At 38.3% G+C, this 144,179-nt stretch overlaps 2 protein-coding genes and 10 non-coding genes across 12 annotated transcripts in view; 11 read left to right on the forward strand and 1 right to left on the reverse strand.

The window, feature by feature from the left end:
- The window catches only part of sparcl1 (SPARC-like 1), a 9,447-nt gene extending 2,423 nt beyond the window's left edge, over positions 1-7,024 (forward strand). Inside the window, exons 3-11 of the mRNA XM_060873158.1 lie at positions 195-260; positions 359-1,213; positions 1,691-1,814; positions 2,994-3,115; positions 3,705-3,825; positions 4,047-4,168; positions 4,770-4,918; positions 5,678-5,826; positions 6,792-7,024. Coding sequence (XP_060729141.1) covers positions 195-260; positions 359-1,213; positions 1,691-1,814; positions 2,994-3,115; positions 3,705-3,825; positions 4,047-4,168; positions 4,770-4,918; positions 5,678-5,826; positions 6,792-6,820 — 1,737 coding nt within the window. The 3' untranslated portion in view covers positions 6,821-7,024. The remainder of the gene's footprint in view (positions 1-194; positions 261-358; positions 1,214-1,690; positions 1,815-2,993; positions 3,116-3,704; positions 3,826-4,046; positions 4,169-4,769; positions 4,919-5,677; positions 5,827-6,791) is intronic.
- A 24,247-nt stretch (positions 7,025-31,271) lies between these two features.
- On the reverse strand, positions 31,272-38,327 carry LOC132847670 (zinc finger protein 239-like). Its single transcript, XM_060873171.1, has 3 exons — positions 38,245-38,327; positions 37,455-37,528; positions 31,272-34,878 (listed from the first exon to the last, which is right to left on the reverse strand). Exon 3 carries the CDS (start codon positions 34,807-34,809, stop codon positions 33,751-33,753), a length of 1,059 nt encoding a protein of 352 aa, XP_060729154.1. The 5' UTR covers positions 34,810-34,878; positions 37,455-37,528; positions 38,245-38,327; the 3' UTR covers positions 31,272-33,750.
- A 17,383-nt stretch (positions 38,328-55,710) lies between these two features.
- Positions 55,711-55,781, forward strand: trnag-gcc (transfer RNA glycine (anticodon GCC)). The gene has a single exon. It is a non-coding gene; the product is annotated as a tRNA-Gly (tRNA).
- A 2,718-nt stretch (positions 55,782-58,499) lies between these two features.
- On the forward strand, positions 58,500-58,570 carry trnag-gcc (transfer RNA glycine (anticodon GCC)). Its single transcript has one exon. It is a non-coding gene; the product is annotated as a tRNA-Gly (tRNA).
- A 1,149-nt stretch (positions 58,571-59,719) lies between these two features.
- Positions 59,720-59,790, forward strand: trnag-gcc (transfer RNA glycine (anticodon GCC)). Its single transcript has one exon. It is a non-coding gene; the product is annotated as a tRNA-Gly (tRNA).
- Positions 59,791-65,502: 5,712 nt separating this feature from the next.
- On the forward strand, positions 65,503-65,573 carry trnag-gcc (transfer RNA glycine (anticodon GCC)). The gene has a single exon. It is a non-coding gene; the product is annotated as a tRNA-Gly (tRNA).
- Positions 65,574-66,723: 1,150 nt separating this feature from the next.
- On the forward strand, positions 66,724-66,794 carry trnag-gcc (transfer RNA glycine (anticodon GCC)). The gene has a single exon. It is a non-coding gene; the product is annotated as a tRNA-Gly (tRNA).
- Positions 66,795-67,940: 1,146 nt separating this feature from the next.
- Positions 67,941-68,011, forward strand: trnag-gcc (transfer RNA glycine (anticodon GCC)). Its single transcript has one exon. It is a non-coding gene; the product is annotated as a tRNA-Gly (tRNA).
- Positions 68,012-69,161: 1,150 nt separating this feature from the next.
- Positions 69,162-69,232, forward strand: trnag-gcc (transfer RNA glycine (anticodon GCC)). Its single transcript has one exon. It is a non-coding gene; the product is annotated as a tRNA-Gly (tRNA).
- Positions 69,233-70,394: 1,162 nt separating this feature from the next.
- Positions 70,395-70,465, forward strand: trnag-gcc (transfer RNA glycine (anticodon GCC)). Its single transcript has one exon. It is a non-coding gene; the product is annotated as a tRNA-Gly (tRNA).
- A 1,150-nt stretch (positions 70,466-71,615) lies between these two features.
- Positions 71,616-71,686, forward strand: trnag-gcc (transfer RNA glycine (anticodon GCC)). Its single transcript has one exon. It is a non-coding gene; the product is annotated as a tRNA-Gly (tRNA).
- A 1,150-nt stretch (positions 71,687-72,836) lies between these two features.
- On the forward strand, positions 72,837-72,907 carry trnag-gcc (transfer RNA glycine (anticodon GCC)). The gene has a single exon. It is a non-coding gene; the product is annotated as a tRNA-Gly (tRNA).
- The last annotated feature ends 71,272 nt before the right edge of the window (positions 72,908-144,179 follow it).

Below are 144,179 nucleotides of genomic sequence, written 5' to 3' on the forward strand. Positions count from 1 at the left end.
GTATGTGTGGGGCGGAGCTATCAAAACAGGGGTGGGACTCATTTGGGTTAGGGGCGTGTTTGTTTTGGTGATTTCAAATGTCAACATTGGCTTTGACCCCACCTTTAAGTTACACAATTAACAATATAACAATTCATTAAGCATGGTCTCGCTTCATGGCTTATTTTGTTGCTATTTGTGGATTAAAATTTAAGGTGCAAAGTGCTCCTTATGAGAAGCAGAAGTCTCTCTACAGATGGGCACAAAATTCAGAGGAGAAGGTAATTTTCCCATAATACAATTTGGGATCACATGATACTTTCTATTATATCTGAGGAATATATGTTTGTATATGTTTTTTTTCTTTTTCTTCCCCCAGCATGATGAGTTCCCAAATATTGATGATTCCATTTTGCCAACATTCTTCCCTTTCGAGGCCAGTAGTCCAGAACCGGCAAATGACGATGTGAGAAAGGAGATGTCAAATGGTGGTGATAAAACATCTGAAGTATATTCACTAGACTTGGAGTTGTCTGATGGGACAGGCATTCCAGTGCTGCTGAGTGAAGAGATGCTCGCTCAAATTATAAAGGCTTCTGAAGAAGAACATCAAGATGTGGAGAAAGATGAGGAAGATAGTGACGAAGATGACATCGAAAAAGTAGCAGATACAAATGTTAGGAATGTGGAAATATCATCAAAGCCTATAAACGATGGAGAGGAACAGCAATGGCAGCAAAAAGAGAAAGATATTGTAGAGGGGGAGGTGGGAAGTAGCCCAGACTCAGAGATACCAGTAGATTTAGACTATGCTGACGACAGCATATCTACACAAACACAAAATTCCAAGCTGAAGGAAATGGAAGACTATGATACACAGCCTAATCAAGATTATGAAAATCTTAAAGATGGACAGGAAGCAAAACTTGACCAAGCTATGCTTTCTGAAAATCTCCAAGATAAGCAGATCCTACCAAATCCTGAGACTGAAACAAGCAGTATGGATGAAGTCAAGGAGAGTAGAGACCTTGAAGAAAAGACACCCTTTGATGAAAAAAAGGGTGAGAATGACACAAATGTAAGTGTCAGCCATGTTAAAGAAAAACCCAAAGTACAGATGGAGAGGAAGAGTCTGGGAAAAAGGCAGAGCGACCAGGCTTTGAGTGCTGAGGTGTCCTCAGAGCACTCTCCAGACCAACAGGCTAAGAAAGAGACAGAGATCACACTCAACACGGTACAAAAGACATGGGGGAATTGGGTAAATCTGAAGATCATCAGACATCTTGTTAAAAGTATCTTTTTTTTAGATTTTAACTAAGCAGTTGAGGGTTAAGGGCCCAACAGTGGCAGCTTGGCAGTTGAACTTAAAATGGCATGCAGGGTGGCTCCTGCTGTGTGTTAGACAGCACTAACAAAGGTCACTGACAAGACTCTTTAAATAGGAGGAAGGATACAAGTAGGTAATGTTTGCAGAAAGTTTAATAAGTTTTTGACAGAAGATGTAGCTTTATAGATCCATGAAACAAATACATAAGTTTTGGAATTTCTGTAGAGCTTTATACTCAGCAATGTACATATCTCATCCTTTTTATAGTGGCTGGCTTTGAAGAGTATAGCTATATAATATATATTTTTTTCAGGTTTAATGTTTGTATTTGCAACTTGACTTGTCAGTAATGTTCTCAGTGCAAAGCCATCCTCATCTCCCCAGGCCTCCTTTTTGGGAATGAACCCTGTGCAGATCAGGGCTGCAATGGATCTTTTCCCCAGAGACAGACCGACAGCTCAACCCAAATCCAGAACTGGAGCTGATCCAGGGCAGGAAGCTTCAGTTGGTGGGTGTTGTAGACTCTTGTCTCAACAATACATACAGTAGTGCCAGATTCTGATCAAGAATGCGCTGAGCTTGGATTTCTTTAATACACACTGTCACCACACAGATAATGGCTACCTAAACAAATTGTACTCCATCTCAGCCAGTAGGCTTAAGAAATCAATGAGGGAGCTGGTTGGGTTTGTGCTCTGACCAAAGTGCCAGAACAAAAAGAATGTAGGCTCTGAAAGGCACCCCATAAAAATATCAATTATTGGAGATGGCATGAGCATGTTTCATAAAAATAAATAAATAAAAATACATTTTTGGGGTGGATCACTTTGTTTACGATCTCTGAAAAAGTACAAATGCCATTTTTATCACCACTATGATTTTAAAGTAAATGGCTGGGTCTGTGTTTGTTTTTTTAATAATATTTTGGTTCCAGTAGGCAGGAAAGAATTAGCGCTGGTTAAATGGGTCAAATGTAGATGACCTTCTTTTTATCTCAGATTAGAACTAAGTGCAGTACTAAACTAATTAATTAATGAATTAACTAATATTTTAATTCATAGGCTTCAAAGGACAAAAATTTTTTTTACCATATACAGTATGGACATATTTCAGAGCCTAAAATCAATCAACAATAATTCATATTCATTCACTGCTTTATCCTAGACAGAATTCTGGTGAATCTGGAGCCTATCCAGGGAACAGTGTGGACACTGCATTTTGGGAATTCACTCTATATACACAAACATTAGCTATGACAGCAGAACTATAAACGAGAGAAAGATGCTGACACAGAGAACAATTTCACACAGAGCAGACTGTACTGAGCAATGCAATACCTGAGATCAATCTCTTACTGTAAATCAAACAGGAACAAGTACTTGAGAGTGAATTTCACAAAGGGTGCATGTGAAAGTCTGGGTTATTTCAGGGAATTTGTAAATGAAAGCAGGTGATTGTGATCAGTATTAAGGGGACTGCAAATGGAGATCGTGTGACTAGTCAGGTGATATGGCTTGTGGCATATGGGTTAACTGAGAACTCTTGGATATGGAATTTGTGGTTGATTGCTTTGCTGTCTGTGATGTGGTTTACTCATGGATATTCAGAATGTTATAGTTTGAGATGCGAACTGAAAATGAACAGTGTCTGCTTCATTTAAAGTATCTATTAATCATGCCACATCCAGACTCGTGTGAGAACTTCCACTGTAAGCGAGGGAAGACATGCAAGCTGAACAATATGAAGAAGCCCAACTGTGTGTGTCAAGAACCTGCAGACTGTCCACCAAGTCTTAGTGAGTTTGACCATGTAAGTACTGCAGTGTACTGCATTTTAGACTAATATTGTTAACCCTTGTTTTACCAGTAAAATGGCATCCAATTCCACCAGCAGAATGGAAATCAATTTATGGGACATTTTTGATCAGTATAAACAAATTATTTATTTTATAGGTGCAAGTCTGATATGAAATGAGTCAGGACTCATTGCTGGCTTTTTTAGTGGTTGAAGAAAACTATTTAAAATTTTAGCTGCTTTTGAACAAGAACTGATATTGATATCTCCATTTTATTTGATGACAGGAACATTTGTATAAAAAACCTTTCTATGAAAAAACTGTTCTATAAATATTTCGCCCCAGTAGGCTAGATAAAAACAAAAATACTCATGATAAACTACAAAACTACCCCGAGTGTCTACTTTATATGAGCCATTAACCACTGTGGAGTGTGACATGACAAAGACATTCAATGTGCAACTTCAATCTGCAAACCCAGAGCTGTTGTTTATTAACCAAAATCTCACCTTGGGTAGTTACAGAATGTAAAGGGTCCTTTTAAAAGTCATGTCTAGCCTCATATGAAATGACATTTAGTCCAAAATGGTTCTTTCTTGGTAGGTGTGTGGAACAGATAACCAGACCTATGAATCATCCTGCCAGTTATTTGCCATCAAGTGCAGCCTTGAGGGCAGCAAGAAAGGTCACAGACTACATCTGGACTACACCGGCTCCTGCAAATGTAGGTCATGTCTCTTTCTGCTGTGAACCGGTGGAAGCCTTGGAAGCCAGTGATGTAAAATCCAAAGAATTAGCCTAATGCTCAAACAAACATTACTAAAAGTGTGAATCATTTAAAAAATAGCCGTTGAGATGATTCATATTAAAGTCTACATAGTATTTTTTTTATAGTTTTTTGTGTGTGTGTGTGTGTTTGTGTGTGTGTGTGTGTGTGTGTATCAGTTATTCCACCATGTCTGAAGACAGAACTGATATATTTTCCACTACGCATGAGAGACTGGATGAAAAATGTGCTGCTGCAGCTCTACAAACAAGACTTCCTTACAGCCAAGCAGCGATCCATTGTGAGTATACATATAAAAAAATCGCTTTAAGCCATTAACTGTATCAGGTCTGACCTTTTGTAAAATTTTGAATAGTTCTTCCAGCGCAAGAAAACAATAATCATAATACTATATTAAAATTTATTTTAAGTTTTTTTCCTATAGGGTGTGTTACTATAAATTGTACCTCAACACAACGATTCTCTTTTGGTAACTAAGACTAACAATTGACAGATTTTAAAAAAATGTGTTGTTAATAAAGTACAAAAAGAAAAATGAGTCTGGAATCAGGAATGAGTCTCCGGGCTTAGTGCTTTGTAACACTGTGCTTGGTATCTAAAAGGTATCTAATTTCAGTGTGTGGAAATGACAATTTATAGCTGCTAGAATGCAATTGTAGAACTGACTTGTTTCATGGAAGCTCTGTATAACTATAGAGTTTTGTATAAACTCTAACGCATTGTAATCATTGGCAGGTTGCTGTGGTATGAGAAGAATAAAACATTTCTCGTATGTTTTTATGGGAAAAAAATCTAATTGAATGGATGATTTATACTTCTTTGTATGTTCCACCCTGTTTTATTTGTTTACTTCTCTGCAATCTGTGCTCTGGTCTGTTTAGGTTCAGAAGATGTACGAGGATGAGAGGCGTCTCCATGAAGGCGATCACCCTGCCGCACTCCTGGCTCGGGACTTTGAGAAGAATTACAGCATGTACATATATCCAGTGCATTGGCAGTTTGCACAATTGGACCAACATCCATCAGACCAGTGTGTATTTTTTTTTAGAGCCATTTCATTTTTTTTTATGCCCATGAGGCATTTTTATCTCAGTCACATTAAGATTAAAGACTATGTCTTACTAGTATGAAATACAGTATCTCACAGAAGTGAGTACACTCCTCACATTTTTGTAAATATTTTATTACATCTTTTCATGTGACAACACTGAAGAAATAACACTGTGCTACAATGTAAAGTAGTGAGTGTACAGCTTGTATAACAGAGTAACTTTGCTGTCCCCTCAAAATAACTCAACACACAGGCATTAATGATTAAACCGCTGGCCACAAAAGTGAGTACACCCCTAAGTGAAAATGTCCAAATTGGGCCCAATTACCATTTTCTGGCCCCGGTGTCATTTGACTTGTTAGTGTTACATGGTCTCATGTGTGAATGGGAAGCAGGTGTATAGTTTTCACTCTCTCGTACTGGTCACTGGAAGTTCAACATGGCACCTTATGGCAAAGAACTCTCTGAGGAACTGAAAAAAAGAATTGTTGCTCTACAAATTTACACTGTTATACAAGCTGTACACTCACTACTTTACATTGTAGCACAGTGTCATTTCTTCATTGTTGTCACATGAAAAGACATAAAATATTTCTAAAAATGTAAGGGTGTACTCACTTCTGGGAGATATTGTACATGTTCTGGAATGTTTCCTGGTTGAGACTTCCTTGAGATACTTTAGAATTGCTGTTATACTAGACTTCTGTCCAATGCTTTACCTGTCCACTACCTGTCCAGGTTCCTGTCTCACTCAGAGCTTGCTCCTCTGCGTGCTCCTTTGGTTCCTATGGAGCACTGCACTTCAGTGTTTTTCCATGAGTGTGATGCAGACAAGGACAAGCAGATCTCTTTCAGAGAGTGGTGCCAGTGTTTTGCGATTAAGGATGGTAAGATACACAAAAGATTGAAGCTTTTCTTGACAGCTGATTTTTTTTTTTAGGAATTACGATATTACACTATACACTGGTGTTTAATTGTAACAATTAATTGTTTTCAATCAGAAGGATTTCCTGGCTGTGAGTCTGATATAAAATGACTCAGGACTCAGAGACCTGTGTTTTTCCCTCTGTTGGATAACTTTACACAGAACTTTAGTGGTTGTATATAATGCCTTCAAATTTTAGATTATTATGAACAAGAACTTGGGGCATCTCAAAGAACAGAATCGGTTTTGATATGAATATTTACTTTAAAGATTTTTAGGATATATTTGTAGGAGGAAAAAAACTGTTTTGGGAAGTTTTTTTTAAGGGTGGCGTGGGGGGTTTCGGCCAATTTGTTGCCTCTAGTAAGTTGGTAAAAACAGAAACATTTACAAAACACTACAAATTTTTTAAAGCCTTGAGTATTTACTTACAACAAAAATTCAATGCTAAACATGGCCACCACAAAACAAGTAGAAATTCCATTTTTTGTTCTTTTTTTTTTGATACCCTAGGGAATAGTTTTGGTCGACTGACTAAAAGGAAACCAGAGAATCCAGAGGAACCCACATAGATATGGAAAAAAACATGCCACATACTGTAGACAGTAACTTGACCTCAAGTTCAAATCAAGGATAAATTAACATCAGCTATGTCTGAAATCTAACACAAATAATTTAAATCATAATGATAATTAGAATGTTATGAAGCAGTGAATGAACAGTTAAGAATATCAACCATGTGGAACAACCGTACAGTTTTTATTGCAAATAGATTATTCAAGAGATTTATAAAAGTGCTATATATCAAAATTGTACTCTACCTCCCACCCCCCCTGTAAATGACAGCTATTCTACTAACAAAACATGTAGCACAATTGCTAAATCCTGTGTTAATATCTTTCCTTCATGTCTTTTGTCCATGAACAGAGGACATGGACTCCAAGCTGCTGTTCTGAATGAAGGAAGTTTCTTGCCATCTGCGTGTTCCAGCTAGCAGAGCTCCTTTAAAGGAAAGAAAGAAGAACTCTTTTGATAGCAAACAAAGGAGTTAAAAAGTGACTTGTTACAGTATGTCTCTAGTGGAAGGACAAGAATGTTTTGTTTCTTACTATGTGATTTTGTTTTTCAAATTGAGAAGCAATAGCTGCTCTTAAACTGAATGTAGATGTAAAGCAGTTTGTATTAGCATAGTGTTTTTTTTTTTCTATTTTAATATTGATATAGATGAAATTGTGTATTTTATATCAATTAAAGCAAGGGAAAGGTTTCCAACTCAACAGAGTGTAGTAAATAGGTGTGGTTTTGAATTGATATGGTTTTAAACATTTAATTTGAAAGGTTTTTGAATGGAAACAACCTTTGGCACATGAAAAAAATGATACACAATATTGCATAAATTAGCACACAATTTGCATACAATGTTATATAAGTAGCATAAAATGAACACATTGTCCATACAGTTTTGAGATGATTCCATAAATAACATGAGCTTTTATGAGCTTTTAGCATCAGATTTTAAGCAGCACTGTGTTTATTAACACAGGGCTCTCAAGTATCAGGCATTGAGTGTGACAGTCCCTCATTTGTGTCTTTTGTCACGCTCTCCCACCACACATCGTATTTAGTATGCCGCAGTGCCCAAAATGTATCTGTCCGCACTGCTGTCTCTATGGAACCGGGCCGGAATCAAGCGCGTCTCCCCTGGAGTTCTTAGTCGTGCCTGACACTTATCAGCCAATCAAAAAAGAGGCTAGACAATAGCCAATCAGAAAACAGCACTATTGTATCTGGGTAAGATTTAACACAACAACCAATGAAAAAAAAGCTTATCCTGGAATTGTTCAGCATCATCCTCGTTCACCCACAGAGAAAACCACTGGAGCTGCGAGCATCACTTTGAGCACAGAGTAAGTCATGATCTCCTGTTTTAATGTTACAACAAATTCACAACTTGTTTGACACAAACAATGACATTGTGACTGCTGTTAGAGACGTTTCCCAGATAATCAGCATCAGTTTTTCAGTGAGTGTCTGTAACTTAGCCAACAGTTTTACAGTCTGTTTACTGACAACATCTGCTCAGAACAAGTAGTCTAGGCCAGTGTCTCTCAAACTGAGGACCCTGAGATAGTGCCGGGGGCCCCGGTTCACTGACAACACCTGCTCAGAACAAGCAGCCTTGGTTTTAGTGCTTCCACATTCTAATGCTGATGCCCAGAGGGTATTTGTGTTCAGTGATCCTTACCAAACACAACACCCCCATTGTTGTGTTTTTTGTGGTTTTATTTGTTTGGGGGTTTAGGGTGGGGTGGGTGGGGATGTGAGGGGTTGGGTTCGGAGATATCACTCTTGCCTTTCTTCAAAAGATTTTAAATATTTAATTAGTTGTCACATTCTGCATTGATTCACCTCAAATTTGCCAAGGATTTTGTTTGCCAGTCTCTTTCTTTTGTTCCGCTTTCTATGTCAGTTATATAAAATAGAGGCATAACAGAGTGAAATTTTACCCTTCTCCTGCAGGGATACACTTTTGATTCATAAAGGATATGAAGTCTCAGTCCATTACACCAAATTTTCCATCTTCAAAAAGCAGCTTTACAGAGATCCAAATGTAGGGGTGACAATGGCAAGACGGAAAAGAAACCTCCCTGAAATGGATCTAAATGTTTACAGGATATTCAGCATGAGCAGCCTATCTAAAGAAAACAAAACATTCTGTCTCATTTTATGATGCTTTCTTCAAATTTCATTAGTTGATAGATGTATATGTCACAAACTATAAGGAGAGACAAAATCACACACTGAGGGTTAAACCTCCTCAAATATATCAAGAATACCCATCAAAGTCAAAAATGGTACTATATCTCTCTAATATCAGACATTCAAAGCACATAAGAAAGTAGGGCTCTTTTAGATGAATCTCTGACACTAGAGATGATTAGAAGGCTGTGTCTGAGACTGTGTATTTTGACAGTACGTATTGCATTCCGTTCAGTACCTCACTCACTCACTCTCTCATTTATCTTTACTACCTCGAGTCACGGGGAGCCTGTGCCTATCTCAGGCGTCATCGGGCATCAAGGCAGGATACAACCTGAATGGAGTGCCAACCCATCGCAGGGCACACACACACTCTCATTGTCTCACTCACACAATCGCACACTACAGACAATTTTTCCAGAGATGCCAATCAACCTACCATGCATGTCTTTGGACCGGGGGAGGAAACCAGAGTACCCGGAGGAAACCCCCAAGGCACGGGGAGAACATGCAAACTCCACGCACACAAGGCGGAGGCGGAAATCGAACCCCCAACCCTGGAGGTGTGAGGCGAACGTGCTAACCACTAAGCCACCGTGCCCCCCTCACGTTCAGTACCTACTTAATTCTATTCAATGTCAACTACAGTCAATTGCGTACCTTCTGCAGTCAATTAGGTGCCTAAAGCATTCCAATCAGTACCTACTGCACTGGATTCACTACCTACTGGATTCGATTCAGTTCTTACTGCATTTGTTTCAGTGCCTACTGCATTCAATCCAGTAACTACTGCATTCAATTCAGTAATTACTACATTTGATTCAGTGCACACTGCTCAGCCATTTATATGGTAGGTGCTAATTATTATTTGTGTATTTATATGTTTTTTTGCTCAAATCAGACCTGTCTATCTTGATACTTTATATCTGTCTTCACTCTGAAAGCAACTGCTCTCAAATATGTTCTGTGTTCACACAGTGATCTCTTGGTCAACTGTCTCCTGTAGGTTCCTCACAGTTTTGTTCAAATAGATTTTTTCAGTTTTCCACTAAATATAGTTACTGCTTTTACTGCACTTTATTGTTGCTTTATCACATATTCCACAGTGGATGATGATGATGATGATGATGATGATGATGATGACAGTAGTCGGATGTAAATTAATGTCAAATGATTAATTGGATGTCATCTGTATCTCATCAGATATAAAGTATATTTAATTTAGGACTATATATATCAAAGTAACTCTGGGCATATCCATGCAAATTCATGCACTCAACTAATCTCCTAATCACATAGCGGACTCAAGAGCTTCAGGTAATGTTCACATCAAGCATCAGAATGAAGAAAACTATGACAAATAATGACTCTAATCTTGGAATGGATGTTAATATCATATGGGCTGCTTTGAGTATTTTAGAAACTGCTGATTTCCTGGAAATTTCAGGATGGTGCAAAAAATAAACCCAACAAGCAAGCAAACAAGCAAACAAACAAAAACACCCCGAGTGAGTAACCATTTGGTAGGTCAAAACACTTTGCTGTTAAGAAAGACTCAGAAGTGGTTAGACGGTGTAGTTCAAGATGCCAGGAATGATATAGTAACTCCAGTAATCACTCTTTACAACTTTAGTGAGCGGAAAAGCATCTCACCATGCACAAAACATTGAGGTGGATGAGCTACAACAGCAGGAAGCTACACTGGGTTCCATTTCTCTCATCCAAGCAAAGGATCTGAGGTTATCATCAGAAAAATTATTACCTAGTCCACTTTGGGCGACTCTCAAAAGTGCTAGAAGAAAGAGGAGTTAATGAATAAATGGGTTAACAAGCACAATAAACAATGGCTATATAACGGGAATGGAATGGAAACAAATATTGTAGAGCAAATGAAAAGGCATGAGGTACAGAAGAAGGTTGGATGTGATATTACCTTTAAACTCAATTTGCCCAATTATCTTACACATATGATTATTATATGTATGATGTTTTATCCAAAAAATTGTCTTCTCAGTTTTCTAGGGCAGGAATCACTGTGTTGATATTTCTTTCTTTCTACATTTACCAGACACCAACATTTATCTCATTTATAGAGCTGAGCAATTGAGGGTTAATGGCCTTGCACAGGGGCCTGGGAGTGGCAACTTGGTGGCCTGGGGACTCAAACTCACAACCTTCCAGTCAGTAGTCTAACACCTTAACTACTGAGCTATCACTTCTTTACAGACACTGTCTTTCAACATTCTGCATTTTTACACCTTTGGCATGTGTCGTAAAGGTTTATCATCATTATTTTTAATTTAACTAAGATTCCTCAACACATATATGTCTTGTATGGAATATAATTTCTACCTCGATTAGAGTTTCTGTATATGGATTCTTGAGCGTCAGTAGATTATTTTGTTATGGACAGCAGATGGCAGTATTGCTCTACAGATCCTTGATCTTTCTTTCTTTCGGACAATAGATGGCAATGTTGTTCTTCAGAGCGCAAGAAACGCTATTTTTCGGTCTAATGTATGGATGTGTAGCTTATTTATACTTATATCTTTCTACCCATCCCGAGGCATCCAAAAATTGTACCAGCTCCGATTGTCTTCCATGGGATGAAGATTTTGGACCCCTACTGAGATGAGGCCGACTCTAAAAAACCTGAGGCATCTAGAGATCTACCAGCTCCAGTTGGACTCTGCGAGACTCCATGTGACCTTTTGCATCAATACAACATTTGTCAGACTGTATATTCATAATCACACCATCCAGTGTCACCCATATGAGGATGGGTTCACCTTTGAGTCTGGTTCCTGTCAAGGTTTCTTCCTTTACCATCGAAGGGAGTTTTTCCTCACCACTGCTGCCTAAGTAACCTCAGACTTGCTCATTGGGGATAAATACATACACATTGTGAACTAAATATATCTAATATTAATCTTGAATTTTGTATTCTATTAATCTTTATATTATTCTTTATATTAACCTTTTGCTTTGAGACAATGTCAATTGTAAAAAGTGCTATACAAAAAAACCTGAAATGAACTGAATTGAATTCTTTCCCAGGCAGTTACATGCATTGAGTGTTTTGTCGGCTTTTCATGGTTTTTTTTTTTTTGTCTCATGTCTCATGCTATATTTTTATGCCACTTGTTTTTGTCGTAGGCTTTATACAAGTGCCACAAATTCATGAGCACAACATTATTAAATGGTGTGTATTATTGGTCTCATAAACAAGGCTTCTGTTTAATATGTGCTCTCTCTCTCTCTCTCTCTCTCTCTCTCTCTCTCTCTCTCTCTCTCTCTCTCTCTCTCTCTCTGTGTGTGTGTGTGTATGTGTGTGTATCTGTTCTTAAGACCTCTTATGTGCATGTGAGCAGATATGCAGATAAATACCCATTTAACAGTATGTATAAATATACATAACTGATTTAGGCCAATCTGCATATGCAGTTTATTAAACTGTATATGTACATAAATGTATATGTACATAAACGATGTCCTGTGCAAAGTAAAAGAATGAGACAAATTGGATGTAGTGTTTTTTCTGAAGATGTCCCCGAAGATTAATCATAAATTTGTTATATGTGAACCTATATGTATGTATAATACCATGCAAATTAAATATATAAGGTATAAATGTCTATTAAAGCACAACTTCACGTTTTATTGGTCATACTGTGATGATGTATTACTTTACTGACTATTGTTTTGAAGAACTGAAATATAATTTTATATCTTTTTTGCTTTAATAATATTTTATTTATTTAATAAATCCTGGAGGAACATTGTTTCATTCCACTGTGTTCTGCACCAGTGCTATAGGCTTGAAATGACAATAAAATATTCTTGACTGGAATTTGAATAACGTTTGACACTACGCACTTACACTGTGTATGAATGTTAGAATGGAAGTAGCATCTCAACTTGAGCACTGATGGTTTGTTATTAACTGGAAGATAGATAGATAGATAGATAGATAGATAGATAGATAGATAGATAGATAGATAGATAGACAGACAGACAGATAGATAGATAGACAGACTTACATTTATCTGATTGTTAAGGGCTCAATACTGGCAGCAAGGTGGTCCTGGGATTTAAACACACAGCCTTCCAACTTGTAGTCCAATATTAGTAGTCCACTCTAGTGATGTAGGCAATCCTGAAAACGCTATTTCTTCCCGAATCAGTGCCTGGAAGTCCGACCCCTCTTTCACTATGTGTGTGAAGTGTCCAACTTGTGTGCATGAAGTGTCCAACTTCCCTACTTAATTTTTCCAGATAATTGAGTGCTTATCTTGTCTTCCTGTTGGAATTTTCAGTGTGAACAGGCTACTCACACTATGTATTCTACATAATGGCCTAGAACAGTGCAAATGTATGTGATTCATGCACAGCTATAGAAAAACAAATCAAGGACAAACAGAGAACAGGTGAACAGGATCAGGTAACAAACATTTGTGTGGTCAGGACACAAGCACACAGTGAAGCGGGAATTATGTTAATGCGTTACTAAATTTTACTCCAGAATGCGATTAATTTGACATATCACTGAGACCAGCTCGGATAATGTTTGGTTCTAATTTTACATAAAAAGACTTCGTTTAAGATAAACAAGTGATTTAGCATGAGAAGGAGATCAATATAGATGCTAACTCATTATCCTCGTCCTCATAGACTTCACCAAGTCTCTGTGGCATAAACAGTCCAATTAACACTAATTGGGTTAAAGTATAGCAGTAGATTCAGCCTTGTAAACAGAAGTTAATTGAACATCGCTTAGCAGAGCATAATTTATGCATTGTTAGTGAATATAAATGAATTTTGTGGAGCTCAGGCTGCTCATTATTCTATAGAGACCGTTTATATGAATTCAATTATTCGTCTGGCGACTGGATGCAGAATGTTTTCGGTTTTCCGGAGTCACAACATTTCACTTCCTGTTAGAAAATTCATGTCCTGTTGTTCTGCTGTTGTTTTCTACTCGGGATGTCGTTTATCAAAGAAATGAGCTCTGAGGTCTGTTACAGGGGCTCTGGTCTCCTTATATAACCTGCTGTTCAGTGTGCCATTCACTGGGTTGGTATTAATAAATATACTCGTATGTGAGAGAACATGTTTATAAGGTGCAAACTAATTATCTGTATTCCAGCTAAAGTTAACGCTGATGCAAATTCCCTTCATACCCATTGCAACTAATTATAATGGACTCTGTGTGTGTGTGTTCTTTTTCACAGCTCTGATTGGATACAATCAGTTTTCTGCCTTTTTCACACATCCTTGCTACAGTGAAGTCAAAAAGAATTTTTTTTGTATTTCTCACCAATGAACTGAGATGAATGTGGTGAGGAAAAACTCCCTTAGATGGAAGAGGAAGAAACCTTAAAAGGAACCAGACTCAAAAGTGAACATCCTCATTTGGGTGACACTGGAGGGTGTGATTATAAACTGTTATAAACACCAGAGAGTGTTGTAAATTATGCATAGTCATATACAGCCTGACATACAGTGTACACTGGCACATAATGTACAAACATAAGGGCTTTAATGAATAGTGCAGAAAATCATAGATCAAACTGAGATTATTGGAAATATAGCAAATTTAAATGTTAGTGTTATGTTTGCATCCGCTTTGTTATATTGAATTTTAATTAAATCATTTCGGGTCCATTTGTAACTTGTGATGATTTCTTAACAAACTCTTACATTCTGTAGTCAGCCACTTCCTGCTTCTGAAACTTCAAGGTGTGTGTGTAGATATGTCCTCTTCATAAAACCTCTCCGGAATCATTAGCTGCTCCTGACGTAGATAATTTGATCATTACTGTGTCAGACTGACAGTTCATATTTGCAGCGATATGGGTCAATAAGCAATTAGCAAATGAGTTTGATTGTGTTTAATCTAGCATGCTGAACCGTGTCTCCCCCTGAACAAGCCTTAAAATTGATCTTCCACTTGCGTGCCAGTAAATGAAAATAAGATGTTGTGCAAGCGTATCTTTCTGGATCATTTATAATTCAATATAAATCGACTTTTTCAGAGAATTTCTTTAGATGAGGAATGAACACGGGCTGCTACTTAATCTGTAATCTGCAGCACCATTCAGTTTAGAACCACTGTGTCTGTGTGTGTGTGTGTGTGTGTGTGTGTGTGTGTGTCAGGGTAATGTAATGCCATCTATTTAAAATGCTTAAAAAATACCTAAACATTCATCATTCATCTACCTGATGAAGAATTGTAGGATTTAAAATCGCACCGCTGAATTCTTGAATCTGATTGGTCAGAAGGTGTTGATTAATTTTCTATACTCTATTCCCAGCTATCTGACAAATCACAGGGTTATATCAATTACATGCAGCAGGACGAGACCTAAAACCCGGAAACAAGCATTTTTTTGCACTTCAGCTTCCATTGTCCCAAAGTCAATGGATTTTTGGTTAAACATCTGAAATAAGGTCTGTGGTAAACACAAGCTCAAGATACGTTCACGCTTTATTGTGTAACATAAAATCCATCAGTGATTTCCCACTCTTTATGCTTTTGTGTCTTGAAGAAGGTGGTTACTATTAAGTAACTAAACAAGACTACAGATGTTAATTGATTGGGGAAGTTAATTGTCATCAAACAGAACAGAAAAACTAATTTACTACAAGCATGTTGTGTTTTTACTAATAACACACTCTTAGAAACTTAGATTGTTTAGTTTGTATAGTTCACATGCTGACGGCACATAAGAGACACAAATAAGTAAACTCTTAAGACACCCGGTGTGAATCGTCACTGCCAGTCTAACATATCAGCATCAGGTAAAATGTACACTAAATCATTCTAATCTAGATCTAATCTAAATTGTAATCTGTCACAGATGAGTCTGAAAATCATTGAGCATATCAGTCTAGAAACTTTTAGTCAGTGTTGTACACACGGCTTCTCATTTTAAATGTAAAATATAACTAATGTTCTAATAATCCAGTTTAGATTTTATTAGAATTATAGACCTCATAATAATCTTGTTCAGAATTGCTAGCATATGCATTAGACTCCATCCCCAATGAGCAAGACTATGGTGACCGAAGAAACTGTGGCAAGGAAAAACTCCCTTAGATGGAAGAGGAAGAAACCTTGAGAGGAACCAGACTCAAAAGTGAACCTCATCTTCATTTGGGTGACACTGGAGAGTGTGATTATAAATATACAGTTTGTCAATTGTGTCCTGATAAGAAGGTTTCTGTGTGGTTTCTGAATTTCATTTAGTAGTCAAAATATTGGATTTAATTTATTTTTGTCAACACATCATTATCATCATCATCATCATCATCATCAAATGTCAAAAAGAGAAAAGTTATAATAACATAATCCTAAGGTAGTACCCCTGACTAATGTTGTCTCAAATCACATGCTAATGTACTGTTACAGAGTTTTATACAAATTATTATGACTAACCTTTTTACCTGTCACAATTTCGAGGATATGAATTTTAAAACCTTTGATGTCTGTAAATCTACTGAAAAGATTTTTTTTAATAACAGGCTTCTAGAGTTTCAAGATTAGTAAATACTTTAAAAAAAAAAAGTGTACAACATTTTCAATGTGAGACGTAGACCATGATAATAATTATGACAGAGAAGGGTCAGAAGAAAATTTCTAGAGTTCATAAATTTAATTTTATACCTTTTTTTAGATATTTTTTCTGTTTATATTCTTCTGTGAAGCTGCTTAGAAATTATTTAAATTGTTAAAAGCGCAATACAAATAAATTGAATTGAATAACGCCTATTTGGGGTCGTTTGCATGTCTGCAGTTTGTATTGATAGCTTTGTCCCTTTGACTCAGACACACACGCTCACACTCTCAATCACACACACACACACACACACACACACACACACACACAGTAGTAGCAGGTGCAGTACCATGATTGCCGGCTGTTACACACCACACATGGAAAGCTGCAGGAATTCCCACAGGCTGAAAATAAACAGCACGCAGCAGGCACTAAAACCTCAATCCTAGAACAATATGTAATGTTTTTCATCCCACTGTTTTCACATTAACTCCACAGCTGCATCATTTTCTGCTTTCACCTGCTTCAGAAATGCAGACCCGCTGCATTACAGAGTACGATTTGGGCCAAAATATTATATTACAATTTTTTTTTATGTAAACTATGTGTAATATTTGCACGTGTAAGCGGCATAAAAGCAGCAGACTCAATTATTTCTCACCTTTATACTGTAAATACTACAGGACTTAATCTAAATTTTAGATTCATTCGTTTCTAAACATGCAGCTAATGTGAATGATACCATGAAGATGGCTTTGGACTGCAGTCGATACAAACGGCTTTGCACGCAAGTCTCCAGCGGTGAACTGTTCATAACTTCAGCATTTACTATTAATGTTAAAATTAGAAAGAACCTCTAGAAGTGCACATGTTTGTCTATATAGCAAAGATATAGAAGTAAAAACAATTTATAATCACAGTCTCCGGTGTTTGCTCAGATGAACATAGCTTCCCTATAATCGTCTCTTCTTGCATGCTCATTAGGGATAAATCGATTGATATATTTATGAATGCAAAGCTATGAAGCTGCTTTGTGGCAATTCCTATGGTTAAAAGTGTTATACAAAAAAAAACTAAATTGAATTGAATGTGGTATAATGGTATAATGTTACCCTGTACAAATATACACATAGAGTTCATCCTACAATATCTCTAATCTCAGTGGAGTGTTTCTTCTGCTTTTAGAGGAATAAATATAATGTGTACAGCTGCTGTGTTTGTTCACGGTCCCTGTAATGTAGCCATTATTATAATAACTGATAAAAAGAGCAGAGTCTGTGTTTATTCATACTGTATATGTGAGGGAAGAATTAAACTGTGTGTGTGTATCTCTGTGTGTGCGTGTACAGGTTGAGAGAACACCCTGTGCTGAGGAGTTACATTTTTCCATTAACTTGGAGTCATGTACAAGGTGAAGAGCTCAATCGCTAGTAATGTTCAGCATCAGTAGAATTCTCCTCTGCAGAGAAATTAAAGGTTTGATCAAATTACAAGGAACACGAGACCACACAGAGACCACAAACACACACACACACACACACACACACACACACACACACACACACACACACACACACACACACACACACACACACATCATTCCATCCATCATTATACCCGTATCTTGCTGGTCACGGAGCATCTGTAACTTGGTTCATGTAAATATTCAATATCCTCCTGTGACTGCGTTCCTTTGATCAGCTCTCATTAACTAAAAAAAATCATTCACAGAAAATTAGAAACCCAGAAGACAGCAGACGGTATTTTAATTGGACAAAATACCCATCCTATCATATCCTTTGTAAAATCGGCTAGTCCTGGTTGATGGTTGAGAAGTGCCTCCACATTCTGTCTGTTATCATTCATATTATAAGTCATGCAGAATGATCTGAGCAAGTCAATATTTCCTTTGTAAACTGTGTGTGCCTGAATGTTGATTTATTCTTCAAACACAAGTCTAAATTATATAAATATATATACTTACAATTGATATATGAGCTACATGTTTAAAGATGAGGAGCCAGTGAAAGGCATTTATTTTCATTACTTCACTGAGATGTGTACGGGAACATCTGCATTGCTAGCTGTGGTCATTATTCATGGAGTGTTCAGATCATCAGCCCTGTGTCTGTTTAAGTATTCCTCTTTTCAGTCAAACTCGCTGCTTCAACTTTTTTTGGCTTCAAGCTGAAGAGCATCTGGGATCTGGACGAACTAGAATGCAGGTTGCTAATCATTACGATGTACTTTATTGCTTTGTGCTCTCCGGTCCTTGCTTCTAAGAGCCATTTGAGCACAAAGACAGCTGCTCTATGAAACCCTCAAGGCCACAAAAGTGCAATCTCGGATAATTACACGGCATGATATGAAGTGAAGTCATCGGAAATTTTCTGGCACGTGTATAAATAATTCCTTGACTTGCTAAGTAACTCAGATGTCTAGCATGTTTCCTTTATATGAAGTTAAAAGCTGAATGTAAAGGACATGTCAATGTGTCGTTATATCAGACTTTGAAAAAGTTGTAATAATAAATTAATAATCCAATAAACAAACAAACATTTCTTTCACATTATTTATTTATTTATTTATTTATTTGATAATTATAAAAAATAGTTACAATACTTTCTAATATTTCTATAGAGTTTGTGCTAACAAACAAACAAACAAACAAACAAACAAATAGCATTTTCTTTCATATTTATTTATTTGTTTGGTTGTTTATTTGTTGAACAAACACCATAGATTTGATTACAAATATTTTAACTAGTTTTCACTGAAATGGTTAAACTAATGTTTATTCTAGATGTTCAGATGTATTGCAATCTAAAGACAATAATTTGTTCTTGTTTTGTTTAATCAGATAACAAAGTGAAAATCATTTTGAAGAGCCAGATGCTCAAACGTGAACACAAGGCTTGTTACCTCAGGAGAAAAATCTACAGTTCGCAATACATCACAACTAAGGGGTTGTGAGATTAAAACCGATTAAGATTGTATCATAATATTCATTCATTCATTCATCTTCTACCGCTTATCCGAACTACCTTGGGTCACGGGGAGCCTGTGCCTATCTCAGGCGTCATCGGGCATCAAGGCTGTATCATAATATTTAAAAATATAAAACATAAGTTGATTTCTAATGTTTTGCTCAGGACAAAAACATTAATTTCCTCTAATTGTTTGAGTAGAACATTTCTCATTATTGTGTGTTAATGTTTGTTTTATGGATGTTGGCATGATAATTGGACAGCACTGTACTTAAAACTCTCAGCTTAACATTATCTTATATATTTGTGTATTTACTATAGCTATTCACTTTTGTATATTGGTCCTGATCGTAGAAGAACACGTAGAAGTTGTTTATGTATTTTTTGTTTATTAATATTTCAATATATTATTGAATGTATATTTCAGTGTTTGACATTTCTGTTTCTCAAAAAAAAAAACCTATCTACATCTGACTATAAAAATGTCAAATTCTTTCAAATTCAAGATTTTATCCTATGAACTTCTTCAAAGTTCTAGAACAGATATGAATAAAGGTACATCAGCTGAAAGATTTCCAAAAAGTATGAGTCAGTATGTATCAGTTATATCAAAAATATATCAGTAACTGAAGATGCTTCCCGGGTTTAACCAACGTGATCTTGGTTGAATGAGATGGAGTGATTAATCATAACAGCAAGCAGGTTATTAAGTATCCTTCACTCTGCTCTATCCCCCAGAGAATGTGGTTTGACTCCGGTGTTGATGTAATGACGTGTCAAAACCTGGTGTTGATGACAATAATCTTAAAGCACAGATGAAATCACAGACACACAGAACAGTGAGAATGCAAAACGACATCCAACAGCAGACAACCAAGTACAAAACTCAGGAAAAAATGATATATGAAAATAAAACCCATTTAACGAGAACATTAATAATAATAGAGATTTGAATTCAGATACTACTACAAATGTCAATACACACATTTATTTACAATTTTTTAAAAAGATTATCAAGCATCGCGTCAATTCTGGCAGGCCACGTCGTCAAGCGTGCATCAGCTGTTCATCAGCCGTCCGTGACACGCACCAATCCGGTTACAACATCCATATTACCCGACCATTTAAATTCCCATTCATTGAGCCACTTTTTAGTGCGTCGCTGCTGCTGTGACTTAAACTCCCTCCTCCAACCCCAACTCCTCCATGCCGGAACCTGTGTTTGTCTTACCAGTTTACGTCTAAATCTCCACATATTTTTCTCTCTCTCTCTCTCTCTCTCTCTCTCTCTCTCTCTCTCTCTCTCTCTCTAATCATTTAATTATTTATTTTTTCCATTTATGCATTTTTTTGCATGAATTTTTTATTCATTCATTTTCAAAAAAAAAAAAAAAAAAAAAAAAAAAAAAAACCCTCTATGCCTGATTAATGGTTCTGTTATAGGGGGGTCTATTCTATTTTCTAGTTGCTGCTCTCCCCGCTCGGCCCGTGGGGCGCATGGATTCCTGCCCAGAACAGAACCATACCGCCAACTCTAACTATATGCTATCATCTAATAAATTCTCATTTGAAAAAGTGGTCCTGACAGAAATATGGATTATGTGGAGCAACTTTCACACAAGGCCACTGTGTATGTGATGCTTCTATAGAAACAATAACATATTACACCAAACCGTGCTGTTGTGCAATCAGATTTTGAGAACTCAACAGCACTGTAGTATAATCATAAGTGTTAATGAGTCCCAACCCTCACACTTTGTCATCTGCCCTTGTTAAACTCACTGCTTAATTTTACTGTGGTAATGTTTCATTTCTGACAAGCATCAGCTTGTGCTGTGGATTTTAATGTACTGACTGGAGATGGACCATAAAATCAAAACAAATAAAAGATGTCCTGTTCCCCTTGAATAAAAATTAGCCATAGGAGATTAGAGAAGTTCAAATCCAAGCTGCATTGTCCTGCCTGTAGATAAATAGTCTGTATCTCATTATTACAATGTAAACTTTTTGCTGTGTCATAATTTTCCTAAAACTAGCGAGCATCCTCAACAGGTGGTTCCATCCCTGAGGTGCGACATATTTGGTCTGGTGTATGTATGGTGTGTTTTAGTTGCTGCAACTTAATCAGTTTTCAAACAAGCACACCATCTGTTCAAAACAGAGCTCATCTGTGCTCGCATTACTGTTTATCTTATTAGGCGCCCCTGCTTCTAAAAATACCTGGCTAAATGATTTAGCTCTTCCTCCCCACCTGGCATGAGCTCCTCCTCATCCCAAGTTAAACCCACGCATCCCATCAAAATCTAAAAGCAATTAAACTAAGAGGAGAAGAAAGGTTGAAAATAATTTAGGAGGTGGGGTTTAGGGTGATGGTGATTTATTATCTGTCCAAGGTGAAACGTCTATAATATCTGCTTGGCTGCACTATGGATTTACTCCGACGGCAGGACAAAAAAGCAATTACTGCTTCATTTGATGATGAATTAAGCACAATGAGAAGAGTTTGTTCTGTTTTTTGAGTTATGAGAACAGTATGCACCATCAAGTTGCTTCACTAAACGCATTGATTCGGTTTGTACGTCAAGCCATGATTGCTTTTGATTGGTCCTGTTATAGAGTTCTTAAACACTGCTTTATTTTTCATCTATATATATTGAAATTAAAGCTAATGCATGATGCAAACCCCTGTCTCCTAATCACATGACCTGAAGCAAACATGTCACACAGAGCATGTGTGTGTTAAAAAAATATGCAGAAATAACAACTGAATATTTTGTTCGTAATGACGTTTTTAGGTGTTGAAATTCTCGCTCATTTTCTCACAGCTGTTTTTGTCCATTTGCTATATCTGAAGGTCTTCATTCAGTATTCCACAGAGGGGGTCTCGCCGTAGGTGTTGTTTATTTGGTATGGTCGAAGTAATGGAGTCTCTGAATCAAAAAATTGCTTTAATTATGTCCCACAGCATACGTACACACACAAATGGAATATTAATATTGGATCATTTTTACAGGGTTTCTCTCTTTCACCTACATCTCTAGCTAAAAAAAGCTTATTAAATGCAAATTTAAATGCTATATAACAAGTATAAAAGGAATCTTTTATTTTTTGAGAACAGGAAAGTCTAGGCATCCAATCCATGCATTTACATTTATGGAATTTGGCAGACGTCCTTATCCAAAGTATAATACTGGTTCACTTGGACACAGACTAGGGAATCCATCGATCAAAAATTCTGTTAGGAGGAAATGTTGAGACCTAGGTGATTCTGAAGACTTCTGATTATAATCTTGTCTCTGAGGTAAAATTCTCAGTAGAGATACTCCTATCTCAGCAAAAACTCGGACCTTTATCCGTTCTTGGATCCTCACATCTTCTTTTTCTTGTCATCTGCCCCCAGTGTGTGTTTACGTTCAATCAGTCTGTTTCCATACCATCACACACACAGACAGACACACACACACACACACACACACTCAAACATGTCATAACTAACTTATGTCATACTGTCATATTTTCACCAGCATGATGTATCACCCTGCCAGTTAAACACACATAACCCTGTCATCCTCAAAACGGCAGAGCTCGACAAATCAAACAGAAATGTCGGAAATGTCTCTCAGACTGAGAGAAAAAACCTGCTGTGCCTATCTTAACATCAAACCATCTGAGACGACGGTAGCCAACCCACAAATTATGTATCTGTTTTTTTTAGTATCTTCTGACCACAATTTGCATTACATTACTTTGAATTATAAATTTTATCTCCTTTTATGACAAAATCCTTTTTTTGACACATTATCACTTATTTATATTCTCATCTCACATCACTGAAGCATCATTGATTAACACTTCAGTGCCTCATGGGACAGTTTTTCCCCTAAATCCATTTCAGTGTTGTGTTAAAGAGCTTCATCTCCTTCTGAGATGTTGTGCTTGATTTATTAGAGCAGGTCACTGAGATCCTCACAGAGGAGTAATAAATAAATGTTTTTCCTCCATTCCACTCTCTCTCTGGAAACTTAAACACGACTGCAAACTGTTTTTTTTTGTCCCCGTATTTATTATTTTTCCAATAAGCCATAAAAGAGAAATGCTTTAGGAAAGTAAAGCTGTTGTAGTTCTGGTGCTGGATCGTTCATTTCTGGGCACATTCAGACAAGAATCAATAGATATGAATGTTGGCGTTTCTATAGTAACGGATTATTGATTATAAGAATACATTATTTTCAATTTATTTTTAGGAGTCTGCAGTGTCAGGTCTGTGTAACAGAAAAACGATGGGCATAGAAGCCTTTATTATCGCCACATGTACATGCACAGTGGAATTCTTTTCTTCACATACCCCAACTTGGGGTCAGAGTGCAGGGGCAGCTATGATATAGCCCCCCTGGAGCAGGAAGGGTTGAGGGCCTTGCTCAATGGCCCAGCAGTGGCAGCTTGGCTGTGCCGGGCCTTGAACCCCGATCCTCGGATCAACAACCCAGAGCCTTAAAATTGTAGTCTTAAAGTTTAACAATAATGTCTTTAGGTGAGTTTAGATGAGTTTCTGAGTAATTAGCAACATAAATACTGTTTTTTCTTATTTCAGAAGGGAAGAAAAAGGGCTGGTGACAGAACAAATGTTTATAGAAACCAAATTGATTTTAAGATGTTACACATTGAATGTAACTGTAAACAGATTTAATGAACAGATCTTTAAAAAAAAACCCTGAAAGATTGGTGCCAAATTGCATTATCCTTGTCATAAATTATCATATTTATTTAAAATTTGTATATGTTAATGCAAAGCTAGTTGCATCAATGTCCATTATGCAAATAACTTTAACTGAACTAAATGAATTTTCAGAACATGCTGTTTTTTTTTTATTTTTATTTTAAATAATCAATTTCAGCCTGATTTGTTTTGCACGAGGCCAAACCACAGCACCATGTCATTGATTATATTTCCTGTATTGCAATACGATACAGACATGTAAAAACTAAAACACTGTGTAGTGGCAAAGCAGTCAGAGTGCCCATGTTGATTATATTTTACTACCAAAGCACCTACATTGGACACTGAGCATCAGAACTGGACCATGGGGGAGTGGAAAAAGGTGGCCTGGTGTGATGAATCACTTTTTTTTATTTACATGTAGATGGTTAAATAAACAGGTAAAATTAAACAAATTAGGTGGAATCTGGTGAGAGTCCTGCTTGATTGGGATGAACTCACTGAAATAAGGGTGTAGATACACACCTAGTGGTAAGGAAGGGAGTACAGCAGAGAACCTAGAGAAAATGGATTTAAGGCTCTGGGTTAGAGATTAGAAAGTCAGGATTCAGGCCCCATCACCAACAAGCTTCCACTGTTGCATGCTTCACATGCTGTATCATAGCTGACCCTGCACTCTGACCCCAACTTCATAACAAGCTGGAATATGCAAAGAAAATGTAGTTTTTTCACCCCAAGCTCAGGACAGAACCAGGGATTCTTAACCTTTGCAGATATGATCGGACAACCCTGCAGTTTAGACACTGATGATTCTTTGTTTTCCTTTAATAACTTGTTTGTAATAAAAGGTTTTTGCACTCCATCATGTAACCACTATACATTACACTAATTTGTGATATTCGCATATTAATGTAAAGATCATATCCAAGATCGATGTTTTAACAAAACACAGAAGCTGCATTTTCTTGTAACTTTTTTCAATCTTATTACTGAAACAGGAAAAATACTCCAGTAAGTCCTGTTTTCTTCTGTGTAAAGGGTGTATTTGGTTGAGATTAATGCTGCACTAAGAGCACCAGTGTCCTCTGGGACTTTATTAAGTCTGTGTGTGAGATAAGTCTCTCTCTCTCTCTCTCTCTCTCTCTCTCTCTCTCTCTCTCTCTCTCTCTCTCTCTCCTTCCTGTAGAGCTGCAAATCCATTTTCTTTCCATTTATTTACTCTTGTATGAAATCCAGGGTGTTCAGGGACCTCTGCTGAATCCTCACAGCTCATTTACACTGTATATAGTCCACTATATGTGTATTGTATTTTTAACCAATTAACCTTATCTACACAGTAAATCTTGGATAATGAGTTGGTCTTGAATAGAGTGTCTAGTTGCCTCAGCTAAGCTTTTTTTTGACAGCAAATTAGAACTGGTGTTTTCTGTTGTCCATGTAGTTAAATGAAGACTCAAGAGAGCAATTTGTAAAAAAGTTTCCCATTATAATGTTATGTTATGATAATACTTATAAAAAAATACTTATAATAAACAGAATCACAAGTAAATCTAAACACTATTGAATTTTAGAGAAATTAGCCACAATAATAGTATTCAATTTGATTAGACTATTGAACATTTTTATTATTTAACTTGATTGTTTGCTTGGTGCTTTTTAAGGACTTTTTTTCTCTTAAACCCAAGGCATCCAGAGACTGTACCAGCTCAATTTGGATTCTGATTTCGGGTAGCTCAATTTGGATTAGGATTTCGGGTAGTCAAAGAGGAGACTACATGTGGTCTTTGAGGACAAACTCCTAAGAAATACACAATTGTCAGACTGTATATTTATAATCACACCCTCCAGTGTCACCCAAATGAGGATGAGGTTCCCTTTTAAGTCTGGTTCCTCTCAAGGTTTCTTCCTCTTCCATCTAAGGGAGTTTTCCTTGTCACAGCTGCCTCAGTCACCTCTGGCTTGATCATTTGGTATAAACACATCCAATATGTCTAATATTCATTCTGACCTTTTGTATTATGTTAATCTTTGTATACTACAAAACCTTTTGTATAACATTTCTTATGTTCTGCAGCATCTTGACTGCAACATCTTGTCACTATGGTAATTACCATGCTTATCATAATTGCCTTTGCTATGTAAACAATACATTGCAGTGCAGTGCAGTAATGTTCACCAAGGGGCCTAATGACTGTGTTTACAATCTTTGCTCTAATAGGGACTGATCTGTCCTTTTTGGCTTTCCTTTTTTCTGCTCCACGATGACAGCCATAGCCAAATGCTGATCAGATGCTAAATGGTGTTGTGTTTACATGGTAGACTTAATCACACCCATGAATTGACTCAGCAGTAACTGTTCTTCATGCAATTACCATTACAGTAATTACCTAAAGTATCGATCTGATCTATCCATCCATCCATCCATCCATCCATCCATCCATCCATCCATCTAATTTATTTTTATTGTGTAGTATCTCTGCTCTAGTTCTATGACCTATGGCCCAAACACTTTCCAGTGGTTTTGTTGTTTTTCATTGCAAAACAAAGCCATTTTATCTTATTGAGAGTTAATTAACTGTCTAAATTAAGAAATATAACAATAATAATGTAATAAAATAAGAATGTTGTCTCAAATACAGGAAATGTCTAAGCAACTACACTTCTACCTCCTGATTTTAACTGTTTTCCAGAGAATTAAAAAAATAAAGAATTGCACCTGCTTTGTTGTATCCATATTGATTACTAATGTCTTTGTCATGTCTCACTCCACAGTGGTTAATATGAAGCTCATGTGAAAATAGACACTTAGGACTTTAAGAATTTGCAGTTGTTTATAGTTATTTCTGTTTTATCTAGCCTACTAGGGGTCGGCTCTCTGACATGCCCCAAGTGCTTGTTTATAAGCATCTAAAATTTGAAGAATGTTATCCCCTACCAATAAAATTCAGTGTAAGGTTATCAACAGAGAGAAAAACACACGTCTCACACTGAAAGACAACAGATTGCTGACTCATTTTAGATCAGACTCACAGCTAGAAAATCATTCGTTTGTTTATACTGATTGAAAGTGTCCCATAAGTTGATTTCTATTCTACCAGCAGAATGCAGCACCAGTATACTGAGAAAATGGTTAATAACCAGTGGTGAGGATTAACAGGTTAATTTAAGAATACCTGCTTGATCTGTTAGTGCATAAGAACCAAAGAGAACCTTTCAGATGACTCAGCATCTCCTCCATAATTACTGAGAACACTGACAACACACACACTCCTTTCAAACACAATCATTACAATCCCGATGTTTACACTGTGCAGTAATAGAGTTTTCAGTCTGGAATTCATGAAAAAATAATAAGAAACAAAGGAACTGCAAAGCCACTGAAAATAGTCTCAGGAATGGAACAATCTCTTACAAACAAGAAACATTGAAGTGTGCTTTAATTTTCATTTTAATTTGAATTCAACTACAAAAAGAGACCAAACAATCACAGGCAAAGTCGCCATGTGCTCATATTTCTGCTCTTATATTAGGTGTTTTAACTAATAGCTGTTGATTAACTAATATTGCTTAATCATTGTGCTGCCTTTGGTAGCAGCAGCCGGTTGTGTTCAGGTGAAATGCGTGGAAATGAATGCATTCTGAGGCAAATAGAAAAATCAATAAAACCCTGCCCTTGAGCTTTGATGTTATGGAGCGAAGCCGCAAGCTCGGCCAGCGTCCTACGATTCATCAGGTAGCTGATGACTCTCTAAGTCATTCTAATTTTTACACGAAACCAGAAGGAAGTCCAAAGGTTTCTCGTCTTCAGCAGAATAAGACAAAAAAAAGACAATATAGACTTTTATTATAATATTTTCATTGTCCTTCTGTTATGAAGTTTCCAAATGGTGTAAATAAGGATTTATGCTATGAAATGTAAAATGTATTTTATTATTAATGGCAATGCATGATCCGGTAACATTTTCTGCACATTTCCTGCACAAGGCCCATTTTGTATTGGCAACATTCCTGGAATTTCTCTTGTTATTTTCCTTCCTTCCTTCTATCCTTCCATCCATCCTTCCATCTTTTCTACCTTTTATCCTACTCAGGGTTACATGAAGCTTGGAGACTATCCCAGGTGACTTGGGCACGAGGTAGGGACATGGTGCCAGGACGGAGAATCGTTCCATCTCAGGGCACAATCACAAACACAACTGTTCTCACACCCATTTGCACACTACAGACAATTTAGAGATGCTAATCAGCCTATAACGCAAGTCTCTGTACTAAGGGAAGAAACTAGAGAACCCAGAGGAAACTCCCGAAGCACAGGGAATACATGCAAACTACACACACAGGCCAGATGCAGAAATCGAACCCCCAGTCCTTCAGCTGTGTAGCAGTTTCCTATTCCATGTGTAGTTTTGCTTTTATAATACAAATACTATTATCTTTCATCTCTGCATAATTAAAAACGTCATTATAAATATGATATATGATGTCTAATGAGTCTGTTTCTGTTTCTTTACTTTAGCTATTCTTTACAACACAATAAACACATGGATTTATTTGTGGTGCTGTTTTTAAATAAATGACCACTTTTATGTGTTGGTGAAGGCAGGTACTACATTTTTAATGAGGTGAGATTGTGTTTGGATTGCTGAACAGATACTGGGATTAAAAAAAGGAGCAGGTATCCTTGAGAATATCGGCAGGTTTGCCTCCTGCAAGTGAAAAATAACATTGATTTATGACACAAGAGGCCTTCATCTTTCAACCTGTTCAGCCTGTTACCTAATGACCCTTTTCAAAATGTTATTTCCTTTCAGCTTTGGAAATTATGTTCTGTTTTTCTCTCACCTCTGCTTTTGAGAAATCTGTTTTTGTAGTTAGAATGTTTGCAATGCTAGATCTTTTCACTTTTTGGACAATACATGCCAAATAGATGGACTGACTGACTGACTGAGTGACTAACTAACTAACTAGCTAATTATCTAACTAATTAACTAAAATATGAAGTCCTTATATTTATCATCTGAAATGCTTTCCTTTGTGCCACAGTATTATATTTTCTGTCATTATGACAATTAGCTAATATCCAAAGCATGTGTGATTATGACTTATAGGACATTTAAAGTATAAACAAATGAATGATTTTCTGGCCGTGAGTCTGATAAATCGAGTCAGGACTTTCAATGTGAAACGTGTGTTTTTTTCTCTGTAGATAACCTTACACAGAATTTTATTAGTTGAAGATAACACCTTCAAATTAGAGATGGTTATGAACAAGCATCACAAAGAGCAGAAAAATGTCATACTTCTTAAAGCCTGTCTACTTTCATAGGAGCTTTATATTAACCACCACTGTGGAATAAGGCATGACAAAGACATTCAATGCTGAACATGGACACAACAAAACAATTCCTTTTTTAGCCTCTGTGAGAAAGAGTTAAGTCAAATAATATGTGAAAATAAGTTGAAACATTTGAGGATTACATTACTCAGGATATACATTTATTTCCAGATATACAACATTTTCAAAAATACCAAATCTATTCTAAGATCATACAAATGATTTACAAATAAACAGCATATCCAGCTTGATAAACGAGGCATCTTTTTAGCGACCTTTCCTCAACATAATTATTAATGCAGCTAATTACTTCTATTACTAAACTTTAGGTCCGTATTTATTGCTTGTTATAAGCCGAAGAGACAATTATGTTTTTTGTTCAAATATTTTGTCTATAATTTGTATCTTCTTTTTTTTCATATTTGCATTTTTTCTTTAAATGTATGTTTTTATGTTGTTTCAATGCAACATGTTTTCATTTTACTCATTTATTGTCTTTTTTCTTAATCTCAAATGTCAGTACTCAAAGGTTCATCTGACAGTTTTCCCTTTTTTCCAGCTGTATTTTTGCTGCTGTGAACTGTACACATTTATTCAACTTATTATGTTACACAAATAAAGTGATTCAGGGTTAAAGTACTGCTTCTTTATTTATTATGCATGTGATATGTTATCACTGTATAAGTTTTTCATTGTAACTTTGAAGCGAACCAGCATTAATGTATCCAATGATAGAGATTTAAGCACTTACTGTATGTACGTCTCTCTGGATAAGGGTGTCTGCCAAATGCTGTAAATGTAAATGTGATATTCAATATATGGATAAGGATGTTAATGCAGGATATGCAGTTCACATTTAGTTAACATGAATTTTGTTATGAAATGATCAATTATTCAATCAATCAATGGTTGAACGTATGGCTGGATTATAGAAATTATTTTCCATACTATTTTGAAAATACAGAAATATTTCATTGCATGAAATAGAGCTGGAAGCACTTTCTCTGCTAGAACTGGTTGAACTGGAACAGGGTTTTTTGGGTCCCAGCAGCTTCTAGTCATTTCCTACTACACTAATCAGACAATCCAAACGAAATCTGCTGTGAAATGTATCACGGCCATCTACAGAGGATCACAGTGCCTTGTTTTTTTATTTTATATTTATAACTTATATTTATTATTTTCTAATCTTATAGATAAAAACTGAACATTCTGTATTTAAGACACAGGATATAAAATTAATTTCAAAGCAGCTACAAATCAATACAATTCAATGTGATAAACTTAATTAGGGTTTGTTTAAATTTACTTTTAAACTTTATGTTGCTTGAGTTCCTGAGAATTGATGTTTTTCAATGTTTTTTTCCCCCCTAGGTTAGATATTAGACACTATGTTAGAGGTTTACACATACCGTACTTCACAGATTCACCTGTTCTTATGGTTATTGATAGTGTACCTGTTAAAAATTCTGCTTGTCTTGGAAAAAACAAATATTTCTTCAGTAGAAAAGGATCAGATTATAAACAATTTGGGAAATGTTAATATCGACCATTTTAACACCTTTTACCAAAGTCAGATTTTCCTTATGTGCGATCGCTTGATATTCAGAATCCAAAATTTGTGGAGCCCACAAAACATCATAAAAGTACAAAAAGGGAACAAACCGAATACTAAGAAACTCGAAATTCAGATCAAGATACTATTTTCAATCAAGTTGCTGTCAAAACCATTTTAAATGATAATTCTCATATTCAATTAATTAATGTTACTTTATTACAAATGCTGACTATTACAAGTTACAAATTACAAGTCAGATACTGAAGACTGTAGCAATTCCATTATTCACTCACTATATTCAGATGAATAAAAATGTAAGTCATCAGCATTGCTTCTCCCATTTGATTAAGAGGGGAACAACCCAAACTTTTACTCAATGGTAGGAAGGCTAAACAAACAGTATACAAGAGCAATTACCTTGTGTACAAAACTTTATTATAAAGTGAAATTAAGGACCAAAAAGATTTGAATGATCTTTTTTTTAGATAAAATAAAATCAAGGATATTCAGCAATTAAGGCTAATGGTAAAACAATAAAAGGGTACAGAAATTGGTTTCAGCTAATGGTATGCGCAAAAGTGCAAGAAATTTAATTCAAGTTATAAATTAAACTTGTTCAGAACTCATAGTTTTAAGAGATTTCAATCAACTATACATTTTTCTATAATCTGCTTAAACAAAAGAGAACCAACAGAAAGAAACCACATACACAAATGTGGAAAGAGGGGGAACACAAGCAAACAAACATTTTACTGTTTGTGTAGTAGGAGCAAATAGGTATATATCAGAACTGCTTCCTAACTAGAACTCGTGTATAATAACTACTGCTTAATTACTGGTGACGTCTACATCAATTCCCAGTAATTAACACTATCTGTATGACATTTCCCGTTTACATTTATGGCATTTGGCAGACGCCCTTATCCAAAGCAATATACATTTATCTTATTTTATACAGCTTGAGCAATTGATGTTTGAGGGACTTTGGTCAGAGGCCCAGTGATGGTAGCTTGGTGGACCTGGGGCTCAATCTAACAACCTTCTGAGCTGTAGTCCTTAAACGCCTTAACCCCTAAGCTACCACATCCCCAGTATGAGATATTATAGTGTCAGTGTGGTGTTTTATTTAGCCAGTTATGTCTAAAGAAAGAAACTGACAACAAAAATCTATAAAAGTGTAAGATTGTACCATAGGAATGAGTAACAAATGTTTCTCATTAACATTCTTGCAAAAGTGTATAAATAATTTGCTATTAAACAAAAAGAAGCATGGCAGCATTAGTAATGCATTATTATGTTAAATACTATTACATTATCATTATTAAGTACTGTAGAACACCACATTAAGTAATACTTCATTAGACCAAACGTCATGATGGAATTTACATACATTTCAGTCTTTGTTCATTGATTTGCTCCTTCACATCAAAATCTCAGAGGCGGCGTTGTTTCATTTTGCCATTTAAAAGCATGCAGTGACGGTGAAGTGACATTTTCTTTGTTCCCTCTTTTGAAAATAGAATCGGGAATGTGAATATAGTGGAGTGTAAATATGAAGCACCTTTGCTGTATTTTCACCTGAACCTGTTTTTATACACACCCGTTATTCTAGTCAACAAAGTGGAAGGTTGGGTTTCTGTATCTGAGCTCACGCTGAAGTGCAAAATATAATTAGCTGCAACTTCTGGATGTGAGCTAGGCATTTAACTCGAACGTTACTCAACGGATTGTAAACCTAAATAAATTGGTAAAATAAAACGGAAAATCGTTCCATCAAATATATTGCACACACCGACTACAGAACTGTGAACATGACTGCTTAATTCTCCATACTATTAATATAAATCTTTTAACCTGGATACATTTACAGTACAAGTAAAACCTTAATTTCAACCAAGTTGGTCAAAGTCATAAGACAACTTACATTTTTCTCTCATTTTTATACAAATGAACAAAGGGGCCCAGCAGAGGCAGATGGATGGACTTGGGGTTCAAACCTGCAAGCTTCCAATTGGTAGTCCAAGATCTTACCCGCTAGGCTACCACATCCTCAACTAGGCAGCCACATCCCACATCTGACATAGACAGGATTGTTATAAAGTAGTGCAATAATTAATTCCTTTTCGTATATGACCATATGTATGTGGACACCTGATTATTGAACATCCCATTCTGAAAACACTGGCATTAATGATACAACAGTCTATACCCTTCTGGGTGTAGATGTTGGAATTTAGTTTTGTAGGGATTTATGTTCGTTTAGGGATTTATGTTCGTTCGTGAGATCAGACACTAATGTCGGGTGAGGACACACCAGTTCCAATTCATCCCAAAGGTTTTCAGTGGGTTTTAATCAGGGCTCTAGTCAGAGGACACTCAAGTTCTTCCAGTCTAACCTTAACCTTTACACCATGTCTTCATGGAGCTCAGGGGCTTGGTGCACAGCAGCATTGTCAAGCTGGAACAATGTTTGGGTCTCTTAGTTCCAGTGAAGTTGAATTGTAATGCTGTTGCATCCCAAATCACATACTTGTGCAGGTAGACGCTGGGCGAGAAAATAAAAATAAATAAATAAATAAATAAATAAATAATCAAGACAGCGGTCAACACGCTTATGGACAGTGCATCTTACAGACTGTCTTGTAATTTAGCCCATGTGTGTTGTGCCAAAGTAAGCAGTGCTGCGTTATGTGTGTTTGATTTGTGTCATTTGACAATCAACACAACAGCTTTTACTCCCATTTACTTCAATTTAAGTAAATGCTACCCTTCGAACAATCATACACTAGATGGGAGAGTACATAATGTAGGTGCGTATTGTGTAGTACATCATTTAGGACAATGCAGGAGACATTCTATACAATAGTACGGCAAACATTTGGAGAAGAACCATACGTAGGCATCAGGTGTCAGTAAACTTTTGACTGTAAACCATCATACGCTTGTCTTTTTTTAACATATCTGATTAAGTTAAGCATTTCCAAGACTGTCAGCAGTAAAAGTCTTATTGTCTGTCTGAACGCATGAATGACTTTTAACATGTCGTTTGTCACTAAAACTCTTCCCGCACTGCATGCAGGAATACGGCTTCTCTCCTGTGTGGAGGTTCTGGTGGCGCTGGAGATCAATCTGCTGCGTAAACCCCTTCCCGCACAGTTCACAGTAATATGGCCTCTCTCCTGTGTGCACAAGCTGATGCCTTCTGAGGTTGTGTCTGCTGATGAAACCTTTTCCACACTGTGAGCACCGGTGCGGCTTCACTCCCGTGTGAATGTGATTGTGTTGCTGGAGAGAACTCTGGCACGTAAAAGTCTTTCCGCACTGTGAGCAGCGGTACAGCTTCTCACCGGTATGGATGCGCTCATGCTGGCGGAGGTGACTGTGCCGGAAGAAGTTCTTCCCGCACTGCGAGCAGTAATATGGTTTTTCTCCGGTGTGAACGCGCTGATGGCGCTGGAGGTCGTTCTGCTGAGTAAAACTCTTCCCGCACTGCAAGCAGTAAAATGGTTTCTCTCCGGTGTGAATAAGATGATGCCTCCTGAGGTTGTGTCCGCTCATAAAGCCCTTTCCGCACTGCGAGCATTTGTACGGCATCTCTCCGGTATGAACAAGTTGATGGTGCTGGAGACGGCTATGTCGAGTGAACCCCTTGCCACACAGCGAGCAGTGATGTGGCTTCTCTCCTGTGTGAATCAGCTGGTGCTCTTTGAGACTGCTTTGTTTACGGAAACTCTTTCCACACTGCAAGCAGTAAAATGGTTTCTCTCCAGTGTGAATGAGCTGGTGCCGCTGCAGATCACAGCGTTGAGTAAAACTCTTTCCACAGTACGAACAGCGAAACGGCTTCTCTCCGGTGTGAATACGCCGGTGGGTTTTCAGATTGATTTGTTGACTGAAATCTTTTCCGCACTGTAAGCACCGGTAGGGTCTCTCTCCGGTGTGAACGCGCTGATGCTGCTGGAGATGACTCTTTTTAGTAAAATTCTTTCCGCAGTGCACGCAGCAGTGACTTACCCTCTCCTTGCCCATTTCTTCATGAATCTGTCTATGATGATGAGAGAGAACCGGTCAATGACATTCCTCTCTGGGGGTGAACAGCTAGGGAAAAATGTTAGAAGACAGCATTAATACAACGTATTACTCATTAAAAAATAACCAAATCAGATTTGAAGTGAATAGAAATATTGTAGAACATAAAATTATTTCTAGGTAGATCGATCTAAAATAATTGTTACTGAAGAAAACAAACCGGAAATTGAAATTTAAGTCCAACCTGAAGTGTTTTAGTCCTCTTCTACCACAGCAATTAGCCAAGGACAACACCTTTTCATTTACTAATTAATGGCATTGTGTGTGTATGTTTTTTTTTTTTTTTATTTATTCACAGTTAATCAACAAGCTAAGCCATGTAATAACTTATGTCACAGGTTCACAAGCCTGGTCCTGAAGTATGTAGTCCCGCATAATTTCACTACGTGTTAACTTTGCTCTAAATGACACTTCATAGCCAATTAATTGTATTAGATGTGGTGAGAGAGATGAACAAGGGAGGAAAAAAACAGCAAATAGACAACAAAAGGTTCTGGAGACTTTCACCCTTCAACTTACAGCTCTACCCCTTATTACAACAACAAATATGCTTTTATAAAATGTTAAATTATGACCTAAAAGAAAGCTTCAGCATACTAACGGGCAGATATTTTTCTCTATTAAGTAAAAAATAGAAAAGAATCTGTTACTGTCAATAGATTACTGTGTAGTATCTACTGTGAAGGAGTTTTCATGTGGTGAATCCAAGTGTAACCCCTGCAGCGATGGTCTGGCTTCAGACTCACTTGATTCTATTGAACCCTGGGGCTATTTGCATTTACCTTATAAACGACCTGACTGACTAACCATATTTTCTGTTTTTTTTATTTTTTATTTTGGTGCTATTATACATAGTAAGGTATCTCACCTCTTCTGTGTCTCACAATGTTCTCCTTTCACTCATTCTACACATGTACACTAAAAATTGTCAACTAAAACATAAGCACAGGTTTCTTAACTTCCTAAAATAGTGAGGACGCGAGTACGAGTTGCGTTCACATTGAAGTTCAGATTGAAGTGAGTTCCAGAGCCGAGGTGCGGAGTAACTGAAAGCTCTATTCCCCATAGTTACAAGACGGACAGAGGGAACAATGAAATGAGTGGAAGAAGAAGATCTAAGAGTACGAGTTGGTTTTGGAGTATGAAGAAGATCAAGAAGATATGAAGGTGCAAGATTGTGGATAGCTTTAAATGTTAGAAGAAGAATTTTATACTTAATACGAAAAATAATGGGAAGCCAGTGAAGCTGTTCCAGAACAGGTATAATATGATGGATAGAGGAAGTACGAGTAATAATACGGGCAGAAGAATTTTGAACAAGTTGCAGCTTATGAAGGGTTTTGTGAGGAAGCCCAATAAGCCGGGAGGTTACTAGACTGTGAACAAGAGTGGCGTTTGATTGGGTCGTGAGAAAGGAGCGAAGCCTATTGATATTTCGAAGGTGAAAGTATACAGCCCGAGTAACATTATTTACATGAGAGGTGAAAGAAAAGGTACTATCAAAGATGACACCAAGACTCTTAACCTGAGATAAGGGAGCTATGAGAGATTCATCAATGGAAATAAGAAAATTTGAAAATTTGTTAAGCACAGATTTTGTGCCTATAATGAGAAATTCTGTTTTATTACTATTTAGTTTAAGAAAATGAGTAATTCCCACCCCTCGGTCTGCCCTATCATACAACAGGTAACAACCCCAGGAGGGCAGATGATATAAAGTGCTTACTCAGAGACATGTGAAGCCAGCCAGCTGTATCTTTCCGCACTGCTGCTCATTGATATTATTTAGGAACGTTCTATTCACGCTGTCCTCCTGCATGAGCTCAGACAACCCATGACTGCCTAGCGTGACTGTGATTGATAGCATGCCCAGTTTCTGCACTCTCAAGCCTCCTGGCTACAGGTATATGAGTAAATGCTTTTAAATGGTCAAATGCTAGATTTTTACATTATTTATTAAAGACACCAAGTTCCCAAAGACACCCTTTTCTTAAGTTTGGTCATTTTAGACAGCTATGCTAACAGAGACAGTCCTTAAAACTAAAATAAGACTGGAGAGCGAAAGACAAATGAATAGGAGGGAACTAAAAGTAAAGAGATTTACTTTGAACATGAAAATGACTCATGAGTATGGAAAATCAGTCAAGAAATCAGGACAAGAGACAAATACTGAACCTATATCAGTGAAATAAAGTTTTAACTTAAATAACAGAAGCACATGTCACCTATTTCTCTATTCGCTATAAAAGAATAAATAAAATACTTTAAATAAAATACAACTTATTATAAAAGAATAAATACAAATGACTGAACATCTAATTCCAGATTTCATCTACTTTTTTGTTGTAATAACCTCCACTCTTAAAGGAAGACTTTCCAGTAGATTTTTCATTTATGGTGTTTGACAGATGCTTGAACCAGAGACTTTGTACAAGTACTTCTCTATTAAAAAATAAATCCGAATAACGTTTCAGTGGGTCAATGACCTAGAAAACCAGCAGTCATTAAAATTTTTGGGGGAAATAATATAGTAAGAAAAGCACAAACAGACAATCACAAGGCAACACAAGTGCTAATTTAAGTACCTCAGGAAGAAGTAGGTGTGTAAACATCATTTGAAGACTTCAGGTGACTGTGGAATGATCGCCTGTGGAAATATCTGAAATATGCACACAAAAAAACATTTTGCCTTTACATTATGTACAGATAAATAAAATCTAAAATCGGGCTTCTGACTACAACTCCATTAACATATATGGTTAATGATAGATTTTGACCGGGAAATAATTTCAAAAAGAAGAAATAAATCTATAAATAAACAGAAAGTATGACAACATTCCTAAATAGTTAAAACACTCAACCTGCTGTGCAGTAATGAGGAATAAAGCAGTACTTAACCATATCAAACTGGGCCACATGTATTCACTCTGTTGTTGATTACTTTCTTACAATCAATGAGCACCATTTTTCCCATTGACCAATCAGTGATCACCATTGTTCCCACTGACCAATCAGTGATCATCATTGTTTCTATTGACCAATCAATAATCACCATTGCTCCCATTGACCAATCAATGACCACCATTGTTCCCACTGACCAATCAATGATCACCATTGTTCCTATTGTTCCTAACTAATGGTTCCACCTTTAAATCATTTCCTTCATGTTTATTTCCCGATTCCTCTCTATTACTACTACTTATCTGCATTTTTGACTGCAATCTCGAATAAAATTTGCAAATGTAAAGCAATTCGACAAATAAATGACACCTTGACCAAAGTCTTACACTACTGATAATAAACATTCAGAGCAGGCGACAATACTAAAACGTTCATTAACAAGCAATTTTAACAAAATGTGCTTCCAGAACTTACAAAGTCACGAATTTCAGATGCAGTCAAACGACTCTAACGAGTAAAGATTGTGACTCCGCAACAGTGACGAGACTTCCGGGTTGTACTCTGCGTCAGTTCAACCACTGCGCACGCGCAGACTATTTTCTCCGCTCTGTACTGAGCATGCGTGCCATTTTTTTTTTTTACAGCATTACTTAACTTTCATTCATTCATTCATCTTCTACCGCTTATCCGAACTTACCGCTTATCAAGGCAGGATACACCCTGGACGGAGTGCCAACCCATCGCAGGGCACACACACACTCTCATTCACTCACGCAATCACACACTACGGACAATTTTCCAGAGATCAACCTACCATGCATGTCTTTGGACCATTACTTAACTTAAGATTCTTTATACCATTTACTCTGTGATCGTATTAATCATTACTCATATACAAGTCCCTCAGTATGGACTGTTATAATAATGCATTATAATACAATTATTATATAGCGTATTAATATTAATAATTCATGTCACAATCAGCCAATCAACCAACCAACCAACCAACCAATCAATCAATCAATCAATCAATCAATCATAAAAAATATTTTTTAAGAAAGTTGTGACAGACTATTAAATCTTATTCATTTTATGTTATGATAAAAGTTCATACTACTGGTTCCATGTTGTATTTCTATATTTATGTTACATAAAGGAAAAAAAATATTGAAACTATCCAGTAATGGCGTCAACTGGCCCAGTATTTCAATCGACAAGACATGAACATATATATATAATATAGAGAGTTGTATGTACAGTGGAAAAATGTGAAAATTGAAATATAAATGTGCAAATTGAAATATAAATAAGTAGGTATGTGTTTTAAGTAAATAATGTAAGAATAGAGTTGTGTGATCTGTGTATGTCAAGTGTTCATCAGATGGATTGCCTGAGGAAAGAAACTGTTCCTATGTCTGGTCGTTCTGGTGCCCAGGGCTCCGTAACGTCGAACAGATGGCAACAGTTCGAAGAGTGTGTGCTGGACGTGAGGGGTCCAGAGTGATTGTCTGAGTGAATGTCATTCATTCATGCATATCTAATACTTCAGGGGTCTTCCGGTTTCCTCCCTCATTACAATAATATGGCTGGAAGTAAATTTGGTCATGTAAATTGCCCCATGTGTAAACAAATGTCTGAATGTGTGTGTGTGTGTGTGTGTGTGTGTGTATGTGTGTGTGTGTGTGTGTGTGTGTGTGTGTGTGTGTGTCCTGGGGTAAACAATCCAACCTCACACCTGAAGAAGTCTAAAGCATTTGCTGAAGAGAAATGGATGGATGGATGAATGAATGAATGAATGAATGGATGGATGAATGAATAAATGGATTGGTGGAAAGATAAATAAATAAATAAATAAATAAATAAATAAATAAATATCTGTGCCGTATCATGACTGGAAGTATTGCATTATAAATTTACATTTTAATCCCACAATTAAAAAGCATTAATACCATTTGATAATCAAGGTTTATATACAAGTTATTTAAATAAATGCTGGCTACAGACAAAATAAATCATCTAATGGCCAGTGAGCAGCTCCTATTGCTCTAATCAGCAGGATTTCTTCTTCCTCTTTTATGTCTTTTATGACATCATGACCCTGCTGGCTAAGTAATTATGCTGTTAATTTGTGCAAAAATAGAGGTTAGAATACTTTTTGAAACACATTTTTAAATGGACTGAAAAGGATTAAGAATCAGGATGAGGTCTGATTGCTGGGAACACAATCAATTACTCTGTTCTGGTTTAGCCTCAGCAGCTAGACTGGTGTTAACAGCTGGACTCAGAATCATTACACATCTGCTGGTGTGTGTAATTAACTGCTGTATATGACATGAAAGATTTGGAAGAAATGATTTGGGGCAGCCGGACTGGACAGCAGGAAAACATTACCTGCTGATGTACAGAGCAGACTGAACCACATCTCCTGCTTGTTTTACTGAGATGACTTGTAGCTTTATAATGTAGTTTTAAGCAGCGTTTTAAACAGATAAGCAGATATATGTGATATATGTGTACAAATATATCATATGTTTTTAGATCGTGAAATGATTTTTACTAAATCTGAAATTTTTACTAAGCTTAACAAAAAAAAATCCATCCAGCCATCCACCCATCCATCCAGTTTCTGAATCGCCTAAAGTCTACCACAAGTGACTTGGTGTGGCACAAGGTGGGGAGTGTTGAACAAACTCATCACATACACGCTCACACATTTTGGACAATTTGAGATGCCAATCAATGCATATCATTGGACTGAAGGAGAACCAGAAAGCCAGAAAGAAAGCCTCTAAAACATGGGGAGAACTTGTAAACTCTGCTCAAAGAAGGATGAGTCAGGAATCAAACACCCAATCTTAGAGGCAAACATGCCAACCACTATTTCGCTACATTTACATTTACATTTACAGCATTTGGCAGACGCCCTTATCCAGAGCGACGTACATAAGTGCTTAAATCTCTAACATTGAATACATTAATGCTGGCTCACTAAGTTACATACTTAAGATACCATGAGTTTAAAACATTTGTTCAAAGTTACAATGAAAAAGCGTCAAAGGTGTTTTTTTTTGTTTTGTTTTTTTTTTAAATGCGAAAGATAAGGAAAGAAGTGGTAGTTGAAGTGTTTCCTGAATAAGTAGGCCTTCATTAAAAAAATTAAACTAAAAATAACGTCTTACTTTTATTCTTCATACTGTGTATTCTATTCATAAAATTTTGTGTAGGAGTGAAAGGAATAAAAGGTACACAGCTGAAAATAATTTCATTTAATCAGACATTAAATACTTTGGCACATGTAATTATTTCCTTTAACAACACATTCTAAAGTTTTTTTTTACTCCTCTTATATAACAATTTGCAAATAATTAAATTTTTATTATTTAAAGGTGATGATTTTTAGGATAGCTTGAGGCTGTTTTTTGTCTTTCAATGTAATGATCTGAATTTTCCCACAAAAAGAAATACACGCATACACACACCACACACACACACACACACACACACACACACACACACACACACACACACACACACACACACACACACACACACACACAATGTCTCACAGTGCTGTGGGTGACTCTTTTCCTCGCCCTCCTTCTACCAATACTAAAATGTAGAGAGAGAATGTATGCTTTTGTGTGTGTGAGCGTGTGTGTGTGTGTGTGTGTGTGTGTTTTTTGCATTCTTTTCACCTCTCTTGAGATGTCTAAAACAGCACCATCAATCTCCATCCTGCCATGTCATTTTTTTCACCATCAGAGCATCTCTCTCTCTCTCTCTCTCTCTCTCTCTCTCTCTCTCTCTCTCTCTCTCTATTTTGTCCCTGTTTGCTTGGCTGCACACATCAGCTGCTTCTCTTCATGAAGTGCTAATCATATGAATGGCAGCAAGTTTATCACCAGAGACTGTATTTACTGATGTGTGAGGTGAAACAATGAGCAAGTGAGAAAGGACAGAAAGACGAAGACGCATCCTTTAGCGTCTCGTCACGTCTCCGTCTCAGGACTGAAAACCTTAAGGGATAAGACAGAGTGAGCAACATAAGAGGCACTGAGGCAAAAAGGAAATCGAAGCATCTAGAGATACAAAAGAAGAAAGGTGGGACAGTAGAAGAGCAGCTCAGTGAGGAGAAAGAGGATCTGAGGATCAGGGGCGTTAACTATGAGAGATAAGAAAAGAAGCTGAAGAGGGAACTGTAGGGAAAAGGCAGAGCTGAACATTTCTACATCAGCAGAACACACTCCACCTGCAAACCGCACACTGACAAAGACAACAAGCACAACATTTGCTCCCAAGTTAAACCACATGCGTGTGTTTGTGTGTGTGTGTGTGTGTGTGTGTGTGTGTGTGTGTGTGTGTGTGTGTGTGTGTGTGTGAACAAATCAATTTCCCCTGCAGCCCTGATAAAGTTCACATTAAGTCAGCTGTACTCTGGTTATGTCTAAGCTTCATGCTTCCATATTATAGATTTCGAGCGATGATATCATGTCATAGCCATCATCAAAGTCATCAAAGTTTTTGTCTAGATGTCAGAGGATAAATGTCACCTAACTCAAATTGTGTTTGAATGTTTCTATAGTTTGATCACGTTTCTGTACATAGAATCATTTTTTCCATGAAAATTTCCCTAATAGTGTAAGTAGTCAAGATTTAACTGGTTTTAATCAACCACAACTTTCTGTAACTAAAATAATTGTGTTTTGCTGATTTCAATTTCTTCCTCAACAAACAGCTCAAAGGCCACATTTTGGCACATCGTCTTCCTGAATTCTATTACAGTATATAATCTTTCTTGTTTAAAAAGATCCCTATTCCACTTTCTCTGTATGGCCAAACCTCGTTTGTAAAGCAATTAACCTGCTCTACACTAATAGTGGCTTATGCCAGGAGTTCAATTTGACAGTTTGCAGGGTACCAATGTTTAATTAGCCTCAGATTTAACGGCCTACTGTAAATTTAAAATTTCCATCTAATTGTGACTTTTTAATCATAGCCTAACCTTTTACCAGAGCATTCTGTCCTGTTCATTTAAACGATCACTGCACTACTGAGGCTCCTGAGGCTGTTGCTGATCGCTCTACATGATTTACAAGGAGTTCGTTCATACTGTATGTACTTGAGTTTACAGTGGTACAGATGGGTGTGCTACAATACACTCTTAAAAATTGCTGTTAATTTACAGCAAATTTTTAACAGTATAATATTGTTATGTTCAAAATCAGCGCATTAGTGTTTTTTTACGGTTGGTGAAATGACGTAGACAAAATTTAACAGCACGTTACCGTATTTATTGCACGAAGGCAAGAAAACAGCACTTAACAGTATTTTGGGAACAGAAATCTGCAGCGAGCACATGTGGATTTTCATCCGTCTTCATCCTATGATTTAACAGGTGAGTGCACCTTTGCCTTGCTCCTTTTAACTTACACAAAATACACGTTTGCAATTGCAAATAACTGTAAAAATTGTGGATGCTTAGGTTGTAATTGTTTTATACATCCATTTCAGTGCTAAACCAGTCAATGTGCCAACTGCAAAGTAAGCCTTTAACACCATAGCAACGAAGTAATACTGATGTATCTGTAACGCTGAAATTATCATCATCTCGTTTGCTAATTTTAGTTGATTTCGATAATGTTGTTCTTGCAAATTTGGGTAAGCTTGTTCTAATTTGTACATAATTGTATTCTGAGGAGAGTTTTTCTTTACTAGTGTTGCTGTTTTGTTTCTTTAAAGTTGGCTGTATTTTGGATTGCTTCGTTCCAAGTTAGCTTTATACGGGATAGATTACTCAGTAAGAATAATTCTGGTTAATTTTTTTTGTTTGTATTGTAATGTTACTTTGCCCTGTATAGTAGGCTAATGGACTTTTTATTTCGGTGGAGATATTTTTGTTGTTGAGATTTTTTTAGTTAATTTTTTTCTTGCCCAAACACTGTCCATTTTGACTTGTCAGCATGTTTGCTTGTCAGTTATGTGGGCAGCAATGCACTACTCCAGTGGCCTATGTGAAGCACATGAGGATTCAGAGCAATACCCCTAACTTGTTTCTTATCAAAGTTTTGCGTGCACTTAAGCTTGCTTTGGAAAGGTGTGGAAGAGCCATTGTGGAGTTCTTCAGCAACAAACCCACCAATGCAGATGTCAGGGCAGTCATTTCTCTGCGGCCAGACATCGAGCTTTCCTTCTGCATCATCCAACTTCTTACTTCTCTGAGACTCAGGAAGGGCTGATCCTTTTTGCAAATGTAAGTTTTGTTGTTGTTGATGTTTATTTTCTATCATGGTATTATTTTCCTAACAACTGAAATAGACATGCTCTTTTAAAAATTAAATGCATACAAAGCATTATTGTTAGTGTATTTTCTATGTCATCATTGTATTTTCTATGTCCTCAACTGTGTCTTAGGCATCTTCCACTGCAGCTGATGTAGAAAGGACACTTGAACTACCTGCAATTCCTCGACTGATACTCCTTAGTATGTACAGAACTGTATGAATGTACAGTATAGTATATTTTATTGCATAAGCGACAAAGAGTGTTTTTTCTGTATTTCAGCAAACATGGTAAATGCTTTCATACAACACTGAAAGGGACAGTTCACACAAAATAAATATTCTGCCTTCTTTTACCCACACTCATGTCGTTCAAAGCGCTTAAGACTTTTATTCATGTTTGGAAAACAAATAATATTAATAAAATTCTTTTATCGATTTTTATTCATCAATTGAAAAGCCAAAAACAACAACAACAAAAAAAAAGTTTGATGCTTCAAAAAGTTAATACATTTATTGTAAATGTATGGATTTAATTTTGTTTATTCATGTATAAATGTTAAGCACGTATAGAGCAAATGCTTGTTTGACATGAGAACCAATGAGGTTTGTTCTCGTCTGTCCGGCTAGTGTGTTTGTGTTTCTATTTACCCTGGATTTGACTGGACATTTAATGGATGAACAGAAATGATGAAAGAATATTAAAAAAAGCTTAATTTTGAAAATAAAAAACTCTTTGAAAGTAAGGGTGACTAATTAATTACATTATTTTACCCTCAACTATTGAGCAAAGATATTGAGTTAAATAAATCATAAAAATTGCAGCAACAATTTCACAATACACAGTATGTTCACATGTTGACTTCTGTGTCTGTCCAGACCAGTCCACAATCAGCATTTTGAAATGCATTTGTTATGTTATCAGAACAGGGCTCTGTGACTAGGTAAAATGATTTCAGTTTCTCTTGCATTTATAGAAATGAATATGTTATGTGACTGCCTGACATTGTTTTTTCTTTGGAATGTTTTAGATGAAAAACCAGGAAGCTGCATTAATAAATGGATGATTATCTTTGAGGGGCAAATAATCTGAGAGGGCATTCAGCCAAGTTTACTGTCTGGACTTACTGCTGTGTTTTCGACTTTCTACATTTTCAATGTGGAGTACCAAGCTGAGGCTGCATCCACGTTGGAATTTATTCAGAGGTTAGATGCTTCAATTCAAATATAAATTTAAATACACATTCTCGTTATGTAAACATTTACCCATACTAATTCTGAATGTATGCATTTTTTTCAGGTGCTTCATTGGCATAAATCCTGAAAAAGGCACCAAGGGTGGACAAGTCCTATCAAAGCGGACAGGGAAGGTCGCTCACAAAAAGAAATCATGCAATACTCGGGTTGCCAGTCTCCTTAAGAAGCTAATGGACTTTGAATGGGACTTCATATGTGAACCCACTGATTCACTAACATACCACACACAACTTACACATACACTTCCCACACAACAAAAACATGCTTTTAGTGTGAAAGTCGCACAATTTTTTTCAGGTGTTCATTCTTGTTCCATTCTTCATTGAATTCTTTCTTCATTCAGTAATTCAAATTCACTCAGTATTTCTCTGAGTCACTCATTTATTTTTTTCTAATAATATATTAATGTTTTGTTTATTCAGTGAAACAAATGTTTATTCTGAAGCTTACGTTTTAGTCTTTACACTTGCATCAGCCACTAATTTTGAGAATATTTTGTTTTAATAAAATATTTAATATTTAAATATTTAATAAAAGTTTTAATAAAGCATGTTTTGAAGTTACACTGCATTGTGTTAAATTTTTAATGTTTCAAAGGCTATATTTGTACATTGTATAAAACATTTTTTTCTTAAGTCCATTTCTCAGTATAATAACAAATTGACAAAGTGCAAATAAACATTAATTAACTGCTAATGCTTTTGACAGTAATTTACTGTTATTGTAGAAAATAACAGCTTTATGCTGTATTTATAAAAACAGTAACAAACTGTAAATTTCAACAACAGCAAGACACTGTTATTTTAACAGTAACTTGCTGGCAACCGTGCTGCCAGTTACTTACTGTTTTTTAACGGGACAATTTTTAACAGTGTATAAGTGAAGCTTATAGAATGTTCTAAAGAGTCTGTTGTAGATAAAAACAGAATATATGTAGTCTATTCTAATGGCTATTACCTCACAAGCTCAATAATGTGAAAGAAATTGAACAAGTGAATAGTCCAGTGATTCTACAGTATATACACTGCTTTCAACATCCTTGGAGCAGAGAAAGTTAAGGGCCTTGCTCAGGGGCCCAACAATACCAACTAGACAACTTGTTGGGGTTTGATCCTTGTCCTTCCAACCAAGAACCCAGAGCCTTAACCACCACAGCCACCCACTTTGTTTAGAGAGTGTCCCTCTTTCCACAACAGCACAGACACAGGTCGGTTCTTTAACACAGCTGTTTATTCCTTTTGGACGTCTGGTTCACAGACAGTGAGAACTATATGTAAATGAAAGAATTACCAAATAGATCAAGTACAAAATGGTATTCATTCATTCTTTTATGGACACATATTTTTACATTTACAAACAAAATACTTCTTTGGCTGCTTGCTATGACTAGAGATTCTTGCATCATCTCCTGTAAGTTCACTTTAAAGTCTTTTGAACTTAAAAACGAATAATCACAACTTTAACTTCCAAAACATAATGATGCATTTTACCTCGAAATGCGCATTCAATTACACTGTATTTCAATTTTATGGTAATTCACACTGATTAAATACAGAAAATTGAGTTAACAAACTCTTTATAAAAATAATATTTCTGCCCCAGCATTTACAGAGGGTTTGTTAGCTTTATGTGTAAGGTTAGGGTTTGTGTAGCTTTAGGCAGGCACTGTACAAATCCAATTTGTTTTTTTCAAACACAGAAACTAGATGTTGCAAGGGACAAAAGTATCACAAGTCCCTTGTGAATGAATTTGACCTATCTGCTGCTGCTGAGCACTGCTTCATTCTTAAAATGAATCATGGATCTGACACAGGTACAGTATTTCTGCTATTAGCGCTTTAGCTTTTATTCTTTGGCTGGAACATTCAAAAGGGCTTAATAGCTCAGAGCCAAGGTGATGTTCAAATGTGAAAAGCCATGTACTGTAATGAAGTCAGAGGGCAAACTATTAAACCTCCAACATTTTTCATTTATGTGAAAACCATCTGAATGAAAGTATATGAATGAAGACTCATATTCAGCAGCAGTGCAGAAAAGAAAGGAACGTCTGAGATCAGACCTGTTCCCTCAGTGAAAAACACATTTTCTGCCTAACAAAAGGATCCGAGTTTGCAACCAGGGGAAAAAAACGCTTCCTGTTATTGTGCCGCTGTACAGAAAATTGACAGATTAGCTTTTGCCACTGTTCCAATAAGCCCAGGACTATCTACCTCTGTGTTTAACCTCCTTTTGTGGCTAGGTGTCAGTAAAGCGGGGTAAAAACAGACCCAAATGCAGGATAGCGTAAAAATAAACAGGTTTTAATAACTAAAAACATGAAACAAAGACACAGACACGACATCAGACAACAACCAAAGACACCAGAGGATTCCGCACTGCTCAAGGCAACGCGGCACAGTTAAATAGAGAAGACAATAAACACATGAGGAACAGGTGTGCAGAGACAGGGAGGAGTAAACAAGGGCGGGGCAGGCATGTGACAGGGAACAAAAACAAACACACATGGCCAAAGTCCGGGCTGAGTCCTGACAGTATCCCCTCGAGGCGTGGCTTCTGATGCGCCGATCCGTCTTGACAGTCCCGATGGGGTCCAGGAGGGGGGAGCAAGGCACACGGCGAGGCAAGTGGGGGGAGCCAGGCACACAGCGAGGCAGGTGGGGGAGCAAGGCACATGGCGAGGCAGGTGGGGGGAGCAAGGCACATGGCGAGGCAGGTGGGGGGAGCAAGGCACACGGCGAGGCAGGTGGGGGGAGCCAGGCACACGGCGAGGCAGGTGGGGGGAGCAAGGCACATGGCGAGGCAGGTGGGGGGAGCAAGGCACACGGCGAGGCAGGTGGGGAAGCAAGGCACATGGCGACGCAGCCAGAGAGGGCCGAGCAAGGTCCACAGCCGAGCTGAAGGGCCAAGCAACGTCCACAGCCGAGCTGACAGGTCGATCGACATCCACAGCAGAGCTGACAGGCCTAGCGACGTCCACAGCCGAGCTTACAGGCCGAGCGACGTCCACAGTCGAGCTGATGGGTCGAGCGACGTCCACAGCCGAGCTGAAGGACCGATCACAACTCCCCTACACGAGCCCAGAAAACCAAAAAGGAGGGGAGGGCAGGAAAAATCCTTCACCACGGGCCAAAAAAAATAAATAAATAAACAAAATTCCCCTAGGGTAAAACATACGGGCCTGCAACACCCCCCGCAGAAAGGAAGTGGGGCGGCGTCCTCCACGGGAAAACCAGAAGGTGGAGCGACGTCCAACACCAGACAGGTGCGGGGCAATGTGGCAGGACACAGAGAAAAACAAAAACAATCTCGGGCTGTTGACATGGACCGAAACCAGGAAGTGAGGCGGCGCCCCCCGCGGAATACCGGAAGTGGAGCGACGACCCTCACCGGAAAAAATGCGGACCCATCTCACATACAAAACAAAAATCCAAAGCAAAAGACACCAGAGGAAAGAGTCCTGACACTAGGAGTAATTACTTGTGATTGAATCAGTATAATACTTTTTACTGGGTGATGCTTAGCTGCTGGATGGGAAATTCAGAATAAACATTTCCCTCTCATTTCATTTTCTCTCTTTGACAATTTTTTGTTGCTTATTTAATGCACAGAATTAGCTGTTGCTTTTCACTCCTACTGTATATCACTCACCACTAAAGGTGTGTGTTCTCATGGTGAGGTTCACACAAGGCCACCATAATAAGATGCTCACGTTCTGGTCATGTGTGTGCCAAAAAAAAAAACAGGGTAATACTATCTTACTGTAAGTTTATCAGAATTAGAAAACAATAAAATATTTTCTCAGCACATCCAATATATTCCACAAACTTGTGGTTCCAAACTGCTTAGTGTAGTCCTTTAAAATACTTAGAATGATTTGCAACAGAAATGTACGTAAAAACATTATGTAAATATCCCAACAGACTCTTACTTATAGCATCAATACTCCCACACTCACAGTCACCAGTTTTTTAATTGTGTTCACTTGTGTTTAAGAAAGTATATTTGTTTTGCATATATAATAAGCAATTTGGTAACTTAGCCTGTTTCTAGATTCCTTTAATTGTGTTTTGTATCTCTCTAGCTCTGATATATCTGTTGGCACCTGTTGCCTGTTAAATATTTTTGCTGTGTCCCTATTTTTTTCTGCCTGTTCTTACTTTGACTTTTTGTTATAAAAGCCTTGCATTAACATAGTACTGTATTATAGATTTATTTACAGAAAACAGTATAAAAAATTAAAGCATTGCAAATCTGTAATTGATAGAATTATGGATTTAAACACCTAAATTGATGTGCTTCCAATGAAAACGACACTCATACTTCTGGATCCAGATGATAATATCACTTTACAGACATTTTTGTGAGAATTAATTTGGTTTATAAATAATGAAGGTTTCTTTTTTCCCCAGTATATTTCATAACATAATTATGTCCAGGTTAGTATGTACAGGCTATTATTATTTCTAAAATTAAACAGGGAGCATGCGTTGTTTTTCACATTATTGCAGAAGTATATATTACCAGTCAGGAAAACTTATTTCAACAGCTAGGCCTGCCCTTTACTCATGAATAGTGTGATAACAAATAAGTAACAAAGGAAAACCCTAATTTGCTTGCAAACACTCAAGAGAAATAGAGACAGAGAAATTGATGTTTCCTTCATTTTCACAGCAACCGAGGGTTGCAAGTGTCCTGAAGGCTGCTCCTGGCTCATCTCTCACCTTGCTGCAGGCGGCTGCTATTTTTATTTCCATTTTTTGGGATGTTTACATGTGAAGAAAGATTATGTATGTGTGTGTGTGAGAAATTGTGCAATATGAAGAGTTCACATCCTTTTTTTTTTTTTTTTTACCATCCAGAATATCATGATGTTGAGGGAAGCTAATGGCTGTAGACTCTCCTGATGCTTTTTTATTGAGTTTAAACTAATTTCTGGAAAGCAAACAGGGACAGAGAGAGATTGATGATTGAGATTCAGTGACTGAGTGAATAGAATGTTTTTGATTCTGAATTTCAGAAGAGCTTCCTCACACCTGGAGTGAGGAAGAAAAAACAGATTAATGAAAAGCGGTTATTATAATGCTTACTGTATACACATGGGTGAAGACAAATTTAACTGGCAAGAGACTCACATACATACACATTTTCCTAACAGTTCTTTAATTTATTAGATAGTTCTTTCCTCTGGATATTTCTGGAGGTAGCCTCTCCTGTCCTGGTGCTTCTCTCTGAATCTTATACATCATATACTTCATTTCATTCCTGGAACGTACTTGTGTCAAATATTTTACCCTTAGGGTGTTCTTTCCTTACAAAAGGATAAATTGAAATTCAATGGATTTCCCACTTCTTAAAAGTTTGAGCTAAGCATGGAGGAGAGAAGATGCCCAGTGGGAATGCTGTCACAGTGAGAAAAATGAAGCCAGACATTTAGTAATTTATCCACATCTATTTAAAAAAAAATCAGTGTTCACAAGGTTCTGTGTATCTTGTGATTGTATAATAGATCTTTAATCAACCTTGCACAAATCGTTTTACCCATGGATTTTTAGGCTTGGTGTTACATTACCATAACTTTTTAGAGAGCATAATAATTGTTTATTACCTCACAAAACACCCTTTTAGGGGCAAAAATATTCAAAAATAGAATATTTTTTTATAGGAGGCCAAAAAGGTAAACAGTCATTACAAACAGTGGTGAGCTCAAACATATTTCATAAAAAGCAATACAAAATAAGACACTGTCAAGGTCATTTAAAACATTATGATATATGACTTAAACAGATATATAATACAGAAAACTGTAGTCCAGAATTCTGAAAGGGCTGTTCCATGTAAAAATGGGAAACAACTTCTACATTCTGACTGTCTTTATTTTCTGGTGTGAATCTAGGATGGAGAGGGAAGTACTTTTGATGGCTGCTCTAAAAACAGGGTACCAGGGACTAGCTCGTCTTGCATGTGTCATTAAATAAAAACTTAGAGATAGGCAAACAATCAGATTATCCATGCAAGATTAAGGTTAGCAATGCAGTTAGGTCATATGACCCATGACAAACAGGATTCCCTGACAGATGACAAAACCAAGAAGCTAGCTGACCTCTTTCCCCTCTGGTGAGCGATCAAACACAATCTTGAAACTTTTGATGGACCAGTTATAGGAGGCATTTGCCTCCCCTTCCTGGTCCCACATTTTGTTGTTGTTTTGCAAATCTGCACTTTGTGAGAAGGTTCATGAAGTGTGTGATCTTCTACTGCTCTGACATTTCCTCATAGATAGCAAAATACAGAGAACCCTGAAATAAGGACCTTTTACGTTGAGATGCATCACCCACAAATTTATCTGGCTGAGGACATCCACAAGCTTGATGAAAGAGGTAGCATATGGAGTGTAGCGGCAAGGTTGATTTTGGCATCAAGTTCGGTGAAGTGCTGCTGTTATTGTCTGACCAGCCAACAATGAGTTGTAAGTATCTATTGCAGCCATATTTGTAGGCTGAAACAAGTGTAGTGAAATTTGTGCACTGAGTTAACCTGACAGTATGACAACTCCATTGTTAATCATTTTCCAATAGCAGCATCCTCTATTATATTTTAATGCTTAATCTGTCAGTACATTATTTAGAACAATAAAGTCTAAAAAAAACAGTTGTTTTTGATGTTATATTTTATCAGTAAAGTCTGTCTCTTTTCCACCTCTATGATTGGGATTTATTATCAGCCAAAGTTAAAAATTGTGTGTGTGTTTTCATGGCAACCAATTATTGTGTTTTACTGCTAAGATATAAATATGATTCAAATTTCTGCCACCACACAAAGTTTGAACAGAACAAATTGAGGACCAGACTGACCTTGTAGGAGGGAAGGTGTCTCTTCTGCAAAAGATATAAAAGTGGAAAATCTTCATTTGTATACTAGATTTATATTAAAGCCCTATTTCACACCTCAGGATCACTATTACAGCCTCTCAGGATGTGAACATGTTTAATGCACCATGTCTTCAGCATAGAGGGTTTGTACAGGGAACACCATTTGGATCGGATGCCAAATGAGAAATTCATCTGGCTGAGAGATCTTTGTTCCGCAGTTCTACTAAACAGAAAGCAGCAGACAAGAACTTGGCGACGGAGCTGTACAACGCGTGATGCTCTGATACAAATTCACGAAGTAAGCGCCTCAGGCAATGAAAAAGATAAAGCTTGATTGCTATGTTCTTGTGGAATTGAGCCCTTGACGCATGTGTTTTGGAGAACACCAGATGTTGCCTCCGCAATAATGGCATCCACTGTCTTCCAAGCATCCCAGTTCAGACTTTCTGTTTTTCCAGGGTCTGGCACTCTATATGCTGCATAGCAATCCCTGAAACACAACAGAAAAGTGTAGTTGTGAACATTAATTCTGTTGTATCAATCAAAGAAACAAAACACAAATCAGTCAAGATGTAATAAGTCATTTTGCATGCCTTTGTGTATAGTTTTTATATCTATGAAATAAATATAACTATCTATCTAACTAAATCTATCTATCTAACTAAATATAAATATCTATGAAACTATTTATATCTATCTATATATCTATGATCTATCCACTCCAGCCATCCTGTAACGATGAGCCAGCCCCAGGTACATGGGTTCTAATGACTTTTCCATCTCAGACTGCACCATCACCCATAATACGACCATACAGTGTTTGTTCATGATGGCATATGATGACAGTTGAATATGACTTTCCTGGCCACCTTCCGGGTGTGGTCTAAGCAGAATGCCTGCCCAAAGGTTCCCTGTAAAAGCTTTGTAATTGCTTCCTTTTGGCGCTGGTACTCATGGAGGAGGCAGTCGGTAAGATAGTGAGCAGACACAGAGAGGCCATTCCATACATGGGTATCATCATAATCACAGAAGGGAGCAGACTGAGTTTCCTTTTTATGAATCCCGTGATGCTCTTCTGCTGGTACTTGCCTGCCTCAGAGTCCAGGACACTCTGGCAAGTCAGGAGGTAGGCCAAGTTTGCATGCTCATATTTCAGGTGCATCATTTCCATCGCCTGGTTGGCGATTTACCTGTATGCTGTAGCTCATCCAACAGAGATCTACAAATGGCTTTCTTATAGGAACCACAAGCTGTAGATTAACAAATCTTTTGGGGAGTTTTTCCAGACACTGTGGATTGTCTGCATAGCATCATTTTTTGCAGACTTTGAAGAACAATCACAATGAGAACAGGTAGAACTGACCTGTGATGCCCACAATCACACGAGGCACAATCACAGATGTAACCTTTGTCTGCATATACCTGTCAATGCATGGCAGAGTATAAATATTCCTTAGTCGAGACATCAAGTTGTCAAAGTAAAAGTGTGGTCAATCGCACCCGGGGTGCGTCCTCGAGCTGTTCTTCTAGGCATTGTTGGGTCATTGCAAGAACTCTTGCTTGCCATGCTAGAGGCCTGGGATTTTATTCAGTGCAAGCTTATGAGTCGGCGTGTGCCAAGAGCCTTCACCCGGGAAGCATCTTAGAAACGCCAGCAAAGTCTGTTGACACTACATGAAGACATACAAACTTCGGCTGCAGTGGATAACAGCGCACTCTTAGGAATTTTATGAACAGGCTAATCGCATGTTGATGAATTTGCAAATTAATACCGCAGCAAATCAAGGTGTACAAACTGTCAGTGGCGCTCAAATTGACTTATGCTTAAGGTGCTCTCTTTCAAATGTGATGAACAGATTCACAGCGATTTGGCGAATTTGCAAATAAAACACAAAGCACATATGAATGTCTACTCTGCTCGTACGGCTGAACCGCCATCATAGCTCAACCAGAATTGACTTATGCTTAAGGTGCTGTCTTTCAAATTTGATGAACAGATTCACAGCAAGTTGGCAAATTTGCAAACAAAACACGAAGCACATATGAATGTCTAACTCTGCTCATATGGCTGAACCGCGATCATAGCTCAATCAGAGCAAAAAAAGATAAGAGGGGTCAAATCGATGGCAGGGTAAACAGCCGCAAGACCGACGGACTGCCGTGGCCGCCTTCGGAACTCGTGGACCAGAGTGCCGTCGAGTTGAGCAAATCGCTGCCACAGTATGAAAAGATAAACCGGGTCAAGTACAAAACAGGCGTAGCTTGAAAAGAACCATTAAAAGTGCCGGCCACCTCTGCCGAAGGTGTCCACGTAGGCATTGGTGGTTCAGTGGTAGATTTCTTGCCTGCCACGCGGGAGGCCCAGTTTCGATTCCCGGCCAATGCACAGACAGCTTTTGAGCCGGCTTGTGGGCCGACAGCCTTCTTGGTGCAAGCGTTGCCAATGCTGCTCGGACTAGGCTCCTGGAGGAGGCTTCCATGCTGCTCGATTCTACAAGGAAAAGGGACACAGACAGGAACTTGCGCATCAAACTTAATAAACAGACTCTTAGCAGGCTGACGGAGTAGCCTGAGAAGATCCGTTAAAAGTGTGGTCAATCGCACCCGGGGGCGTCCTGGAGCTCTTCTTCTAGGCATTGCAAGAACTCTTGCTTGCCATGCAGGAGGGCTGGGATTTTATTCAGTGCAAGCTTATGAGTCGGCGTGTGTGCCAAGAGCCTTCACCTCGGGTAGCATCTTACAAACGTCACCAATTCTGCTCGGACGAGGCTACTGGAGCGGTTCCACGCTGCTCGATAATACAAGGAGGCTGAAGAGTGCTCTTTTAAAGCTGATTATAACATTGACTGCAAGCCAAGTCTGTTGAAAATAGAAAGGACACAACATGAAGACATACAAACTTCGGCTGCAGTGGATAACAGCGCACTCTTAGGAATTTTATGAACAGGCTAATCGCATGTTGATGAATTTGCAAATTAATAACGCAGCACATCAAGGTGGACAAACTGTCAGTGGCGCTCGAATTGACTTATGCTTAAGGTGCTCTCTTTCAAATGTGATGAACAGATTCACAGCGATTTGGCGAATTTGCAAATAAAACACGAAGCACATATGAATGTCTACTCTGCTCGTACGGCTGAACCGCCATCATAGCTCAACCAGAATTGACTTATGCTTAAGGTGCTGTCTTTCAAATTTGATGAACAGATTCACAGCAAGTTGGCAAATTTGCAAACAAAACACGAAGCACATATTAATGTCTAACTCTGCTCATATGGCTGAACCGCGTTCATAGCTCAATCAGAGCAAAAAAAGATAAGAGGGGTCAAATCGATGGCAGGGTAAACAGCCGCAAGACCGACGGACTGCCGTGGCCGCCTTCGGAACTCGTGGACCAGAGCGCCGTCGAGTTGAGCAAATCGCTGCCACAGTAGGAAAAGATAAACCGGGTCAAGTACAAAACAGGCGTAGCTTGAAAAGAACCATTAAAAGTGCCGGCCACCTCTGCCGAAGGTGTCCACGACCCCTTAATGTAGGCATTGGTGGTTCAGTGGTAGAATTCTCGCCTGCCACGCGGGAGGCCCGGGTTCGATTCCCGGCCAATGCACAGCCGGCTTGTGGGCCGACAGCCTTCTTGGTGCAAGCGTTGCCAATGCTGCTCGCACTAGGCTCCTGGAGGAGGCTTCCATGCTGCTCGATTCTACAAGGAAAAGGGACACAGACAGGAACTTGCGCATCAAACTTAATAAACAGACTCTTAGCAGGCCGACGGAGTAGCCTGAGAAGATCCGTTAAAGGTGTGGTCAATCGCACCCGGGGACGTCCTGGAGCTCTTCTTCTAGGCATTGCAAGAACTCTTGCTTGCCATGCAGGAGGGCTGGGATTTTATTCAGTGCAAGCTTATGAGTCGGCGTGTGTGCCAAGAGCCTTCACCTCGGGTAGCATCTTACAAACGTCACCAATTCTGCTCGGACGAGGCTACTGGAGCCGTTCCACGCTGCTCGATAATACAAGGAGGCTGAAGAGTGCTCTTTTAAAGCTGATTATAACATTGACTGCAAGCCAAGTCTGTTGAAAATAGAAAGGACACAGACAGGAACTTGCGCATCAAACTTAATAAACAGACTCTTAGCAGGCCGACGGAGTAGCCTGAGAAGATCCGTTAAAGGTGTGGTCAATCGCACCCGGGGGCGCCTGGAGCTCTTCTTCTAGGCATTGCAAGAACTCTTGCTTGCCATGCAGGAGGGCTGGGATTTTATTCAGTGCAAGCTTATGAGTCGGCGTGTGTGCCAAGAGCCTTCACCTCGGGTAGCATCTTACAAACATCACCAATTCTGCTCGGACGAGGCTACTGGAGCCGTTCCACGCTGCTCGATAATACAAGGAGGCTGAAGAGTGCTCTTTTAAAGCTGATTATAACATTGACTGCAAGCCAAGTCTGTTGAAAATAGAAAGGACACAACATGAAGACATACAAACTTCGGCTGCAGTGGATAACAGCGCACTCTTAGGAATTTTATGAACATGCTAATCGCATGTTGATGAATTTGCAAATTAATAACGCAGCACATCAAGGTGGACAAACTGTCAGTGGCGCTCGAATTGACTTATGCTTAAGGTGCTCTCTTTCAAATGTGATGAACAGATTCACAGCGATTTGGCGAATTTGCAAATAAAACACGAAGCACATATGAATGTCTACTCTGCTCGTACGGCTGAACCGCCATCATAGCTCAACCAGAATTGATTCATGCTTAAGGTGCTGTCTTTCAAATTTGATGAACAGATTCACAGCAAGTTGGCAAATTTGCAAACAAAACACGAAGCACATATGAATGTCTAACTCTGCTCATATGGCTGAACCGCGATCATAGCTCAATCAGAGCAAAAAAAGATAAGAGGGGTCAAATCGATGGCAGGGTAAACAGCCGCAAGACCGACGGACTGCCGTGGCCGCCTTCGGAACTCGTGGACCAGAGTGCCGTCGAGTTGAGCAAATCGCTGCCACAGTAGGAAAAGATAAACCGGGTCAAGTACAAAACAGGCGTAGGTTGAAAAGAACCATTAAAAGTGCCGGCCACCTCTGCCGAAGGTGTCCACGTAGGCATTGGTGGTTCAGTGGTAGATTTCTCGCCTGCCACGCGGGAGGCCCAGTTTCGATTCCCGGCCAATGCACAGACAGCTTTTGAGCCGGCTTGTGGGCCGACAGCCTTCTTGGTGCAAGCGTTGCCAATGCTGCTCGGACTAGGCTCCTGGAGGAGGCTTCCATGCTGCTCGATTCTACAAGGAAAAGGGACACAGACAGGAACTTGCGCATCAAACTTAATAAACAGACTCTTAGCAGGCCGACGGAGTAGCCTGAGAAGATCCGTTAAAAGTGTGGTCAATCGCACCCGGGGGCGTCCTGGAGCTCTTCTTCTAGGCATTGCAAGAACTCTTGCTTGCCATGCAGGAGGGCTGGGATTTTATTCAGTGCAAGCTTATGAGTCGGCGTGTGTGCCAAGAGCCTTCACCTCGGGTAGCATCTTACAAACGTCACCAATTCTGCTCGGACGAGGCTACTGGAGCCGTTCCACGCTGCTCGATAATACAAGGAGGCTGAAGAGTGCTCTTTTAAAGCTGATTATAACATTGACTGCAAGCCAAGTCTGTTGAAAATAGAAAGGACACAACATGAAGACATACAAACTTCGGCTGCAGTGGATAACAGCGCACTCTTAGGAATTTTATGAACAGGCTAATCGCATGTTGATGAATTTGCAAATTAATAACGCAGCACATCAAGGTGGACAAACTGTCAGTGGCGCTCGAATTGACTTATGCTTAAGGTGCTCTCTTTCAAATGTGATGAACAGATTCACAGCGATTTGGCGAATTTGCAAATAAAACACGAAGCACATATGAATGTCTACTCTGCTCGTACGGCTGAACCGCCATCATAGCTCAACCAGAATTGACTTATGCTTAAGGTGCTGTCTTTCAAATTTGATGAACAGATTCACAGCAAGTTGGCAAATTTGCAAACAAAACACGAAGCACATATTAATGTCTAACTCTGCTCATATGGCTGAACCGCGTTCATAGCTCAATCAGAGCAAAAAAAGATAAGAGGGGTCAAATCGATGGCAGGGTAAACAGCCGCAAGACCGACGGACTGCCGTGGCCGCCTTCGGAACTCGTGGACCAGAGCGCCGTCGAGTTGAGCAAATCGCTGCCACAGTAGGAAAAGATAAACCGGGTCAAGTACAAAACAGGCGTAGCTTGAAAAGAACCATTAAAAGTGCCGGCCACCTCTGCCGAAGGTGTCCACGACCCCTTAATGTAGGCATTGGTGGTTCAGTGGTAGAATTCTCGCCTGCCACGCGGGAGGCCCGGGTTCGATTCCCGGCCAATGCACAGCCGGCTTTTGAGCCGGCTTGTGAGGCAGCTTGTGGGCCGACAGCCTTCTTGGTGCAAGCGTTGCCAATGCTGCTCGGAGGAGGCTTCCATGCTGCTCGATTCTACAAGGAAAAGGGACACAGACAGGAACTTGCGCATCAAACTTAATAAACAGACTCTTAGCAGGCCGACGGAGTAGCCTGAGAAGATCCGTTAAAGGTGTGGTCAATCGCACCCGGGGGCGTCCTGGAGCTCTTCTTCTAGGCATTGCAAGAACTCTTGCTTGCCATGCAGGAGGGCTGGGATTTTATTCAGTGCAAGCTTATGAGTCGGCGTGTGTGCCAAGAGCCTTCACCTCGGGTAGCATCTTACAAACGTCACCAATTCTGCTCGGACGAGGCTACTGGAGCCGTTCCACGCTGCTCGATAATACAAGGAGGCTGAAGAGTGCTCTTTTAAAGCTGATTATAACATTGACTGCAAGCCAAGTCTGTTGAAAATAGAAAGGACACAACATGAAGACATACAAACTTCGGCTGCAGTGGATAACAGCGCACTCTTAGGAATTTTATGAACAGGCTAATCGCATGTTGATGAATTTGCAAATTAATAACGCAGCACATCAAGGTGGACAAACTGTCAGTGGTGCTCGAATTGACTTATGCTTAAGGTGCTCTCTTTCAAATGTGATGAACAGATTCACAGCGATTTGGCGAATTTGCAAATAAAACACGAAGCACATATGAATGTCTACTCTGCTCGTACGGCTGAACCGCCATCATAGCTCAACCAGAATTGACTTATGCTTAAGGTGCTGTCTTTCAAATTTGATGAACAGATTCACAGCAAGTTGGCAAATTTGCAAACAAAACACGAAGCACATATGAATGTCTAACTCTACTCATATGGCTGAACCGCGTTCATAGCTCAATCAGAGCAAAAAAAGATAAGAGGGGTCAAATCGATGGCAGGGTAAACAGCCGCAAGACCGACGGACTGCCGTGGCCGCCTTCGGAACTCGTGGACCAGAGCGCCGTCGAGTTGAGCAAATCGCTGCCACAGTAGGAAAAGATAAACCGGGTCAAGTACAAAACAGGCGTAGCTTGAAAAGAACCATTAAAAGTGCCGGCCACCTCTGCCGAAGGTGTCCACGACCCCTTAACATAGGCATTGGTGGTTCAGTGGTAGAATTCTCGCCTGCCACGCGGGAGGCCCGGGTTCGATTCGCGGCCAATGCACAGCCGGCTTTTGAGCCGGCTTGTGGGCCGACAGCCTTCTTGGTGCAAGCGTTGCCAATGCTGCTCGCACTAGGCTCCTGGAGGAGGCTTCCATGCTGCTCGATTCTACAAGGAAAAGGGACACAGACAGGAACTTGCGCATCAAACTTAATAAACAGACTCTTAGCAGGCCGACGGAGTAGCCTGAGAAGATCCGTTAAAGGTGTGGTCAATCGCACCCGGGGACGTCCTGGAGCTCTTCTTCTAGGCATTGCAAGAACTCTTGCTTGCCATGCAGGAGGGCTGGGATTTTATTCAGTGCAAGCTTATGAGTCGGCGTGTGTGCCAAGAGCCTTCACCTCGGGTAGCATCTTACAAACGTCACCAATTCTGCTCGGACGAGGCTACTGGAGCCGTTCCACGCTGCTCGATAATACAAGGAGGCTGAAGAGTGCTCTTTTAAAGCTGATTATAACATTGACTGCAAGCCAAGTCTGTTGAAAATAGAAAGGACACAACATGAAGACATACAAACTTCGGCTGCAGTGGATAACAGCGCACTCTTAGGAATTTTATGAACAGGCTAATCGCATGTTGATGAATTTGCAAATTAATAACGCAGCACATCAAGGTGGACAAACTGTCAGTGGCGCTCGAATTGACTTATGCTTAAGGTGCTCTCTTTCAAATGTGATGAACAGATTCACAGCGATTTGGCGAATTTGCAAATAAAACACGAAGCACATATGAATGTCTACTCTGCTCGTACGGCTGAACCGCCATCATAGCTCAACCAGAATTGACTTATGCTTAAGGTGCTGTCTTTCAAATTTGATGAACAGATTCACAGCAAGTTGGCAAATTTGCAAACAAAACACGAAGCACATATGAATGTCTAACTCTACTCATATGGCTGAACCGCGTTCATAGCTCAATCAGAGCAAAAAAAGATAAGAGGGGTCAAATCGATGGCAGGGTAAACAGCCGCAAGACCGACGGACTGCCGTGGCCGCCTTCGGAACTCGTGGACCAGAGCGCCGTCGAGTTGAGCAAATCGCTGCCACAGTAGGAAAAGATAAACCGGGTCAAGTACAAAACAGGCGTAGCTTGAAAAGAACCATTAAAAGTGCCGGCCACCTCTGCCGAAGGTGTCCACGACCCCTTAACGTAGGCATTGGTGGTTCAGTGGTAGAATTCTCGCCTGCCACGCGGAGGCAAGAAGTGTATACTTGGAACAGAGTGCCAGCCAATCAAATTGAAGCATTTTTGCTGCTCTCCCAGATGCTAAATGTACGTCACGGTCAATTTTTATGAATTAAAATGTTTGTCCAGACATCGGTTCGAATCCCACTCAGTGCAACTTTAAAAAAATATTCTGCACACTAATTTGTGAACTATAAACACAAATACATATATTTAACACATTTCTGAATAATATATAACGAATTCTGTAAAGTGAGACACTACATCAAAGAAATAAGTGTAAAACATTATGTTTATTTGGCATTCTAAACACTTTAAAGGAGTAAAACACAATAGAAATAACACACGTAAGAAAAACACACGTAACATATATACGTATTAATGCAACATTAAAGACTAATTAAATTAATACACATTTAAATAAAGAGAAAATATATTTACAAAAGTTTACTACAGGTGAAAGAAAATTTACAACACTTATTTTTATTTTCTCCTTTCTGCCACCCATCTCTCTTTCCATCTCATTCCATCCATTCCAACGGCACAGACATTTGTTAGTGGAACAAGGCCAGAACATGGCCAAAACAGTGACAAAATAAGAGGCTTTTTATTCAGACTTGGAGAGCATTTCATATCACAATTCAACAGAACTGTGCTCCAGTGCTGAGCCTGATGTGTAAAAACCTTTTCCTGGTCCCGCAGACCGTCTCAGTTCAGCAGCTGAGGATGATGATGTTGATGACAGTGGTCGTGAAGCTAGTGATAAGCACACAACACATTAACATATACAGCATATTTTTAAGACATTTGACAAAATGAAAATCCATTTGGAACACAATCAATTCATTACATGCAATCAGTACAGAAAGAAATACTTACACCGCAACTGTAGCTTGGAGGCGGAGATGTTCAGCATCGCACTCTCTAACTCGTCGTCATCATCCATTTCTGTTGGTGAAAGACAACATTTTCAGTGTACTCGGATTTCTTAAATTATACCTCTGTATTAATTAAAGTATAGTGTGCATGTAAAACAAGCTATGATGTTATTCATACTACTGGACACAACGGCAAACAATTCCTTCACAGAAGCAAAAAATAAACTGACCCGTTGGCTTAGAAGCTGCGGACGGGCAGACTGCATCTGATTACGCAGGTATTGCTGCAGCTTGTACATCCGTGTCCCCGGGACACAAGTTGCCCACAATATAAAGGATGCATAACCATCAGCCCTGTTCCAAATCTCCTGCCACGTACTCTTCGCATGAGCACCAAAACCAACCAGCTGGTCACCTCCGACGAGGCTGCTGGTACACCTGGATTTTTGGACACATAACTGAGCAGAGACTGAATTTCGTTAAAACTGCAGGCATAATTAGAAAAGGATAACAGACTGCTCTTGCTGGGTCCTTCTGATGTAAAGACCCCCATGGCCTCTTCCTGCTGAAGGTTCTTTATCAGGCAGATGGTGTAACCCATGTCATTTTCAAGAAGCCACCGGAAAGATTTCCCCTTGTACTTTCCAAACTGCAGGATGTATTCACCAAGAACTTCTCTTTTGTCAGAGGCGTCGCCTCCTCTCTGACGGACCACAGCAAGAGCATTTTGCCTGACAAGCTCCTCCTTCTTTGGTGCCGACTTGTCCTGAAGAGCTGGGTTATCTTTGATCACCCTGGCCTCCTCAGTCGAGTCCTGAAGGAGATATCCAAGTGGTCCCTTACGGAACACGACCTTAATGCACCCTGGGCAAAACACAGATTTTTTGTGCATGGTGACCTGTAATACAGAAAGAGTAGTAAATGTTAGATGTTAGCATGTCTGTTTAAAACAAAACCTTACAATAATCTCTATAAAACATTATACACTGTTTGTTTATAATCCCTACCCACCCTGGCCCAAACTTAACAATCATATGATTTAATTATCAGGCAACACTTAACAACTGTTCCCAGACAAGTCTTTCACACCTAGTGGTTTAACACCTAGGAGTGACTTTGACTGATGTATGGAAAAAGGCAATGGGCCATAGGAGCCATCACAGACAAAGAGTTTCACACACTCATTAACATATAGAGTATAACTAACACTAAAAGCATTCAATGTGCTTGAAAGTTTTTAAAACAACTGTTCTGTAAGTCATTAAATACATAAAATCAGAAATAAAGTCATGCTCATTAATAATTTAACTAATATATCACACATAAATCACAATGTCATCAAACAAACACTCCAACAGGACACAAATAAAGTCATATAAAATTAGTGTAACACATGTAAACATATAGACACGTTCATATAGACATAAAGTAAACATATAGACATAATGGACACGTTCATTCATCGTTTAGTATGTAATTATCATCAACAGGACAAAAATAAACTCATTTAAAATTAGTGTAATACATGTAAACATATAGACACTACAAAAAAACCCAGAAAAAAGAATAGACACGTTCATTCATCGTTTAGTATGTAATTACCCTGGAAAACTCTGATTTCAGAATTAATATGGATTTATAATTAATATTAACTTAAAATGACTACTGAATAAACCACAGACGATGTGTCCAAGAACAATCACAAGAAAAAAAAACTGTTCGCAGAGAAGCTAATAGGAGCTTAGCATTAACTGTAAAACACAAACGAGTCATTTTAAGGTAACTTACCTGTGATCGACGGGCCGATACTGTTGAATGAAACGAACGGGAGTCGAGCAGCGCGCTTTATCTCACGGCGCATGCGCGGAAACAGTGCCACAAGAGGGTCAGCGGCCGAAAATATACCGCAGCCGTAGTGGTTTAGGACTACCATTGAAAATGAATGGGAAACGGTTTAGGGATTTTTTTTATTTCACGGCGCATGCGCAGATGGGTTAAACAGCGCCACAAAAGCGTCAGCGGCCGAAAATATACCGCAGCCGTAGTGGTTTAGCACTACCATAGAAAATGAATGGGAAACGGTTTAGGGAGTTTTAGCTAAACAATTCACGGCCTCCGCGCGGGAGGCCCGGGTTCGATTCCCGGCCAATGCACAGCCGGCTTTTGAGCCGGCTTGTGGGCCGACAGCCTTCTTGGTGCAAGCGTTGCCAATGCTGCTCGCACTAGGCTCCTGGAGGAGGCTTCCATGCTGCTCGATTCTACAAGGAAAAGGGACACAGACAGGAACTTGCGCATCAAACTTAATAAACAGACTCTTAGCAGGCCGACGGAGTAGCTTGAGAAGATCCGTTAAAGGTGTGGTCAATCGCACCCGGGGACGTCCTGGAGCTCTTCTTCTAGGCATTGCAAGAACTCTTGCTTGCCATGCAGGAGGGCTGGGATTTTATTCAGTGCAAGCTTATGAGTCGGCGTGTGTGCCAAGAGCCTTCACCTCGGGTAGCATCTTACAAACGTCACCAATTCTGCTCGGACGAGGCTACTGGAGCCGTTCCACGCTGCTCGATAATACAAGGAGGCTGAAGAGTGCTCTTTTAAAGCTGATTATAACATTGACTGCAAGCCAAGTCTGTTGAAAATAGAAAGGACACAGACAGGAACTTGCGCATCAAACTTAATAAACAGACTCTTAGCAGGCCGACGGAGTAGCTTGAGAAGATCCGTTAAAGGTGTGGTCAATCGCACCCGGGGACGTCCTGGAGCTCTTCTTCTAGGCATTGCAAGAACTCTTGCTTGCCATGCAGGAGGGCTGGGATTTTATTCAGTGCAAGCTTATGAGTCGGCGTGTGTGCCAAGAGCCTTCACCTCGGGTAGCATCTTACAAACGTCACCAATTCTGCTCGGACGAGGCTACTGGAGCCGTTCCACGCTGCTCGATAATACAAGGAGGCTGAAGAGTGCTCTTTTAAAGCTGATTATAACATTGACTGCAAGCCAAGTCTGTTGAAAATAGAAAGGACACAACATGAAGACATACAAACTTCGGCTGCAGTGGATAACAGCGCACTCTTAGGAATTTTATGAACAGGCTAATCGCATGTTGATGAATTTGCAAATTAATAACGCAGCACATCAAGGTGGACAAACTGTCAGTGACACAACTCTCTTTCAAATGTGATGAACAGATTCACAGCGATTTGGCGAATTTGCAAATAAAACACGAAGCACATATGAATGTCTACTCTGCTCGTACGGCTGAACCGCCATCATAGCTCAACCAGAATTGACTTATGCTTAAGGTGCTGTCTTTCAAATTTGATGAACAGATTCACAGCAAGTTGGCAAATTTGCAAACAAAACACGAAGCACATATGAATGTCTAACTCTACTCATATGGCTGAACCGCGTTCATAGCTCAATCAGAGCAAAAAAAGATAAGAGGGGTCAAATCGATGGCAGGGTAAACAGCCGCAAGACCGACGGACTGCCGTGGCCGCCTTCGGAACTCGTGGACCAGAGCGCCGTCGAGTTGAGCAAATCGCTGCCACAGTAGGAAAAGATAAACCGGGTCAAGTACAAAACAGGCGTAGCTTGAAAAGAACCATTAAAAGTGCCGGCCACCTCTGCCGAAGGTGTCCACGACCCCTTAACGTAGGCATTGGTGGTTCAGTGGTAGAATTCTCGCCTGCCACGCGGGAGGCCCGGGTTCGATTCCCGGCCAATGCACAGCCGGCTTTTGAGCCGGCTTGTGGGCCGACAGCCTTCTTGGTGCAAGCGTTGCCAATGCTGCTCGCACTAGGCTCCTGGAGGAGGCTTCCATGCTGCTCGATTCTACAAGGAAAAGGGACACAGACAGGAACTTGCGCATCAAACTTAATAAACAGACTCTTAGCAGGCCGACGGAGTAGCCTGAGAAGATCCGTTAAAGGTGTGGTCAATCGCACCCGGGGACGTCCTGGAGCTCTTCTTCTAGGCATTGCAAGAACTCTTGCTTGCCATGCAGGAGGGCTGGGATTTTATTCAGTGCAAGCTTATGAGTCGGCGTGTGTGCCAAGAGCCTTCACCTCGGGTAGCATCTTACAAACGTCACCAATTCTGCTCGGACGAGGCTACTGGAGCCGTTCCACGCTGCTCGATAATACAAGGAGGCTGAAGAGTGCTCTTTTAAAGCTGATTATAACATTGACTGCAAGCCAAGTCTGTTGAAAATAGAAAGGACACAACATGAAGACATACAAACTTCGGCTGCAGTGGATAACAGCGCACTCTTAGGAATTTTATGAACAGGCTAATCGCATGTTGATGAATTTGCAAATTAATAACGCAGCACATCAAGGTGGACAAACTGTCAGTGGCGCTCGAATTGACTTATGCTTAAGGTGCTCTCTTTCAAATGTGATGAACAGATTCACAGCGATTTGGCGAATTTGCAAATAAAACACGAAGCACATATGAATGTCTACTCTGCTCGTACGGCTGAACCGCCATCATAGCTCAACCAGAATTGACTTATGCTTAAGGTGCTGTCTTTCAAATTTGATGAACAGATTCACAGCAAGTTGGCAAATTTGCAAACAAAACACGAAGCACATATGAATGTCTAACTCTACTCATATGGCTGAACCGCGTTCATAGCTCAATCAGAGCAAAAAAAGATAAGAGGGGTCAAATCGATGGCAGGGTAAACAGCCGCAAGACCGACGGACTGCCGTGGCCGCCTTCGGAACTCGTGGACCAGAGCGCCGTCGAGTTGAGCAAATCGCTGCCACAGTAGGAAAAGATAAACCGGGTCAAGTACAAAACAGGCGTAGCTTGAAAAGAACCATTAAAAGTGCCGGCCACCTCTGCCGAAGGTGTCCACGACCCCTTAAAGTAGGCATTGGTGGTTCAGTGGTAGAATTCTCGCCTGCCACGCGGGAGGCCCGGGTTCGATTCCCGGCCAATGCACAGCCGGCTTGTGAGGCAGCTTGTGGGCCGACAGCCTTCTTGGTGCAAGCGTTGCCAATGCTGCTCGCACTAGGCTCCTGGAGGAGGCTTCCATGCTGCTCGATTCTACAAGGAAAAGGGACACAGACAGGAACTTGCGCATCAAACTTAATAAACAGACTCTTAGCAGGCCGACGGAGTAGCCTGAGAAGATCCGTTAAAGGTGTGGTCAATCGCACCCGGGGGCGTCCTGGAGCTCTTCTTCTAGGCATTGCAAGAACTCTTGCTTGCCATGCAGGAGGGCTGGGATTTTATTCAGTGCAAGCTTATGAGTCGGCGTGTGTGCCAAGAGCCTTCACCTCGGGTAGCATCTTACAAACGTCACCAATTCTGCTCGGACGAGGCTACTGGAGCCGTTCCACGCTGCTCGATAATACAAGGAGGCTGAAGAGTGCTCTTTTAAAGCTGATTATAACATTGACTGCAAGCCAAGTCTGTTGAAAATAGAAAGGACACAACATGAAGACATACAAACTTCGGCTGCAGTGGATAACAGCGCACTCTTAGGAATTTTATGAACAGGCTAATCGCATGTTGATGAATTTGCAAATTAATAACGCAGCACATCAAGGTGGACAAACTGTCAGTGGCGCTCGAATTGACTATGCTAAGGCTCTCTTTCAAATGTGATGAACAGATTCACAGCGATTTGGCGAATTTGCAAATAAAACACGAAGCACATATGAATGTCTACTCTGCTCGTACGGCTGAACCGCCATCATAGCTCAACCAGAATTGACTTATGCTTAAGGTGCTGTCTTTCAAATTTGATGAACAGATTCACAGCAAGTTGGCAAATTTGCAAACAAAACACGAAGCACATATGAATGTCTAACTCTACTCATATGGCTGAACCGCGTTCATAGCTCAATCAGAGCAAAAAAAGATAAGAGGGGTCAAATCGATGGCAGGGTAAACAGCCGCAAGACCGACGGACTGCCGTGGCCGCCTTCGGAACTCGTGGACCAGAGCGCCGTCGAGTTGAGCAAATCGCTGCCACAGTAGGAAAAGATAAACCGGGTCAAGTACAAAACAGGCGTAGCTTGAAAAGAACCATTAAAAGTGCCGGCCACCTCTGCCGAAGGTGTCCACGACCCCTTAACGTAGGCATTGGTGGTTCAGTGGTAGAATTCTCGCCTGCCACGCGGGAGGCCCGGGTTCGATTCCCGGCCAATGCACAGCCGGCTTTTGAGCCGGCTTGTGGGCCGACAGCCTTCTTGGTGCAAGCGTTGCCAATGCTGCTCGCACTAGGCTCCTGGAGGAGGCTTCCATGCTGCTCGATTCTACAAGGAAAAGGGACACAGACAGGAACTTGCGCATCAAACTTAATAAACAGACTCTTAGCAGGCCGACGGAGTAGCCTGAGAAGATCCGTTAAAGGTGTGGTCAATCGCACCCGGGGACGTCCTGGAGCTCTTCTTCTAGGCATTGCAAGAACTCTTGCTTGCCATGCAGGAGGGCTGGGATTTTATTCAGTGCAAGCTTATGAGTCGGCGTGTGTGCCAAGAGCCTTCACCTCGGGTAGCATCTTACAAACGTCACCAATTCTGCTCGGACGAGGCTACTGGAGCCGTTCCACGCTGCTCGATAATACAAGGAGGCTGAAGAGTGCTCTTTTAAAGCTGATTATAACATTGACTGCAAGCCAAGTCTGTTGAAAATAGAAAGGACACAACATGAAGACATACAAACTTCGGCTGCAGTGGATAACAGCGCACTCTTAGGAATTTTATGAACAGGCTAATCGCATGTTGATGAATTTGCAAATTAATAACGCAGCACATCAAGGTGGACAAACTGTCAGTGGCGCTCGAATTGACTTATGCTTAAGGTGCTCTCTTTCAAATGTGATGAACAGATTCACAGCGATTTGGCGAATTTGCAAATAAAACACGAAGCACATATGAATGTCTACTCTGCTCGTACGGCTGAACCGCCATCATAGCTCAACCAGAATTGACTTATGCTTAAGGTGCTGTCTTTCAAATTTGATGAACAGATTCACAGCAAGTTGGCAAATTTGCAAACAAAACACGAAGCACATATGAATGTCTAACTCTACTCATATGGCTGAACCGCGTTCATAGCTCAATCAGAGCAAAAAAAGATAAGAGGGGTCAAATCGATGGCAGGGTAAACAGCCGCAAGACCGACGGACTGCCGTGGCCGCCTTCGGAACTCGTGGACCAGAGCGCCGTCGAGTTGAGCAAATCGCTGCCACAGTAGGAAAAGATAAACCGGGTCAAGTACAAAACAGGCGTAGCTTGAAAAGAACCATTAAAAGTGCCGGCCACCTCTGCCGAAGGTGTCCACGACCCCTTAACGTAGGCATTGGTGGTTCAGTGGTAGAATTCTCGCCTGCCACGCGGGAGGCCCGGGTTCGATTCCCGGCCAATGCACAGCTGGCTTTTGAGCCGGCTTGTGAGGCAGCTTGTGGGCCGACAGCCTTCTTGGTGCAAGCGTTGCCAATGCTGCTCGCACTAGGCTCCTGGAGGAGGCTTCCATGCTGCTCGATTCTACAAGGAAAAGGGACACAGACAGGAACTTGCGCATCAAACTTAATAAACAGACTCTTAGCAGGCCGACGGAGTAGCCTGAGAAGATCCGTTAAAGGTGTGGTCAATCGCACCCGGGGACGTCCTGGAGCTCTTCTTCTAGGCATTGCAAGAACTCTTGCTTGCCATGCAGGAGGGCTGGGATTTTATTCAGTGCAAGCTTATGAGTCGGCGTGTGTGCCAAGAGCCTTCACCTCGGGTAGCATCTTACAAACGTCACCAATTCTGCTCGGACGAGGCTACTGGAGCCGTTCCACGCTGCTCGATAATACAAGGAGGCTGAAGAGTGCTCTTTTAAAGCTGATTATAACATTGACTGCAAGCCAAGTCTGTTGAAAATAGAAAGGACACAACATGAAGACATACAAACTTCGGCTGCAGTGGATAACAGCGCACTCTTAGGAATTTTATGAACAGGCTAATCGCATGTTGATGAATTTGCAAATTAATAACGCAGCACATCAAGGTGGACAAACTGTCAGTGGCGCTCGAATTGACTTATGCTTAAGGTGCTCTCTTTCAAATGTGATGAACAGATTCACAGCGATTTGGCGAATTTGCAAATAAAACACGAAGCACATATGAATGTCTACTCTGCTCGTACGGCTGAACCGCCATCATAGCTCAACCAGAATTGACTTATGCTTAAGGTGCTGTCTTTCAAATTTGATGAACAGATTCACAGCAAGTTGGCAAATTTGCAAACAAAACACGAAGCACATATGAATGTCTAACTCTACTCATATGGCTGAACCGCGTTCATAGCTCAATCAGAGCAAAAAAAGATAAGAGGGGTCAAATCGATGGCAGGGTAAACAGCCGCAAGACCGACGGACTGCCGTGGCCGCCTTCGGAACTCGTGGACCAGAGCGCCGTCGAGTTGAGCAAATCGCTGCCACAGTAGGAAAAGATAAACCGGGTCAAGTACAAAACAGGCGTAGCTTGAAAAGAACCATTAAAAGTGCCGGCCACCTCTGCCGAAGGTGTCCACGACCCCTTAACGTAGGCATTGGTGGTTCAGTGGTAGAATTCTCGCCTGCCACGCGGGAGGCCCGGGTTCGATTCCCGGCCAATGCACAGCCGGCTTTTGAGCCGGCTTGTGGGCCGACAGCCTTCTTGGTGCAAGCGTTGCCAATGCTGCTCGCACTAGGCTCCTGGAGGAGGCTTCCATGCTGCTCGATTCTACAAGGAAAAGGGACACAGACAGGAACTTGCGCATCAAACTTAATAAACAGACTCTTAGCAGGCCGACGGAGTAGCCTGAGAAGATCCGTTAAAGGTGTGGTCAATCGCACCCGGGGGCGTCCTGGAGCTCTTCTTCTAGGCATTGCAAGAACTCTTGCTTGCCATGCAGGAGGGCTGGGATTTTATTCAGTGCAAGCTTATGAGTCGGCGTGTGTGCCAAGAGCCTTCACCTCGGGTAGCATCTTACAAACGTCACCAATTCTGCTCGGACGAGGCTACTGGAGCCGTTCCACGCTGCTCGATAATACAAGGAGGCTGAAGAGTGCTCTTTTAAAGCTGATTATAACATTGACTGCAAGCCAAGTCTGTTGAAAATAGAAAGGACACAACATGAAGACATACAAACTTCGGCTGCAGTGGATAACAGCGCACTCTTAGGAATTTTATGAACAGGCTAATCGCATGTTGATGAATTTGCAAATTAATAACGCAGCACATCAAGGTGGACAAACTGTCAGTGGCGCTCGAATTGACTTATGCTTAAGGTGCTCTCTTTCAAATGTGATGAACAGATTCACAGCGATTTGGCGAATTTGCAAATAAAACACGAAGCACATATGAATGTCTACTCTGCTCGTACGGCTGAACCGCCATCATAGCTCAACCAGAATTGACTTATGCTTAAGGTGCTGTCTTTCAAATTTGATGAACAGATTCACAGCAAGTTGGCAAATTTGCAAACAAAACACGAAGCACATATGAATGTCTAACTCTACTCATATGGCTGAACCGCGTTCATAGCTCAATCAGAGCAAAAAAAGATAAGAGGGGTCAAATCGATGGCAGGGTAAACAGCCGCAAGACCGACGGACTGCCGTGGCCGCCTTCGGAACTCGTGGACCAGAGCGCCGTCGAGTTGAGCAAATCGCTGCCACAGTAGGAAAAGATAAACCGGGTCAAGTACAAAACAGGCGTAGCTTGAAAAGAACCATTAAAAGTGCCGGCCACCTCTGCCGAAGGTGTCCACGACCCCTTAACGTAGGCATTGGTGGTTCAGTGGTAGAATTCTCGCCTGCCACGCGGGAGGCCCGGGTTCGATTCCCGGCCAATGCACAGCCGGCTTTTGAGCCGGCTTGTGGGCCGACAGCCTTCTTGGTGCAAGCGTTGCCAATGCTGCTCGCACTAGGCTCCTGGAGGAGGCTTCCATGCTGCTCGATTCTACAAGGAAAAGGGACACAGACAGGAACTTGCGCATCAAACTTAATAAACAGACTCTTAGCAGGCCGACGGAGTAGCCTGAGAAGATCCGTTAAAGGTGTGGTCAATCGCACCCGGGGGCGTCCTGGAGCTCTTCTTCTAGGCATTGCAAGAACTCTTGCTTGCCATGCAGGAGGGCTGGGATTTTATTCAGTGCAAGCTTATGAGTCGGCGTGTGTGCCAAGAGCCTTCACCTCGGGTAGCATCTTACAAACGTCACCAATTCTGCTCGGACGAGGCTACTGGAGCCGTTCCACGCTGCTCGATAATACAAGGAGGCTGAAGAGTGCTCTTTTAAAGCTGATTATAACATTGACTGCAAGCCAAGTCTGTTGAAAATAGAAAGGACACAACATGAAGACATACAAACTTCGGCTGCAGTGGATAACAGCGCACTCTTAGGAATTTTATGAACAGGCTAATCGCATGTTGATGAATTTGCAAATTAATAACGCAGCACATCAAGGTGGACAAACTGTCAGTGGCGCTCGAATTGACTTATGCTTAAGGTGCTCTCTTTCAAATGTGATGAACAGATTCACAGCGATTTGGCGAATTTGCAAATAAAACACGAAGCACATATGAATGTCTACTCTGCTCGTACGGCTGAACCGCCATCATAGCTCAACCAGAATTGACTTATGCTTAAGGTGCTGTCTTTCAAATTTGATGAACAGATTCACAGCAAGTTGGCAAATTTGCAAACAAAACACGAAGCACATATGAATGTCTAACTCTACTCATATGGCTGAACCGCGTTCATAGCTCAATCAGAGCAAAAAAAGATAAGAGGGGTCAAATCGATGGCAGGGTAAACAGCCGCAAGACCGACGGACTGCCGTGGCCGCCTTCGGAACTCGTGGACCAGAGCGCCGTCGAGTTGAGCAAATCGCTGCCACAGTAGGAAAAGATAAACCGGGTCAAGTACAAAACAGGCGTAGCTTGAAAAGAACCATTAAAAGTGCCGGCCACCTCTGCCGAAGGTGTCCACGACCCCTTAACGTAGGCATTGGTGGTTCAGTGGTAGAATTCTCGCCTGCCACGCGGGAGGCCCGGGTTCGATTCCCGGCCAATGCACAGCCGGCTTTTGAGCCGGCTTGTGGGCCGACAGCCTTCTTGGTGCAAGCGTTGCCAATGCTGCTCGCACTAGGCTCCTGGAGGAGGCTTCCATGCTGCTCGATTCTACAAGGAAAAGGGACACAGACAGGAACTTGCGCATCAAACTTAATAAACAGACTCTTAGCAGGCCGACGGAGTAGCCTGAGAAGATCCGTTAAAGGTGTGGTCAATCGCACCCGGGGGCGTCCTGGAGCTCTTCTTCTAGGCATTGCAAGAACTCTTGCTTGCCATGCAGGAGGGCTGGGATTTTATTCAGTGCAAGCTTATGAGTCGGCGTGTGTGCCAAGAGCCTTCACCTCGGGTAGCATCTTACAAACGTCACCAATTCTGCTCGGACGAGGCTACTGGAGCCGTTCCACGCTGCTCGATAATACAAGGAGGCTGAAGAGTGCTCTTTTAAAGCTGATTATAACATTGACTGCAAGCCAAGTCTGTTGAAAATAGAAAGGACACAACATGAAGACATACAAACTTCGGCTGCAGTGGATAACAGCGCACTCTTAGGAATTTTATGAACAGGCTAATCGCATGTTGATGAATTTGCAAATTAATAACGCAGCACATCAAGGTGGACAAACTGTCAGTGGCGCTCGAATTGACTTATGCTTAAGGTGCTCTCTTTCAAATGTGATGAACAGATTCACAGCGATTTGGCGAATTTGCAAATAAAACACGAAGCACATATGAATGTCTACTCTGCTCGTACGGCTGAACCGCCATCATAGCTCAACCAGAATTGACTTATGCTTAAGGTGCTGTCTTTCAAATTTGATGAACAGATTCACAGCAAGTTGGCAAATTTGCAAACAAAACACGAAGCACATATGAATGTCTAACTCTACTCATATGGCTGAACCGCGTTCATAGCTCAATCAGAGCAAAAAAAGATAAGAGGGGTCAAATCGATGGCAGGGTAAACAGCCGCAAGACCGACGGACTGCCGTGGCCGCCTTCGGAACTCGTGGACCAGAGCGCCGTCGAGTTGAGCAAATCGCTGCCACAGTAGGAAAAGATAAACCGGGTCAAGTACAAAACAGGCGTAGCTTGAAAAGAACCATTAAAAGTGCCGGCCACCTCTGCCGAAGGTGTCCACGACCCCTTAACGTAAGCATTGGTGGTTCAGTGGTAGAATTCTCGCCTGCCACGCGGAGGCAAGAAGTGTATATTTGGAACAGAGTGCCAGCCAATCAAATTGAAGCATTTTTGCTGCTCTCCCAGATGCTAAATGTACGTCACGGTCAATTTTTATGAATTAAAATGTTTGTCTAGACATCGCTTCGAATCCCACTCAGTGCAACTTTAAAAAATATTCTGCACACTAATTTGTGAACTATAAACACAAATACATATATTTAACACATTTCTGAATAATATATAACGAATTCTGTACAGTGAGACACACTACATCAAAGAAATAAGTGTAAAACATTATGTTTATTTGGCATTCTAAACACTTTAAAGGAGTAAAACACAATAGAAATAACACACGTAAGAAAAACACACGTAACATACATACGTATTAATGCAACATTAAAGACTAATTAAATTAATACACATTTAAATAAAGAGAAAATATATTTACAAAAGTTTACTACAGGTGAAAGAAAATTTACAACACTTATTTTTATTTTCTCCTTTCTGCCACCCATCTCTGTCTTTCCATCTCATTCCATCCATTCCAACGGCACAGACATTTGTTAGTGGAACAAGGCCAGAACATGGCCAAAACAGTGACAAAATAAGAAAGGCTTTTTATTCAGACTTGGAGAGCATTTCATATCACAATTCAACAGAACTGTGCTCCAGTGCTGAGCCTGATGTGTAAAAACCTTTTCCTGGTCCCGCAGACCGTCTCAGTTCAGCAGCTGAGGATGATGATGTTGATGACAGTGGTCGTGAAGCTAGTGATAAGCACACAACACATTAACATATACAGCATATTTTTAAGACGTTTGACAAAATGAAAATCCATTTGGAACACAATCAATTCATTACATGCAATCAGTACAGAAAGAAATACTTACACCGCAACTGTAGCTTGGAGGCGGAGATGTTCAGCATCGCACTCTCTAACTCGTCGTCATCATCCATTTCTGTTGGTGAAAGACAACATTTTCAGTGTACTCGGATTTCTTAAATTATACCTCTGTATTAATTAAAGTATAGTGTGCATGTAAAACAAGCTATGATGTTATTCATACTACTGGACACAACGGCAAACAATTCCTTCACAGAAGCAAAAAATAAACAACTGACCCGTTGGCTTAGAAGCTGCGGACGGGCAGACTGCATCTGATTACGCAGGTATTGCTGCAGCTTGTACATCCGTGTCCCCGGGTCACAAGTTGCCCACAATATAAAGGATGCATAACCATCAGCCCTGTTGTTCCAAATCTCCTGCCACGTACTCTTCGCATGAGCACCAAAACCAACCAGCTGGTCACCTCCGACGAGGCTGCTGGTACACCTGGATTTTTGGACACATAACTGAGCAGAGACTGAATTTCGTTAAAACTGCAGGCATAATTAGAAAAGGATAACAGACTGCTCTTGCTGGGTCCTTCTGATGTAAAGACCCCCATGGCCTCTTCCTGCTGAAGGTTCTTTATCAGGTAGATGGTGTAACCCATGTCATTTTCAAGAAGCCACCGGAAAGATTTCCCCTTGTACTTTCCAAACTGCAGGATGTATTCACCAAGAACTTCTCTTTTGTCAGAGGCGTCGCCTCCTCTCTGACGGACCACAGCAAGAGCATCTTGCCTGATAAGCTCCTCCTCCTTTGGTGCCAACTTGTCCTGAAGAGCTGGGTTATCTGAGATCACCCTGGCCTCCTCAGTCGGCTCCTGAAGGAGATATCCGTGTGGTCCCTTACGGAACACGACCTTAATGCACCCTGGGAAAAACACAGATTTTTTGTGCATGGTGACCTGTAATACAGAAAGAGTAGTAAATGTTAGATGTTAGCATGTCTGTTTAAAACAAAACCTTATAAAATAAAACATTATACACTGTTTGTTTAAAATACCTACCCACCCTGGCCCAAACTTAACAATCATATGATTTAATTATCAGGCAACATTTAACAACTGTTCCCAGACAAGTCTTTCACACCTAGTGGTTTAACACCTAGGAGTGACTTTGACTGATGTATGGAAAAAGGCAATGGGACATAGGAGCCATCACAGACAAAGAGTTTCACACACTCATTAACATATAGAGTATAACTAACACTAAAAGCATTCAATGTGCTTGAAGTCAAGTACAAAACAGGCGTAGCTTGAAAAGAACCATTAAAAGTGCCGGCTTAAGGTGCTCTCTTTCAAATGTGATGAACAGATTCACAGCGATTTGGCGAATTTGCAATTAAAACACGAAGCACATATGAATGTCTACTCTGCTCTTACGGCTGAACTGCCATCATAGCTCAACCAGAATTGACTCATGCTTAAGGTGCTGTCTTTCAAATTTGATGAACAGATTCACAGCAAGTTGGCAAATTTTCAAACAAAACACGAAGCACATATGAATGTCTAACTCTGCTCATATGGCTGAACCGTGATCATAGCTCAATCAGAGCAAAAAAGGATAAGAGGGGTCAAATCGATGGCAGGGTAAACAGCCGCAAGACCGACGGACTGCCGTGGCCGCCTTCGAAACTCGTGAACCAGAGTGCCGTCGAGTTGAGCAAATCACTGCCACAGTAGGAAAAGATAAACCAGGTCAAGTACAAAACAGATGTAGCTTGAGAAGAACCATTCTCTGCACACCTCTGTGACACACCTTAACGTAGGCATTGGTGGTTCAGTGGTAGAGTTCTCACCTGCCATGAGCCTGGCAGCCAATGTAATTGCAGCATTTCTGCTGCTGTCCTAGGTGGTAATGTATGTCACAGCCAATTTTTATTCATTAAAATGTTTGTCTAGACCAGAGTCAGAATCCCTGCAGAAACTCTGCTGCAACTAACAAACAAAATTTCTGTTTACAAATTTGTGAACTTTAAGCACAAATACAAATATGTAACACACATTTCTGAATAATATATAATTAATTCTGTAAAGGGGCACGGTGGCTTAGTGGTTAGCATGTTCGCCTCACACCTCCAAGGTTGGGGGTTCAATTCCCGCCTCTGCCTTATGTTTGTGGAGTTTGCATGTTCTCCCCATGCCTCGGGGTTTCCTCCGGGTACTCCAGTGTCCTTCCCCGGTCCAAAGACATGCATTGTAGGTTGATTGGCATCTCTGGAAAATTGTCCATAGTGTGTGATTGCATGAGAGAGTGTGTGCCCTGCAATGGGTTGGCACTCCATCCAGGGTGTATCCTACCTTGATGCCTGAGATCCCTGTGACCCGAGGTAGTTCGGATAAGCGGTAGAAAATGAATGAATTCTGTAAAGAGGGACACTACCAGTGTTGTAATGTAATGGAGTACAAATACTTCGTTACTGTACTTAAGTAGAAATTTTACGTATCTGTACTTTACTTTGCTATTTAAATTTATGTCAACTTTCACTTTTACTCCACTACATTTCCTAGATAAAATGTATAATTTTACTCCGTTATATTTCCACTAAGCATCTTCATTACTCGTTACTACAAAATAAAATCAGAAGAAATCTGTGTGACTCCAATAAGGGAGGCTTGGCGAATCACTGCTCCTAGATTACATTACGCACATCCGCACGCTCTATTTCAGCATAATGTTGCCAAAAGGAGGCGGAAGCACAACTGAAACCGCAATGGAAGCACCTACTGGAGGACCTCTCGTTATCGTAGACCAGGGGTGGCCAACCAGTCAGAGACCAAGAGTCACATTTTTTACTGTGTTACCGCAAAGAGCCACATCATACACATGGGCACATATGAACATCACCTTTTTTTCCCATGCCATTTTGAAAGCGAACTTGACACAATTTGTTTACTCAAATGATCTTGCTCCTACTGGGAAACTCTGAGGTAATTTTATCCCACTCACATGTGCGTTTGCCGAAATTACCGTATTGAACTCAAGCGAAGCGAACAAGCACACAAATACAAACTTCGATATGAACGTAAAAGCCGCATGAAAACGGACACGAGCCGCATGAAACCGGGCAAAGAGCCGCATGAAACCGGGCAAAGAGCGACCACCCCGACGATAGTGGTGAACAGGGTGAAGAAGATAACGTTATACACCTGTGGCCGTATTTGCAAGAAATGTTTCTGTACATTGGAATGAAAGATTCTTCCTACCGGATGAAGTGCCTCTTATGCCTACCGAAAATCACTGAAATTTTACTTTTTACTTTTACTTAAAATACTTAAGTACATTAAATATCAGAAAATTACTTTTGATACTTAAGTACAGTATATATCAGATACTTTAAGACTTTTACTTGAGTAATATTCTAAAAGGTAACTTTCACTTCTACCAAAGTCTTTTTCTAGTAGGATACTTGTACTTTTACTCAAGTATTGCTTTCTAGTACTTTATACAACACTGGACACTACAACAAAGACACCATTGTTTATCATTTTAATTATTTGGCACTTTAAACACTTTAGTGAGAACATAAAGCAGTAGTGAAAAAAACACACACCTGCACATATATACATATTAATAACTAATTAACACATATTAAAATTAAGATCTTTACTGCATGTGAAAGGACATTTACAACACAACACCCATCTCTGTCTTTCCATTTTATACAATGCAGAGTTCTGAAGCTCCTTCCAGGTCATTTCTGTTTCCATCCCCTATTGTTGGTGAATGTAAAAGACATTAGAAGGACAGTAAATATATTTCCCAGCAATTCCAGGGAAGTCTGTATATAGGTCTGGACTGTTTGGGCCCTGCTTTAGTTCCACCTTACAAAACCTACACAGATATCCAACATTGTGTGCTTCAGACCTCTTGTGCTTTTGCTGTCGCTGTCTTTTCTCCTCCACCCGTTTTTTTTTTGTGGATGCAAGTTTTCTCTGAAAGAACTTGGTTTCCATAACGTTTTGAAATAGCATTCTGGGGTTTGTTAGTCCTTCACCACTGTAAGCTTTAAAGACCTTTGTGGAACAGTAGAAATATTTGACAGGGCCTTAAAAAAAGTGAACAGAGGAGTCATCCTTCTTATAGCGAGGCTGTCCACAGGCAAGACATGTCTTTGAATGCTTCTTCTGCTCAGGCTGTTGCTGCTGCTGTTGTTGCCTTTTCATGATGCTCTTAACAGTGTTCTCTAATCTCTCAGGAGTCAGGGTTGTGGTATGAGCTGGTGCTGACATTAAACACACATGCAGTTGAAACCAGTCTCGTAGATTGTGTGGAAGCTGATTGTTCCGGTACAAGAAACATCAGCTCTTTGGGAAGGGGCACGGGCGTTTTCTGAGCTGTCAAATGTGGTGTCAAAAGAAGGAAAAGATACAAAATCATAATAGAAAATAAGTTAAGTACCATAGTAAATGAAAGAAATGTCCAAATATTTTAGCAGACCCAGCTGTTCACCCTCCGAGGAGGCTACGGGTGCACTTGGATTTTTGGACACATAACTGAGAAGAGACTGGATTTCGTTACAACTGCAGTGTACCACTATGCCCTGGTGGGTGGGTGATGAAATTTTTCCAGCTGCTGTGACTCTGTGACCTTGGATTTATGAGATAGACATGGACATGGCGTCTCCTCTGAGAGGCGAACCCCTGAGCGGTGTCAAAACTGCAGAATGGAAATTGCCGGCCTTCATAAATAACAAAGTGTAATAAAATTGTGCTTCTCTAAGAGGGAAATTACCTTTCGGCCAAAACAATTATTTTGTGTCAAGCTCTTGTGTTGTGTAAATTTCCCAAAGCACGTTTTCTCTGTAATGATCTCACAGATCCTGCAGCTGCTGACATCAATCAAGTCTTTAATCTCTTTCAGAGTTAACTCTTGCACATCTGAAGAAAAACACCTGGTACAAAAAATACAGCGTGTTTCAAAGTGTAATATTTCAAATAAAACAAGACTTCTAACTAAACCTGCTACACCTTGTGGATACTTATATGGCAGTATAGAAGCTTGTGTTTTCACAGCAAAAATAAATTGCCAATTGAAATGGCCACTTTGGTTTCATGGCTGTTTTTTTTTCAGCAGGACATTATTCTGGATTCTCTGCCATGCTGTACAGTAAGTGCAGATCTTAAGTTAAAGGTGCTGTATTGAACCATTTTAGTTTAATTATGCTTTAATGATGTTACTGGTCTCTTTTGCAGCAGTAAATTACATACACTTGTAGTTAAGGAGATAAATAGGTGCTGACAAGCATGTTGAGGTGATTTCCTTTCTTTTCATAGATGTTTATGCATCTAGGTGCTTTAAAAGCTTAATGTGACACATGGCATCACTTTCCAGAATTGATTTTATTACAGTTTCATGTAAAGCTCCTCTTTTAAATTCCTGACTGACAGATGTGTCACTGATACTTACAAATCCAGAGACTATGGAGTCATCTCATGTCAGCAAAGACACGAGATGTATCTTTGTATGTATGCTTGTATCTTTGTATGTATGTTTCATATAAATCTGCATTGCATTTGCAGGTTTTTGTTAATTGGATTAAGGAACTCTACTGGAGATCGGATCTGATAACACACTGAAAGCCAAACACACAGCAAGGAGAAATAATTCAGAGGTCATATTGCAATATTAGCAGATAATCTCTCAAGTCTAATTAATCACAGAGAACCTTACAAAACAGTTTAGAGAGTAAGAGTCATAAATCAGTGTATTATTCAGATTATTTAGACAGTCTAATATAATAGTTAACCTCCAGAGTGTATCCAAATCCTCTAGGTTCCACATTAATTTACAAGTTTAAACACCACCAGCACGTGAAATCAAACATTTAACAATAAATACCATTCTCTGGTAACAAATCTTATGATAACACCATGGAATTGGTGGTAGTTAATATGAAGCTCATGAAAATAGATACTAAGGGCTTTTAGAATGTGCAGTTTTTTATAGTTCTTTCTGTTTTACGTCGCCTACTAAAATGTTAGTTTTTGGAAAAATGTTAAATGTTAACATGTTAGTTTTTGGAACTTTTCTCCTGTCACCTTCACAGTATATAGTGATATTAAACCCATTTCCGCTCTCTGAGATGCCTCAGGTGCTTGTTCATAATCATCTAAAATTTGACATTATCCACTAAAATTCTGTGTAAGGTTATCAACAGAAGGAAAAAGACAGGCCTCACTCTAAAAGAGAGAACCGAGTGCTCACTCATTTTATATCAGTCTTACAGCCAGAAAATCATTCAGTTGTAGAGAGAGAGAGACATAGAGCACTTGTTGACTGTGTGCTCTTGTTAGTAGTGCAGCAGTGATCCATTTCTGTAACATGATCTTGTCATTTCATACAGCTCATCTCTGCAGGGAACATTTAATCTTTCTATTCAATCATTTCTGATGAATGTCTCTTGAAATATGAAGCATGATCAAGACACCTTTCTTCCAGTTTTCTCAGATGGAGATTTTTTTTTTGTACTTCAAAAAAGGAAATCAGAAAAAAAAGGATGAACTGAATGATTGTCCTCATAGAAATTAGTGTCTAACGAAGAAAGAAATTTAACATAGGATTAAAAATCTAGCTCTCATGAACGTCGTTTATACGTCTTTGAATTATTTTGTAATTATGAGCATCATTTCATGATAGTGACACAAATATTCTTATCATTGTTATTGTTTATGATGTATATAATAGTGTATATATAAATAAACAAATAAATAACCAATAACAAGCACTATCTGAGGTATGCATAATAGTAACACAGTGGCAATTCTATTACTTTTTTCTATTTTTTTTTTGCTTCTCTGACTCATGCATATATATATATATATATATATATATATATATATATATATATATATATATATATTTTACACAGACAGGTCCATATATATTTGGACACAGGCACAATTTTGCTTATGTATGCCACCAGAATAAAATGAAAGTGGAAAAAAAATACAAGATGCATTTGAAGAGCAGACGTTCAGCTTTAATTCAAGGGGTTGAACAAAAATATCAATGAAATGTTCAGGAAAGGCAACCATTTTTATGCAGAGTCCCCCCATTTTCAGGGGCTCAAATGTAATTGGACAAATGAATATAATTATAAATAAAATGTTCATTTTTAATATTTTGTTGAAAATCCTTTGCAGGCAATGACTGCCTGAAGTCTGGAGCCCATGGACATCACTAGAGACTGGGTTTCCTCCTTTCTGATGCTTTGCCAGGCTTTAACTGCAGCTGTCTTCAGATGATGTTTGTTTCTGGGTCTTTCTGCCTTCAGTTTTGCCTTCAGCAAGTGAAATGCACGTTCAATCGGGTTGAGATCAGATGATTGACTTGGCCATTGCAGAATATTATGTTTCTTTTCCTTAAAAAACTCCTGGGTTGCTTTTGCAGTGTGTTTTGGATCATTTTCCATCTGTACTGTGAAATGCCGTCCAATCAACTTTGCTGCATTTGGCTTAATCTGGGCAGACAGTATATTATTATGTACACTTCAGAATTCATCCGGCTGCTTCTGTCTACTGTCACATCATCAATAAACACCAGTAACCCAGTGCCACTGGAAGCTATGCATGCCCATGCCATTACCCTGCTTCCACTATGTTTTACAGATGATGTTGTATGCTTTGGATCATGAGCTGTTCCAAGCCTTCTCCATACTTTTCTCTTCCCATCATTCTGGTAAAGGTTGATCTTAGTTCCATCTGTCCAAAGAATGCTTTTCCAAAATGTTACAACCCGGGAAATGGTGCATTGTATTGTGTTCTGTACATGTCTGTGTGCAGGCTGATTCCAGGCCAGAGTTTCCAGGCTGCCCTACCCTGCCCTGGTCCTGCCCCCATATCAGTGACATCACTAACCTGCTATATAAAGATGAAGCAGAAGAAGAAGGTGGAGGGTGTTAGTAGTGGTGTTGTGATAGTTCTTGTTCTGGTTTTGACTTCTGCCTGTTTCTGACTCTGAGCTTGGCTTAACCTTGTAATTGTTGCTGTGGTTACACTTTGTATACATACATATATATCACTGTAATATTGTTCACTTTTTCGCTGACAGTAGGTGTGTGGCTGCCTCGTTTCTTTGGGAGTGGGTTCCTTTTTCCCCTGTGTGTTTTGGTAGGGAGTTAGAGAAGTCCCACTGTATTTTTCTTTTCTTTGCTTAGAATATAATTCCAGAATAGTTACCTAACTATTAGACCATTTTGTTTATTATTTTGGCCTGGGCCTACCCTGAAGAGATGCCATTGTACTGTTGCTTGTATTTACTGTTTATCTATGAAAATATACCAATACACTTATCTAGAAATTATATTTTGTGTCTTTGTTTTTGCCCATTTATAAAGGTATCAAATCACTGAATCCTGAGCTATAACTCTGTGCAGCCCAACACTAGACTGGGTTGTAACACAGACCTGGTCAGGCTTTTTTTTAGATATTTTTGGCAAGGCCTATACCACACATAGAATCAACTCTAGACCTTTTACCTGCTTAATTGATGAAGAAATAATGAAGGAATAGCCTACACCTGCCCATGAAACAGCTTTTGATCCAATTGTCCAATTACTTTTTAAAGGTATATCTTATCTTAGCTGTAATCCCTAAACCCTTCCTCCAATTTAAACCTTAGAGACTGCACTTTCAGGCCACTATACAACTATACAACTATAGCTTGAATATGTTTTGGTAAATACCTAACAAAAAAAAAAAAAAATTGTGCCTGTGTCCAAATATATATGGACCTAACTGGTTACATAGATGGATGGATGGATGGATGGATAGACACATTTTTTATGTATTTATTTCATTTATATTATTTCTATCATATATTTACTTATCATAGAACACATGCTTGACACTATATCATGACATGACAGTGGATATGTCCATGATATTTGTTATGCATTCATATTCATGGCACAACACATTGACTATCTCCATGTTATGGTACAATTGCAAAGTCCATGTCATGAAACAATGACACAATGATTTTTGTCCATGCCACAAACTTTTAGCTAATATTTAACTAAAATATCAACATGTTAGTTCTGGCTCCCATTGAGCTGAAAGGAAAGCTGAGCTTGGATCTTGAACGCTGTTCTACTTCATATTCAATAAGGTGGTTTTGAAATAGAAAGCAACTTCAGATATGCATCTGCTTATCTTTTTTCTAAGCAGTGGGATGGAGAATTCACATAAATAGAAGAAATGGTCTTTAAAAAAAAAATACAGTATTCAAGCATTGAATACTTTGTGAGCATGTAAAACAATTTCACTTGAGAGGCCCCTTCAAATACCTAAATAGCAATCTTTCTAATAAAAATATTAGGATTTCTGGCTCATACTCAATATAATTACACTTGTTATGCATGAATTGCCTTAATTGCAGTCATTATTATGAAAGTAGATCACACAGATGCTTGAATTCACACGAACTGTGAAGACCTCTAGTAAAAATGATGTTTCTAGCTGGTGGATTTCAGAAATTTGATGTTAAACTCTTTTCTGTATGCTGTACAAATGTGAAGTAAAGTTGCTGATCTGCACATTGTGGTTTAATGGCATGATAGTGCTGTTTGACATTTCCTCCATGTTATTATTCAAATTGGGGGTCCTTTTTGTCCTCAGCCATTTTTCACAGTGAAGAAATATCAAACAGGGCAAGTTGTTCTGTTTCTGCTTTATGCCATCACCTCATTTACCTAACATCTTTATTTTCCTTTCAAAATATTTGGTCAGTTCATTAGAGAGCTCTTTAAGACTGATGGTTCTGTGGATGAGCTATAAATAATGGTCTGTGTGTCAACTTTGACAGGATGGTGAATTAGAGACTGGTGTGAGCTGTGAAGCATTGCTTCATCTGTCACTTCAATCTTTTTTTGAAAGTGAATTTAAGGCACAGATTTCTGAGTGCTTTATTAGAGCAGGGGGAGTGACGAGGCTTTTTAAACGGTGAATTATGATTAAAGTTACACTCAGCTCTATTCCCATATGCCATAGGTGTGCCGGTGTACAATGTAGAGAGAGCTACAGACGACATTTCTTTGGTCAAGCAAATAAATCTCTCTCTCTCCATTAAAATTATCCCAATCTGCCGTGAGGACTTATCGACAAAAAAAATCCCTCAAAATCACTCACTATATCAACTGTCATAACATCATACTGCTGCACAAGAAGGCCGCAATTTACTAACATCACATACGTTATGTACACACAGCCTTAGTTTACACTTAGCTGACTCGATGTTCAGCTCACCCTATTATTTCTCGATAATCCATCTATCACCTGGACTAAAGAGGCATCAAATCAATACCAATATTGGTATCTGGCATCTCTTATTTACTCATCTCAACAGCAGTGTGTGCATATTTCACAATAAATATTGACAATCAAAGCAATCAAACTAATGTAGCTATCTAATACATTTCATTTACACTAGATAATAAAAAATGAGCCTTGTAGCTTAATGCATGAACACATGGCATCCCTGATTGATTAATACCATGTTGGTTATTCATTTCATTCAATTTCCTGTACATGCTTTAGCACATATCATTCTTCGGAGTCATATTCTTAAGACAGAATCTTAAGCCAAAATGTGTCTGACAAGAAACATTAATTTTAGGAATTTATATGGAATTCAAGCCACATCATGCGCTGTATTTGACTTTCCTTAATTCTCTGTGTATGAAGACCTTGTATCACAAATCATGGGTGCTTTTACTGAAGTGTTCATAATAACATTTACTTTGCTATTTCCTTACCAAAAATGTTTGTTTAGTTAACAAGCATTTCTGGAAATCCTTTGAAGATGAGTCTGAGATGATTCAGTTCAGTGTAAGACACCAAGCCAGTGGAGGCGATTTTTGCTATGCACTAAATGAAGGAGGGATGATGTTTGCTTGCAGGATATTAGACTGATCTGATCTAATGTCTGATCTAATGTCTGATCTGGTTGTTGTTTATCAGTTGGTTATTTAAGTAATTGGGCAAAAAATTATCGAGTTTGTGGTCGAATTTAGCAAATCTGAGAGCATTATTATTTAATATGCTGCACACAGACTGATACCTAATGAAGAGCATTATGGAAAAGGTTTCAAGGACACTTCTCAGCCCAGCCCTTTCTGTCTCTGTTAGCCCATTTCCTTGACCATCGGGGTGCCATAAAATTTCATCAGCATCATGAATCCATTTATGGAGATCAGCAGTGTTTTACCATAAAAATCTCCTGATGTTAATCTATCATTAGTGGAACTCTAGTGTATCTCCTTTAGAGTATAGACCCAATGCTGGGTCCACAAATAGAGGCTCTGTTTTGTCTGTGTTTTCTATTGTATCTGGGTGAATATTGATGGGTAGCCATCTGGCTGTCAGAGCTTCTCAATAGAAATCATCTAGCACTAAGGAGTCAATGATACCAAGAGATACGCCATTGTTTGCTTAAGATATCAGCTCAAAAGCATTCTTAAATACTTCTATTCAATCTCTTTGGTAGGCTAGTCATTACAGGAACGTGTACTTCATTTACATGAGAACAACATTTTCTCTTTTTCTGATAAGAGTTAGATTGTATTGTTAAATGCTTCCACATCATTGTATAGTGAAACACTGCAGATTCCCAAGATGATGACTCTTATCAGGACTGTTTTAAAGAAAAACTCCCTAATCCCAGAGAGCAGTGTATTGACTGGAAACCTATTATCTTCATATCATCACTGTTTTTGCATTTCATAAAACCTCGAAGGGCAAAAGCTTGGGCACAAAACAAACAAATTATTTAGCTAGTCTATTTGTAATGCATTCATATTCATCATTGTTTACAGCTCAGATGCAAAGCTAGGAATGATTCCCCATTTAGTGCAATCTGTGCTGGTGCTTGATACAAAGCCGTTACTGCCCAAATGAAATCGAGTGACATCTTAGTAGAGAGAAAGCCGCCATCATATGGGAGTGTAAAAGCAGCCAATCGACAAGGACATGTTTGAAGCCATTGTGTGGTGATATGTCATGTGAACAGTTCACTCTGTATTGTCAACAGAAATCGAGTTGGTAGAATAAAAACCACTTCCAGCATTTGTGGCCTTGATGGAAACACCCAAATTGAAATATTGCAGCAGAGTAGCTTCTATTTACAGTAAACAGATTTGTAATACTACAACAAATGTAACTTTTGTAGAGATTTAACACCCCGGTTGTTTCTTCCATCTATTGCCAAATCTGCCAGATGCATTATGATTTGCCTTAAACACTATTAAATGGTGTTTAGACAGATTGCAATATCTCTGATAATGACTGGATTAGAATTCATGTGCTGATGTAAATAAGACCAAGTGTTCTTATTATTACAGTGCTGAACCATTTGGAGAGTTTATTTACATAAAAAAAGTTATTACAGTAAGAACCTTATATGGTGTTACTTTCTCCAACGGTTTATCAACCCATTGGTCTCTGAGCTCTTAATTAGTCCTTGTCTACAGTAAATGTTTTATTATTATGTATCTCCCAGTTACAGCACAAGGTAACTCTTTGAATCCGTTGGTATTTATTATTATTATTTTATTATTATTATTATTATTATTATTATTATTATTATTATTATTATTAGATACAAATATATACAAGAAAATACAACATATTTAAATGGTAAAATTTAAACAGCAAAACTCTCCCTCTTTCTTATTTATTTGTCTGTTTCTCATTTCAATTTGAATTCTTTCACCAATTGCATCAACTATTTCTTGATCTTTTCTAAAATAAATTATTCAGAAACATTCATTCATTCTACCGCTTATCCGATGTACCTCGGGTCACGGGGAGCCTGTGCCTATCTCAGGCGTGATCGGGCATCAAGGCAGGATACACCCTGGACGGAGTGCCAACCCATCGCAGGGCACACACACACTCATTCATTCATTCACGCACTCACACACTACGGACAATTTTCCAGAGATGCCAATCAACCTACCATGCATGTCTTTGGACCGGGGGAGGAAACCGGAGTACCCGGAGGAAACCCCCGAGGCACAGGGAGAACATGCAAACTCCACACACACAAGGCGGAGGCGGGAATCGAACCCCGACCCTGGAGGTTTGAGGCGAACGTGCTAACCACTAAGCCACCGTGCCCCCTATTCAGAAACATGTCTTTTTTTAAAAAAAAAAACAAAAAAAAAAAAACACAGCGTTATCTACATAGGGATACAACTACAAAAAGTAATAGAGCTAATTTCTTCCCTTCCTGATCCTGAGTCTTTTTCCTCACTGCCCATGGACTTGGCCACAGATACTTTCCTCTCATCTCTTTCCTCAACTATGGACTTCCTCTGCCCTATGTCCACTAAACCCAAGAAAACTTCTTGTTCTGCTCCTTGGCTTTCAGATGTACTGCGCAACAATCGAAGAGAGCTAAGATCATCAGAGAGAAAGTGGAAGAAATCACAACTTGATGCAGATCTTGATTCTTACAGAACACTCATGGCCAAGTTCTCCTCAGATGTGACTTCTGCCAAGACTTCCTTCTACAAGGAAAAGCTTGAAGCTTCCTCACATGACCCTCGGAAATTCCACAACATCATCTCTTCTCTGCTCAACCCCCCGGCTCCACCTTCTTCATCCTCCCTGACTGCAGAAGACTTTGCTTCTTTCTGCCAGGAGATTGAGGAAATCTGCCGGACCTTCACTTCAGCCCCGACTGCACTTACATCTCAGAGTATGGACTCCCCTACACCTTTGTTGTCACATTTCTCAACTGTAACAGCAGAAGAGATTCTAAAACTCATCCAGTCTTGCAATCCTACCACCTGCCCATTGGATCCACTCCCTTCCACTTTGCTCCAGACCATCTCGCAAGACCTTCTGCCCTTCATTACAACTATCGCCAATAGATCCATAGCATCTGGTCAGGTACCAACTACCTTCAAGAGAGCAAGGGTTATTCCCATCCTGAAGAAACCTGCTCTGGATCCATCAGACATCAGTAACTACAGACCGGTATCACTTCTCTCGTTTCTTTCAAAAATTCTTGAACGCATTGTCTTTAATCAACTGTCTGTCTATCTCTCACAGAACAACCTCCAAGACCCCAACCAGTCTGGCTTTAAAGCAGCTCATTCCACAGAGACAGCCCTTTTAGATGTCTCTGAGAAACTACATGCTGCTAGATCAGCCAATCTCTCATCCGTCCTTATCCTCCTTGACCTTTCAGCAGCGTTTGATACGGTCAACCATAAGACTCTCTTAGCCACCCTCAGGAGTCTTGGGATTTGCGGATCAGCTTGGGAATGGTTCGCTTCCTACCTGGAAGGACGCTCATATCAGGTAACATGGAGGGGAGTGACATCTGCTCCACGCAGACTCTCCACTGGCATCCCACAAGGCTCAGTACTTGGTTCTCTTCTTTTCTCCCTGTATACTCACTCTCTTGGTGAAGTTATTTCCTCACATGGGTTCTCTTACCACTGCTATGCTGATGATACACAACTTATCTTCTCTTTCCCACCCGCAGATGCCACAGCTTCTGACCGGATCTCTGCATGTCTGGCAGAAATTTCATCATGGATGACTGCTCATCAGTTAAAGCTTAATCCTAGCAAAACTGAGCTGCTCTTCATCCCAGGTGATTCATCCCCAGGTCATGATCTTGCTATATCCTTGCACAACGATCTGATCTCCCCTTCAGCCACAGCTCGCAACCTTGGGGTAACCATGGACAATCAACTGTCCTTTTCCTCTCATGTTGCTAATGTGACTCGCTCATGTCGGTTTCTTCTCTACAACATTAGAAGGATTCGACCATTTCTGGCCACACAGGCTGCTCAGGTACTTGTTCAGTCTCTTGTCATTTCTAGACTGGATTACTGCAATGCACTGCTGGCAGGTCTACCTATGAACGCAATCCGTCCTCTGCAAATGATCCAAAATGCAGCTGCCCGGCTTGTTTTCAACCTGCCAAAGTTCTCTCATACCACCCCGCTGCTGCGATCCCTCCACTGGCTTCCGGTAGCAGCACGCATCAGATTCAAAACACTGATGCTGGCCTACAAAGCCAAAAATGGACCAGCTCCCTCTTACCTCAAAGCCCTCATAACTCCTCGCACTGCACCCCGCACCCTCCGATCTACCAGCACTGCTCGACTGGTTCCACCATCTCTCAGGGTAAGAGGCAAGTATACTACAAGACTCTTCTCTGTACTGGCACCAAGGTGGTGGAACGAACTTCCCCTAGAGGTCCGGACAGCTGAGTCACTGGCTATTTTCAAGCGGCGGTTGAAGACCTACTTATTCAGGAAACACTTCAACTAGCACTTCTTTCATTATCTTTTGCATTTAAAAAAAAAAACAAACAAAAAAAAAACACACACCTTTGACACTTTCATTGTAACTTTGAACAAATGTTTTAAACTCATGGTATCTTAAGTATGTAACTTAGTGAGCCAGCATTAATGTATTCAATGTTAGAGATTTAAGCACTTATGTACGTCGCTCTGGATAAGGGCGTCTGCCAAATGCTGTAAATGTAAATGTAAATGTAAATTTGATCCATTATAATATAAAAGCTACATCACTCTCCAAGGGCTCTACATAGAACCATTTTGTTAGGAAAATGCTTCTGGCCAAGTACAGAACCCCAGGATAGAGAACCCAAAGGACCCAGAGAGAGTAACATCCCAAATGTGCTATCCTATGTTGCTACTTCTCTATGCTTTTGATGGCATTTTTTATTAAACACAATTCCACAGATGTGATGTCAAATTAACAAGTTTGTGACAAGCCAGTTATTAATTGCATTGAAACCATTCCAGCGTTTTCTGCCAAGCAACTGCACACCAGTGTTGTGCTGTGAAGTGACTACAATGTTTAGTCTTATTAATTAGAATTTTAATTAATCTCCCTGATGGCAAATAACAATAACAATAAAAGTAGCGGTGTCTCATAGTTTTATTCAACTGAGTCTGGTAATTACATTTGGATTCTGAGCAAATCCTGGGAGAAAAGATTCATTCAGTGAGAATGAGTATGTGATGAACATGTGTGTTACTGCAAAACACCTCTCATGTCAAATGCCACATCTCATTAAATTTTCAATTCAAATCTGAATATTTTATCTAGTTGTTATGAGAGAGGATTTGTTGAATAATTTGTTTTAAACTGTCTAAAGGTTAAAAATCGAACGATGTTTATGAATATTCAACTTGATAACAGGTACAATACATTAAAGTTCTGTTAAAAATTATAGGTGCTACTGTTGTCTTCTTAGTGATTCTGTGTCAGAAAATAAAACATTATTTCCATGGAGCCACCTGATTTTGTTTCATTTGAATAAAGCATTCTTTTGCACAACCATGGATTCTGAAATTGCCGAAGTTCTTTTGTTTGGCATTTTAACTACTTTATTGAATTTGTTCATTTTTGCCATGACACACTCCAATTGATAAAAAAAAAAAAAAAAAAAAGAGAGAAAAAATAAGCATTGACCATTTTACACTCTCCAAAGACTTCATCTGGTGTCCTGAATCTTTTTCTTTACCCACCAGGGATGTCAAGGTTGTGCAGAAACCTGGAAATTAAAGAAGTTATGAAAGATATCACGAAGCAAAAACCTTGAGTGGAACTGTCTCAAAGGGGAACCTGTCATCTGAGTGATGGTATGATTATAAATCATTATAGAATACAGTACATGTATAAAGACAAACAGTACTACATGTTAAAATGATGCTTGGTATGAGCAGATTTTGAAAAAAAGTCCATGGTGGCACGCAAGACGGTCTTTATGAATACAGCAGCAGCTCATATGAATGAAAATTATTCTCTAAACCAAAGGCGAGGTGCGGTAAAAGGCAGGACCAGAGAGTGTATTAAATGGCACAAAACACTTTTGTCATTGTTGGACTTTCACAGTCTAGTATAAGAAGAGAAGAAAATGAAAAAGAAAACAAACCTGACCTCATAAAATCTAATACATTATGAGTGCATTTTGAGTGTAGATTAGCAATTCACTAGCAACAGGTTGCTTTAGTAGCTTAACATATCTCAAAAAAAAGCTTACAATATGTATAACTTGAGAAATTCTGAAAAGTATGATATTTTGAAATTTATACAATTATCATAGTTTAATTAATTAATTGTAATTCATAGTAAATACGTGTATATTACTGTATATTACTGTATATTTTATATCAGATGAGTTACACAGGCCAGCCTACTCTTCATCCAAAGGATTTGTTCTGCCACTGATTTTTTTTCTCTCCTAGTGGACAGCAATGCCTTTGAGGCGAGATGGCGCCACATCTTTCGTGTGATACAGCTGGTCATGAATCCTGACAAAAAAGAGCAATTCTTAATAGGAGGAGAGCAGCTGCACAGCCACCTTCAGAAAAACTCCACTTTTTTTGGCTTCTCTGCAGGGTGTCACAGGAGGTCCAATTGATGTACTGCTGTCTTGCAGTGACATTTCTCTCCAGACAGCAGATGTACTGATAGAGCTTTCACTGAAGACCACAGACTTTTGTTTCCTCTCCCCACAAGCATTCTAGTGCAGGGGCAGCTGGTATAAATGTGCTAGCAGGGTTAAGAGCCTAATATTTTAAAAATAAAATATAAATAATGGTTTTATTTTCATATTAACATCAGGTTGTTTGCTTTTAACAATTGTATTGTTTTTTATTTCTTTTGTAGAACCGAGTGCACCAACACCGCCAGTGGCTGAGAAATGTATATGTAGACTGTCGGTGAAAGTCATGTCAGGTGATGACACAGACTGACACACCCTCTTGATTGGATCTACATCAGGGCTGATATTTTTTAGACACCTCTGTAACACATCGTCAACAGTAATTTAGAATTGCTTTTCTTTAACAGTCTTAAAAGCAAATAAGCGCACATTGACTATTCAAAGAGCAAGCTGCCCAATTAGACAGATCACTGACAGTTTGAGCAAAAGGGATAAAGTTAATATTTAATTTATATTGTGCTTTAAACAATGGACATTGTCACAAAAATAAAGTGCTAATCTGTAGTTATATGGTCATGCTACAATAAATATTAGATTTTATTCTTAATTGATATCAAATATGTCCACCAGCTGTAACTCTCTTAGCAGTATACACATATGTAAAGATAAAGCACATCATTCACAATTATTTGTGTTAAGTCTATAACGAACTCAGATGTTACGCTAATTTATGAGTTGCTTAGGTGCTCCTGGTTAGAAGAAGAACGGAGGCATAGAAGCATTTATTATCGCCATATATACATTACAGCACAGTGGAATTCTTTTCTTCACATACCCCAACTGAGGAGGTTGGTGTCAGAGTGCAGGGGCAGTTATGATACAGCGCCCCTGGAGCAGGGAGAGTTGAGGGACTGGTTACACAACCCCAAAATGCCTGTAATACGACTGTAGAAAGGACATTATTTATAATAATGATAACTTAGGATAATTCACACCTTTATAGTTACACCCTCAGGTATTATCCAAATGAGCACGGATTCCCTTTTGATTCTGTTTCCTATCACGGCATCTTCTTGCCACAGGTTTGCTTAAAATACAACTAAATTTAAATATAAGTCTAATATTTAATCTTGAATTTTTTGTTATGTATTCTTATATTCTGTAAAGCTGCTTTGAGGCAATGTCCGTTGTTAAAAGCGCTATACAAATAAAGGCGAATTGAACTGATTATCCAGAGAAAATTTATGTTGATCTCATTAATTGAACTGAAACCGTGCCTGCTTGGTGGTGCTGTGATTTGAACTCACAACTTTCCAATCAATATTGCAAGGATTTAACCAATTAGCTGAGCTGAACTGAGCTAACACTGGTATTTGAAATATCCTTATGTTCAAGTAACAACATTCATAAATTAGCCAGTTTTGAATAACATGCATGAGGATAAACCACTGAAATTACAAATTGTCCTTAAATAAATAAGACCATTGAAGGCAAGATTGTTTTAATTTTTTTAAATACATTTTTAATTACATTTAATGTTGTTAATTTAATGTATTCTTACATTTTTTTTATTATTATAGTTCTTTAGTTTGTTTTGTTTAGAGCTTTGATTGCTGTAAGCAATAACACTTTACTGCATATTAATTAAAACACACTTTACAGGTCATCTTACATGCATTCAGATTCCATTCATGTCAGTGGGATTTTTATTTATTATAATGATTTATAGCACAGTGTGGTTGACTGTAGAGGTGTGCTATTTTCATATAACATCTGCTAGAAGTATCATTACCTGCAGGCAGCTCACTGCTACTGAGCCTTCTCAGAGGGCAGAAATGGATTTGATATCACCATTTATTGAAAAATGTGTGTTAAAAAAAGCGAATTTTGTATTTTGGAGCTTTTCTATAAAGGATATTGCTTCTAATATAAGCTTCATATTGTTCCGCACTGCGAAGTGGGACCTTGATATTGAATGCTGAACATGGACACAACAAAACAGGGGAAAATTAAATTTGTTTGCGTTTGGACAAATGTGTTAGCGTTGATCATGAAATATTTCACTTCTCTTTGCCTGCCGAAGCTGCTCTAAAGATAATAAGGATGATCCTTCATTCAAAAACAGACAAGGATCAGTTTGATGACATAATTGATAATAGTTCACTGAATCAGCAGCAGATTTGCCACCTGTGGGAATAAAATATTCATGTCATACCTGGTGTAATTTAGCAGCGCTAATGTAGCATGAAGCCAGATGGCGCAGGGTGGTGCAGCAGGACAGAAGACAACTCTGTCAAGCAACCTGATGTATTAAATAGCCAGTGGGCCTTGTATAAATTCACATCAATCATAGCAAACATGAAAGCCTTTTTATATTACCTTCAATCAAATAGGACTATTTATAAACTATCTGCATATTGCAGTGGAAAATGAGGCCAAAGCCCTGAAAGGAATCTGACACACTGATGGTGTAGTTTTGTAGAGAATGAATGATAAATGTATTATAGTTTTTTTTTTTTTTACACAGTACGACATGCTGTGAAATGCATTTTATGCTGTGTTATAAAAGGGTAAAAAAAAGAATAGAAAAGAATAGCAAAAATTAAAAAAATATGATGGTACTAATTATAAAGTGGATTTATCTCTACATATCACCAGACTGTTGGTGTACAGTATGACTGTTTGTTTTATGAATAAAGTGCAGAAAGATGCAAGCTCTAGGTGTTGTTTTGGTTGAGGGCCCACAGTATCTCCATCCTGTTGCTGATATTTTTCTGATTATAACGGTTATAATCAGATGTTATAGATTCTAACTGTTTTAATCCTGTTATGCTACAACAATATGATAATGATTACATCATATTATTATTATTATTATGATTATTATTATTATTATTATCCATTTCTGTTTACATTTAATACTGTGGAACATTGTTCATGTACAGCATGTTAGCTCATGTTTAGTTTAAAAGTGTATATAATACGTTCCAGCTTTTCCATTTAAATCATTCAGTATTGTGCCCAATGTTAAAAAAAACTCAGCAGCTTTTTTCAGCATCTAAATCTTATATGAGAAAAGGCTTGTCATTTAGTATGTGTTTATCTAAAGGAGCCATAAATATGTTACACACAGAGAGCCGTGCTACTGCTGAGGTAAACACTGAACTGATAGACGACTCTGAACTGATAGACGACTAATATATGAGTCACAGGTTTGAATAATGGCCTCTAATGCCTCCTGTCATGTTGGTTAATCCGTGTGAGTAAAAGGCTTTTCAGTCTGCTTTTTTTCACTAATTGAAGTTAAATTGATGCTTCTGCATGAAGAAAGTTTCTGATGGATAATTTCTGACAACACGTTACAAATGAACTTATTTTCTTCCTTGTCAGCATGTAAGGGCAAGAGAGGTTAATGCTGCTTTGTGGCTCAGGTGCTTTGTGCTTCAGACGATGGAGGGATTTTAAATACAGCAGGAAGAAGAAGGATGACAGAGCTGCTGAAAAATTCAGACTCATAAATATACCACATCCAAACTCAGGCAGGATTTACACGAATAAAAAAATGTAACTCTCACTCCTCACCAATGTGTTTCCATATTATTAGAGACAAAGTTATAATTAAAGATAGTGTTTTCATACAGTATAATTTACTGGGAATGAGGATTGGGGATGTGGGTAATAAAAATGGATGTTTTATATCACAGGTTAATGTTAATATAATTGTTATGCGGATGTTTAAACCTCCTTAAGCAAATTACAATTACAGTAATTGTTGTCGAGTTTTTCGAGTTTATGATAAGTAAACGAGTATAAAGCATCAATTTATACTCGTTTCAAAGCCTCGTGTTTATGGAGTGAATAGTTGAGTCTTAGAAAACATTTTTGATAAACTTTTCCAGCAAGTTTCAGAGTATGATTTTATATTTCATCCTAGACTTTGTTCTCAATGAGAAAAGAGGGATCTGCCAGAAGATCTCCTCTTCCATCTAAGGGAGTTTTTTCTTGCCACAGTCGTCTCAGCCAGCTCAGGCTTCTTCATTGTGGATAAATGCAAACAGTCTAATATTAATTTTGAATCTTTGTATAATATTATTTTTTTGTACCTTTTGTAATATTTCCTATGTTCTGTAAAGCAGCTTTGAGACAATGGCCATTGTTAAATGTGCTATACAAATAAAAAATCAATTGAATTGAATACATTAACTAATATTAATATATTGTACTATATAGTCATCATTTTTGTCTGCATTACTGAATTATTTGCTGCATTAGAATCAGTGTATAAATGTTAAAAACCATTTGCAGTTTAAGGGAAAAATTTTTTTTTTTTTAATCCCTGAACTTTTGAACTGTTTTTGTGTTTACTCAATAGTCTGAGGCTGGAGTTATAAGAATCTGTTGTCTCTCTCTCTTCTCTGATGGTCTATTGATTTTTCTGTGCTCTAAGTTCACTGGAGGATTTTCTCATTGAGGTAATACAGACGTGATATCATCTGAAATCTCTCGCTTTGTTTCCGTGAAGGTCTTTACACACACACACACACACACACACACACACACACACACACACGCACACACACACACACACTGTACAGATCCACTTGCTAGTTCAACAAAAAAATTGTCAACAGTGAGACTGTTCAACTGACAAAGCAGTCTCTGTAGATGAATGTTTGCGAGAGAAGCAACTCAAATCATCCTTAAGGGACCTTTTCTGTAGGTAAGACAGAGAGCGAGAGAGAGAGAGAGAGAGAGAGAGAGAGAGAGAGAGAGAGAGAGAGAGAGAGAGAGAGAGAGAGAGAGAGAGAGAGAGAGAGAGAGAGAGAGAGAGAGAAATTAATTAATATTTAGAATTAATATTTTATACCTGAAATTTCTCTCAGTGTCTCGAAAAAGACATGGACGGCTCAATGCCGCGTTATAAATGATGCTCAAATGAAGTCAAGATCCATCACAGAATGAAGATAGAAACTGATGAATGAAATTTGATGAATGAAATTTGATTCATTTGATTAATCACACACACCTGTAAAAAAGCACACACTAGTACACAATCTCACACACACCTGTAAACAATCATACACACCGGTACACAATCACACACATACCTATAAAAAGTTACTGACCAGTATACAATCACACACATACACACACCCGTAAACAATCATACACACCAGTACACAATCACACAATAGTATTCAATCACACACACCAGCAGACAATCATACACACCTGTACACAAGCACACACAAACACACATTCCTGTACACATTCAAATACACACCAGTACACAATCACACACACACACCTGTAAACAATTGTTCACACCTCTACACAATCGCACACCTTTACACAATCACACAATAGTATCCAATCACATACACCAGTAGACAATCATACACACCTGTACACATTCACACACACCTGTACACAATCTCACACAGATGTACACGTTCTCACACACACCTGTACACAATCATACAAACCAGTAAAAAGTCACAAAAAACACACATGTAAACAATGACGCACCTTTACACAATCACACACACCTGTTCACAATCACACACACGTGTGCACATTTACATACACCTGTACACAATCATACACACACACACGTGTAGACATACAACTGTACACATTCACATACACACACACCTATACACATTCACACACACACACCTGTACACAATCACAATTCTTCTGTATAACTTCATACTGCATTTCAATTATCTTTTCTTCACACAATAAAAAACTCTTCACCTCCCAGCCTTTCTTTCTCTCTTTTTTAAAGTTAATAAAACAATGTTACCAAGAAACAAGAAAGTCCAGATTCTGTCCAGTGTTCCCCTGTTGCTAAAACCTAAACGTTACAGCATTACCAAAGCATCTAAACTGCTGTGTATAATAAAGAGGTTTATTTTTATCACCTGATCTAGACAGATATGATTCATGCTCACTGGGCCGAGCAGAATACAGTATTTATTCCACTTTAACAAATCATCTATGCAGCAGAAAGTAAATGAAGCAGTGAGATGAAGCATCGCAGATCCTGACATATAAGCTGTGTGTAATTACATTCATCCATCTGTCAGTTTGAATGTCAATGTCCCTTGGTTTTTTTTTCATATTAAAACTGTATGGATACAATAACTTTAAAATGCCATCTTCATATGAAGCATTTGCACACAGAATACACGCAGATGCACATTCAATATTTGTGTCCATCTCTCTGCTCATAAATATTCACGGCAGGTTGGACTTTGGAGTGTTTTGACTGTCTGAGTGGCAGCTCGAAATGTTAGACAACATCAACAGCAGGAGTTAAGGAAAAAGAACACACACAGACACACACACACACGCACACACACACAGCAAATTCTGCTGCTGCTGGGCTGAGTGACTTAAGACATAAAAAGTGCTGAAGTGTGTTTGTCTTTGTGTGAGTGTGTGTGTGTGTGTGTGTGTGTGTGTGTGTGTGTGTGAGAGAGAGAGAGAGAGGATCCAATGTCCTGGAATGTGGATCATCTATAGGATTATTATCTCTACCAAGGACACACTAAGTAGAGTAAGTAATGATTTTGAGATCAGCTTTCATGAAGAGGTACAAAATGTATTATTAATATTGGTTGGATGGAGTTGGGGGTGGGGGGATGGGGTCCAGGAGGTTAGGCATGTTAAAAATTACAAGATTTGAGGGGGGGGGGGATTTATCTAATTTTACTCATTTAATTTGAATGTCAGGAGACAGAAAATGATCTCGAAAGGGGGTGTAAGCATATGGCCAGAACTGGACTAATGGACTAAACTATATTGAAAGGCTTGAAAAAAAAAGGCTTGTCACTGGTCTTCCACCAGGGGGCAACATAGATTCATACATTTTATACTATTAGAAGGCTGAAAACCTGATGCTGTAACCAGGAACTAATGAGTAACAGTAGAATTTGGGGGTGGGGTTAAATACATGCTTCTTTCTTCTGCTGAATCTGAAGAGTTAAATGAACACAGGACACCAGATCTAAATAAAATTTCTGAAATAATAATTTCAGTAATTTCGTAATTCACATGTTGAAGAAAAAGTCAGCATAAACAATTTATCCATTTCTAGTTACATTTTCATACAATGGAATGTATAAGAAACAAGTTATCACTTTTTTGTGTGCGATTTTAACAACGTTGTGTAGATTATTTATCTTGACTTTGTGCAACATAAAGGTCCCTCTGAATGATCTGGTTACGAATTAAACAATGTCGCTTCATTTTGTTTGGATCATTACTGACATTACACAGTTACCATCTACAACATCTAGATTTATCTTAGAGTACTAAGAGTTGTGCATGTTTATTACGCAATCCACTTGACTTTAAATAGTTGTAGAACAGACATCATTTTAATATCCACACCATCCGGTGTCACACAGATTTGGTTTTGGTTTTTTGAGTCTGGTTCCTCTCATGGTTTCTTCCTCATATCTTCTCACATTTGCTCATTAGGAAAAAAATCTAAATTAAAAATTTAAACTCTAACTCTGAAATTGTACAGTATGTGTGTAAAGCTGCATTGTTAAAATTGCCATACAAATAAAATTGAATTGAACTTAATTAAAAATTGAGAACAAAGATTGTGTTCAATGATCAGAGTCAGTGTTTTATAGTCTCTCTCTCTCTCTCTCTCTCTCTCTCTCTCTCTCTCTCTCTCTATCTCTGTCACTCTCTCCCTGTCACTCTCTCTCTGTCTCTGTCTCTCTCTCTCTCTCTCTCTCTCTCAATGTCACTCTCTCCCTGTCACTCTCTCTCTGTTTCTCTCCCTCTCTCTCTGTGTGTCTCCCTCTCTCTCTCTCTCTCTCTCTCTCTCTCTCTCTCTCTCTCTCTCTCTCTCTCTCTCTCTCTCTCTCTCTCTTGCTTTCAAGAGGAAAGTTTGCTGTTAATTGCACACTGAGCTTGTCACCTTTCTGCTCTTTAACCCTTCTAAGAACTGACTGAATTTATGAGAGAAGTAACTACTCCAACACTGTGTATTTGTAGGTTTGACCATATTTTCTTATTCAAGTATTAAACATATTTACTGCTTTAATTCAACAGAATATCTTGTGCTGTTTATTTGATCTGAAGCTGTGGTTATATTGTATTTTTGAAATGTATGCTGTGCTGAAATTTGTTTTATCACAATTTGTCCTCTGAAGGTTGTTTTTTTTCTCTCTTGTGACCTGGTTGTTCAGGAGCTAAAAAACAAAAGCACATCCGAGCACATTTTCTTGTCCTGATCCTTATTTTTGTGACAATCTTGTTATTTTAGCTTGCATTTGCATCCAGTCCCTTGAGTCTGCCTTGTGACAATTAGGGATAAATTAAATTTATAATGTATATCCTGAATTTATATTTTTCTGTAAATCTGTTTTTCGACTATGTCCATTGAATTGAAATAACTACAGCTCTAATGATAGGAATTGCATTTGCTAATACATCATTTGTCATCATTAGTAAGGCTAACAAAAAACATCATTTCCACACAGCCAGATAACATGAACAGAATCGTGTAGATTTATTTTCTCTATCAGACGCTCATAATATGTTACTGTTATTATAGTAACTTACAAAGTGACATGTATGGTAATGCACTTCCTTCATCAAAACTATCCATATTAACAGGAACACCTGTACTGCTTTTTAGCCCTTAACCAGAGCAACTTATATTATTCAGCACTGAGCGATTGAGGGTGAAGGGATTTGCTCAGGGGCCCAGCAGTGGTAGCATCGTGGACCTGGGAGTCGAACTCACAACCTCCAACTTGGTAGTGCAACACCTTTGGCACTAGGCTACCACATCACACACACATTTCAAATTTCCTATCAATGTGGACGATGGGTAATTATTGCTATAGAGAAGTTTTCTGTGAAAAGATGTTTGCATAGCATTTAGGTTGGGGGTTCGATTCCCACCTCTGCCTTGTGTGTGTGGAGTTTGCATGTTCTCCCCGTGCCTCGGGGGTTTCCTCCGGGTACTCCGGTTTCCTCCCCCGGTCTAAAGACATGCATGGTAGGTTGACTGGCATCTCTGGAAAATTGTCCGTAGTGTATGAGTGTGTGTGTGTGCCCTGCAGTGGGTTGGCACTCCATCCAGGGTGTATCCTGCCTTGATGCCCGATGATGCCTGAGATAGGCACAGGCTACCCGAGGTAGTTCGGATAAGCGGTAGAAAATGAGTGAGAGAGAGTGAGAGAGAACTTCAGAATAGCGAGAAAAAGAAAAGGGCGTGAACACTTAATAGATTTTTATTCATTATTTTTTTTTTTTTTTTTTTTTTACAGCTGCTACAATGTAAGTCAGGAACTTAATTGTTTCATTGATGTTCCACAAAATAACATGAGCTTTACTACAAATAGTTGCACGGAATGCACGGTGTGTCATTATTTAGTAAATTAACAATTATTAGAACTTGTGGTATACAGTAAAGGAAAATAAAATGCTTCAAGACACTTTTATGTGAGAATAATTTATAATGATTGGACTAAATCCCTGTTTGTTATTCCTTGTTTAACATGTCAATACCACCAAGACAGTGCAGCCTGTCCTTCCTCACAGTTTTATGACAAAAAAAAACATACCAAACATCACATCACATTGTTTGTGTGCTCCCTGCTATATATTTGTCTCAGGGATCTTCAGAATGAATGCAGTGTCACTGCAGACAAAGATCAGAGTGATGTGTGAAAGGATTCTCGTGAATCAGGGTGTGTTGTTTCTGTGGGGTGGTGTGTGTTATTTTGTTTTGGTGTGTGTTGGGACACTTCAAGCCCACCAGAAATTAAATGGGTGAGCAGAATTTATACTTGAGAAGTGATTTTGCATGCACAAACAGAAGGAGCATTAATTCAAGTGCAACTCATCTGCATACCGTACCTTACGTACCTCTGGGAGGATTTAATGTAACATACACAACATGGCATAACATATGTAAACGTATGTCCGGTAGGATTATAAAATATTCTGCTATTTCTTGCTCAACACAGCTAAGAGCTCTAAAACTATTAAAACGTTCCACTGTCATTGTGATTGTTGTCATGAGCTGCAAGACAAAGGAAATACAAAGACAAACACTGACCCTACTTTCAGAACTGTTGACTAATCTAGAAGATGCAGAAGAACTGTACACAAGACAGATGTTTAAAAGTTAAGCATAATAGAAAAAATGTTTGTACCGAGTTTATTTATTTTTTAAACAGTACACAGAGATGCAAAAAAAAATTGTGGACAAATGCTACATTGCCACCAATACTTATATTCTTATTACATTATGTGGATACATATATTTAATTAACAAATGAAAACAAATAAAATAAAATACAGACTAGAAACAACAAGTTAATTAAGAGAAACAAAGAACAGGGAGTGATGGCCATATAAGAAAATTACAGCTTGTAGTAAATCAGTCTTTAAAATCATAGCTAAACTTTGATATATCAATAACACTTATCTTCTTTCCCACTGGTCTACACTGCTCTAACTAAAATTTTTTGTTTTATTTTACTTTATAAAAATGAGTGGTATAAATTCTGGTAAATGGCTTTATACATAATAAAGCCATCATCATCAAACCCCTTTGTCTCCGATGATATTTATGTGCTGTAATAAAATTAGTTTTGGGCAGGTGGGAGACTCGAGCAGCTCTAGAAAGATGGAGATAGAAAGGGATTAATTTCATTCATATTCACTAGAAAGGTGTGTGTGTGTGTGTGTGTGTGTGTGTGTACCATGTGCATAACAAATAGGATCCTCTTTTACATGATTATTTCACAGCACACACACACACACACACACACACACACACACACACACACACACACCATGCTGGTTATTATGCTGCATTTGTAGATTGCTTAATATTTTTAAACCCAATATTATATGTCTCAAATCACTCACAGGAAATTAGACCACTGAACTGTTGTGATTTTCTCAGCAGTTCTCTAAAGAGCCAACACTTTATTTTAAACTGGTCCCAGAAACCACAATCTATCAAAACCTCTACAATAAACTGACTATTAAAGTGGAACTTTTAATATTTAATGTCATTGTAAGTCCACTTAAGAACTCTGGGATTGTATGAATATTTCTCATGCATTTACTTGTTTATTATGAAGGCTAAATAATGAGTTCTTTATAAAAAAAGATTCAGATCATTGACGTTATATTTCTAGTTTAAATGTGGTCCTGTCAAAAATGGACTTCCTTGCAATTTTTGTAGTGCTTATCCTATTCCAGTGCATACCTTTAGATTCGGGGAGGAAACCAAACAACCGGGAGGAAACCGCCAAAATACAAGGAGAACGCACAAACACCACACACAATGCAGAGACAGAAAACAAACCCCAAACCCTGTAGATGTAAAGTAAACCAAAAAGCCACAGTTCCTCCGGAGAAAGCATTTTCTTCATTTTTAACAAAAAACTGCCAACTTTATTAAACAAACAACCAAAAAATAAAGGAGCCAAAAAGGAAACTTGTCATTTGGTGTGTGTGTGTAGGAGAAAATAAGGCCACTTATCTAGATTCACATTTTAAACAGCTTATCTCTATCATGATTCATTTGTAACCTTTAGCTGCATGCTCCATTAAATGATATACAGATGGAGGGGAAAAAAGTGTTAAAGAAATGTACTCTGGGGGGCACGGTGGCTTAGTGGTTAGCACGTTCGCCTCACACCTCCAGGGTTGGGGGTTCGATTCCCGCCTCCGCCTTGTGTGTGTGCATGGTAGGTTGATTGGCATCTCTGGAAAATTGTCCGTAGTGTGTGATTGCGTGAGTGAATTAGAGTGTGTGAGTGTGTGTCCCCTGTGATGGGTTGGCACTCCGTCCAGGGTGTATCCTGCCTTGATGCCCGATGACGCCTGAGATAGGCACAGGCTCCTCGTGACCCAAGGTGGTTCGGATAAGCGGTAGAAAATGAGTGAGTGTTAAAGAAATGTACTCTAGTTGACACACTTAGAAATTTTGATCAGATTCCAAATTTTCTCCTAGAAAACCTTATTAAACAGCAAATGTGAATGACAGCCAAAAAGCTTTTTTTTCCAGCACATTTATGCAAGCTGTGCTCAATTCTCCTTATTCTCTCGCTCTCCTGTTCTCACTACTCCACAATTGGCTTCAAGCTGATCAGCATCTGGGATTCAGATGCCTAATGTGCAGCCTTCTAATCATTGCTGTGTACGTTATTGCTTTCTGCTCTTCAGTCATTGCTGCTGAAAAGCTTTTTAGCTCAAGGAAAGCTGCTGTGTGTAACACTCAAAGCCAATAACAAAAACAAGTGCTTTCTACGATCATTATGCAGGCTGTGTGAAAAGCCTTGTAGCAATAACCAGTCAACTTTCTTCAACTCATCAGATTTTAAGCCTTTTTCCATCTATGGCTGGTTGTTTTGTGGCACTAAGTTCCTCACCATCTCTCAGGGTACAAGTGAGATATGCAGTAAGAATCTCCTCTGTTCTGGCACCAAGGTATTGGAGTTACCTTCTCATCAATGTTAACAAGTGAAGATGTACCTCTTATAGCGGCAACCGATAACCGCTGAGGGGCAAAGTAGCAGGAATAAACGTTGCTGACGCGTTCCACTTGTTCCTTGATCACATTTATTGACAAGATGAGAATAATAATAATAATAATAATAATAATAATAATAATAATTATTATTATTATTATTATTATTATTATTATTATTATTATTATTATTATTAATGGTGCTTGCAAAGCAACATTCTTACTATCCTGCATACTCTTCTGGACAAAACTTCGGCGCGTAACTTGTCCCGCAGCTTTTGTCCTAGACCCATGAATGAGATGTCAAATTGACCGGCTCATTGAGGAGAGGTGTGCTATGACTTTTACAAGCGATCCGAGTACCGGTACGTCCGGTACCAGGTCTCAAATTGGCCTTTTTTCCCATGGACTCCCATTATAAATTTGGAGGTTTATAACTCGGCAAGCTTTTGCACTATCTACACCAAACTCGGCCAGCTCCTTTAGGGTGATACCCTTATCAAACTTTTAAATTGGTGTACCGACTGGCCTTCCGGTTGTGCCGCAGCCCCGCCCCCAATATATGCAAAATCAAAAAACTTTTTACAACATGGACATGTGACATATCAAAACACTCAGAACAATGAGGGGAACTTGCCACGTGCAAGCACCATTCACATTTTCTTCAGGAAATGTACGTTCTAGTTATTATTATTATTACTATTATTATTATTATTATTATTATTATTATTATTTATGAATTTATTTATTTGTCTAGTTTTCAAGCTTCAACTTTGTATTAACATAAAATATCATACATACTGTATGTTCATGCCTGAGAGCAGGGCAGGGCTACAAAATGTAAATCATGTTCAAAAACAAACATATTCTTAATGTATTTAAAAAAATGCAGCATGACAGAAAAACGAGAAGAAACTCAGCTATATGACTACAAACATAAATTCTACAAACAAAACCCAATTCCAATGCCAAGCAGCTAAATAAACCAAAAGAAAAATATATAAACGTTGTTTAGGTAACAAACACTGACCCAAGAAATATGCCTTTACAGATACAAACACAGCCTTAATTATATTGCACATTCATTCCATTTACAGCAGACGCTCTTAACCAGAGTGACTTACATTTTTTTATTTCAGTTTATACATCTGAGCAATTGAGGGTGAAGGGCCTTGCTCAGGGGCCCTGCAGTGGCAACTTCGTGGACCTGGGATTCGAACCAATGACCTTCCGATAAGTAGTCGAACACCTTAACCACTGAGCTGTGGTGATTCCAAATGGTATAAAGATCAGCACTCTGTGACCAAAACTCACAGAACTAGAAGCAAAAATCCACAAAACTTTGATACATTCATAACACTAAATTTGCTCTTACCTTTGGTGTCAGGATTATAAATCATTTTCCAATAGAAAATGGAGAACTGGAGATTTATCTAAAAAAGTTCTGAATAGCGCACAGGAATACCTTAAATTATCCTAAAGCTATGTAAACACGTGTTTATTATGGATTAGTTTTGTTCATTTAGTAAGTTATCACAGTTTTTATTCACGGAAGTGCTGGCTTGCTCTCTGAGCTCAATTGTGCGTCAGCTTTGGCATGGCTCATTCCAAGCAGAACCCTAAATAGTTATATTTGGATGGAATGAACACCTATAGTGACATATAAATCAATTAAAATTAAGATTTAAAGTTTGGTAGCTTAGAACATATGCCATCATGTGCTAAACATTCTTCTTCAAAAACCTGGGTTTTTAGGCTTTCACTGCATGAATTCAAGGATATGTGCCATCTAAACTTGTAAAAATTTGTCAGGCAGAATTTTTTTTTCTGGTGTTCCATCTACTCTTACTCTGATCTGTTAACATATATACTAATTTTAACACTTAACATTAACACTGATCATTATCGCAATCTCATTAACACAACTCTCCCAATCTCACATGTTACCTTAATTCTGGTACCAGAATTATTCAAATACACCTTGTAGTTTTTGAGATATACTCATTTTAAATTAAGCATGTAGGTTTCAAGCAAGAGGCTCACAAATAATAATTGTAATAATGCACATTGTATTGGATTACACTGTACTGTAATTACACTGTAATCCAATTACACTGAATTATTATATTATTAATTATACTGAAAATTGTATAATTGTGTACATTTACACTTACAGCATCTGGCAGACTCTCTTATCCAGAGCGACGTACAAAAGTGCTTAAGTCTTTATCATTGAATGCATTACCTCTGGTTCACTAGGCTACAGGCTAAAGATACCTTTTTTTTAAATACCCACATACAACAAACAGGGAAGAAAGAAAAAAATACAGAATCCTTCTAATGTGGTAGGTGCAGGAACCGAGGTGAGCGTGTCACATTAGCAATGTGCGAGGAAAAGGACAGTTGATTGTCGATGGTTACCCCAAGGTTGCGAGCTGTGTCTAAAGGGGAGATCAGATCGTTATACAAGGATATTGCAAGATCATGACCTGGGGACCTGGGATGAAAGAGGATTATTATTTTAGTGTACTTTACTACTTTAGTGTACTAATATTATTGTGTACTTTACTGTTTTTTTTTGTAATACACTTTTAACAAATAACATTGTCCTAAAGCAGCTTTACAGAACATAAGAAATTCAGTACAAAAAGTTTATTATACAAAGATTATTATTATACAAAAGTTCAAGATTAAAATTAGACTTATGTTTAAATGCGTTTGTATTTATCCCTAATGAACAAGCCTGAGGTGACTGAGGCAACTGTGGTGAGGAAATACTCCCTTAGATGGAAAAGGAAGAAACCTTGAAAGGAACCAGACTGCAGGAAGACCACATGTACTTGGCATCTCCTCTTTGAATGTCTGAAATCCTCATGAACAGAATCCAACTGGAGCTGCTACAATCTCTAGATGCCTCAGGATCCTCACAGGGTTGGCCTTTTCTAAAAGAAGGTCCACATTCTTCAATATTAACAGGCTGTGCAGTGTCTTTCATGTTTTTTATTGTTACATGGTTTAACTTTATTGGTATTGCCTCATATTTCCCATAATATTTTCATTGTTATTGCATTATATGGCGGGGGGCACGGTGGCTTAGTGGTTAGCATGTTTGCCTCACACCTCCAGGGTTGGGGGTTTGATTCCTGCCTCCGCCTTGTGTGTGTGGAATTTGCATGTTCTACCCGTGCCTTGGGTGTTTCCTCCGGGTACTCTGGTTTCCTCCCCCGGTCCAAAGACATGCATGGTAGGTTGACTGGCATCTCTGGAAAATTGCCCATAGTGTGTGAGTGAATGAGAGTGTGTGTGTGCCCTGCGATGGGTTGGCACTCCGTCCAGGGTGTATCCTGCCTTGATGCCCGATGACGCCTGAGATAGGCACAGGCTTCCCGTGACCCGAGATAGTTCGGATAAGTGGTAGAAAATGAATGAATGAATGCATTATATGGCATATTATGTTGTCTACAGAGCCACATTGTTGTACAGTAGTATGAGAATTCCATTATATTTTGAATGATTCGTATTCTGAGTACACGACACACTAAAGCTAATGATTTTGAACAAGGTCTTGTGTTTTATCTGATATATAATAACAGAGAAGTGCACTATATGAGATTTGAGATGAAATCTGAAGATAAGCCTTTCAGATGCTGAAGAAAATCTTACAGGTCAGACTCTGATTAAAAAGACATCCTGCATGAATTTTAAAAAGCACACCCACTCAATAGTGTTAAACCTCAGACACATGGAATCACAGACAGACAAGAGGGGTTTTGAAGGTGATGGAGTTACATTTGTGATAATGAGTCAGTTACTATGATGTGAAATAAAAGACAGATGCAAATTTCAGGCCCAAAGAAATATTTAAGTTTCTGGAGATCCTTCTACTGAAGTCCTTCAGATATTCAAAATCATATTCTCATTACTATAGTGTTTTGCATATTTATGCCTGTTCTTATCAAAGACTTTAAACTAAATAATGTCATCTATTAATGAGCACATAAACAAAAAGTTTTAATTTATTTATTTTATTTATTTTTTTATTTTCATATTATAAATCTCTCTCATCCTACCTAAAGCTTCCACTTCCAGTTTTTCACTACCTGAGGCTCATCTTTGTTAGCCAGCGCAGCTCGTACTGTAACTGAGCCATGACTCTTTTGTTCCCAAAGCGCAGCCATTAGAGTATTAGGCTACCCTTGGGAAAGAAGGGAAAGAATAGCATTTAACACATGGAGTGAAATAACTGTTTCAAGATCGACTTAGTTACATGTAGTGATTCATCCAAAGGTTCGTCCGATCACGTAACTTGTTCATTCATGTACCAGAGATCTAATCTCATTCAATCATCACAGCACATACATCACAGTCAGTATACCTTATAACAGTACAAGTTTGAGCTAAGATGAAGATATTAATCAGCTGCACTTAGATATTAGATATTTAAAAGATTACTCTGAACGGTCTGAAGGATTGTACTTACAGGTTATCCCCATGACTTACCAACACATCAGCATTAAACCTCACTTCAAAACTGTTCACTTGTACCTACATAATCAGTCCTTTCAAGAGTTTGTGATTTTGTGATCACAGAACTAAACGTAAATTAGAGCAAAACGCAATATTTGGAAGAGTTTATGATTTTTCCGAATTACTGCAGAAGTCATCACAACATCTTCACACAACTCCTTCAGCCAAAGTTTTCTTTGATCCACAAGCATTAAACATGATTATAGCTTTCACAGATAGCCATTACATGTGTGTATTCTCTGGTAGGAGATTAAAAGAAAAATCCTATGATTGAATATTTTTGAAAACAGTGAAATTACAGGAAAACCCTGGATGTTCCTTAATGTCATATATTTTTACTTATTTATTTTTTTTGAGTGGCACTAATGCCCTGGCTTGCTGTAAATATGCTTGGAAGTAGAATGATGACACGTAGGAAGCCTCACAACTTACTTACAACTACACAAACTACACATTTGATACCAATTTGCTGCTATTGCTGCTAGTTTAATGATATACACTCTAAAATTAAAATAGCAATATCTCTAAACAAACTTGGTTTTGATTTGTTTTGAGCTATGAAACACAAGTAGGACGTTGCTGAACACACAGTTTACCAAACCTTCTCATATCCTTCCAAAAACTTTATCACTGTTAAACTGATCACTACGTTATTTAAACTGGATTAAAACCAGACTCTCTTTATTATATTATATATTATTATATATTATTTTATCTCTTTAAACTCATTAGACAAGAGAAATACATATAGATAAATATTTTTTTTCCTTAAAAATAATAATTCTTAGCTGAAACATCATTGTTTAACACTTCAGTGCCTCATAGGACAGTTTTTCTTCAAAATCTCTTTCAGTGTTGTGTTACAAAGCTTCATCTCTCTCTGAGATGTTGTGTTTGATTTATTAGAGAAGGTCACTGAAATCCTGAAATTTGAGTAATGAATTATTTATTTTCCTTAAATCCACATTCTTGCTGTAAACTTGAACACAGCCGTAAGATGTTTTTCTTGTTCCTGTGTTCTAGTTTTTATTAAGTTTCTTACCAATTAGCCATAAATCAAGCATCGCGTTAGTTCTGGCAGGCCACGTCATCAAGCATGCTTCATCTGTTAATCAGCTGTCCACGATGCGCACCAATCCAGTTACGACATCCATATTACCCGACCATTTAAATTCCCATCCATTGAGCCGCTTTCTAGCACGTCGCTGCTGCTGCGATTTAAACTCCCTCCTCCAACCCCGACTCCACCATGCCGGAACCTGTGTTTGTTGTACCAGTTTATGTCTTAAATCTCCACATATTTTCCTCTCTCTCCCTCTCTCTCTAATTATTTAATTATTTATTTATCCATTTATTCATTTATTATTTGCCAAAAAAAAAAAAAAACTCTATGCATGATTAATGGTTCTGTTATGGGGTGTCTATTCTATTTTCTAGTTGCTGCTCTCCCCGCTCGGTCCATGCATGCACACGGACGGGCGCGTGGATTCCTGCCCAGAACAGAACCATACCGCCAACACTAACTGTATGCTATCATCTAATAATTCTCATTTGACAAAGTGGTCCTGACAGAAATGAGAAATTTGTTTTGAAAGTAAAGCTATTGCAATTCTGGCGGTGGATCGTTCAGATCTGTGCAACCCCAGACAAGACTAAATAAGCTGTTATGAATGTTTAAAAAGTGACTTAGAAAGAGTCACTGAGGAATAGAGCAGATTGGAAACACAGCAGACTGCAAAGTGAAATATTAAACCAGGTATTTAATGCATGGAGGTGCTGATCCACATCAGACTTTGGTTCACGTAAACAAAATCCTCATCCTTATCTCTTCACCCGAATGTTGGCAGGTAAATAATCACTTACTCATTCACTCCTTTCTGTTCCGATGGCTTAAAAAGTGTGTTAGTGCTCTTCTTTGTGATGATGACATATATAATGTGAGGTAGAGAGTAAAAAAGATTGAGGGTTTTTTTTTGTGTGTGTGTACGTGTGTGTTGGAATTCAGTACATCAGTGTTAAGCTGGAGGTCAGACAGAGAGAGCAGCAATATTGTGTGATATAAATGCACAACAATACTTTCAGCATCTCTTCCCTCATTTGCATGCGGCTCTTTTGTATTTCCCTTTACGAGCTGCCAGCTGGGACAGATCAAGGCATTTATCACCCACTGGCCACAGGCGATTGTGCCTTAACCCATCAACACGTGCTATTCTTCTTGTGGATGCTGTTTGAAGTACTAAAGCAATCGGTGGCCATATTGGCACAATAAACACGATGAACCTGCTGCTTGCTTTCCTTCCACAGTTAAAAGAAACGTCTAAAACTATGTTTCCCTCACACATTCTTAACATTGACAGCAGTAAAGAAAATCTGACAGCAGTCATTCTCTTTTTATGTGGATTCTCTGTGCTGGAGAGTTTGAACTTCACCCGGGCCTTATCACTCCACTGTCTGAACTAGCAGAGAAAGGCATGACAGGTCAGTTTGACTGAAGTCAGTTTATAAAAAAGACTTTATGTTAAGGTCGAAAAATAAGCATATATTAATTCTTAACCATGATTGTGCACATTATGATCAATTAGTTCATGCACACCAGGAAAATCTGTATACTTAAACAACTTTTGTCACATTGATTCCTCCAGAGGTGGGCATCAAATCTAGGTATCCAGTGGGAGAAGATCTCAAGAAAACACAGGAAACACTAGGAACTACATTGAGCAACTGAAAATAGCATTAGCATCCATCACAGGACAAGACATGACCATGAGAGGAACATACCATGAACAATGCAAAACAAAAGAAAAACTCAACAACAAAACAGATATATATAAGGGTCAATGAGGAAAACATGGGGATCAGGTGTGCAAGAGGCAGGATACACAACAATAGTTAGGCAGGGCAAGCACAGGGCGAAGAAACAAATGTAAAAAAAAAAAAAGCATATGGCACAAGTCACAAACAATTGCATAGAAAATGTCCGAGCAGTCCATGACAACCACTATGATACGAGTAGTCATTACTGCCATTTTTTAACTCTGCTTAAATGCAGCTAAGGCAGTTTTAATGAAGTGGAAACTGACAAACACAAAATGGCAAATCCAAACATCCAAAGGTCAGATGAACAGAAGAAGAACTTTATTGTGATTGTGCAAATACAGCTAAATTGCACAATGAGAATATCACTGAAGCTAGGGAAAGCACAGGAATCAGAAAACACTAAGCACCAACCCTTTGCTAAGGTCAAATAAACACAAGACTTGGTAATGTCAGATCCATGGTGAATGTCTTCCCTCCTCTCTCTTCCCTCCTTCTTGCTACTGTAGAGCAGCAAAATTATTTTACTGTGTCCATTTATTGCGTCATTTAAAAAATGGAGAAAAGTAAACCAGAATCTCTGCTGTCTCATTGTAGCTCATTTACCCTGTATACTGTATATATCATTACTTGGCAGTGCAGATGTTTGCCGTGGCATTTTGTAGCCCAATTATTCCTAAATATGAAGTAAATCTGAAATAATTAGTGAGTCTCTCGAGTGTTCAGTTGTGTTAATGAAGCACTGTCTTTTTGAGTGGCAACAAATTATGGCCGGTGTTTTTCCCTCAAATTAATGTATAGTCAAGAGACCAATTTGTGTAAAGTGTTAAATCTCAGCTCTGCTGAATTTCTGATTATTTAGTAGTTTTTTTGTTCCTGTAAGGGAAATCACAGGTTTATATTAAAGTGCTTGTTCAAATATGTTGCTGTTGTTACTGTTAAAAATAAACTGTGTATTTGCTGATATTAGGGGAAGTCGTGGCCTAATGGTTATAGAATCTGACTCCTAACCCTAAGGTTGTGGGTTCGAGTCTCGGGCCGGCGCAGAGAACAAATTCTGAGTATGGGTCACCATGCTTAGAAGTATGTCACGTCACTCACTCATATAAAGTTTTAAGAATGGATAATATTTTTGATAGATTTCTGGGGTTCGGTTCATAGGGTTTGGTTCTTATTTAGAAGAAGTCTGGGTTCATGACTCTGCTGATGCCTTTGTGACACTGTGGTGAGAAGTTGGCAAATGAGACTCAGAGACACAAGATCCAGATACAGTAGCAATGTCTTAAAATTTTATTGAGAGACCCGTGTGTATGAAGCATAAAAAAGAGAAAGTGCTGGAACCTGTGAGTCTATAAAGTGTGCCATGACCTGTAACCTTATATGGTGATTCAAGTAAAGATGATGGTTAAGCTTAATCAGGAAGTGAAGAGCCTTATATGGCAGACAGACTTAGATATAGGGTAACAGATGAGAGTGTGCTAAATGCATTTAATAAGAATAATTTTTTTACATTTATGTAAGGAGTCTCCACTTTCCTTGCTTTGTAATAATCACAGTTAAATCCATTAAACTTTAAACTGAATAACATAAAAAAATTGTGTGTTTTGTCTTATCAACTATATGACAGAAAAAAGACGGCCTGGTGAGGGAATTACACATGATAACATACGTAACCTGCTTGTTTTGTTATGTTCAGTTATAAGAAAATAATCAACTCTGTGGGAACAACTGTACTTCATGTCAGACCGTCAGACCACCATATATAAAACTAGTTCTTCAGGGTCTGTTTCGGATGTGCTCTCAAAAACACTGCGAGGTTTCTAAGAACAAACTGAATTGTCAAATGCCATGACACATTCCTTCTCTGCTATAATCTCCTACCCATTGCTTTGTGAAATTCAAGCCAAAGTAATGTTCAGCCATTTGTGTTCTCTTTTGAACCACTTTGTTTTGATATGGACAGATACTCCATTCTGAATTAACTTCTTTCTGCTTCACAATTCTAAATAAAATGCTAACTATCATCACATTGACTCAGCAGACTAAATCAAAGCTATAAATTCAGTCTGCAGTTACAGACTGCATATAGTTAGCACTAATAGCCCAACCTATACATCTGAGCACTGAGGAATGGCATTATAGTTTATAAGAGAATCCTGACACTACAGAAGGGAGAAAGAATTTTTAGTAGCTAACACAGCAATTTGAGTTTTTTTATTTTTCTTGCGTTTGCTTTTTATTTTTTATAATTTTACTCTGGATAAGAGTTTGAGTTTAATTGTTATCCATCAATGTTGAGCACAAGAGTCGTTATTTGCATGCGTTTGTAAGTTGCGTAGCTCAAAGGACATTTGACTGCAGACATTTTGTGAGATTGTATATTTCGTTATTAGATGAAAGACTTTTCATAGGATCATGTAGCATTCTAAATCCCTGCGTTGTTTAGAATACATCCGGCAATGTGTGAATGAATGTTTGCTACTGTTAAAGAACTGCATTTTACTAGGTTTTGAGCTGTTTGCTTTTTCGTTTCATTATTTCCCTATAGGAGATTTGTTTAATGTTTAATAGGCTCCTTGAGCGTAACGAGGCCATTATGTTTTCTTAGACCACAACTCACCTGAGCTACGTCCTTATAGGTTGGTATAATGGTTGTTACAAAATTTGTTTAAGTGTACTCAGTAGATGAATTTATGCGTATTTTGAGTAACTGAACTTAATTTATGTTTTATTTAGCTTTTTTTTGTAGAGGTTTGAGTACCTGGCAAAAAGTATGGAATCCCCCCTCTCAGAAGATGTTCATTCAAATGTTTAATTGTGTAGAAAAAAACACAAGCACATATGCCACAAAACAATTATCACTCAACAATCCAAACTTCTGGCTGTATAAAACACTTAAAAAAAACAAAGAAAGATAACTATAGTCAATTACAACTGTTTTTACAGATCAAACAGAGGAAAAAAATATGGAATCACACAAATCTGAGGAAAATTATATGAAATCACCATGCACTTTGCATTTCTAAAACAAACACCTGTATCTGATTACAACTGCTAATTAGTCTGCAGTTAAAAAAGAGTGCTTGTACACATTAGTGATGTGTTGAACCAAGATGATTGACATAACTCATGGCTCCAACACGAGAGATGTCAGTTGAAACAAAGGAGAGGATTATCAAACTTCTTGAAGAAGGTAAATCTTGTTGCAAAAGACTGTTGCAAAAGATGTTGGTTGTTCTCAGTCAGCTGTGTCTAAAATCTGGACCAAGTGCAAATCAAATGGAAAGGTTGTAAAAGGGAAACGTACTGGTAGACCAAGAAAGACATCAAAGCGCTAAGACAGAAAACTTAAAGCAATATGCCTTGAAAACAGAAAATGCACAACAAAACAAATGAGGAACAAATGGGCAGAAATTGGAGTCAATGTCTGTGACCGAACTGTAAGAAATCGCCTAAAAGAAATGGGATTTACATACAGAAAAGCCAAACGAAAACCATCATTAACCTCTAAACAGACAAAAACAAGGTATATAAGTGATGAATCACGAATCTGCATTGGGCAGGGGGATGATGCTGGAACTTTTGTTTGGTGCCGTTCTAATGAAATTTATAAAGATAACTGCCTGAAGAAAACATGCAAATTTCCACAATCGTTAATGATATGGGGTTGTATGTCAGGTAAAGGTATGGGAGAGATGACAGTCATTACATCTTCTATAAATGCACAAGTTTATGTTGAGATTTTGGACACTTGAGATTTTGGAGATTTCTTATTCCATCAATTGAAAGGATGTTTGGTGATGGTAGCATCATTTTTCAGGATGATAATGCATCGTGCCATAGGGCAAAATCTGTGAAAACATTCCTACAGGAAAGACATATAATGTCAATGGCATGGCCTGCAAATAGTCCGGACCTCAATCCAATTGAAAATCTGTGGTGGAAATAAAAAAAAAATGGTCCACGACAAGGCTCCAACCTGCAAAGCTGATCTGGTAACTGCAATAAGACAAAGCTGGAGACAGATTGATGAAGTTTACTGTTTGTCATTAGTTAAATCCAGGCCTCAGAGAATTCAAGCTGTTATAAAAAGCCTGAGGTGGTGAAACAAAGTACTAGTAGTGTTTTTATTTGGTGATTCCATATAATTTTCCTCAGATTTGTGTGATTCCATATTTTTTTCCTCTGTTTGATCTGTAAAAACAGTTGTAATTGACTATAGTTATCTTTCTTTGTTTTTTTAAGTGATTTATACAGCCAGAAGTTTGGATTGTTGAGTGAAAATTGTTTTGTGGCATATATGTGCTTGTGTTTTTTTCTACACAATTAAACATTTGAATGATCTTCTGAGAGGGGTGATTCCATACTTTTTGCCAGGGGTTGTAGTACATAATGTTCTGTTATTTCTTAAGCTCTTAACGTTTGTTATTCTGTCCTGATATTTTTTGTATATAAATTGTAGTGGAAATTTTAAATATCATGAGTGTTTATATGTGCTTTCATGGTAAATTCTGTGTGTCAGACTAGGGAGAGAGAGAACAGGAGGAAATGTTCCTGCCATAAACATTCCATGTGTTAAAGGGACTTTACTGAGGTGACTAATGCCCCTTTTCCACCGAGGCAGTTCGAGTGCTGGTTCGGAGCCAGAGCCTAATTTAGAACCAGTTCTTTCTGTTTCGACCGCCAAAGCACCGGCTCTGAACCAAAACGTTGCTGGTCTAGACTTAAGAACCGCTTGCTCAGGGGCTGGGGGCTACTGTTAGCACATTTGATAATGTACCTTAAGTATACTAATGTTTAATACTTTTTTACTTTAAGCACACATTTTAGTAAGTAGCTACATGCTAAGGCTACCTTTTTTCTGTGTTAATGATAAAATAACGTTATGTACTTTCTCGATTACAACCTCCGTTGTAAAAGCCATGAGCAGTAACAGTAAAGCAACATCCGCCATTGTTGATGTATTTGTGTTTGCCGCTGCTGCGCTAAAGTTGCTGGGACACGTGACACATATACAGTGACATCAGACTCGGCTCTGTGATGGCTCTTTAGCCGGTGAAAAGGCAAACCGGTTCTTAGAAGGTTCGCCAGTGGAACCAACTTTGAACCAGCACCAGTGCTAGCGCTGAACCAGCACCCGGTTCTTTTTGGTGGAAAAGGGGCATAAGAGGTCACATAAACACAAGCACACACACATACCAACACACACACATACCAGGCTACACAAGCACACACTTTAGTTGAATCACTAAACTTTGGCTTAACACAAAACAGGTGAGAACAATAAATAGGTGAGAAGGAGTTAGCTAATGTCATGACTGGATTGAAATATGGAATCACTGTGACCCCTGGATTAACAGTGACAGCTCTATATCAGAGATACTCAAATACTGCACTAAGAACCATTTTCAGTTTAGAGGTTCTCAAAACCAAGCACTAAATATTAACTTAACTTAATAAGATTCTAATTCACAAAAGGCAGGGAGACTTATTTCACTTCTCTAGATTCTTCATATGTGTGTGAAACAACCACAATTTCTGCTGTTCTGCAAGACATAAAGCTAATGCCTTTTACTCTGAATGCAGCTGATTGAATTGAACCCTAATTCTATTTGAAGAAAATGACTAATCACTTCATCTCACCAACCTTGAACCTAAGGTGACTTTTAAATCAGTTTACTGTTTATATGTCTAAGCTGGTCATAAAGAACATCCAACTGATCCAACATGTACTGTCCTCTCCTCTAAACACAATCTTAAACTGTACGCTGTATTTTTACTATTTTGTGTCTTTTTCTGTCTTAATGTGCCTTGTATTTTTTCAGCTATGCAACAACCAACCAAGTAAGCAGACACTTCCTGTTTTCTATTGCTGTTATTTCCCCCTTGTATTTCTGTAATAATGATTAACTGTGAGGTGTATTAATTAGTAGCAGCTGGTAATGTTCGATGAAGTAGGAGAACGCTCTCAGAAGCAAATAGAAAATTAATAAATCCCTTCCCATGAGACATGCATATTAGGGCACACAGCTCATGCTTTGCCAGTACAAAACAATTCATAAGGCAGCCAACTACTCCCCATAGCATCTAGATTTTTTGTAATAAACTGCAGACTGTCGTAAAACTCAAACTATTTACTGAAGTGTTTCAGTAAATCATGTGCGATGTATTTAGAGGTCATTTTGACATTATAAAAAAAGCTAATTTCAAAATAGTGCCTAATTCCTTTATTTATTAAATATTTATTTATTTATTTATTTATTTATTTATTTATTTATTTATTTATTTATTTGTTTTAATGAATTTGAAATCATAAATAGCTTGGTTATTTTGTATAGACTTTTCCAAAGCAAATTGACCATGAAAATTTGGTTGTAAATAATCAAATTTTCAAATTAATTTCTTACCTTCTTGACTCTCTAAAATATCAGTGTAATATTCCCTTTCTCTGGAAACATGTTGTAGCTAAAATCTTACAGAGTAAGTCTGTCAATTAAACTGGAAGTACTACATTTTATACATGGCGTGGAAAGCAGCAATGATATAAATTTCAAAATGGAACATTCTCCAGTATCTTTAATACTGGAGAATGTACAATAGTACAGAAGCCGTGGGGTTCCACTATAAACTGCAAGAACCCTACACTTCAGGATAAAGTGTACAATAGTACAATATAATTATAAAAATTTTAATTTGATCTGATGGATGAGCAACAAGAAAAACTAAATTCTTTCCTCAATTAAAAGTGCAAATACTATAAAATAAATAAATAATAATAATAATAATAATAATAATAATAATAATAATAATAATAATAATAATAATAATAACTAGATGATTGTTGACATTTCCAAATCATGATGAATACTAAATTCAAATTGTTTTTGCTCCCAATAGAGTCTCTACTTTATATATCTGATTGTATTGCAAACAAATGTTGTTTTAAAGGTTGAAAAATGAGCTTCAATACAAAATGCCAAATATCTGTGCATGAAATCAAATCACAAAAATGTTATTGCACAATTTAGGAATTGGACACAAAACAATTAATCTTTTCATACACTTTAGCTGATGGAAAAAAAAAAACAGGGGAAAGTAAGAGTCAAGCGAGTTAGGGGTCACACTTGTGTGTGTGTGTGAGAGAGAGAAGAGAGAGAGAGAGAGAGAGAGAGAGAGAGAGAGAGAGAGAGAGAGAGAGAGAGAGAGAGATTTTTAGAGAACAAAATCCATTACACTCTCAAAAACCTTGTTAAGCTTCCAGCACAACTAGCTTGAGCTTTATTGAATCAGTTCAATCATGTTTATTTCCTCTGTATGTCAGACTTGTGTAGTCTTTTTATTTCTCTTTACCTTATTTATTTAATCATGAGTAGTACATAGGAGATGGAGTAGAGTACGAGACCGTGGGGGTGTAACAGTGGGAAAATTTATGTGAACAAATAAGGAAAGAGAGTGGAAGTGGGCTATTGATGAAAGTGGTACTAAAAACAATATTACAAAAAATAGTAAAGCAAATTTGTGATTTGTAATATTTATATACAGTAAAAAAAAAAATCAGACAGATCTTTATTAAATTATATGAAAATATTTTGTTACTATAAGACATTTTAATTCTTTATTTTTTATTTTTTCACCCAATACTTTCATTATACATATTAAAAAAAATTTCAATTTACCACATTTTCAATTTTCTAGAACTATATTACTGCGGACTCATAACTTCTCTTTTTTAAAATCTGGTTTTTAAATAACTTGGTTATTAGCATTAAGCTAGTTTGTATTGTCTGATTTTGTAGCTTGATATATTAGATTAAATAAATCTTAAACAAAGAAATGTTTATTTAGCCATATCTTAATCTAGGGGTGAGTCAGTTTTAGTGATTTTAATATTTCTGTTATTGCGTATCAATAAGATCACAGATAAATTCAATGAAGAAAGACTAGAAATTGTAAGAAAAAACATGTACAGCCTGCAACATGTACCTTGTACCTGTCCAACTACAACTAGAGTATAAGTAATAATTAAAAAATTATGGAAGTGTGAAAAGAAACAGTTTGAGTACACTTGTTTGTTTTTCAGTTTCCAAAGGTTGGGTAAATTTCTTATCTAGTTGTCATTATTTTGACCTGGTTGCCTTAATGTCCCTTAATGTTCTTAGAGACAGGATACAGCAACAAAGCAAATGATTACTTTTGTGTTTAGGTCTCATTCAGGAAGTTAAGAAATACACAAATTACTTTGTAAAAATAGTAATAATAAAACTGCAAAAAGTACAAAATCACAAAGTCACAGAGCAAGCAAACATGGCCATGAAATAAAAGAATGCTAAAAACCCAGAGAAAGTGAATGAGTTCACCGCTCACAAAAGCCCTTTTACACAATCTGCCTAATTACCATAGAAAACACTTAAATTTGTTAATGGCCCTGAGTGATCCATACAGCAGCTGTCTTTGTGCTAAAAGAACATTTTGAATCAAGAACTGAAGAATAGAGAGCAATAAAATACACAGTAATGATCAGAGTGCTGCATTTTAAGTAGCCGGATCGCAGATGCTGGTTACCTCGAAGCTAAGTGAGCTGCATCAGTGAGTTTGTTTGATAGATAAAAAACTTCAAAACAGATGGAGGGCAAATAAGGACAATTTGATCACTGATCACACTGAAAACTTTTTCTGAGTTTATCAGCTTGATCTATATCAATATATCAGTTGATGTTATTGTGTTTTATATCTACATTACATCTATCTTCAAATCATTAGCACTGGCAATTAAGTGATGCACAGCTTGAAGCCACAAATGAGTTTTAGTGATAAAGACCATTTGACTAGAGAAAGTTACTTATAGGCAGTACTATGCTTTCTCTTCTGGATTTTAACATGTTAAGTTAGCATTCATGAAAGATTGTGCAGTGAACATGATTTTTGTGATCATAGACATGAACTCAAAAGCAAGCAAAATCGAATGTTTCAGCTCAGTATGTGTCTTTGCTGTTGGGAGTTTAAAAGAATCCCATGCTTGCAATTTTACAATTCAAGCATTTTTATTCACAAAAAAAAAAAAAACACAAGAAACCTCCGCAAGTTGCATTGCATGCTTGGAAAAAAGTTGCAGAAAAATCAAGCATTTTTTTGTCACAACAATCACAAAAAAAACATGAAATCCTGGAGGAAATGGCTGTATTGTAAGAGTGAACTACACAACAACATTAAATGTTGTTAATAGTGAAACAAATGCAAATTTAAGCTGCTTTGCTGTATAAATTATTTTGTCAAATACCGGATTAATTAGTGTGATCACTAATTAATAGAGTAATAGAGTATAAAAACTATCAAGGCACCCGTTGTATTTGTCGTAATACATAACTTTTTGTAACTTTCCTGCACCTCAGATTTCTCAGAATTTGGTCATTTGCCAAATTCCCATCCACAGGCAAATGACTTTAACCTTTCAGATGATGATTAACAACTAGGCAGCATAATAAAAGTACACACATTATTCTACCAGGACTCATGGAGATCCTACATAATTTGGAATTGCTGCTCATGCTGTGTCACAGCACATCTGAATACACTTAGAGGATATTTCTAACTTAATAATAAATGAATATATATAAGTTTAATATTAATAAAAAAAATAATAACTTAACATTTAAAATACTATATATCTGTCCCTATCACTATTTCAAGACTGGACTGCTGCAACTGACCTCTGCATAACTTGACCTCTGCATTTCAGAACACTGACGTTTGCTTACAAGGCCAAAAACACGCCCTGCACAATCTTTCTAATCTTCTAGCTTCATCTGCTTGACTGATCCCACTATCTCTCAGGGTACATGGAGGACATGCCTTAAGTCACTGTCTGTCTTCCACAACTTATATAGACTTAAATCATCCTGAGGTTATGCCTTCATTCTTTTCTTTGTTCTGGCACCTAGGTGGCAGAATGAACTTCACTACATGTCTGAACAGATGAGGCGCTGTCTGTCCACAAATGACCTAAATCTTCTAGAGGTACTGTAATAAATAATAAATAAGTCAGTAAATATAATAAGCTGATGATAATAAGCCTAACCTGATTATAAACAAGTGCTTTAAAGTGTTTAAAGGCACCTTATCTCAGATGTTTCTCTTATCAAAGCAACATAGAATCTGTAGCTGTTAAAATTATCTGGATGGGCTGGCTAGAATAATTCCTACAATCTTTGAGATCATAACTGAAGCTTGTGACATTAAAATATAAAAATGTAATTAGACTATTCAATATTGCAGTGGATTTGTTAGATAATGGGTTTCAGTGGCAAATTTAAATAATATAATGCAAGTGCCTCACAGGACAGAAGCAGAACAGCGGTTTTGGGTGTAATTTTCCGGTGAATAAGCAAATAAGCAATAAGCTTCACAAAATAACTCAAGCCATAAACACGAGTTTCAAAAATGAATCAAGTAATATAAATTGTGTTTTTTGTTTGTGTTTGTGGCCTGATCTGTCCTACAGTGTGTTCAGATTTATAATGTGTGTGGAAATCCATTGTATATAGAGTGCATCATATTACATTTACCACCTGGTGTGTGTGTGTGTATGTGTGTGAGAGAGAGAGAGAGAGAGAGAGAGAGAGAGAGAGAGACACACACACACAAACACATCATCTGATGCTAACGTTAAAATGATACATGATGCAAACTTTTCATGAATAAATCTGAGGAAAGTTTTTATGAATTTTTACCTTAGCAAATATCTGGAGCAGATTACCCAGAGATCCCCAGAGACCTTGTGAGTTTTAATCATTCTGCCTGTGTCTCCAGTTTCCTCACATTTTCCACAAACAGGCAGCTAGACCCTTTTGGCTAGACTATAGAGAGCTACCTTGAACTTTGAAACACTAAATTGCCTCAAGGTGTGAACACGTATGTGAATAGCTGAAGAATTAAATGCACATTGAATTAGAAATGTTTTCATATCAGCTAGCTAAAAGAAGATTTCACACTTTTTAGACTAGGGTGATACATCTACACTGCTGCAGTAGCATCTAACTTTGCATCTATCATGTCTGCTTTGGTAAATGCATATTTTAATCCACATTTTTATCCCATACTCCACTTATATCCCCCTCATCATATTAATTACATTTTCATGATAATCATTGGTTTTCTACCACCTCCAAAATAGCCAGTAGGTGTATTGGCTTCTAGAATTTGCCATTTTGTGTAAATGAATGATGATGGTCTCATGCACTGTAAAACCTGAAAAGTTCAGAGTACTGTTCAGAGACAAGTTCAGAGTACAGAGTACCATTTTAAACAAATATTTGTCACAAGCAGGAATAGAGGCAGTTGCAGTGAGCTTTTTTCATTCATTCATTCATTCATTCATTCATTCATTCAACTACCTCGGGTCATGAGGAGCCTGTGCCTATCTCAGGCGTCATTGGGCATCAAGGCAGTGCCAACCCATCGAAGGGCACACACACTCTCATTCACTCACGCAATCACACACTACGGACAATTTTCCAGAGATACCAATCAACCTACCATGCATGTCTTTGGACCGGGGGAGGAAACCGGAGTACCCGGAGGAAACCCCCGAGGCACGGGGAAAACATGCAAACTCCACACACAAGGCGGAGGCGGGAATCCCCCCTAACTCTGGAGGTGTGAGGCTAACATGCTAACCACTAAGCCACCATGCCCCCAGTGAGCTTTTTTATTAAACTTAAATAGATAAAACCAAAAATGATCTGTGAGCTGTGTGTCAAAAACAGAGGATCAGGAGCTAGGAAAGGACAAAGTAAACAAGCTTATGTTTACAGGATAAAAGGCTCTGTAATATTGTAATAAATCAGGAACTTCACTGGAAACGTGCACTTAATAGCTATACATGAGAGGAAACGGGCAATGACCATATGAGGCAGAGACGGGACATGATTCAAAACAAAACGCACATGGGTACATAAACAAAGAAAGAACAAAGCAGAACAGAAACGGAATTGAGTGCCTTAGTGCTGTAGGCTTCTGTTCATACTGTTTGGCTCGGCTAGCAGCACTCAGCACGAGGGGGAGGTTCATGACAATGTGCAGAACATGCTCACTGATTCAGATAGCTTACTTAATCAGACATTAAGGTTTTCATAGTGAATATGCTTCACTTTTATGGATTATTAAAAGTATGTTGTTTATCGGGTAGATTTCATTCATATTGGTCTTACACGGTTTACTCTATTGTGATTGAGGTGTTACGTGAACCCATTGTTAGTCAGGTTATTAATGTATTATTATGCTGCAGTAAGAATATAATAAATATATATTTCAATACCTATCAAATCAGTTAAGCTAATATACCATATAATGCCATGTTAAAGTAGTTTTTACAGTGTAAAATATATAATTAATTAATATATTATATTATGAGACACAACAAGTTTAACCCCAGTGCCCAGCTGTCCTTCAGTTTCCTTATATGGTAATTGTTTCCTGCTCTTGTTAGTATGTTATTTTCTAAATTAATTCACCTTATATTTACATTTACGGCATTTGGCAGACGTCCTTATCCAGAGCGACGTAAAAAAGTGATTTTAAGTCTCTATCGATGAATACATTAACACTGGTTCACTAGGTTACAGACTTAGGATACCATCAACCTGTTGTGTTTTTTTCCTTCCACCTGTTGCTTATCTACTTGTTTAAATCTTTCTCTGTGCTGTTGAAATATTTTATATGTAAAACTGCATTACCTAGGCTATTCTTAGTCTCTGGAAGAGGAGCTACTGAGTCCCAAACACCCTCTGCCAATATAAATTAATAACACACTCACTGATCTGTATGACTAACACACACTGATACACACAAATCCCTGCAGAATTAAATGTCACACTGTTCTGTCTCTAAAGTGACAGACTGATGTCTTGGAGAGCCCCATTACAAATTTGTGTATCGGGGAAATACAAACAGCGTGAAATTATTTATAGGCAACAGCCTTCCTCTGGTGCATATGATGTTAAAAGGTGTTTATGCAAAGGTTTAAGGCAGGTTAGTTTTTATTTCATACTGAACCTACTTTAACTTTGTGCACTGCCTCATAAAATAGTCACTAAGTGGAAAAAACAATACATTGTAGTGGCTAAGGTGTTGGTCTACTGACAGAACTGATCAAGGCCCATAACCCTCAACTACTCAGTTGTATAAAATATGAGATTAGAACGTCTGTCACTCTGGATAAGGACGTCTGTCAAATCCTGTAACTGTAACCCCCTGGGTGTTTGTGTGACTTTTAATAATGTATACTTTACACTAATATATACTTTCTTTTTTCCATGATAAATATACAAAAAATGTGTTACATAACAACTTTTATAACAGCAGCTCCAGTATTGCAGCCAAAAATAACTAGATTAATAAATAGGTAATAATGTTTATATTAAAATGCTGATTCGAATACTCGAATCATTTTTGTATTATCAAGTTACACAAACATTCGTATAGTTGCTCCGAACAATGAATATGAAAATGTGTAATTGTCGATATGGTGGTGTTTATTTAGAATTTATGAAAGGAGTCTCATAGCTGTGCTTTGTAGCTGGCAGAGGTAAATTTTTTTTTGTTGTCCTATTAACTATAAAATGTATGACATGACTTATGTATGACATGACTTTAATAAATCACAGTTTTATTTTACCAAACACCCTGGTACAAAATTAACTGAGGTCTTTTGGATTTGCTGTTAAAAAAATAAAATAAAATAAAAAGTGGTGTTGGACTTGATACAACCTCATCATTAATTATCTACCTGTAACAGCACACTCATATTTAATTCCTTATATAAATCATACTGAACTCCTAAAGCTTGCTGCATTCACATTTTCTTAAATCCTCACCAACAAATTCCTAATACGAGTCTCTTTCTGTTCCCTAAATGAATTAATCCAAAACATCGTGAAATATTAGGGCTTTCACTGATGTTTAGTGAAAATGCAAAAAATAAATAAATAAATAACAGATCTAAAAGCGATCTTTTGGATTTGAAGCATGCTGCCAGTCATACTAGGTGTATGATTCACACTGAAGTAAAGCAGAAAACAGAATATACTTTGACACATACATTTATAAACCCAGCACGTGTCTCTTTTCTCCTATGATGCATTACGCCGCAGTAGGTTTCGGTTCAAAGTAGATATGAGCCATGTTTTTAGGTTTCATTGCATTTTTTCCAGGTATCATTTCAGTGCCCAGTGTTGTGTTCTCCTGTCCTCTTTTTCTGCTGTTTCTTATCAGGTTCATCCTTCATTTTTGAGCATCATGAGTGTAATTCTCCTACCCCTGAAGCCACACTACAGATCTTAATTATACCAGTTAGGAAATGTATTACAAAATCAGAGCAGTCATGTTGATGTCCTTAGCTATGAGCTCTGTGAGCTAAACAGGTAAGTAGATTGTATTTGCAGACTTGAAATCAGTCCTGATATTAAATGTGTAGAAGTTAAAGTGATTGAATCTGCAGCAGGTGTTCATCAGTCTTGCAAATTACAAAAGGCATTTGAAGTGTATGAGCTGCCTCAACCACGGCGTACAATGAGCTTCGTCAGACTGTCATTTGTCCGCATTATGACCAGATAAAGAGACTCCTGTCGAACTTTAGAAACTTTAAGGAACAAAGATTAAACAAAATAAAAGGATAGATGTAAACTGAGCATGGATTAAAGTCAACATGCTTGACAAAACAGCTTCACTTGGATCAAATCAAATGAACACATGGTCTGACTCCAGTAGGGGGTTTGTGTGTGTGTGTGTTTGAGAGCGAGAGAGAGAGAGAGAGAGAGAGAGAGAGAGAGAGAGAGAGAGAGAGAGAGAGAGAGAGAGAGAGAGAGAGAGTATGACTGTCTCTGGATGAACAGTGTAATTACAAGCAAAAAGTAAAAACATGTGCAATAACATATCGTTGCATTTATTGTGATATTGTACAGCATTAAAATAAAATAAAAAACAACATATATTGTACACACTGAGACTAGAAATAAATCAGCCTTAGGTTCACTTGTTCATACCATTTTGTTTATCTTATGACTGTTGGTGGTGCTGTTGCTCTTGGTTCTGCAAAACTCCAAAAACCGACTGGTAACATGAAAAAAAATCTGTACTAGATTAATCAGAACCTTATACTGATGTCTTATTTTTAGACTGCTGTCACCTGTTTTTAGCTGCTCATAGTTCTGTATATTTTCCCTAACGATTCCCCCTAAAAACAATGAATGCTGCAGAGCAGACAGTGTATAATTGAGGTAATTCAGGATATGCAGAGTTTAGACTCAAATGCAGGATTAAAACCGATGAACAAAAAAATTAATTAAATTTTTTTTCACAATTCAATACCCCGTAATTTATTTTTTTAAAAATGTATTAAAAATTAAAAAATGAAAAAAATCACATGTACATAAGTATTCACAACCTTTGCTATGACCCTCAAAATTAAGCTCAGGTGCATCCTGTTTCCACTGATCATCCTTGAGTTGTTTCTACAACTTGATTGGAATCCACCTGTGGTAAATTCCGTTGATTGGAGATGATTTGGAAAGGCACACACCTGACTATATAAGGTCCCACAGTTACCAGTGCATGTCAGAATAGCAATGCTATTGCTGAATAGCATTGGCCTGAATAGTAAGTGTCATGTCTGGAGGAAACCAGGCATCTGTTCATCACCTGGTCAATACCATCCCTACGGTGAAGCATGGTGGTGGAAGCATCATGCTAAGGGGATGTTTTTCAGTGGCAGGAACTAGGAGACAAGTCAGGATCGAGAGAAAGATAAAGGAAGCAATGTACAGAGACATATCTGATGAAAACCTGCTCCAGAGCGCTCTGGACCTCAGACTGGTTTATCCTTCATTTTTCAGCATAATGAGTGTAATTCTCCTACCCCTGAAGCCACACTACAGATCTTAATTATACCAGTTAGGAAATGTATTACAAAATCAGAGCAGTCATGTTGATGTCCTTAACTATGAGCTCTGTGAGCTAAACAGTTAAATAGATTGTATTTGCAGACTTGAAATCAGTCCTGATATTAAATGTGTAGAAGTTAAAGTGATTGAATCTGCAGCAGGTGTTCATCAGTCTTGCAAATTACAAAAGGCATTTGAAGTGTATGAGCTGCCTCAACCACGGCGTACAATGAGCTTCGTCAGACTGTCATTTGTCCGCATTCTGACCAGATAAAGAAACTCCTGTCGAACTTTAGAAACTTTAAGGAACAAAGATTAAACAAAATAAAAGGATAGATGTAAATTGAGCATGGATTAAAGTCAACATGCTTGACAAAACAGCTTCACTTGGATCAAATCAAATGAACACATGGTCTGACTCCAGTAGGGGGTTTGTGTGTGTGTGTTTGAGAGAGAGAGAGAGAGAGAGAGAGAGAGAGAGAGAGAGAGAGAGAGAGAGAGAGAGAGAGAGAGAGAGAGAGAGAGAGAGAGAGAGAGAGAGAGAGAGAGAGAGAGAGAGAGAGAGAGAGAGAGAGAGAGAGAGAGAGTATGACTGTCTCTGGATGAACAGTGTAATTACAAGCAAAAAGTAAAAACATGTGCAATACATATCGTTGCATTTATTGTGATATTGTACAGCATTGAAATAAAATAAAAAACAACCATATATTGTACACACTGAGACTAGAAATAAATCAGCCTTAGGTTCACTTGTTCATACCATTTTGTTTATCTTATGACTGTTGGTGGTGCTGTTGCTCTTGGTTCTGCAAAACTCCAAAAACCGACTGGTAACATGAAAAAAAATCTGTACTAGATTAATCAGAACCTTATACTGATGTCTTATTTTTAGACAGCTGTCACCTGTTTTTAGCTGCTCATAGTTCTGTATATTTTCCCTAACGATTCCCCCTAAAAACAGTGCTGCAGAGCAGACAGTGTATAATTGAGGTAATTCAGGATATGCAGAGTTTAGACTCAAATGCAGGATTAAAACCAATGAACAAAAAAATTTATTTACATTTTTTTCACAATTCAATACCCATAATTTATTTTTTTTAAAATGTATTAAAAATTAAAAAATTAAAAAAATCACATGTACATAAGTATTCACAACCTTTGCTGTGACCCTCAAAATTAAGCTCAGGTGCATCCTGCTTCTACTGATCATCCTTGAGTTGTTTCTACAACTTAATTGGAATCCACCTGTGGTAAATTCCATTGATTGGAGATGATTTGGAAAGGCACACGCCTGTCTATACAAGGTCCCACAGTTACCAGTGCATGTCAGAATAGCAAGGATATTGCTGAATAGCATTGGCCTGAATAGTAAGCGTCATGTCTGGAGGAAAGCAGGCATCTGTTCATCACCTGGTGAATACCATCCCTACGGTGAAACATGGTGGTGGAAGCATCATGCTGAGGGGATGTTTTTCAGTGGCAGGAACTAGGAGACAAGTCAGGATCGAGAGAAAGATAAATGAAGCAATGTACAGAGACATATCTGATGAAAACCTGCTCCAGAGCCCTCTGGACCTCAGACTGGGGTGAAGGTTCACCTTTCGAACAGGATAACAACCTAAGCACAAAGCCAAGATAACAAAGAAGTGGCTACCAGACAACTCTGTGAATGTCCTTGAGTGGCCCAGCCAAAGCCGAGACTGGAACCTGATTGAACATCTCTGGAGAGATCCAAAAATGGCTCAGCACTGATGCGCCTCATCCAACTGCCCAAAAATAGGTTTGACAAGCTTGTAGCATCATACTCAAAAAGTTTTGAGGCTATAATTGCTGCCAAAGGTGCTTCAACAAAGTATTGAGCAAAGGCTTTGAATTCTTGTGTACTTGTGATTTTTTTTCGTTTTTATTTTTAATAAATTTGCAAAGATTTCAAGTATCATACTTTTATTGAAACTATATTACACTTCTTTCCAACTTAAATCTGCATTAATTTTGAGACAAAGATGCTGATATTTCAAGGGTGACTGTATGTGTGAAAAAGGTTTCATGTCCATTCTAATTGATATGAAGTCATGCAAGGCCCATCAGCTATTAAGCCCATTTAGGCTCCTCTGCAGTGTTGTCCCCTGTCCAAGTAGACACCATCTGGTTTCAGGCTGCATTAGTGATGCCACATTACACCAGGTACAATATGAATATCATCCTTCACCAGGTGGAAAATCTGCAGCTTCAGTGAACAATTATTGATGAGTTCCACAGAGGCAAACTGAGGCTCATCTGTTTTTGAGTGAAAGATCATCAAACAGATCTGGCAAACACAGAAATATGTTCACACAACAAAAATGTGGGGCAGTTTTCAAATCCAGTGGATGTCACTGTGGCTAAACTGAAACAGTCAAAAAGAATAATAAAAAAAATGATTTAGTCATAATGGACTTGAAATCAACTTTGACACCTCAATTGTACAAAATCCTAAATACATTTTACCAACATAATATGTAAATGTTTTTTTTTAATTTACTTTAAATTTGCTTTCTTTTAACAACTACAGCAATAAACACAGTCATTATGCAAAAATATATCTAGTTGTGTAATCACTGCTAGCTAAGTGTGATTTCCTTAAACAGTCAATATCATGCTTTAAATGGATATTCATTTGTTTATCCACCTTCAGTAAATGCTGTATTCTAGTCATTCTCACAGGATACAGCCTGGACGGGATGACAGGCCATCACATGGCAAAACGCAGAAATAAATATAGACTCAAACTTACTCAAATTAGCTTTTAAGCAGATACCAGTTGTTAAAATGTCTGTGGAGCTTTAAACATAATTTTCTCCCTTTAGACTTTGATTGTAACCAGATGTTAAAATGCAAGACCTTTACTTATGGATGAAAATAAAAAACAATATTTAAATAAAGGAAAGACTGTATTTAGCATACTGTATTTAAGCAATATTATACTAGTACAAGTGTGTCTCCCTTGTGGTCCCGCGGCGGGATCCCACCCTCTTAACACCCAGGCAGGGAACCAACACAGCCACTGAAGAGACAACTTTAAGTAGCAACAACAACAACATACTAGCAAGAGTGTGGCTATACTGAATATCAGTACTGTGTGATTTGTTCTTAGCCACAAGCCTGCAGGGTGATTTTTCAGTATTCATTATAACCATACAATTGCAATATTACTTTATATCAGTTTTATAAACAAAAATTTGATATTGAGTGAGTGACATTTCAGACAAAATATGGCCAAATGTTTATTTTTGCTCAGCTAATAGAAATAGTTCCCGAAGAAGCCACTCACAGTTTATTGCATTATAAAGCATCTGTTTTTATGACTTGTTCTCATTGTTTTGTAATTTTTTTGTTTCAGAAAGTCCAAGCCTTGTTTTTTGTTTTTGAGATTTTTTTTTTTACATTTGTAACTTTGCTTGCTTATGCTTTAACAACTGTAGTACACTTAGATTATCATTCTTTAGATGTCCAAAATAAAGTACATACCAATTTTGAACTTTCACTCATGCATTTTGTTTTAAAAAAATATTATCCCTTTGTTAAAACAATGCAATTGCACTTTCTTTTTCCATAGAAAGAAAACAAAGTTCAACAGAATACCACTGGACAAACAAAAAACAATATGCCAATACACCTGCAGACCCTTTATTTTATTTCATTATATAAAGCTTTTACCTTAGCTTTTCAAGATGGATGTTATACATTAAAATAAAATCCTGCTGTGTAAAACTCTAACAGCATAGTTGAAAACCTTTGTCAGAAATGTGTAGAAGTATTTATAATGATTCACACCTCCATTGTCTCAAACTCAGGCTAAACAGGACATCAATTGCTGGTTCATGCTAATGAGCACATTTCTACTGACCATCTCCCACACCAGACCCCTAACACTCGCGTTTCACACAAACACATTAAACATTAAACACCTCTGAGCTGTACTGTCCATCAGCTCTACTTGTACAGCCAGTGTGCTGTCCATCAGCCAAAGGAGCCAGTGCTTCAATTACAATGAAAATAATGAAGTCATTGCAGCAGTAATGACTGATTAATGACTGAAGCTTTATAAAGCAATTCAGCTGCTGATTTCCATAATATGACTCATAATGCTGCTGCTTTATAGCCCCCCTCATGGTCAAGAAATTGGGCTAACATAGAGCAGAAAGCCTTATGTTGAGAAGTAGATTATCTTGACTTTAAATGAGTGTCCTTGAAACTTTTTAAAGAACATTTTAAACTTTGTGGACTTTTTCCAATTGTGCCCGTTAGGAATCAATCAATGTGCAGCATGTTGAGTTATTATAGTTTTAGAAATTTGACCATGATCAATGCAGGATGCTAATAATGCAAAATACAGCAAAATAATTTGTTGAATAATACTCAGCTGCATGCAAAATGTAATTCTTCCTTTATTTCTAAACACATGCAAACACGCTAAGGCCTAATGCATCTATTATAAAAATAGAACATACAAATGTATACATTTATAGAGGTCATTTGCTACATGCTGTACCTCTTAAAATAACTATTATCATTGCTAAATTGGTCTTCTATAAATCTATATAACTACAATGTGAACATTCAGGGTAAACAGTCCAATAGAATGTCTCTAAGACTTTACAGTTTAATGCTCTGCTACTAGTGAGAGATGTTATTATCTATATATTGTTATCTATTATCTATCTCAAAACAACTTATATTGTATTATATTTAGGCAACAGCTATGTGAGATTGCATGATGAGAACCTCACTCTATCGAAATAGCTCAGAGAGAACAGTATAAAGCTGTTAAAGACAGAAACTCACTTTATTATCATATTCATTACCTTCATCATGAACTACACTGATCCGTACATGAACATACATGGATCTCACCCATATGTGTCCATTTTAAAACCATGAATTGGTTCTGCCTTTGTGGCTATAAAAATCTCCCTCTTCTGGCAAGACTTTTGAGTATTTTTTGGAACATGACTGTGGAAATTTGCTCATTCAGCCACAAAAGCATAATGAAGTTGGGCCCTAATGTCAGCTGAGAAAGCTTAGCTCGTAGTTATTACTCCAAAGATATTTAGTGGGGTTGAGGTCAAGGCTCAACCATTCAGATTCTTCCACACTAAATTTGTGAACTGATGGGAAATCTTAAAGCTATAACATACAAAAACAGTGGGCTTCTAACTATTTGGCAACAGATTGTGTGTGTGTGTTTGTGTGTGTGTGTGTGTGTGTGTGTGTGTGTGTGTGTGTGTGTGTGTGTGTGTGTGTGTGTGTGTGTGTGTGTGTGCGTGTGTGTGTGTGTGTGTGAGATTTTTATAGAACAAAATCCATTACACTTTCAAAAACCTTGTTAAGCTTCCAGCACAACTAGCTTGAGCTAGTTTTCAGTTCAATCATGTTTATTTCCTCTGTATATCAGACTTGTGTAGTCATTTTATTTCTCTTTACCTTATTTATTTAATCATGAGATTTACATAGGAGATGGAGTAGAGTATGAGACCAAATGTGGGGGTGTAACAGGGGGGAAATTTATGTGAATAAATAAGGAAAGAGAGTGGAAGTGGGCTGTTGTTAAAAGTGGTACTAAAAACAATATTACAAAAAATAGTAAAGCAAATCATATTCCAAATAACATTCAGTCGTTTGTAATATTTATATACAGTAAATGTAAATAAGGCAAATGTGTGTGTGTGTGTGTGTGTGTGTGTGTGTGTGTGTGTGTGTGTGTGTGTGTGTGTTTGTGTGTGGGATTGTAGGATTGAGAAACTGTGATAGTATTTTAGTACATTTACATTTACATTTACATTTACAGCATTTGGCAGACGCCCTTATCCAGAGCGACGTACATAAGTGCTTAAATCTCTAATATTGAATACATTAATGCTGGATCACTAAGTTACATACTTAGTACTAATATCATCCAATCTTTGTGCCCCATAGATTTTCCCAGAATTCAATTAAAGTCAAGTGCTTATGCCTGTTAACAGCATTTCTGATATCAGGTAATTACAGAATTTTTTTAGAATAAGGTGTGCTGAATTGCCAAACAGTCCATCACTTTATTTTTTACACACTCTAATCTATCCCACCCTGAGCTTCTGGCCTTTGCCCCTTCCCAAGACGCCTTGTAGCCACAGCAAAATAGCCAAGGATATCTTGAAATGGCACACAGCTTACACTGACACTTTACAACTATAGACTCAGTCCGACAAACACACCAAACTGTCACTGGTACATTTATCCACAGTCAGGATAAACATGCAGAAACAAAGTGATTTGATTTCTGAATATCTGTACAGTTTTCAGTGACTGTCAACACAATCAACTACAAATGATTTTCATATAAATCACTTAAACAGGTTAATTGTGTGATATTAGCACCACTTGTTAATAACATAAATCTTTTTTTTTTTTACTTTAATATATATTACAGTGATATAAAATGATTATTATTTAAATATTTATGTGGAATTATTGAAGATTGAAGATTAAAATCAGACCACATTTTTAACTTATAAATATGAAGTGAAGAAGATAAACCAGCAGTCTGCTTTAAGAAAAAGGTAGAAGTTAAGAATACAAATCTTGGGTAACCAATAAAAAAAGGAAACAGATCGATTAATTACAAAAATCAGCCTCATTAGGGAAACCTTTAGATATTTTAATCCAATGACCAAATTATGCCTGAAATGTTTTGCTTAAGCTTACAAAAACTGGATGGTCTCATGCCAGAACAGTCAGACCGAGACACATTAGCTCCTTCTTGTGACAAAGCTATTAGCAAATATTCTTATCACTAGGACTCATTTATTGTTTAAATGTCTTCTGCAATCAGTTGATGTATGTAGTCATAGGAACAATTACTGACTAATCCATCAAAAACCTCATCTATCTATCTATCTATCTATCTATCTATCTATCTATCTATCTATCTATCTATCTATCTATCTATCTATCTATCTATTCTTCATCTCTCTATCTATCTATCCCATTCTTCATGCAGATCCTTTCAAACTAGGTCAGATGGAACAGTCTGTGAACTTTTCTGGTCTTTCCAAAGATGATTGATGTGGTTGAAGTCTGGGCTTTGAATGGACCACTCAAGGATATTCAGAGACATGCTCTGAGACACTTCAGTGTTGTTATGGTTGCATGCTTAGGGTCATTGTCATTCAAACCAAATCCAATTACGCAACATAATAAAGTATTCAAGGAAATTCATATTTTTCAGGTATACTCATTTACTTGATTATTCAGGTAAATTTCATCTTTATTTATTACACATGTACAGAGTATTATTTAAGTAAATTTCATTTGTATTGATTAAAGGGTTGTTCTCCTAAATATCCCCACGGGGTCTCTTTGAATGTCCAAAATCTTTATGAAATGGAATCTAACCGGAGCCTGTAGAATCTCTATATGCCTTGGGATGGGCTGAAAAAAAGAAGCAAGTGAGGCCATCATTGGTCCCCAAAACAAACTTCTAGCATGCTTACATACCTTTTTCACAGGTCTCACTCATGCGAATGACAATAACAGGAATGATGTACAAAAATATAGTGCAGTTTGGTACAATATCAGCTTTCACCATACAAACTACTTCCCATTCTTCTAGCTCTTAGAGGAAATTTTCTCAGACTGGAAATGAAAAGTTAACATCAGTCGTTCTTTTGGCAACATGTCGCTCTTCAAAACCATTAACTCTGAATGTGAAGACATCATACCAGAGGCCTGATTGTGTAGAGGGTGATTGTGTTATTCAAAATGATTTTTCCTATTTTGTATAGCCAGAGATTTCAGAATATTTATGAGAAAATTCTGAATACTGCTGTGGAAAGCCTTCCAGTTTTTGCATCTATACACCTTCAGTGTTAGTGTGTAGGAAGAGTGACATATTTAAATCTCTTATTTTCATATCCATATCTGTATCTGCAGACATGCAGATGCAAACAACACCACCGCAATGCATAGTATTGCTTTTGGCCTTTGACTCAAAAGTGAAATATTCTCAAATTATATATAAATAATACAGATGAAAATAAGGGATTATAAATATGCAAATGAAACAAAGAATCAAACTTAGGTGAAATACTGTACATGTGAATGGTGACATCACTGACATTTTTATTTATTTAATCAGATGTTAACAGTAAAACATAAATTTGTATGTTACTATGAAGATATTTTGCTCCCCTGAACAAGAATTAAAATAAATGTGTTGAATTTACTAGCATGAAACAGCTGGAATTACATCTCATGCCTCATGTGTAGTGGTTAAACTGCTGTCATTTACAGTCACGCAGTAAGCAATTGGTTGAGCAAATGAGAGCAGATTGCTACAGATCCATTATTCATTAAATCCCCTGATGTTATATTATGATGGTTTTTTAACTGTTTTCCCGACTTTGTATCTGCCTAGCCCTGTTAGACCTTTACTTGTTATTCTGAAATATTTTTGGATTGTTTGCTGCTCCGATTTTTGCTAATTCCAATATCTTTGATGTTTCTAGTTGTTTGATTTTTTTTGTTATCTAATATCCTGCATCTTGAGTCTGATTCATCTGATTCATTTGCAGCACTGGCTTTCATTCAAGAATAAAGACTAAAACTGCAAAAAATAAATACAATTGCAATATCATTGTTTTAGTTATAATGATTCCAGGCTTGGTGTGAAACCAGTTTATACACATTTATGTCTTTAACTTTAGGCAGTGTAACTATAATTTACTACCACAAAAGAGATATACGTATAAACATATAATAAAAAATTAATGGATTTATAAAGCACATTTCGGCTGATAGTATCTGCAAAATCTACATTTGCAGCTCTGCAAAGAAATCAGAGTCTTCAGAATTCAACATCTTGTCCAAAAAGCCATCCATGAAGGCTGAAATTTTCATTTTAATGTTATAAATGGCAATATATTGTGCTGTGAGAACACACTTTTATACTCCTGTAAAAAGGAACAGTACAAAAGGAAAGGAGCAAGGTAAATGTGAATGAGTGTGTACTGAACAAATACCAGATGCTGAGGTGTAGCAGGATTACCACTAGGCATCTCGTCTCTCCTGATGCCCTCACTGTTGTGACAGTCTCTCATCCTCAAGCCATCTGTCGGGCTGTAAACATGTCCATCACTCAGCTGAATGCAGATCCCTGAAAGCAGAAACACTTCACCAACTCGTTTAAAAGCATATTAAAAAAGATTTTATAATCAGGCACTGATTTAAATTCATGCATTTTTTCAATTATGGAACTTACTGAAGTTACTTTGCTCTCCAAGGGTTCTACATAGAACCTTTTTTTTTGGTTGGGAAGGTCTATTGGGCATGTACAAAACCCCATGATCCTATATAAAACCCCAAAAGAAGGCCTGTGTAGCTATAAAAGTAGAAAAACCCATTGCAGGGAGTTGTGCATGTATTCAGTAAATGTGTAGCATTTTACAATAGTTAGCTTCTGGACAGGTGGAATTCTGACAGAATCAGGTAGATACCCTTAGCTATGTCATCCTCTTTAATAAGACACTGTGGAAAATGTACACCGTATGTAGGCCTTCTGCTGTTTTGATTAATGAGAGCTCCTACTGCTTGGTCTGTGAATATCGATGCTTCCTGCCAGCCTTACAGTCACGTGCAAGGTTATTGTTCTCTTTCTGAATTAATACATCACAAAGCACTATTCAATATCATGGATTTTCCTGGTGATCCATTCTGTTCTGTTCTAGATGTGCATGTGATTGGTTTGTTTTCATCATTGTGAAACTCATGATAGAAACATAATAGGTCAGATTTTCACACAGTGATGAATAATAATCATACTGAAGTACCACAATGTCATCTGTTTGTTTTTAGAGAATTCATGAATATTTCGCCTTAGGCATCATATTATGCAATTCAGTGCCTTTTGTTCAGTTTTGTTTTCGATTTGTATTCAGAAATACCAAGAAATACCAATTTAGTTAATGTTCTGTGAAAAAGAATTATGGAATATTCCACAAATCTATTTTTCACAGAACAATTACAGAACATTAGTTTCACCGCCACAGCCAGCAGCGATCAAAACAATGCAATGAAACCCAAACTTAATTTAGTAAATCCATGCCACAATAACCAGAGATTTTGTGACAGACTGCCATATGTGCACTGTAGCACAGATAACAAGTTGATCATCCAATGGATTTACACATAATAATGTCAGTTACAAAACAAATGTTAGGACTTACAAACAGATGACACAAACAGTCTGTTTCTCATATTTTCTGACAGTTATGAAGCCTAGTGCTTTATTAAATAAATCTCATTTAATGGTGATTCAAAACAATAAATGTTTTTGAAGCAGAATCTGTCAGTGAACAAATATGAAGATTTTAGAAAAATAAGACCGGGTTAACAAAAATATTTGAAAATCTTATATATCTCTAATCTGTTAGAGAGAGAATTTAAAGTGATAGTCAGCTCATATTCTTCATTTTAACTTTTTGGGCCAATAGTTTGTTGAAATTTAACCTGAAATTGTGAACATAAAAATGTAACTTATAGTATTTGCAATATTTATGCCACAAGGCTTTTTTTTTTTTTAATCTGATTGGTCAGGTGTTAATTTATTTTCTATACCATTATCTCTGATAGGTCTAGAGCAGTGGTCCCCAACCCCCGGGCCCCGGACCGGTACCGGTCCGTGGAACAAATGGTACCGGGCCGCCCAAGGAACATTAAATTATTTCCATTTTATTTACCGTGGTGTATTTCTCTCTGGTTTGTGCGACTTTCCATGGACGAGAGGTTAACCGGGAGCTGAGAGACGTCACCTAAAGCCGCCCCAATACCGCGCATGCGCAAAATATCGTGATATCGAGCCGGTTTTAAGTGACGTCTGCAACTGAGCGGCTGCAAGCGGCAGTGGCGTTGTAGCTTTGATGGAGAGAAGGTATGTATCGCTCTTCTCTCTGTTCACCGGTACTTTCTCATGTATAACAGTGCTTGGTGTACGTGTATATTGTGTTTGCTCAAATTTAACCCACAAATTAGCAAAAATGAGTACGAAACTGACGTCGTTAGAACGTTAGAATTTCTGCCGGTGTTCTGGATTAAAGTCATGGCGGAATACCCTGAGATTGCCACCACAGCACTTAAATCCCTATTGCCATTTCCGACATCCTATCAGTGTGAAGCAAGGTTTTCTGCAGTGACAGCAACCAAAACAAAACAACGGAATAAACTGGACATAAGCAACACACTTCAGGTGTCATTGTCTCCTATTACCCCAGATGGAACCGTCTCGTTGCAAAGAAACAAGCTCATGGTTCTCATTGATTTAGCGTTCTAGTGAGTTACAATGTTAAATCACTTTATATTCATTTTTTGGTGTAACTGTATTTTATTTTGAAGGGATGTTTAATTTTAATTATATTAAAATTATTAAATCAAAACAACCTAAAATATAAAAAATCAACACCCCCCACCCCCACCCCCCAGCGGGCTGCGGTAAAATTATCAAACGTTGACCGGTCCGCGGCAATAAAAAGGTTGGGGACCACTGGTCTAGAGCACCAAATAGACGGCTTATATGAATGTTCCCATTTCATGTTTTCTTTTCTATAGCAAATACATATAGAGACTTGTGTGGCAGATATTCCACATAGTCTAACGCTTTTTGACAGAAGCATCTGGGTGTATATGTTTTATATTATTCATGTGTGTACAGATATTGAGCCTGTTTCCATTATTCATTTTATTGTGGTTAGTTGGTAGCTCAGTGTTGGACACCTGATTGAAAAGTTGTGAGTTTGAATCCCAGGTCCACCAACCTGCCACTGCTTGAACTGTGATTATTCAAGATGTGATGAAAACATTTTGTCTATTTATATCCGATTACCTATAATTTAACAATTCCTCTGCATGAGTGCATTGTATAAAGCAAAAGCTATTTGTTGATTCATTTGTATAAACAAAATATAAAAAGCATTACATCAAAACATTTATAATGTTAATTTATATTTATCCATTGGTTCCTCCTCTCCTGAGGTAAATCACATGATGTAACATACATGAGCCTCGCAACTGAGTCGCTTTCGACAAAACTGATCATTTCTTTACTACAGTACTGAAATTATCACTCCCACATTCCCATATTTTTCTTCAGTAATAGTGAATGTGTAGCGATTAATTCAAAAGTGAGTATGTATATCATTTAGGATTTATTAACTATAATAATTATTCATTCCCTTTCATACAACTCTAAGACTTGTTTATTTTCACTTAATAATAGAAATGTTCCATAACCCTCACAAGCCTTCTCTGACTGATACAGGGTTAAACAATGGCAAACTTGGCATACACATCAGACTGAGGACTTTTATTAATATTACCAGGCAAGTCTAATTAGTATTGTCTAATAGTTGAGGCACACAGAGGAAAGAATACTCATTTCCCATTGTCTGGACAAATAACACTGTCCAATTTTTATTATATGATTTTTTTCATATTTTCTGGGGACAAGCTGGAAAAGATTAAACTACCCAAATCTTAATTCATTCATTTTCTGTAAAGGATGATTTTTTTCTGTTATCAAGTAAGGTGGCTGGCTTAATTTTGAAGAAGCAATTTGGTATGTAATGGTTAAAATGAACCTGGAATAATGCATGAAGTGTGACAGAAAGCAGTCCTCAGACAAAAGCTGTTAGGAATAAGAGGTGGCAAGAAGCCAACCAGCTGCTCATGCAGAAACTGAGACAAGGTTTAACGCAAATAACATATACACACTGTAAGAAATTACAGAAATTGCACCCAAATTCCACTCCAAGGTACACATCTAAAAGAGCTCATTCCTAAAAAGGTTTAAGTATCATAAGGTAATACGTTTAGGACTCTAAACGTATAAACTTGATTCAGTTATAAATATGGGAGCGGCAGAAGGACATTAAGCATCACCACGAACAAAGGGTCTACCTGACTGCGATTACCATTCAAAGTGACCACTTGGTTAATAACAATACCAAGCCAAGGTCTACGTGGCCGCGATTTCCATTTAAAGTGACCACTTGGTTGATAACAATTGTAACAATACCAAGACAAGGTGTACGTGACCATGATTAACATTTAAAGACAATCAGCTAGACAACAAGGTGTAGGCCAGCCATTTGGGAGACATTCAATTCTTACACTCAACACACATTCAAAGCGGAACTTCATTTAAATTACCAAAAGGGAAAACTGTATAAAATGCTTGAGCAGGATTTGCTCAGGGTTCTTATTGACTCCGATGAACCCAAAGTACACCATGTATTTTGTCACTGCTATGCTGGAATAAACTTCTTGTTCTTCATTAAGATCTTCAACATCATCGTCTTATTTTTACACAACACATTTTTTATTTCTTACAACACCAAACTATGATGAACAGTTTTGGTGGAAACAGGAGTTCTGTTAGTTCATAGTAATTCTGCAGTGAGTTAGGCAGCTAATTATTTTATTTATTTATTTATTTATTTATTTATTTATTTATTTATTTATTTATTTATTTATTTATATTTTTATTTATTTATTTATTTATTTATTTATTTATTTATTTATTTACCTGTATCAGGATCTCTTTCAGACTGCTCACTCTTGCATGGACAGTTACTCCTGCTGGATGTGGTTTGTCCTTTGTGGAGGTATGCAGCTGTTACCCTTGATGGTGGGACTTTTGATACATCACAAAGACTTGCAGTCCTATTTACAAACAGATGCACCGGTGAAACAGACACCAAGAATTTGTCCTCTTTTAAACTCTGTCTCCCTTTACGTTGTGTGAATTGCAAAATTTTAGGTACAGCTGTATTATTATTTAGGTAATACAACCTTTATACTCTGTTCTTACTGTACTTACCACCAGGCTGCACATATAAAGGCATGATACCTCCATAACTATACTGGCCAGTATTTTAGTTTATTGTCCAAACCCTGTACATACGTACATACACACAGACAGACAGACAGACAGACAGATAGATAGATAGATAGATAGATAGATAGATAGACAGACAGACAGACAGACAGACAGACAGACAGACAGACAGACAGACAGATAGATAGACAGACAGACAGACAGATAGATAGATAGATAGATAGATAGATAGATAGATAGATAGATAGATAGATAGATAGATAGATAGATAGAACTAATTAATCCAAATGTGGTAAATAAATAAATAATAAATTATAAGGAATATGAGAATAAAATAGGAATAAACACAGCAGAGATTCTGTAATAACAGCAAATTCACTACCAAACAGAAATGAAAAAACATACTTTACTAGATCTTACATCTTTTATAAAATAATATTGAGAGCTACCCTTTCACCAAGCAGTGAAATAAAAACTCCTAACCATGTTAAATACAGCACTTCATGTTCAACACTTCCCATTATGCTAAAAGCAAATTTATACCTCTGTCTGCAAACAGGTATCCAATTAAGATAAAAGACTGAGTGTTGGCAATTAGAAAACACTTTCTAATTACTGTGAAGAGCATTTCAGAGCTCATCGATTCACTGCTGTAATTGAGCTTTCACACTGACATTGTATATGTTCATTGAAAATAGGAGAACTTTATTTGCTTTCACTATAATTTAATCATAGCAAATTGTGAATGTAAAAGCAGCCTAAGACACCATTTGCAATTCCATTAAACTCTCCCATTCTCTCGTATCCTAGGAGTGTTATGAGTAAAGTAGTTTGAGACGTGCTTTCAATCGATCTCAATTCAGTAATGAGACCAAGGATAAACAACGAGTGACGTGATTACTTCAGAGAAAGAAAACCAACAGGCACAAGCATTCTAGCAATTAATAAAATGCAGAAGGCAGAGTTAAATCAACCAATAAATCAACATTATTAAAGGGGGTTAAAGGTGACGGTCATATCTCGTTTAGTACTAAATAAGTACTGTAATATGATTAGCACAGCAAATTACTGCATCCTTCAGTGCACCTGCATTTGCTACCAAGAGCATCTGGGCAATGCTGAGCAAAGTTCTTCTTTTTCTTATTTATGGAGGTCATGCATATTTCATTTTTTTTTCACATTGTGAAAGCTACATTTGATTATAGATGTGTATTCGTGTTCTATAGATATCCAACCTGCTGAAAAAATGCAATATACATGACTTACATAAATATGAAATAGAATAGATTTGCTCTGATTTTTCTAGACCCCTGTGACTGGCCGATGATTAAATGAACTAACATCTGAAAACGGTATTAAAAAGCAAACAACTACATAAAGTAAACTACATAAAGTTCATTTTCAATAGTTTATTACAAACAAAATATTAATGAATCTCTATCATGCAATTTTCCTACTGTTATATTACTCCAATAACAAATATAATATGTGCAGTAGATTTTAATGCATAAATCTCGCACCAACAAAAAAGGGTCTGGAAGTACAGTCATATACTTATAGTGTCCCAAAATTCTCCATACATACAGGAGATGAAATATCTTTAGCAAAAATTTATTCCAAAAATTAATATACTTATTTTTCTCAAGGTTGGGATGTACTTTACATGGAATTTACAGGAAACACGAGGACGGGTTACCTTTTGAGTCTGGCTCTTTTCCTTGCCATTGTCACCTGACTTTCTTGTTAGGGGATACATTTCAAGTTAAATTTTTATCCTGAATGTATGTATTTCTATATAGCTGCTCTAGCTGAATGAAAATGAATTGAATTGAAATATTATCCAAATAACTTTGGAGTGGGGGGCACGGTGGCTTAGTGGTTAGCACGTTCGCCTCACACCTCCAGGGTTGGGGGTTCGATTCCCGCCTCTGCCTTGTGTGTGTTGGGTTTGCATGTTCTCCTCGTGCTTCAGGGGTTTCCTCTGGTTACTCCGGTTTCCTCCCCCGGTCCAAAGACATGCATGGTAGGTTGATTGGCATCTCTGGAAAATTGTTC

This window comes from Tachysurus vachellii, chromosome 6 (genome assembly GCF_030014155.1).
Source record: "Tachysurus vachellii isolate PV-2020 chromosome 6, HZAU_Pvac_v1, whole genome shotgun sequence".
Lineage (NCBI taxonomy): Eukaryota > Metazoa > Chordata > Actinopteri > Siluriformes > Bagridae > Tachysurus > Tachysurus vachellii.

Coding starts and splice junctions, on each gene's coding strand:
- LOC132847670 (XM_060873171.1), bottom strand. CDS start 34,809: ATGGGCAAGGAGAGGGTAAGTCACTGCTGCGTGCACTGCGGAAAGAAT.